General features: G+C 40.8%; 1 protein-coding gene across 3 annotated transcripts; it reads left to right on the top strand.

The window, feature by feature from the left end:
• Positions 1–24,506: 24,506 nt before the first annotated feature.
• On the top strand, positions 24,507–94,736 carry LOC126412232 (BTB/POZ domain-containing protein 2-like). Of its 3 annotated transcripts, none has more exons than XM_050081722.1 (7): positions 24,507–24,955; positions 25,167–25,742; positions 40,767–41,102; positions 50,892–51,051; positions 70,863–71,020; positions 87,151–87,385; positions 92,605–94,736. In XM_050081722.1, the coding sequence occupies exons 2-7, from the start codon at positions 25,168–25,170 to the stop codon at positions 92,761–92,763; spliced, it is 1,623 nt and encodes a 540-aa protein (XP_049937679.1). In that variant the 5' UTR covers positions 24,507–24,955; position 25,167; the 3' UTR covers positions 92,764–94,736. The 3 variants fall into 3 exon arrangements, with proteins under 3 accessions (XP_049937679.1, XP_049937680.1, XP_049937678.1); XM_050081723.1 differs by having other exon boundaries at positions 24,507–24,999; XM_050081721.1 differs by having other exon boundaries at positions 24,507–25,057.
• The last annotated feature ends 49,443 nt before the right edge of the window (positions 94,737–144,179 follow it).

Below are 144,179 nucleotides of genomic sequence, written 5' to 3'. Positions count from 1 at the left end.
AATATCAGTTCGTGTCTCATCCCCCTGAAACTGGACACTAACTTTGGCGCCACTAACAGCCTTTACATAAAATCTGATTTTCTTTGGGTTTGTGATATATCATTTCACAATATTTTCCTTTTGTAGTTATTGAAGGCATCATGAATTGCACTCTCGACAGTCAAACGTGTTTCATGCAGAATCTCTCTACCTATAGTCCTACACTTCATTTTACATCTATTATGCAGTTATCTCTATTTCCTTAGAAATTTCTTTACAGTGATTGTATACCTTGGAGGGTCCCTCCCATTCTGAACTACTCTATTGGGTACAAATCAACCCAGCACATGATCAACTATTCTTTTAAGCTTGAGCCATTGTACCCCTACATGCTACTGCCCTGGGATGAAAGTTTCAAGTTCTTCATTGAGGTATGACACTACTGATCTTTTGTCTAGTTCACTGAACATAAACAGGGTGATTCGTTCCACAATGTACAGACTCTAAGGACTGATAGATACTAGAATACAGAACAAGAAAAATCTTATGAACTTCTGTCTGGAAGTGGACAGTTTCCTCACTGAAGACCATTTATTGAATCATACATTGTTACACATTAGACACAAAGCCCACGCCTACTACAGTAGTACAAGTTTATATGCCAACTAGCTCTGAAGATGACGAAGAAATTGAAGAAATGTATGATGAAATAAAAGAAATTATTCAGGTAGTGAATGGAGACGAAAATTTAATAGTCATGGGTGACTAGAACTTGAGGTAGGAAAAGGGAGAGAAAGAAATGTAGTAGATGAATATGAATTGGGGCTAAGAAATGAAAGAGGAAGTCACCTGATAGAATTTTGCACAGAGCACAACTTAATCATAGCTAACACTTGGTTCAAGAATCATAAAAGAAGGTTGTCTATATGGAAGAAGCCTGGAGATACTGACAGGTTTCAGATAGATTACATAATGGTAAGACAGAGATTTAGGAACCAGGTTTTAATTTTTGTAAGACATTTCCAGTGGCAGATGTGGACTCTGATCACAATCTATTGGTTATGAACTGTAGACTAAAACTGAACAAACTGCAAAAAGGTGGGAATTTAAGGAGATGGGACCTGGATAAACTGACTAAACCAGAGATTGTACAGAGTTTCAGGGAACAATTGACAGGAATGGGGGAAAGAAATACAGTAGAAGAAGAATGGGTAGCTCTGAGGGATGAAGTAGTGAAGGCAGCAGAAAATCAAGTAGGTAAAAAGACGAGGGTTAATAGAAATCCTTGGGTAACAGAAGAAATATTGAATTTAACTGATGAGAGGAGAAAATATAAAAATGCAGTAAATGAAGAAGGCAAAAAGGAATACAAACGTTTCAAAAATGAGACTGACAGGAAGTGCAAAATGGCTAAGCAGGGATGGCTAGAGGACAAATGTAAGGATGTAGAGGCTTATCTCACTAGGGGTAAGATAAATACTGCCTACAGGAAAATTAAAGAGACCTTTGGAGAGAAGAGAGCCACTTGTTTGAATATCAAGAGCTCAGATGAAAACCCAGCTCTAAGCAAAGAAGAAAAAGCGGAAAGGTGGAGGGAGTATATAGAGGGTCTATACAAGGGCAATGTACTTGAGGACAAAATTATGGAAATGGAAGAGGATGTAGATGGAGATGAAATGGGAGATAAGATACTGCGTGAAGAGTTTGACAGAGCACTGAAAGACCTGAGTCGAAACATGGCCCCGGGAGTAGACAACATTCCATTAGAACTACTGACGGCCTTGGGAGAGCCAGTCCTGACAAAACTCTATCATCTGTTGAGCAAGATGTATGAGACAGGCGAAATACCCTCAGACTTCAAGAAGAATATAATAATTCCTATCCCAAAGAAAGCAGGTGCTGACAAATGTGAAAATTACCGAACTATCAGTTTAATAAGTCACGGATGCAAAATACACTCCTGGAAATTGAAATAAGAACACCGTGAATTCATTGTCCCAGGAAGGGGAAACTTTATTGACACATTCCTGGGGTCAGATACATCACATGATCACACTGACAGAACCACAGGCACATAGACACAGGCAACAGAGCATGCACAATGTCGGCACTAGTACAGTGTATATCCACCTTTCGCAGCAATGCAGGCTGCTATTCTCCCATGGAGACGATCGTAGAGATGCTGGATGTAGTCCTGTTGAACGGCTTGCCATGCCATTTCCACCTGGCGCCTCAGTTGGACCAGCGTTCGTGCTGGACGTGCAGACCGCGTGAGACGACGTTTCATCCAGTTCCAAACATGCTCAATGAGGGACAGATCCGGAGATCTTGCTGGCCAGGGTAGTTGACTTACACCTTCTAGAGCACGTTGGGTGGCACGGGATACATGCGGACGTGCATTGTCCTGTTAGAACAGCAAGTTCCCTTGCCGGTCTAGGAATGGTAGAACGATTGGTTCGATGACGGTTTGGATGTACCGTGCACTATTCAGTGTCCCCTCGACGATCACCAGTGGTGTACGGCCAGTGTAGGAGATCGCTCCCCACACCATGATGCCGGGTGTTGGCCCTGTCTGCCTCGGTCGTATGCAATCCTGATTGTGGTGCTCACCTGCACGGCGCCAAACACGCATACGACCATCATTGGAACCAAGGCAGAAGCGACTCTCATCGCTGAAGACGACACGTCTCCATTCGTCCCTCCATTCACGCCTGTCGCGACACCACTGGAGGCGGGCTGCACGATGTTGGGGCGTGAGCGGAAGACGGCCTAACGGTGTGCGGGACCGTAGCCCAGCTTCATGGAGACGGTTGCGAATGGTCCTCGCCGATACCCCAGGAGCAACAGTGTCCCTAATTTGCTGGGAAGTGGCGGTGCGGTCCCCTACGGCACTGCGTAGGATCCTACGGTCTTGGCGTGCATCCGTGCGTCGCTGCGGTCCGGTCCCAGGTCGACGGGCACGTGCACCTTCCGCCGACCACTGGCGACAACATCGATGTACTGTGGAGACCTCACGCCCCACGTGTTGAGCAATTCGGCGGTATGTCCACCCGGCCTCCCACATGCCCACTATATGCCCTCGCTCAAAGTCCGTCAACTGCATATACGGTTCACGTCCATGCTGTCGCGGCATGCTACCAGTGTTAAAGACTGCGATGGAGCTCCGTATGCCACGGCAAACTGGCTGACACTGACGGCGGCGGTGCACAAATGCTGCGCAGCTAGCGCCATTCGACGGCCAACACCGCGGTTCCTGGTGTGTCCGCTGTGCCGTGCGTGTGATCATTGCTTGTACAGCCCTCTCGCAGTGTCCGGAGCAAGTATGGTGGGTCTGACACACCGGTGTCAATGTGTTCTTTTTTCCATTTCCAGGAGTGTACTAATGCGTATTCTCTACAGACGAATGGAAAAACTGGTAGAAGCTGATCTCGGGGAAGATCAGTTTGGATTCCGTGGAAATATTGGAATACGTGAGGCAATACTGACCCTACGACTTATCTTAGAAGCTACATTAAGGAAAGGCAAACCTACGTTTCTGACATTTGTAGACTTAGAGAAAGCTTTTGACAATGTGGACTGGAATACTCTCTTTCAAATTCTGAGGGTGGCAAGGGTAAAATACTGGGAGCAAAAGGCTATTTACAGTTTGTACAGAAACCAGATGGCAGTTATAAGAGTCGAGGGGCATGAAAGATGAGCAGTGGTTGGGAAGGGAGTGAGACAGAGTTGTAGCCTCTCCCTTATGTTATTCAATCTGTATATTGAGCAAGCAGTGAAGGAAACAAAAGAAAAATTCGGAGAAGGTATTAAAATCCATGGAGAAGAAATAAAAAGTTTGAGGTTCGCCGATGACATTGTAATTCTGTCAGAAACAGCAAAGGACTTGGAAGAGCAGTTGAATGGAATGGATAGTGTCATGAAAGGAGGGTATAAGATGAACATAAACAAAAGCAAAACGAGGATAATGGAATGTAGTCTAATTAAGTCAGGTGATGCTGAGGGAATTAGACTAGGAAATGAGACACTTAAAGTAGTAAAGAAGTTGTGCTATTTGGGGAACAAAATAACTGATGATGGTCGAAGTAGAGAGGATATCAAATGTAGACTGGCAATGGCAAGGAAAGCGTTTCTGAAGAAGAGAAATTTGTTAACATCGAGTATAGATTTAAGTGTCAGGAAGTCGTTTCTGAAAGTATTTGTATGGAGTGTAGCCATGTATGGAAGTGAAACATGGACGATAACTCGTTTGGACAAGAAGAGAATAGAAGCTTTCGACATTTGGTGCTACAGAAGAATGCTGAAGATTAGATGGTAGATCATATAACTAATGAGGAGGTATTGAATAGGATTGGGGAGAAGAGGAGTTTGTGACACAACTTGACTAGAAGAAGCGATCGGTTGGTAGGACATGTTCTGAGGCATCAAGAGATCACCAATTTAGTATTGGAGGGCAGTGTGGAGGGTAAAAATCGTAGAGGGAGATTAAGAGATGAATACACTAAACAGATTCAGAAGGATGTAGGTTGCAGTAGGTACTGGGAGATGAAGAAGCTTGCACAGGATGGAGTAGCATGGAGAGCAGCATCAAACCAGTCTCAGGACTGAAAAACACATCAACAACAACATTGTTATATAGACTGCAGTCTACCATGCATGGTACTACACAGCTACAGTTATTGCATGTGTTGAAAATGGTTTCCATGTGCTAGTGAGCAAGTAGGCCATGCAACTGGAACCCCTTGTCCGATCCATCGACCAGGGAAAAGACGATTGAGATGTGTCCAGACATTAATGACAAAGTGGGCTGGAGCACCATCATGTAGCAAAAACACATAATCCTTCGAATCATCAATGGTACTTCTTCCAGCAGAGGAGGAAAAGTCACCTGTAAGAAACGCCGATGGTTCCGGCCTGTTAGGCGACGTGGAAGGAAGACTGGCCCAAGAGTATGGTCGCCAATCATTCCTGACCACACATTCTCGCTGCACTGATGCTAATGATTCCCTGTCACCATACACTGGGGTTCTGCCTACTATTCCACAGATGAGTAAGATCTCGATTACAATATGGAACCAACGTGTACAACGCTGTATCACAGCTACTACTAGGTTAGTTGGCAAAAGATGTGAATCAGACACAACATTACCAATTACAATGGCAGTAGAGGCGCTAGGGTATGATGTATGAGGAACAGTACCACTCTTTACCATGCATAATTTAACTGTGGTTGCGTGGTACAGAACATATCAGACCGCATTCTCTGTAACAAAGTGTGATTGAGTAAATGGTCTCTAGCATGGAAACCATGCATTTCCAGACATAAGTTCATTAGACCTTTTTTGTATCATATATCCTCTTACTGATCAATCCCTAGAGTTTGTAGATGGTGGAAAAAATCACCTTGTATATCTTTCTGCTTGTGGTAGTTGTAATTTGTACTTTGATAATCACTGTTGGCATAACCACATCATGTTCACTGACACCAGTTTTGATGAGGACCTCCTCAAAGAGTCTAGTTGTTGCCACTATATCAAATAGATTTCCATCATGAAGGGGGATTCCTACTGTTCTATGTAGTTTTCAGAGAAGGCATTTAGTAATGTTTCACAGTAGCAACCTCTGACATGTAGTGCACTCCTGACCCATTTCGGGAGCCCTAGAATTCTCAACCCTTTGGCGCAAGTCAAGGAAGTCGCAGTGTAGCTTGTCATAGAACCTTTGAAGTTTCTGGTTCAGATCTTCTGCTCAACTCAGAACCAAAAAGCCACAATCAGTTTTGAGGACAATACTGCAAATTGCGAGCTTCGTTGAAACTCTACACACAAGGCTGGTCTTCTCAACCTTCTCTGACAGTCGCTGGAATTAACTAAGAATTTCGGAGCCCAGACAACAGGATTCATTTGTTCCAATGTTCACCACAATCTGCAGTTGGTTACAAACTGTTTCCTCGATGGCTGTCGGAATAGCCTCTTCAACACGTTTGAACTTCTGACGATTAATAGACCGCTATACTTTTGCTTTTTGCCTCCTCCTGACACCAGACAAAACAGGTTTCTCCAAAACATGTGAAGAGAGTCCCACTGCCTCGGTTGCAGTTTTAGTTCAAGACAGCACCTGAAACTTATTACATATGGAGATCAGTATGACACCCTGAGTCCTTCCAGGCCTCCATCCTTCCCTGTAGAGGACGCCTAGATCTACCATTCGCACACAGCTTGCAGTGAAGTGCATGAGTAATGGCATATCCTGAACTTTCTGCAGAGGATATATGATCCACAGGAAGGGATAGTACTCGAGGTACCTCTGGTACGAGTATCACAGTACATGACAATCGGGAACACTTCCAACACATCAATTCGTAGCAACTGCCAATCGTTTGACAGTAGTCAGAGCAATTTCCAGCTGCGTACGAACGACAACCAACTCATCCCATGTTTGAGAACAGCATTCATAGTGGAGCTGCGCTTTAGCTGGTACAGTGTATTAAAGGGCCTTAAATTAAGTCCACTGATTATCATTTAATCTGTTGAGCTAAAAAGTTGCTAATTCCCTGTATGAATTGAAGAAAATTCACAAAACGAGATTTCTGTTAATGCAATACAAAAATCTATGATTAAAATTACAAGTTTCCTAAAATATTTTGAGTTAATTTTAGTTTTTAGCAAACTCAAAAACAAAGTTAATTTACGATAAATGTAAATAATATATAGGGCTACTCCTCTTTAAGGGAAAAATAGATGTAACACAATGTGTTAGCTAGAATATCTGCTACAGTAACTAAATCACAGGCGCCGATTTACTACAAATTACTCATAAATTATGCAATGGACAATGACAGCTTCTGAAAATTCTCAGAAATGCACGTTTATATGTTTTGGTATACAATGAATTTCAGATGTGATGTATTCTTTGGTAGCAACTGTGAACAGCTGATTTGCTACAAAATGGGTTACATGTTCATAACAGTCATATTGGTAAGCTTTGTAAAAAAAATCTATTTCTCATGTAATTATACAATGAAATTAGGGAATGACTGTTTTGAATGATGGTAGGCCTACTGTTCTCAAAATTTTAAAACATCAAAATTAAGTTAAAGTCTAAAACTAAAAGCAACAATATAAGTTTATACTCGCGAATGTTCGAAATTTCAGAATACATTACAATACAAATGGGTATTGGCGCAATCAATGGCAGATTATGCAGAAGCGACATGAATAGTAATATATATGAATCTAGGGTTTCAAATCAGCACACGAATCTTGTACACATGGTCAGACACAAAGGAAATTCTGAAGTCAGATTTTATATATGTATAAATAAATGTACCTCTTGCACGGATTTTTCACTTAGCTGTTTTTGTGCACAATGCTACACTGGCTTGCAGAAGAGGAACACTGCAGCTTGAGTTAATCTCACTCAAAATCGCTAAACTGTGCAGCACCAACAAAGCATGTCTTCAGACAGTTGCTGCTAATAACATGTGTTCATAAAAGACAAACCTGCAGCAGAACTACAATATGAAATACAGAATTGTACCAGACACTTTGTGGAATGGTTCATCACTAGCAGTCTTATAGTTAACACAGGAAACTTTTGCAATACACCTTCATTACCACAAATGAAACATCCATTAGCACCCACCATACATCTATTTAATAAACAATTAGAACTAGTAAACTCAACAAAATTTCTAGGAACATGGATTCAGGACAACATGAGGTGGCACACATGCTTCAAATACATAAACAAGGAGCTAAGAAGAATATGTAATGACAGAAAAATATTTTCAAGATGTGGAAAAAAAGAAACATTAAAATATGTCTATCATGCCAAAGGGGATTAACTGCTATGATATAGGTTACTTTTTTAAGGCAACTCACCAGTAAGCAAAAGCTGCTTCATAGCACAGAAGAGAATCTTAAGAGTAACTGAAAATACTACACCTATACAATCTTGCAAACTGCTTTTTAAAGCACCTCATAACTACTACTACCACGCCTGTATACTCCTGAGATAGTTACTTGCATAAAGACAATTTCAGAGGCTAAAAATAACTTAGTTTGTACAAATCAAGCAGTCCACACATATGATACAAGGCAAAAACTGGACTTTCACAGTGAGTATGCAAGCATGTCACTCAGACAAAAAGGACCACCGCAAACTGGTAAAAAAACTCTACAATTAACCTCCTTACTACACCAAAACAATAAAAGAAATGCAAAAATTCGAAGCAGCTCTAAAACACAGTGCAAGGCAGGTGCTATTCCGTGTAAATGAATATCTTTTAACATAAATTAACCTGTATCATATATCAAAAATATGATGAATAGATGCTTAATAAGTAAAAATAAATAAGGTGGGTGGCAGGGATGTAGCCTTTCCCCATTACTCTTCAACATATACTGTGAGAATGCAGTAAACAAACAGAAAAGTCTGTATGTTGAGGTAATAGCTACATGTAAGAAAATATAAAAATGCTTAGATTCACATATGGTACAACAGTAGTAGCTAAATCTGAAAAGGATTTCTAAAATACAGGATATGCATTTTCAGTTGTGAGTACAGGCAACCTCCAACTGTAAAGTAGAATAATGACACTGAAAATTTGTGATGGTCGAGGACTTGATCCCAGATCTCCCACTTGTCATAGGCGGTTGCCTTAATCATTTTCGTTACCCATGCATGCTTCACGGCCAGATCCAAACTTCTATATGTCGATATTGTCACCCATGTTGTATTAATCTGCATTCATACACATAATATAATTTCTGTTCAGGGGAAATCTTTCATCAAAAGTCACTAGCCACACATTGGCAGATAAATACTATATTACAGATTATAAGAAGTGTGATTCTATGTTCCTCACGTGCATCCATGCATTTAGTCTGTGGCAAGCATGTTCAAAGCAACATTATGTTGCATTTCTTACAAACACAAGCACTGTAGAATAGTATTTATCTGCCGATACCAGGCTAGCGACTTTCGCTTAAACATCTTCCCTGTGCAGGAATTACAGGAGGTATAAGAGTGAAGATTAATGACACATGTATGATGATGTATGGATGTTTGGGAGTGCCTGTGAAGCATGTATGGATAGCTGAAATGATTAAGGGGGCTGCTTGTAACAAGTGGGTTCAAGTCCTGCTCTGGCACAAATATTCACTGACGTCATTCCATTCTACATTGGAAGTTGCCTATATTCATAACTGTGAATTCATTCCCTGTATTTCATAACAATTGTAGTCGCCACAGAGCGTGTTACTTTGGACACTCATGCAGGCAAACTGTATCACAATTTTTACAAACACAACCATTGCAATATCATAATCTTCAAAATGCTATAGACGTATCAAACAGTGTATTTTGAGGGATATATGAAAATAAGGTAGAAGAAAATCAAAAACCTCATATGTAGTAAAGCTCCAATAGCAGCAAACCTGTCTATGAATTAAGATTATCTGAAGCAAATGACTGGCTTTAAGTCCTGTACCTTGGTATTAAATTAACAGAGGATGGTAGATCATGCCAAGTGATTAAATCCAGAAGCGCACATGCTAAAATGGCATTCAATAAAAGAGAAGTTACTAATATGTAAAAATTTTAGTTTCAATGCGCAGTACACAAAAAGTTTTGTTTGGAGTGCTGCTGTTTACTACTTAGAGACGTGTAAAGTAGTAGAACCAGAACGGAAAAATCTATGGGATTTTGAGGCATAGTGTTAGAGAAGAGTCCTGTAGATTTCATGAACAAAGAGAATGACCAGCTAACAAATTTTCAAAAACAAAGTAGAAAAAAGTCTTGATGGGGAATTGTCAAGGAACAGAGGGACCAGTGCTTTGGATACCTACATAGGCATTGTGTCTCATTGCGAAATTAATAAAATAGAAATGCCTGGGAAGAGTGCATGAAGAGACCAACACTTCATTGCATCAGGCAGATAAAAGAAAATCCGAAACTGACAACACACTTGGAACTGAATAGAAATGTAGACGATGGCGAAGATGGAGAACAGGAATTGCAGCTGATCAGCCATGAGCTGAGAACAAAAGAATAAGTAATTGGTGATTTTTTTAGACTCATGCTCACAAACACACCATGTTAAATAAGAATACAATCTCTAAAAGAAAAAGGGCTTTGTGTGTATCTAAATGAAGCACTGCAAAATTTAAACCCAAGATTTTGCCTCCAAAGATTTAGTGATGGCATTGAAACACAGATTAACATGGTTAACTATATGATTGCTCACATTTTACATTGTTGTCACATGACAGGTTGCAATGTTATTTTAATTTCTTGATTTCTCATCATTCTGACACTTCATTAGCGTCTGTTGCATTGTTGGTCTTCTCATTCATTATTGTCTCGCCGCTGTTTACTAAAGCCACTTATGACACATTATAATTGTTGTATTATTCATAAAGACTGTATAAAACTATAATATACCACTGTTTCGCTGGGATAGGGGAAAGAGTATCTATATTTAGGTCAGTACTCAAAAACTTTGCTTGCAGTTTGTGATGTGAGGTTACTTTTGGTACTACTATCATTTCAGAGCTTCCCTTTCCATTTGTGTATAATGTGTGATAAGAACAACTTTCGAGAAACCTCCAAATGGAGTTCAGGTTTTCTGATTTTGTCTTTATGGTCATTTTGCGAGGTACATGTGCGAGGGCATAATGTGCTGCCCAACTCTTCTTAGAACGTACACTCACAGAGATTCAATATCAAAATATCCGTTATGAACAGTATCTTTCTTGTACAATGTTTGCTACTAGAGTTTGAGGAGCATCTCCATAGCGCTCTCATGCTTACTAAACGATCCAATGACGAAATGTGTCGCTCTTTATCGGATTTACTGTATCTCATCCATAATCCACCCCATTACAGGTCCCAGACTGATGAACAATACTGAAAAATGTGTCATACAATGGGTTTATAAGCAATTTCTGTCATTGACGTCTTACATTTCTTTAACATTCTTCCACTAAATCACAAGCTTCATCTGCTTTCCTACAACTAGTTTTTTGTAGCCATTCCAATTTAGGTCATTCCATGCAGTTACTGGAAGCTATTTTACCATTGTTACTGTTGTCGGTGATTGATCACCATCAGTGTAATCAAACAGTTACAGATGCTGTCGCCTATTTACACACAATATGTCGTTCAGAGTCAGCTGCCAGCTGCTGTACCAGTCACTGAATTTCCACAGGTCTGCTGCATTTTGCTCCATGTGCTAGTCTTCTGGCATTGAAGATTTCCTACACAAGACAACATCTTTGAAAACAGCATCATGGAGCTTCTGGCATTACCTGCTACTTTCTTACATTATTGACCATGTCTGGAGCTGCATATTAATGATTTAGCAGAGAGCTAATTATCAGCTTTGAGAGACAGCAGCATCTAAATCTTAATACAGAGTGACACAAAATGATGCACTTGTCAAAACATAAAAACTTGGTAGTCCTTGCCTACAGTTTCAATCGCCCCATTTACATGGGGCTCCCAAAACCGAATCTCGTAAACCGATTTCCTAATACTGCTTTTGGTTAGTCATGTAAATACCTCTAATTCAAGTCTGTAAATTCGCTTCTAGTTACCGGTTTTCCAATTCTACAATCGATTTCCGCCTCCATGTAAACGCAACTGGTTTTGAAATGGGCTTGAGTCATCACGTCTTGTCGTTTTTATTTTAAAAAAATTGGCTAATATGTATGGAGTGGCTCTTTGAACTGTGAAGGATAAGTAAAAATATTAGACTGAAGCTGTTTACACCTCGTTTAACTGAAGAGAAATAGTGATAGTGCTGACAAAATCAGAAACTTTTGTGGCTGTTTTTCAGGCACCGTAAGTGGGTTAGAAAATTCGCTTTAAACCTTAACATGTAAAAACGACAGCGAAAACCAGTTTCCCAAATTCGGTTTTCGTCTTTCGGAAAATGTGTCTCATGTAAACGTAGTGTATAAACCACAACTAATGTCTGCTACATCACACAAGTACCGTATAACGAGGTGTATAGCAACAAATTTGAACTTAAGTTGAAAAATTTACTTATTGTTTGTCAAGTTTAAACAAAAAAATGCTACCCAAACCTCTGGTCTGTATTGCTCTTATCAGCTTTTGATATTATTATCAATTTTTTTCTTTCAATAAATAAAAAAAATTAAGCATGCTGTTTCTAATCACCCTGTACAAAGGGTGAATAAAAACAGTGTTATAAAACTTTCATTGTTTCTTTTAAAAGCAACGAGAGATTGATAAAAGCTATGAAATATTTTTTCTATTATAAAATAAGCAGATAAACATTTATTTCAAAAGATAATGGTTTATTAATTTTAAAAGTAAGTAAAATATACAAAAATGTTTGTGTCACATAGCTAATGTATGCAAACTTAAAGGGAACAAACAGAACACAGCTGTTTACCACGTGTCTGGTATTGTATTATTAATAAATTGTTAAATCAGACAGCTCATCCTCAAAAAATAGCATGTCTTTGAAACGAGCACTTGAACTGAGAGCCTGCGACAACAATTTTAGGACGACATTGTTTCTTGAGACAAAAGATTCTTCTTCAGCCACTGTGAACTTTTTGGTTTGAGGAACTCTTTTTAAAAATGTTCCAACTAAATCATTGTCAATAAGGTAATAAACTTTGCAAACATAACATCGAAAAGATGATGTTTTACCATACACTTTGACCACCATATAGTCACCTTGGCTTATGGAGATACCAGTATTTTCATCTTGATCCTTAGAATCTGATGAGGACAAAATGAAGTCTTCATCACTGTCCTGCACGGAATAGGCATCTTCATCCTTTGATGATGAATCAGGAAGTTTTCTGAATGAGATTTTCACCATGCAGCGGAGTGTGCGCTGATATGAAACTTCCTAGCAGATTAAAACTGTGTGCCGGACCGAGACTCGAAAGCTTTACTTTTGCCAGTACCTCGTCTCCTACCTTCCAAACTTTACAGAAGCTCTCCTGCAAACCTTGCAGTACTAGCACACCTGAAAGAAAGGATATTGTGGAGACATGGCTTAGCCACAGCCTCGAGGATGTTTCCAGAATGAGATTTTCACTCTGCAATGGGGTGTGCGCTTATATGAAACTTCCTGGCAGATTAAAACTGCAGAGTGAGAATCACATTCTGGAAACATCCCTGAGGCTGTGTCTAAGCCATATCTCCACAATATCCTTTCTTTCAGGAGTGCTAGTTCTGCAAGGTTCGCAGGAAAGCTTCTGTGAAGTTTGGAAGGTAGGAGACGAGGTACTGGCAGAAGTAAAGCTGTGAGGACGGGGCATGACTCATGCTTGGATAGCTCAGTTGGTAGAACACTTGCCTTCGAAAGGCAAAGGTCCCGAGTTCGAGTCTCGATTTGGTACACAGTTTCAATCTGCCAGGAAGTTTCAAGAAGTTTTCTGTTTTTCTTGGTATTTTTTTCCTAAAACCGACAACAACATTTTTTGCTTCAAGGAGTCACACAACATTTTCAGAAGCAGAGGAAATTTATCTTTAGGAACTGTTGCCTCATTTTTTCTTGGGGCTTTATTCCAGTCTTCTAATATTTGGCGCCAAGTAGTTTTAAGAGACCGAAAATATGCCACATCCAATTGTTGTGTCAGGTATGTTGAATTTTCTGGTAGGAATATAAATCTTATGTCATTGTCCTGACAAAACTTAACTGATTCTGTGCACAGATGCGAAGATAAATTGTCTCCAATGAGAAATTTCTTACCTTCCAGCTTTTTTATGTGTGGGACAGCAAATGTAATGACCGAATCATTGAAGCAGAACGAATCGAACCAGCCAGATTTTGTCTGATTGCATCTTGCATATTTTGGCCCACCTTTGGTCCAGCTTCGATATAAATGGAAAGCAAAGCCTTATACATGACATATGGAGGTAGTATAGTGCCATCTGCAGCAGCTGCAAACATTACAGAGATTGATGCCTTTGAGGAGTGCATGACCCTTTCAAGATATTTAGTTCCCCTCCGTGTGACTACCTTTCGTTTTCCTGGGTCATTTGTAAGGCTTGTCTCATCATAATTTAATGTATTAGACGGCAGCACGTTCTCCAATTTCTTAGAAAGTTCAACGAAGTAATTGTTGATAGTTTCTGGTGTAACACCAGCTCTGGAGCGTTTTATGTTTGGCACATTGGCACTGCTAATTGATCATTTTGTCGCCTCATAAATGATTCCACAAAACCATGACCAGGGAGATTATTCGTAAACCTTCTCACTTCCTTCCCCCTTCTGTCCAGAGAATCCTTTACTAGAAGTCTTAAGGTAGTAAAGTCAATAGGATAACCCCATTCACAGCATATCTACAATCTATCCACAAACAGCTTCTCTTCTTCAAAAGACAAAGCAGTTTGTCCACCCTGAGGGTTAATGTTAGCGCCTCTTTTTAGGTGTCTGTAGTGCAGTAAAATGAATCCCATGTTTTTCAGCTGCTTTCTGCAAGCTAACCCCCGATTTGATGCCAGAGCAGGCACTGTTTAAACGATTAGGTCTGTGTTTTTGTAACCATCTCCGATGGCGGGTTTGTATCTTCATGACATATTTAAACAAAAACTCTGAAACAAGGAAGATATGATGTAACATATGCATGTAACATAACTAGAGAATTATGTAGTATTAATATGGCATACTAATAGAATTTTTAGATTTTGTTATTGTGGGGTAAATAGAAACACCATAATTCATATGTTTCTATTCACCCCACAAAGTTTATAAACATAACCTAAAACGTTTGAAAATTCACAGACCTGATTTCATTGAAAGTGAAAGAAAAACCAGCCTTAACTGTTTTGTATAGCTGTTATATTTACTACTTACAATGCCATTAACTGTCATATGTGGAATATGTAAAAAGGTATAGGAAAATATACCGCAGAGTAACTGCAAATCAAAAGTTACTAAGTAATGACATGGAAATAAAACAGTCTAGAAATAAAACTAAAATACCATGGGAAATTGTGAGAAAAGAAACTGGGGTACCCCATCAAAATAAGGAAATTATTCTAAAATATGAGGAGAATTAAATGGTATATAAATATCCCATGCCTAATTATATAAATAATTACTTTTTAAATATATCCCAGACAATAAGCAGGAATTTTGGGGAGCAGATTAAGAGAGCAGCACCCTAGGCAGCCAGCAGTATGATGGCAGTCCCAACAAACGAAAAGGAAGTTTTAAAAGTGATTAAAAGTCTGAAGTCCAAGATGTCAGCTGGAGTAGATGAGGTGCCAATAATACTAGTAAAGAAAACAGCTAATCAAATAGTGAAACAATTATCGCACGTAGCAAACTGGTGAATGGCTGAGGGCGTGTTTCCACAGAAACTGAAAAATGTCTAAAGTCGTTCCCCTGTTGAAAAAAGGTGATAAGCTTAAAATAGAAACTACAGACCTGTCTCACTTCTCCCAATTTTCTCTAAGGTTTCAGAGATATTAATGAAATATAGTCACACATTATCTTAATATCCACAATCTGATAAACAGTAATCAGCATGGATTTCAAGCTGGGAGAAGTTCCGAAACAGCTGTACTGGAATACACAAAAGAAATAACCAATTAATTGGAAGAGGGAAAAAGTGTAGTTGCGATAAATCTAGATCTGTCAAAAGCCTTTGACACTGTTGACCACAGAAAACTTTTGAAAAAGCTTGAAGCTATAGGTATCAGAGGACCAGTAAAAAAGTGGTTTGAGTCGTATCTGGAAAAGAGGATGCAGGTGGATGAAATTACAGTATCAAATATTAACCAAAAAATTAAACTAAGATCAGATCTAAGGGACGTCACAGTAAGAATACCCCAAGGAAGTGTATTAGGCCCCTTGCTCATTTACATTAATGATATTCAGGTGTCAGAGAAAAAAGCTAGACTCTTGTTATTTACTGATGATACTAGTTATATAGTTAGTGATATGAAGCAGTAATTTCAAAGTACTGTGGACCATGTCCTACAAGATATACAAAAATGGTTTAGGTGAAACACGTTAACACTGAATTCAAAAAAAACTAATTCTGTGCAATATGGAAAAATAAGTGAACATGACGACCTCAATCCCACCATGGAGAGCAAACAACTAGAAAGTGTACAGTGTGCAAATTTCCTGGGTATCCACATTGATGGGAAGATAAACTGGAGGGACCATGTGGTGAGTTTAGCACTAAAACTAAATTCAGCATTATTTGTACTTAGAATAATTTCAAGAGTTTGTAGTAATGACTGTACCAGATTAGTATATTTTGGCTATTTTCAGTCCATTGCATTCTATGGGATAGTATTGTGGGGAAAAAAATTGTCGTCTAAATGAGATTTTCAAATTACAAAAGTGCGCTATTCGGATAATGACCCAGAGCCCACCTCAAACACATTGTAGGCCCCTTTTTAAAGCATTGAAAGTTTAACAATTCCATCATTATACATTCTGAAATGTCTGTTGGTGATCAAAAGAAATCAGGACAAAATGAAAACCAACACAGACCAACGTCAGGCGCGTAATGGGGCCCCTTAGGGAAATGGCAGCAAGAGAGGGGAAGAAAACCAATGTGCACTCCGTGTGCATACCGGGGGGAGTCATTCCAGATGTGGAAAGGGTCCTTCCGGATGCCATGAAGGGTACAGGGTGCACCCATCTGCAGGTGGTCGCTCATGTCGGCACCAATGATGTGTGTCGCTATGGATCGGAGGAAATCCTCTCTGGCTTCCGGCGGCTATCTGATTTGGTGAAGACTGCCAGTCTCGCTAGCGGGATGAAAGCAGAGCTCACCATCTGCAGCATCGTCGACAGGACTGACTGCGGACCTTTGGTACAGAGCCGAGTGGAGGGTCTGAATCAGAGGCTGAGACGGTTCTGCGACCGTGTGGGCTGCAGATTCCTCGACTTGCGCCATAGGGTGGTGGGGTTTCGGGTTCCGCTGGATAGGTCAGGAGTCCACTACACGCAACAAGCGGCTACACGGGTAGCAGGGGTTGTGTGGCGTGGGCTGGGCGGTTTTTTAGGTTAGATGGCCTTGGGCAAGTACAGAAAGGGCAACAGCCTCAACGGGTGCAGGGCAAAGTCAGGACATGCGGGGACCAAGCAGCAATCGGTATTGTAATTGTCAACTGTCGAAGCTGCGTTGGTAAAGTACCGGAACTTCAAGCGCTGATAGAAAGCACCGAAGCTGAAATCGTTATAGGTACAGAAAGCTGGCTTAAGCCAGAGATAAATTCTGCCGAAATTTTTACAAAGGTACAGACGGTGTTTAGAAGGGATAGATTGCATGCAACCGGTGGTGGAGTGTTCATCGCTGTTAGTAGTAGTTTATCCTGTAGTGAAGTAGAAGTGGATAGTTCCTGTGAATTATTATGGGTGGAGGTTACACTAAACAACCGAACTAGGTTAATAATTGGCTCCTTTTACCGACCTCCCGACTCAGCAGCATTAGTGGCAGAACAACTGAGAGTAAATTTGGAATACATTGCACATAAATTTTCTCAGCATGTTATAGTCTTAGGTGGAGATTTCAATTTACCGGATATAGACTGGGACACTCAGATGTTTAGGACGGGTAGTAGGGACAGAGCATCGAGTGACATTATACTGAATGCACTATCCGAAAATTACCTCGAGCAATTAAACAGAGAACCGACTCGTGGAGATAACATATTGGACCTACTGATAACAAACAGACCCGAACTTTTCGACTCTGTATGTACAGAACAGGGAATCAGTGATCATAAGGCCGTTGCAGCATCCCTGAATATGGAAGTTAATAGGAATATAAAAAAAGGGAGGAAGGTTTATCTGTTTAGCAAGAGTAATAGAAGGCAGATTTCAGACTACCTAACAGATCAAAACGAAAATTTCTGTTCCGACACTGACAATGTTGAGTGTTTATGGAAAAAGTTCAAGGCAATCGTAAAATGCGTTTTAGACAGGTATGTGCCGAGTAAAACTGTGAGGGACGGGAAAAACCCACCGTGGTACAACAACAAAGTTAGGAAACTACTGCGAAAGCAAAGAGAGCTCCACTCCAAGTTTAAACGCAGCCAAAACCTCTCAGACAAACAGAAGCTAAACGATGTCAAAGTTAGCGTAAGGAGGGCTATGCGTGAAGCGTTCATTGAATTCGAAAGTAAAATTCTATGTACCGACTTGACAGAAAATCCTAGGAAGTTCTGGTCTTACGTTAAATCAGTAAGTGGCTCGAAACAGCATATCCAGACACTACGGGATGATGATGGCATTGAAACAGAGGATGACACGCGTAAAGCTGAAATACTAAACACCTTTTTCCAAAGCTGTTTCACAGAGGAAGACCGCACTGCAGTTCCTTCTCTAAATCCCCGCACAAACGAAAAAATGGCTGACATCGAAATAAGTGTCCAAGGAATAGAAAAGCAACTGGAATCACTCAATAGAGGAAAGTCCACTGGACCTGACGGGATACCAATTCGATTCTACACAGAGTACGCGAAAGAACTTGCCCCCCTTCTAACAGCCGTGTACCGCAAGTCTCTAGAGGAACGGAGGGTTCCAAATGATTGGAAAAGAGCACAGATAGTCCCAGTCTTCAAGAAGGGTCGTCGAGCAGATATGCAAAACTATAGACCTATATCTCTTACGTCGATCTCTTGTAGAATTTTAGAACATGTTTTTTGCTCGCGTATCATGTCATTTCTGGAAACCCAGAATCTACTATGTAGGAATCAACATGGATTCCGGAAACAGCGATCGTGTGAGACCCAACTCGCCTTATTTGTTCATGAGACCCAGAAAATATTAGATACAGGCTCCCAGGTAGATGCTATTTTTCTTGACTTCCGGAAGGCGTTCGATACAGTTCCACACTGTCGCCTGATAAACAAAGTAAGAGCCTACGGAATATCAGACCAGCTGTGTGGCTGGATTGAAGAGTTTTTAGCAAACAGAACACAGCATGTTGTTATCAACGGAGAGACGTCTATAGACGTTAAGGTAACCTCTGGCGTGCCACAGGGGAGTGTTATGGGACCATTGCTTTTCACAATATATATAAATGACTTAGTAGATAGTGTCGGAAGTTCCATGCGGCTTTTTGCGGATGATGCTGTAGTATACAGAGAAGTTGCTGCATTAGAAAATTGTAGCGAAATACAGGAAGATCTGCAGCGGATAGGCACTTGGTGCAGGGAGTGGCAACTGACCCTTAACATAGACAAATGTAATGTATTGCGAATACATAGAAAGAAGGATCCTTTATTGTATGATTATATGATAGCGGAACAAACACTAGTAGCAGTTACTTCTGTAAAATATCTGGGAGTATGCGTACGGAACGATTTGAAGTGGAATGATCATATAAAATTAATTGTTGGTAAGGCGGGTACCAGGTTGAGATTCATTGGGAGAGTGCTTAGAAAATGTAGTCCATCAACAAAGGAGGTGGCTTACAAAACACTCGTTCGACCTATACTTGAGTATTGCTCATCAGTGTGGGATCCATACCAGGTCGGGTTGACGGAGGAGATAGAGAAGATCCAAAGAAGAGCGGCGCGTTTCGTCACCGGGTTATTTGATAACCGTGATAGCGTTACGGAGATGTTTAATAAACTCAAGTGGCAGAGGCGCTCTGCATCGCGGTGTAGCTTGCTCGCCAGGTTTCGAGAGGGTGCGTTTCTAGATGAGGTATCGAATATATTGCTTCCCCCTACTTATACTTCCCGAGGAGATCACGAATGTAAAATTAGAGAGATTAGAGCGCGCACGGAGGCTTTCAGGCAGTCGTTCTTCCCGCGAACCATACGCGACTGGAACAGGAAAGGGAGGTAATGACAGTGGCACGTAAAGTGCCCTCCGCCACACACCGTTGGGTGGCTTGCGGAGTATCAATGTAGATGTAGATGTAGATGTAGATGTACCATAATTATAATACACAGTAATGTAAAGATCTCCACTTACAAGCTGTTTCAAGGACCCAAAGTCAGATCAAGACATCAAACTTTTTAATGCACTACCAAAATATTTCAAAGTGCTGGAAAATGAGGATAAATTTAAAGCTGTTATAAAGAATTATATGCTCGACAAATGTTACTACAGTGTAAGTGAATTTCTATGCTCAACTGTATTAGAATATAAAGAGCCACATGCTTGACAAATGTTATTACAGCATAAGTGAATATCTCTGTGCAACTGTATAAGAATAAATGTTTAAATTAATGAGAAAAATGAAATTACATCAATGAATATGTCTCTCAAGCACATAAGAAGATTAAGAACCACATGCTTAACAAATGTCACTACAGTATGAGTGAATAGCTCTGCTCAACTGTATAAGAATATATGATATGATAAATGTGACAAATGAAATCACAACATCATGGAATAGGTCTGTCAAGCACATAAGAAATTATGTTATAAAATCACTTATTAGTTGTATATTGCATTTAACATAAGATAGATTCATATGAATTCAGCATAGAAAAACATTTTGTAAAGATATTATATATTTGTTGAAATGTATCTTGACAAATCCTATATCACAAATGTGATCATTGGGATCATAATAAATAAATAAATGTAGAATACATGTTTACTTACCAGAGAAATTCAAAGTAGTTAGGAACACAACTTAAGAACTATTGACACAGACAAAAGGATAAACATCAACCTACAATGCTGTCAACCAAACAAAACATAATTTCCTTGTTAGTCTGAAGTGTTGCCAACCCACAAATGGTAATAGTTGATGTCCAGTACAACCTTATAGTATTCAAAGTAATTGTGTATATGAAGTTTTGTTTCTATTCACCATGCTGTTTCTATTCACCCAGTTTTTCGGTATTTAGAGAGTAACAATCGGTTGAGTTATGATGTGAAAGCAATATATAAGTTCAATTTTTTGTAAAAAGTTCTCAAGTTTTGTTCCATCGATAGGCTAATGACTAACTGCGGTTTGTCTGCAAACGAGTTTGCTTACAGAACTCTTGTACAGACCATAATTGAATGCTTCTCATGTGTATGTGGACCATATTATACTGATATGACAATGTAAATTGAACTTATAGATAAAGGGAAGTACAAAATGATTGAAGCTTATGTGGCAAGTATGAGAGTTTAATGAAGTTGTTGAAGGTCTTAATAACAGACAGTAAAGTAGTATATCATAATTTTCACGATAACTCTCTTAGGTAACTCCGACAAGCTGGTTTCGGAGCTGAACTTATGAATAATCTGAAGTCCCCTGTAGGCACAAAGATCGTGAAAATAAAATTAAGTGTATGAGCAGTGATTTTCACGTGAACTATCTGTAAATATAATGGACAGAAACCTTAAATATTTATATAATAAAAATAAATACTTGGCTAAACTGTAGAAACACTGATGCAAAATAAAATAAAAATTCGTACATAACCGTCTGCCTCATACTTTTAATACTTTATAGCATTATACTATATATTATACTATAGAAGTAGAGCTCAGATGGAAACCCAGTTCTAAGCTAAGAAGGGAAAGCAGAAAGGTGAAAGGAGTACATAGAGGGTCTATACAAGGGCGATGTACTTGAGGACAATATTATGGAAATGGAAGAGGATGTAGATGACGATGAAATAGGAGATATAATACTGCATGAAGAGTTCAACAGAGCACTGAAAGACCTGAGTCGAAACAAGGCCTCCGGAGTAGACAACATTCCATTAGAACTACTGACGGCCTTGGGAGAGCCAGTCCTGACAAAACTCTACCATCTGGTGAGCAAGATTTATGAGACAGGCGACATACCCTCAGACTTCAAGAAGAATATAATAATCCCAATCCCAAAGAAAGCAGGTGCTGACAGATGTGAAAATTACTGAACTATCAGTTTAATAAGTCACGGCTGCAAAATACTAACGCAAATTCTTTACAGATGAATGGAAAAACTAGTAGAAGCCAACCTCAGGGAAGATCAGTTTGGATTCCGTAGAAATATTGGAACACGTGAGGCAATACTGACCCTACAGCTTATCTTAGAAAATAGATTAAGGAAAGGCAAACCTACGTTTCTAGCATTTGTAGACTTAGAGAAAGCTTTTAACAATGTTGACTGGAATACTCTCTTTCAAATTCTGAAGGTGGCAGGGGCAAAATATAGGGAGCGAAAGGCTATTTACAATTTGTATAGATACCAAATGGCAGTTATAAGAGATAAGGGGCATGAAAGGGAAGCAGTGGTTGGGAAGGGAGTGAGGCAGGGCTGTAGCCTGTCCCCAATGTTATTCAATCTCTATATTGAGCAAGCAGTGAAGGAAACAAAAGAAAAATTCGGTGTAGGTATTAAAATCCATGGAGAAGAAATAAAAAGTTTGAGGTTCGCCGATGACATTGTAATTCTGTCAGAGACAGCAAAGGACTTGGAAGAGCAGTAAAACGGAATGGATGGTGTCTTGAAGGGAGGATATAAGATGAACATCAACAAAAGCAAAACGAGGATAATGGAATGTAGTCGAATTAAGTCGGGTGATGTTGAGGGTATTAGATTAGGAAATGAAACACTTAAAGTAGTAAAGGAGTTTTGCTATTTGGTGAGCAAAATAACTGATGATGGTCGAAGTAGAGTGTATATAAAATGTAGACTGACAATGGGAAGGAAAGCGTTTCTGAAGAAGAGAAATTTGTTAACATCGAGTATTGATTTAAGTGTTAGGAAGTCGTTTCTGAAAGTATTTGTATGGAGTGTAGCCATGTATGGAAGTGAAACATGGACGATAAATAGTTTAGACAAGAAGAGAATAGAAGCTTTCGAAATGTGGTGCTACAGAAGAATGCTGAAGATTAGATGGGTAGATCACATAACTAATGAGGAAGTATTGAATAGAATTGGGGAGGAGAGGAGTTTGTGGCACAACTTGACAAGAAGAAGGGATCGGTTGGTAGGGCATGTTCTGAGGCATCAAGGGATCACCAATTTAGTATTGGAGGACAGCGTGGAGGGTAAAAATCGTAGAGGGAGACCAAGAGATGAATACACCAAGCAGATTCAGGAGGATGTAGGTTGCAGTAGGTACTGGGAGATGAAGAAGCTTGCACAGGATGGAGTAGCATAGAGAGCTGCATCAAACCAGTCTCAGGACTGAAGACCACAACAACAACAACAGAAGTAGAAAGCATTTTTTGCTGTATCTATGTATTGTTTGGTACCGTTTCACTCATTATACTTATTATAGTTTCAGAATAGTATAGAATGCATGAATTCACGAGAGTGAAAAATGCTAATAGGCGAACTTTGTTTAATTGCAGGTCACGAAATGGTCAATCGTTGATGATCTTTTATTCTTTCATGAATGACTTTATCAGTAGCCTTTGTTGACAGATATTGAATTAACGAATACATAAATGTTTTACAAGACCATTGGTAACCGACACCAGTCGTAACATGGAGGTAAGAAAATGGGGGCGACGCCATGACGTCACAGCTGTGAAGCTATGTGAAGCCGAGGGTAGCCATCTCAATCCGACCAAAACATTGCTGCTGTAAGCGTGTGTGCATATGCTTGTCGCTCGCTTTTGGAAGGATTTTGCGCTATTATGGTGACTTGGGTGGTGTTCGGATGTACGAATCGTTCTGATTGTGATGCGAAATCGAAGGGAATAATATTTCATGTGTAAGTTGTCTCGTTAAGTGTGATTTTACAACTTCATTGTGAATGAACGTGTGTTACAGCGGTACTTGTACTATAGCGTGTTTTTCTCCTGTATGATTTTATAGATTTCCTAAAAATGAAAGTCGGAAAGCTCTGTGGGAGAATACCGTGAGGAGGAACAATTGGCTTGCGTCTAAATGGAGTTCTGTATGTTCTCAGCATTTCCGAGAAGAGGACATAGACCGAACTTCCCTTTCAACAGTAAGGCTCCGAGAAAATGCTGTAGCATCAGTTTTCCCTACACACCCAAAACATTTGCAAAAGGTATGTTGATTCAAAGAATTAAATTCTTAGTTTTCAAGTTCACGTTTCAGTATAATACGTACGTATCGCCGATAATCGAAGTGTTGAGTAGCTCTCTTTGTCTTCATAATGTACCAAATTAAAAGCTAACACTACATTAACTGGCGTAAAGTATAGGCCTAAACAGGACACTGTGTAGATTTGCCATTCTGTGTACCGTATTTCAGTAAATATTGGTGGTAATGAACAGTGTTTCCCAGTAGTGTAACGTAACTCAAATGTCCCAGTACGTATTACAAACAAGATGTATTTATAGGGCTTTGGAGGGAGGGTATAGCTAACTTGGTTTTCAGTTTTCAGTGATACACGTTTATTACTGAATTAACAAAATTGTATCGTTTACATTGAAGGCTAGCTATTCGTAATATTACATTAAAAACTATTTTTAATCCGAAGAAACGCGTAATTTCGCATTTGCGAGATTTTATTTTAAAGAAAAACTTTGAAACAACCAATCTGATGACGTTACATGCGTATATGGTGCAATTAGCGACTGTAATACACGCAGCGCTATAGCACACTGGCAATGTTTTGGTCAAAGTGTCATGGCAGCGAGCCACGCCCCCATGGCTTCAAAACGTAGTACGGCTGGGATACGTAGCGCCATCTCCCCTTATTCTTACCTCCATGAGTCGTAACTTTTATCACCTTTGATTGGTGTACTGCCATTTATTGTACGCATAATATCTTTGCATGTAATGTTTTGTTTCGTGATTGTCAAGTGGGTGGTGTTTGTGAGTGAACCAAAGAGTGTCGGTATTAATGTTGTACAAACAATTGTACACTTTTGGTGGTGAAGGAAGCTTATTGGCTTTCAGTTGAATGAAACGAATACGTTATCAAGAAAACTGTGTTAATTCGTTAATGTTACTATTACGAAAATTGAAGTATGCTGCTTCATGAAGCAAATGTTCTACAGCTCTGAACTATTGAAAAACTACAAGATAGAACTCGGCGTGCCTTAGTTCTTCAACTGAACTACAGCTTTCGAAGCTGTACAGTCTGTATGGTTAGCGAATCCCTGTAAATTTGTTCATTCAAACCCCGTCTCTTGTAAGTTAAAGTTTGTGGAGGATCATATTTGAAGAAATTAGAAGGGTACCATTGGCAGGTGATGCGTTTGTTTTGTGATTTGTTATTTGGCAACGCCCATATGTTGGTAATTATGAAACATTATCAATAATTTGTATTTGTCACTTAGCTGGTGTGTCATTTTGCAGTATGTCGCCGGGAGTTTCAACGAAGGATTTATACAACATTCTCAATCCATTAGAAAGACCTGCCAGAAACGTAAGAATGGATGAATCGGACGGTTATACTGAGCATGCAGACGTCCCTCAGAATATGTTAACTCTTGGAGCTTCAGGCCCACAGAATCACCTTCACTCAAATTCTGCGGAACGAGACAGTTCTCCATGCAATGTAAACGGTTTTTCTGCATGTGCAAGGCATGGCAGTGTCAATAGTAACGGTAGCGCATCAAATGGAATGTCAGTAGCACAAAGCCTAACGAATACGTCGGCCCACAGTTCAAATAGTCATACTGTTTACAATTGGCAGGCAACGAAAACAACGGTGAAAGAGCGATTTGCTTTTATGTTTAATAATGAAATTCTTTGTGATGTCCACTTTATAGTTGGACGTGATATACAGCAACAGCGTATCCCAGCGCACAAATTCGTTCTTTCTGTGGGAAGTGCTGTATTCGATGCCATGTTCAATGGTACATTGGCCACAAAAGCTGATGAGATTGAATTACCTGATGTGGAGCCTGCAGCTTTCCTTGCCTTGTTGAAGTGAGTATGATGAACCTTATAGCATGAATATAAGATAAAAGTTTCTATGCGGAATGTTGAATTTACAGTAGTTTTTAAACTCCTGTTAACATTTTTTAAGCTTGTTATGTATTTGTGCAATAGAATCTTTGAAACACATTAAATATGTTATGAATGAATTCTTGTTTTGTGGGTATGTCAGATATTTGTGCTGCTGTCCATGATGAGCGAATGAAATTGTCAACAGTGGTACTTCTGGACTGTGCAGAGTGAGATTTAGTGGTACTTTACGTAATAATATTGTATTTAAATATCCTGCTGGTTACTGTGAAGTCAGATTTAATACTTATCGGCAACTATGATTGTTGGGTATGATAGACCTAAATACAGTTTTCTAAACGTAGAGCAAACCCACTCTTTTACATTGCCATGTGTATTTACTGCTTTCTCCTCTGCGACTACATATCGTCATTTGATGTGATTGGTTTAAAGCACTAGGATTGTGTTTGGGAGGGTGCATTTAATATCCTTGTTTGGCAATCCAATTTTTTTTGTCATATGCCTTAAGGCAGAAGTCAGATTTTCTCCTTTGAAAAGCCAGATAGTTGATTTCCCTCCCAGTTCTGACCTATTGAGCTCATGCTAAGTTTGTAATGACCTTGTTAAATTCTAATCTCGATTTTTTCCTATACATATTTTCTGCTTGTGTGAGAAGGATAATGAACTGCTGCTTGCCATCAGGTACATACATAATTTAACTACAAACCATGGCTTTTGCCTTTACCCTTCCAAAGATGTCATTGCATTACATGGCAATTTTACACTCTTATAAAGGGCTACTGTGAGTAGCAAGTAAGGATTGTTTTGTTTGTTGATTTCAGCAACCAAAACAACAAGGTAAGTTATTTGCAAGTTAAGGGTAGTTTTAGATAAAGTCCACAAAATTACACAAGAGATTCAGACTTCTTAACTTTTATGGTTATGTTAAATACAATTTCACCCTTCTCTAGACTGGGGTACAAAATACCATGGATGTTCAGTCCTGCTCTTTATCATCAGGAGCTATGATCTTATGCGGATTCTCAGTGCATAGGGGATTACAGGAGCATCCGATTCCACCTGTCTGCTTTGACCCGTGATGTCATCAATATGGCAGAAATGACCATTCTCAGCGTCTCCAATATGGCGCCTTTGACGTCACTACACAACACGGCAACAAACATGAAAATGCATATAAGTGCAATATCGTCTCCCTCCAAAAATATAATGAAACTAATGGGATAAGCGCATTGGGAATTGGGAGTTTTAGGATGGGGACTAACTAAATATAAACATAAAAAGACACACACCACAATTAAAAAAAGAAAAAAAAACCGCAATATTCCCACTTTCCGCTACACCCACAAAATCCACAGGCTTTCCCCCTCACCTATATAGCTCAACTGCTAGTGTCAATACCACAAAAAAAAAAAAACACCTAAAAATACAAAAATTGGGATCGGAGACTTCCCTTGACGTATATACGAGGGTCACTCCAAAAGAAATGCACACTGTTTTTGGAAAAAAAAAAAAGGAAAAAAAAACAGTTTTCCTTCCCCCTTGTTTTCAAACTTAGTTCAACCTGTTCCTGTGAGTGGCGCCATCACAGCATGTCCTCAAGATGGCTGCTACACTTGACGTTCGTCAGAAGCAATGTGCTGTCATAGAATTCCTGTACTGTGAAAATGAGACAGTGGGAAACATCCACAAAAGGTTGAAAAAGGTGTATAGAGATGCTGCTGTCAATCACAATACAGTTAGTCAGTGGGCAAGCAGGTTATGTGATGAAAGTGGGCACAGTAATATGGAGGATTGGCCTCGTAGCGGCAGGCCTCGTACACACTCCAGACGGTGTGCAGAAAGTTAAGGAATTCGTGACTGCTCACGGACGCATCACAGTGAATGAATTGTCACACTACGTTGGGATAGGGGAAGGAAGTGTTTGCAGAATACTGAAAGTGTTGGCGTTAAATAGGTTTGTGCCAGGTGGGTTCCCAGGATGTTGACAGTGGCTCACAAAGAAACAAGAAAAATGGTTTGCAGTGATCTTTCGGAAAAGTATAAGAATGGTGGAGATTAATTTCTTGGAAGAATTGTGACAGGTGATGAAACATGACTCCATCATTTTTCACCAGAGACAAAGAGGCAATCAGTGGAGTGGCATCATGCAAATTCACCCAAGGAAAAAAAAATTCAAAACCACACCTTCTGCTGGAAACATTATGGCTATGGTGTTTTTCGATTTCGAAGGACTCTTGCTTGTGCACATCGTGCCAAGTGGAACCACCATAAATTCTGATGCATATGTGACGACACTGAAGAAACTTCAAGCTCGACTGAGTTGTGTTTGGCCACATCAGCAAAAGCAGGATGTTTGCTGTTGCATGACAATGCACGGCCATATGCCAGTCAAAAAACCATGGAAGCAATGACAAAACTCAGATGGACCTGGCTCCATGTGACTATAATCTCTTTGGGAAACTGAAAGACTCTCTTCATGGAACAAGGTTTGAAGATGATGACTCCCTTGTGCACGCTGCCAAACAATGGCTCCAACAGGTTAGTCCAGAATTTTACCATGCGGGTATACAGGCGCTGGTTCCAAGATAGTGTAAGCCAGTTGAGAGGGATGGAAATTATGTGGAGAAATGAAAATATTGCTTGTAAAGGATGTATCTACACACTGTACAAATTTCAAACATGTAGAATAAAAGATGGATTTAAAAAAAAAAAAAAAAAAAAAAAAAAAAAAAAAAAAAAAAAAAGTGCAATTCTTTTGGAGTGACCCTCGTAGCTCAACCACAACCATCGATACCACAAGCCCAACACCTAAAACAATAAAAATTGGAATCGGGTACTTTCCTTAACCTATATAGGTCAGCTACAGCTGATGACACCAAAACACAAACACCTACAACTGAAACAGTTAGAACAGTGCCTCTTCACCCTCCCTATGACTCATTAAACCGCCTCCCAAAGCCCTGTATTGTATTAGTACAAGCCCCAGTTTCATAATTTTTAACCTCAAAACTATGGTTTACAACTAAATGATCATAACCCTTCTTCCTCAAACTCCTGTATGATGAAAGAGCATCTGAAACTACAGTATTCCCCTCCGCAGTATACTCTTCAATTAAACCCACCAATTCACTCTTAAAACTCCCCTCCAAATCTCTGAAAACACTATCAGCATACACAACCCCCGAAATAACAACCCCCCACACCCAAAAACCAACCGGAGACTTACCCCTCCCATACTTCCTCTTCCCAATCCATGATTCGTCTGTCTCAACCATCACCCCCAGCCCACCCAACTTGTCCCTATACTTCACATACTCAGAACACACTTCCCTACAAAAAGAAAACCAATCTAACACTGTTCTCTCATTCACTCCAGTCTGTTGTTCACAAAAACTAATAGAGGACATATAACAAAAGTAAGTCATCAAAACACTCTCTCTCATGGCCAACCTAGTTTCTCAAACCAGGTACTGTGTCTAATGCAGCACAAAAGGTTGTCCTTTAGACACTGCCACATGTACGTGTCCCTGGTCTGAGACACCAGAACTCTTGCCAACCTCATATTTTCTCGGCAGATGCTACATTTGACAATCTTTGCTATCAATCCAAACATTTGCAGGAACTTAATCGAGGACATCATGTCCACCCGCAACCTCGCGCTATTGATCTTGATCATCATATCCATATCCTTGGATCAGGTATGGGGTCTCACATTGGTGTGGACTATACTAGGCATGGCCTTCACGTCAGCAGGAAAGGGGAGCAAAAACTGTCGGGGCTAACAGCAAATAACTTAAGTGGGGCACTATCACAAGTGGTAAAGTATCAGTTGTTAAGTGACAAAATAGCAGTTTTTTGGGGTAGGGAGGGCAGAACAAAAGATGTTCAGAGACAGGCTGAAAATGACATTCACACTGATAAAACAGGTAGCCAGAAAACAAATTTTAATGTACACAATTTACGCAGACAGCCTCTGATTGAAACTGGAGGTATTCAAAAATTGACAGAAAAATTAGTTTTCATCCCGTTGTAATTCAGCCAGTGCACAAAATCGGTTATCCGTATTGCATCAGAATATCCAAGGACTAAGGGGTAAGTTTAACAAGTTGCTTATTTATGTTTAAGAATTAGATTTGAGCAAAACAGTTAATATAATCAACTTAAGTGAACATCATCTGAGCACTGGTATAGATATGCAAAATGTTACAGGATTCGAGTTGGCTTCTGTAGAGAATACATGCAGAAAGGAGGAATTGCCACATTTGTCACAATCTGTTTTCATGTCAAGAATATTAATAAATTTTGCTCAGAGCAGCACTTACAAGCTTGTGCAACAATAGTAGTATTTCACAATAAGTCCTTTATAGTGGTAAATATATACAGAGCACAACTTTAACCTCTTCATAAAAAATCTGGAAGCTTTGCTGTTCTACCTCACAGTAGAAAATAAGGAAATAGTGGTTGCTGGTGCTTTTAATGTAGATTTATTGAAAATATCTGCCAGTGAACAATTACTGAATGAGTAATTCTGCCATTCAATTTAATTCCTACTGTGAACTTCGCAATTTTTCTCAAGTCTTCAGTCTTTTGACTAGTTTGATGTGGCCCACCTCAAATTCTTCTCCTGTGCCATCCTCTTCATCTCAGAGTAGCACTTGCAAACTATATCCTGAATTATTTGCTGTATGTATTCCAATCTGTGTCTTCCTTTACAGCTTTTGCCCTCTACAGCTCCCTTGAGTACCATGGAAGTCATTCCCTGATGTCATAACATGTTCTATCATCCTATCTCTTCTCCTTGTCATTGTTTTCTGCATATTCCTTTCCTCCCCAATTCTGCACAGAAGTGCATATTCCTTTCCTCCCCAATTCTGCACAGAAGCACCTCATTCCTTATTTTATCAGTTCACATAATATTCAACATTCGTCTGTAACTCTGCATCTCAAATGCTTCTGTTCTCTTCTGTTCCATTTTTCCCACAGTCCATGTTTCACTACCATATGAAGCTGTGCTCCAAATGTACTTTCCCAGAAATTTCTTCCTCAAATTAAGGCCTCTGTTTGATACCAGTAGACTTCTCTTGGCCAGGAAAACCCCTTTTGCCAGTGGTAGTCTGCTTTTGATGTCCTCCTCACTCCATCTGTCATTGGTTATTTTTCTGCCTAAGTATTTTAATTCCTTAACTTCATCTACTTCATGACCATCAATCCTGATGTTAAGTTTCTTGCTGTTCTCATTTCTGTTACTTCTCATTACTTTAGTTTTTCTTTTATTTACTCTCAGTCCGACTGTTCATTTCCTTCCAGCAGATCACATACTTCTTTCTCACTTTCACTCAGGATAGCAATGTCGTCAGTGCATCATATCATCAGTATCCTTTCACCTTGAATTTTAATTCCTCTCCTGAACCTTTCCTTTATTACTATCATTTCTTCTTCAGTGTACAGATTGAATAGTATTGGCGAAATACTACATCCCAGTCTCACACTCTTTTTAATCCAAACATTTTGTTCTTGGTCATCCAGTCTTGGTCATCCTCTTGGCTCTTGTACATATTGTATAGGATCCATCTCTCCTTATAGCTTAACCCTATTTTTCTCAGAATTTTGAACATCTTGCGCCATTTTACATTGTTGAATGCTTTTTCCAGGTCGACAAATCATGTGAACGTGTCTTGATTTTTGTTTAGTCTTGCTTCCATTATCAACCGCAATGTCAGAACTGCCTTTTGCATCTTTACCTTTTCTAAAGCCAAACTGATCGTCATATAGCACATCCTCAATTTGTTTTTCCATTCTTCTGTATATTGTTCCTGTAAGCAACATGGATGCATGAGCTATCAAGCTGATTGTGTGATAATTCTTGTACTTGTCAGCTCTTGCAGTCTTTGGAATTGTGTGGGTGATATTTTTCCGAAAATTGATGGTATGTTGCCAAGCTCGTATATTCTACACACCAATGCGAACAGTCATTTTGTTACCATTTCCCTCAATGATTTTAGAAATTCTGTTGGAATGTTATCTATTCCTTCTGCCTTATTGACCTTAAGTCCTTCAGAGCTCTTTTAAATCCTGATTCTAATACTGACTCCCCCATCTCCTGGAAATCTACATGTCTTTCTTCTTCTATTACATCAGACAAATCTTTCCCTTCATAGAGGCCTTCAGTGTACTCTTCCCATCTATCTGCTCTCTCCTCAGCATTTAACAGTGGAATTCCCATTGCGCTCTTAATATTACCACCCTTGCTTTTAATTTCCTATAGGCTGAGTCAGTCCTTCTGACAGTCATTTCTATTTCGATTTCTCTACCTTTTCCCTGCACTTCCTATTTAGTTCTTTCCTCAATGACTTGTACTTCACTATTCCTAAGTTTTCCTTCGTTCATCGATTAAGTGAAGTATTTCTTTTGTTATCCATAGTTACTTCGTGGTTACCTTCTTTGTGCCTATGTTTTACTTTCAATCTTCTGTGATTGCCCATTTTAGAGATGTCCATTCCTCCTCAACCATACTGCCTACTGAACTGTTCCTTATTGCTGTATCTATAGCTCTAGAGAACTTAAAGTGCATCTCATCATTCCTTAGTACTTTTATATCCCACTTCTTTGTGTTCTGATTCTTCCTGACTAATCTCTTAAACTTCAGCCTACTCTTCATCACTACTACATTGTGAACTGGGTCTACATCTGCTCCTGGGTACGCCTTACAATCCAGTATCTGGTTTCAGAATCTCTGTCTGACCATGACGTAATCTAACTGAAATCTTCCTGTATCACGTGGCCTCATCCATGTATACCTCCTGCTCTTGTGATTCTTGAACAGAGTATTCACTATTACTAGCTGAAATTTATTACAGGACTCAGTTAGTCTTTCTCCTCTCTTGTTCCTTGTCCGAAGCCCATACTCTCCTGTAACTTTTTCTTCTACTCCTTCCCTTACAACTGCATTCCAGTTCCCCATGACTATTAGATTTTCATCTCCATTTTTGTACTGTATTACCATTTCAATATCATATATTTTCTCTTCTTTTAATTTTGAGCGTGCAATGTCTGCATGTGTACTTGAACTATCATTGTCGATGTTGGTTCGCTGTCGATTCTGATAAGAAAAATGTTGTGACTCGCCAATCTTTCAAAGTGCCGCCATGCAGTTACGCACGTCCTCTACATGCGGCGTTGTCTGCCAGCCATGCAGCAGCAGCGCCACCTAAGCGGCCAGCCAGCCAGCGGCCGCTAGACTTGGACTCAGTTATGATTTGACTGTTAAAGTGTACACACGTCTTACTCTGTTTACTTGATCTGTGACTTTCATGTATTGCGTCTTCCTTGAAATATATTTGTTCAACTTCAAGTTATTACAATTGGCGACGAGGTAGTGATTTTTCTTTTCCATCGTTGACCCACATGTTTCCATGGCTACTTTAGAGCAACTATTGCAAGGTCTCACAGAACAGCAAACGCTTCTCACAAATGTGATTCGTGATTTCGTCGCGGCATCAAATGTGGGGCGTCTCTCATCGTTGTCTCTACCTACTTTTTCTCCTTACAACGAGATGGCGGAAGACTGGTCCGATTACGAAAAACGTCTTCGACAGCACTTTTTGCCATTTCATGTCGTGGACGAACAAACGTAAGTCTCTGTTCCTTCCATGGATTTCACCTCAAATGTAATGGTTGTTGTCGCAATTGGCTCCTTTGAAGGATCCTGTGTCTTTGTCCTTTGCTGAAATGTGCTCACTTCTGTCCATCTATTTTCAAAAGCAAACGTGTGTGGTAGCCTCTCGTGTTGCCTTTTATTGTTGTCAAAAACAACAGTCATTCGTATCGCACTTGGGCTGCTGAACTTCATGGCCTCAGTAGAAAGTGTCAATTTGTTACTGAAGTTCACAAAGAATCCTACTCCGATTTCGTGGTACGGGATGCTATTATCCGATCGGCGCCCGATAAAGAAGTTAGGCAACGTGCCCTTCAGTTGGCAACTCTGATTCTAGATCAGGTCTTATCCATCGCTCAGTCTTTTGAAATTTCTTGTGCCGCTGGAGTGCAAATAGAGGCATGGGGCGACGCCGGGGAAATACAACCTCTGTGTGATGTTGACGAAGCATGTGGCGTGTCCCTGCCGGCCGACATGGCCGCAGTACGCTTCCAAGCGCAGCCTCGGCCTAACCATAAACAAACCTCTAAGAAACTACAGCAAAACCCACGGCAACTTCCTTCATGTCCGCGGTGTTTTACGAAACATTCATGAGAAGATTGTCCACAACTTTGGGCCGTGTGTCACAAATGCAAAAAAAAAAAGGGTCATGTGTCATCCGTTTGCAAATCCGACTGCATACATGATGTTCATGAACATGACGCTGATTCTGGTTATGTGTTGTCTGTCAATTGTACTTCTTCCCTTTCAGGGAAGTTATTCCTCACTGTCGAAATACTTGGTTGAGATGTTCGCATGCAGGTGGATACTGGTTCTGCTGCCACTATCATCAATTCTCAGATGTATCTTCAGTTGGCTTCTCCAGTCCTGTCACCTGTCACTAGGCAATTACGGACTTACAATAAACAGAAGATTTCTCTCTTGGGACAATTTGATGCTGAGGTATCTTACAAATCTGTCATTCGCACTGTTCCCATATTTGTGGTCGACCATAGTAACGCGGAGAATCTTCTTGGTTTCGATGCCTTTCACATTTTTGGGTTCTCTATAGATGACTCTGTCAATATCATCTCTGATGCTATTCCTTATGCTCAATTGGATTCCTTGTCGACGACATTTTCGTCCCTTTTTTCTCCTGGGTTAGGCCGTGCAAATGACTTTGAAGCTCATATCACGCTCAAACCCACTGCTCTGCCTAAGTTTTTTCGGGCTCGCCCCATTCCTGTGGCCCTTCATGATCAGGTCAAACGGGAGCTGGATCGTCTCACTGCTTCAGGGGTCTTGCTTCCTGTCACTTCCAGTGAGTGGTCCTCTCCTGTTGTCATTGTTAAACCAAATGGTGATATTCATCTCTGTGGCGATTTCAAAGCCACTGTAAATGCTCAGTGCCTTATCGACACTTACCCTATGCCTTGACCTGAAGAATTGTTCACTAAACTTGCTGGAGGCCAGTATTTTTCTAAACTTGACCTGTCAGAAGCTTATCATCAACTTCCTCTCGACGCTGCTTCCCAGCAGTTTCTGGTCCTTAACACGCCTTTCGGCCTCTATCAATACCAACTATTGCCATTCAGGATTGCCAGCGCCCCTGCTCTCTTTCAGCGATTCTTGGAACTATTATTGCTCACTGTCCCTGGATGTATAAATTACCAGGACGACATTGTTGTCACTGGCTCCACCACTGACGAACATCTTCAAAATCTCCGCACACTTTTTCATGTCTTACAGACTGCCGGTCTTAAGTGTAATCTTCAGAAATCAACTCTCTCGGGATGGTATTCGTCCGCTTCAGCAAACTGTCGCTGCGATCGATGCCCTTCCTCACCCTACATCTGTTAAGGAACTGCAGGCCTTCTTGGAGAAAATAGCATACTATCACAATTTTTTACCATCTGCTGCTTCGGTGGCTCCGCCGTTGCATCGCCTGTTGCATAAAAACGTGCCTTTTCACTGGTCCGCGTCGTGCGATGCGGCTTTCCAAAAATTGAAGACTATGCTGAAACAGGCCTCGTGCCTGGCTACTTATTGCCCTGGCCAACATCTTGTTCTTGTCACGGACGCCTCTCAATACGGGGTCAGTGCAATCCTTGTGCACCGTTTTTCTGACGGTTCCGAACAACCCATTGCTTGTGCCCCCAAAACGCTCGTGGATGCCCAACACAAATATTCTCAAATTGAAAAACAAGCTTTGACCATTATTTATGCTCTTCATAAGTTTGGTGTTTTTCTCTATGGATCCAAATTTCATCTTGTTACGGATCACAAACCACTTGTTTCCTTGTTTCATCCATCAACGTCAGTTCCCGAAATGGCTGCACACCGCCTCCAGTGTTGGGCTCTTTACTTGTCTTGTTTCAGTTATTAGATTCATTTCCGGCCAATGTCTCAACATGTGAACACTGATGCACTGTCTCGCCTTCCCATGGGTCCTGATCTGGCATTCGATAGGGACGAACTTTTGTGTTTCCACCTGCATGTTGCCGAGCAGCGGGTTGTGGTCGGGTTCCCCATCACCGGGGACCGGCTGGCGGCTGCTACGGGTTCTGACCCTACCCTCTCCCGGGTTTTACGCTGTATTCAGAAGGGTTGGCCAGATCGTCCGTCCGCTAAGACTTCTGATCCGTTGCGGAACTACTACACTCTGCGTTACCGCGTCACGGCTAGGGATGGTGTTATCCTACTTTCCACCGAAAATGCTTCGCCGCGTGTTGTGGTACCTGCATCTTTGTGTGCTTCGGTCTTGCGCCTCCTTCACCAAGGGCACTGGGGTGTCTCTCGCACAAAATCTCTTTCGCGTTGTCATGTGTACTGGCCTGGCATCGACTGAAATCGCACACATGGTCGCTGCCTGCGGCCCTTGTGCATCACAGGCCGCCGCCCCAAAGTCATCTTTGTCACCGTGGCCTTCACCTGAGAAGCCTTGGGAGCGTATTGGTACTGACTTCGCGGGACCTTTTTTAGGTACTTATTGGCTCCTCGTTATTTGATGCCTACTCCGACTTTCCCTTCATTGTCCGTTGCACGTCGCCTACCACCGTGGCAACCACCAATGCTCTCTCGCATTTTCTCTTTGGAAGGCCTTCCCTCTACTCTTGTTACTGATAATGGTCCGCAGTTTGCCTCTTCCGATTTTGCGGATTTTTGTGCCTGTCACGGCGTCATGCATGTCACAGCTCCTCCGTTCCATCCACAGTCAAACGGTGAGGCTGAACGACTGGTCCACACATTTAAGGCTCAGATGAGGAAACTCCTGACTTCTTCTGCTGACGATGCGCTTCTCCAATTTATGGCTTCTTACCGTTTCATCCCCATGGGCGATCATAGCCCGGCTGAGCTCTTACATGGTCGACAGCCATGCATGCTACTTCATCTTCTGCGGCCTTCCGCCTCACGGCCGCGGGTCCCTTTGCTTGGCCATTTCACCACCGTCGATCTTGTATGGGTACGGGTATATGGCAGGTGGCCAAAATGGAGTTCTGGCCGCATCTTACGAAACCGTGGCCAACACCTGTATGAAATCCAGACGGACACGGGTGTTGCAGTGCGTCATTCGGACCAGCTTCAGCCTCGTGTGCCGGCAATGCTTGTTCCGGATGCCGTTACACCACCTTTGGCTCTACCTGATGCTCGGGACACTGGAATCTCTCATTACTCACAACACCATCATATCGGTGCCAGCACGAGAACTGACACCACCAGGAGACGTACCTTTGCAGGAACCAGATGACCATCATCTGTCGGAGCAATTCTACTCGCCTCCTTCTCCTACGGACGTGGGCACATCGCCCATGTCTCCTGTTATAACAACTGGACTTGACGCAACGGGCAGATTGGTGACAGCAGATTCTATCCCCACGTCTCCTGTCATCTTGACCCATTATCATCGGGGACACTTCCGTCCGTACGGAAAGCCTCCTCCTCGAGACTTTACAGCCAGTCAAACAATACCTATGAACGTTAGCAATCTACAGGCCACCTCCATCAAGACCTGTGCAAAAAATTCAAAGGGGGGGGAAAAGAGTTGTGACTCGCCGATCTTTCAAAGTGCCGCTGTGCAGTTACGTGCATCCTCTACATGCGGTGCTGTCTGCCAGCCATGCAGCAGCAGCAGCAGCGCCACCTAAGCAGCCAGCCAGCCAGCAGCCGTTAGACTCGGACTCAGTTATGATTTTACTGTTAAAGTGTACACATGTCTTACTCTGTTTACTTGATCTGTGACTTTCATGTATTGTGTCTTCCTTGAAATATATTAGTTCAACTTGAAGTTATTACAAAAAAACCTGTCACTGAACCATTCTCAGTAAAAAACACTCAGCCCTTTCTTCCTATTTGTAATGAATCCTATGCCCATTATATCATTTTCTGCTACCGTTGATATTACCCTATGCTGTTGTGATCAGAAATCCTTGTCTGCTTTCCATTTCGCTTCACTGATCCCTACTGTATCTGGATTGAGCTTTTGCATTTCCATTTTAACATTTTATAACTTCTGTACTACATTCAAGCTTCTGACATTCCGTGCCTCAACTTGTAATACATTATCCTTTCATCGGTTATTCAGACTTTTACTCATTGGCTGTCCCATGCCGGAGGTCCAAATGGGGGACTATGCCGTAACCTTTTGCCAGTGGAGAGATCATCATGACACTTTTTCAGTTACAAGCCACAAGTCCTGTGGAGACATGTTACGTGTCTTTAATGCAGTGGTTTCCACTGCCCTCTGCATTCTCATGTATTGACCATTGGTGATTCTTCCACCTTTAGGGGCAGTTTCCCATCCCAAGGACAAGTGTGTGTGCCCCGAACCTCTGTCCGCTCCTCCATCATCTTTGCAACTAGGGTATGTAAATGCTCAGAGACTGCTATTGGTAATATTGTTGTAGACAAATCTAGGAAAAAAATCATGTAACAAAACTAGCGGTAAATGGATTATCTGATTTTGACATGCAGCATCTTGTGTTAAATGTTGAAACTTGTCAGAATAAAAAAAATCTATTAAATCTGAGTACAGGATGGCAATAAACAGTAAAAAATTGAAAATTTTAGGAGATTGTTCAATGATGTGAACTGGATAGATGTTTAGCTTCCTCTTTTGAAAATTGTTTTCACCTAAAGGTAACTCAAATCAAACAGAAGGCTAAAAATAAACCATGGATTAAACAAGGAATAAATATATCATGTGGGACCTACTATGTAGGAACATAGTAGTGCATTGCAAAGAATACTGCAAAATACTGAAACAAGTAATCCAGAAGGCTAAGCGGCTTTGTTATGAGAAAAGAATTATTACATCAGGCAACAAAATAAAAGCTATATGGAATTTAGTGAAGACAGAGACAGATAGGGCCAAAAATAAATGAGACATTGGTAACAAGTGTATGTAGTGTTGCAAACCTCTTAAACAAGTGCTTTGCTTTTAGTACTTAAAGCTTGGGGTTATCAGGTTTGGGCCGCGCGGGGTAGCCTCGTGGATTGAGGCGTCTTTTCATGGCTCGTGCAGATCCTCCCATCGGAGGCTCGAGTCCTCCCTCGGGCTTGGGTGTGTGTGTTGTCCTTAGCATTAGTTTAAGTTAGATTAAGTAGTAGAGACCGATGACCTCAGCAGTTTGGTCTCATAAGATCTTACCACAAATCTCCAATTTTATCAGGTATGGTAAACAGTGCAGTGGAGTACCTGGGGCCAGTCTTTACAATTAACTTCAGTAAAAAGGAAATAACACTCATGTCTTCCAAAGAAGTAGCATCCATCATAAAATCCTTAAAATCTAAATAGCCTATTGGCTATGATAAAATATCAACAACATTGATTAAAGAGTGCTCACAAGAGTTGAGTTCTGTCTTAATGTATTTGTGTAATGAATCTCTTGGGGGGGTGGGGGGGGGGGGGGGCGGCCTCACATGGGAGGTTTGAACGTGGATCTCTCGTCTCTCCCGTTGCAGTCTAGTACTTTGACCACATAACCACGATGCTGTGGCTAGCACTCTTGAGCTTGGAGTGTTCATTGTTTCTATTACGCTTCTTTTTCCATAGTTCAGTACGCCGTCTACCTGTTTTCATGCTTGATTTGTGTTCAGTTTTTAATGAACTATCCACTGGGCAGGCCATCTTACCATTAAATCGGAGGTGGGGGGGGGGGGGGGTGAGATGGGGAGTTTCCCTTGTGAGGATCTATCTGTTGACTTTACATGTGGCAAAAACATCCTAAGATTTCCTAACAGAACTTTTTTTGTACCATCTGACTGCAAACTCAAACTATTGTAGGCTACATCCGTAGCCTTTCTCATAGATGAATGAGATACTATGAAGTTTTCTTTATCAATTTCTCTACAGTCATTGTTTTACCAACATTCTCAGAAAAGCATCATTAAAGCCAGGGTGGACCTGTGCCATCTTTTGTTACATTGGTAGTATTTTGTATATATGGGTGAACAATAGCTGTGAATTTCATGAGGGAAGTCGTTTGCCTCTGTGGGCTATTGTTTTATTTTTAAGTGACCACTTTATTTCATAAGGCGACAGTTAGGATTTACTAACTCACAACTGTACTTAGAAAAATGGTAGATAATGAGTATGTAGCCATATTTTCATATTAATGTGTAATTTGAAGGTAAAATGACTCATTCCACATAATTTTAATAATTATACAAATGATACATGCTGCAGGAGACTGACTATCTAACACTTACATGGATTTTATAACTACACTACACTACACTGCGTTACATTACATTACACTAACATATTTTAATGTTTTGAATGATGGCACAGTGACAAAACCCATATAAGGGTTGCATTTTACTTACAGATTTCATGTCTAATATATTAGTTTGATAATGTCCAAGTGGGAAAAATTAGCTGATCATTAAATTAGGAAATAAAGTGGTTGTTTCAAAATAAAACAGCAGCCTACACAGGAAAATGACGTCCCTCAAGAAATTTAATTAATTTACTCGATATGTAGTGGATGCTTACAGCTTCATTTACTCCAGAAGCGTTTTTATTTATTTTGAAGTAAAGCACTTCAAACCTTATTCATCATCGTATTACAGAATAGTCATGCTTAATAGTCTGTATCTCTTAAAGGTATCAGTTCAACCATGTGACAAATGAAACTTACATGAAAAACTTTTTTGCGTATTTAGTAATTTGCTATCATAATGTGCATCTGTGCTGACTGAACTTCCCTATGTTTTGGCAAAGGTAAAGTGTGCTGTAGACGCATACCAAATTTCATGGAAAACTAAAATATAAGCTTTTAGTAGCAAAAGATTATACTCTTTTGTCAGCTGCTTATATTACTAAAATAAACTTACTGTTTTATTTTTTGTAGGTTCCTGTACTCAGATGAAGTGCAAATTGGACCTGAAACTGTTATGACCACTCTTTATACTGCCAAGAAGTATGCTGTACCTGCACTTGAACGCCACTGTGTTGACTTCTTGAAGCGGAATTTAGGAAGCGATAATGCATTTATGTTACTCACACAAGCACGCCTCTTTGATGAACCACAGTTGACTGCTCTCTGCTTAGAGATGATTGACAAAAATACAGCAGAGGCTTTAGCCGCTGATGGTTTTACAGATATTGATCTTGACACACTCAGTGTTGTTCTCGAAAGAGACACACTTCGCATTCGGGAAGCTAAACTGTTCCAACATGTAGTCAGGTAAGTAAAACATGTTTTCTGTTCAGTTATTTACAGCTGGTTTGCACTGTATTAGTATCTATCAACCACTTTATTTTTTCAGTTTTATTTTATATTTCTGTCAAAGTAGAAAGGTGGAATGGGCCAGATTATTCCAAATACGGGAAAATTAGGGACAGTATGCTCAGAACCTATTTGGAATGTGAGATTTTCCTTTGCAAATAGTTTCTCTATCCCCTCTTCGCCCACCTCCCTTCTCTTTTCTCTGACACACGCAAATGGGTTACTTAAAAAAAAACAATAATTAATATCTGGACACTGACTGGTAATACAAGGTAGTAGACAACAATTAATATCTGGACACTGGCTGGTAATACAAGGTTGTAGATACTACAGTTTTAACAATTTTCAAATAGGTGGTCTTGCGTCACGGGTTACATTTTTTGCAAATAATCTGCTGTTTTCAGCACTTCTTTTGTTTGCTTTTGCATTCTGTAGAAGTGACTGTAATACAGTAACAAGATTTTGAAAATAATGATGTAATCAGTGATGCTATTTTTGAAAATTGTATAATGTAAAAAATTAAAGGAAGTGCATTTTTAAATACAAGCATTTTATTTCTTTGCACTTAGGGTGAGCTTCATATCAGTTCTTAACACAAAATTGTATTGTTTATGTTGTCGCTGTTGAAAAACATATCTTTAGTACTCTAAGCAAAACCTCATTGCTGTCATTGATATCGTTTCTTTAAGAGCCATGAGAAGCATACTTTCAGTTATGGATGATATGTGTTGCCGACAGTGCATCTGTGTTCACATTACAACAGTTTTAATTTTTACAGTTCTACTAGTTACTTGTTGCACATCATCTTCAGTGGATGATGTCAAGTTAAACACCTTCCAGACATCAAATTTCAACCTTATTTTATTAGGCAACCAGTTTCAGTACTTTATTACACTATCTTCAGGCCCCTGACTGATGTGTAGGAATAATCTACCTCGCTTGTGATCGAAGCAGGGGCCAGCAATACTGGTATTAGTAGATATATACTTGCTACAATGACCACTTCAAACAGCACCCACTAAGTCGGCACATTATGTACTTTGTTACATATAAACAACAAATAAGTACACAGAATAGAATATTAACAAAGAACACAGGAGTTCTTTTTGTCTAAATGGGAATCTCTATATTTTCATCCAAATACTAAAAAACCTCCACCTGAGGAAAAAAAATTAAAGCAGTGCTACAAATGTACTGTGTAAAGTGACCACTCTACAAAATAGATGCTTCCTCTAGTTTAAAGTGAGCACAGGTCTTCCATCCAATAAGTTCACTTTAGACTAATTACAAACAAATTCACATCACTCTGCTGGTTGGTGATGCCCTCAAACAATTTCAATGCCAAGACAGACTGTATACACATGAAGTACTTGTCGTATAGATTTATTTATTTATTTTGAAGAATTGGAAATTGAAAACATAGTTTGGTGACCTCAGAATCCTTACCTTGTGTTCATTATATCAATTAAAACTGAATATTATGTGCATTAGTACAGTAACTTTGAACCTCTTAATCTTGGTAATGGATAGTGGTTTTGGAAAAAGGTTCAGGGTTCCCTGAGATCATCTTAAGAGTATACGCAAAAATTTTGACGATTTGCCATGAATATAAATTAAAAATGTGGCTATATCCACTTTTCTCAGAAACTGCCCATGAACAAAAGGTGCCTAAGGTCCAACTTAGACCATTGTAACGCAGAACAACCAACTGATTTGCTCAGTTTGCCTGGAGCAAGTGTGTAATGTTTAAATTTTGATCCTGTACTTAGGGTAGCTGCAGTATTCCCATTCTTCCAGTCAGTATGCAAATAGTCACAAGGCTAAGGGCTATCAAATACTCTTGATCCCTTATATCTGTGACCAATACAAGCCAAGATATGACCCCCTGAAAAATTTTGCTTGGCTTTTTGGAACATAATGGTACCATGCAATGTTTGCTGGACTGATTTAATAATTGAAGTGGCTTTAGCACAACTATCTTCATTTGTATGTTCCAAATGACACATTTTACCTTCTGGGTAATGAATGTGAAATATTATTGTTACTCCGTTTCATTGCCAGCACATTGATATTACATCTTTAGATGATTTCATGTTTTTTCATATTAGTTGACTAAATCTTTGGAGATCGATCTCCTTAATTTGCTTACAGTACCCGCGGCTTATGTCCCATCTTGAGCCATATGCTTGAAGAACTGTGAAGTTGGCTCAAATCTGGTGAGCTTTTTTTTTTTTTTTTTAAATGCTCCATGTGTGTACTGTTGTTCACAATGTCCAGCAAGTAAAATACTGTGGTGGTCAGACATGTCACCATCATCAGGTTGGCTGATGATCTGAGCTCCTGGGGGCATGCAGCCGATGTATATCCCCTCCCACTGCGAGCCATTCCCTACGTTGTCCATGCCAAGGGTGCATGTTGGCAACCGTGGAGGCGATGGATCCAGTGCCTGAGGTATTGTAGGTGTAGGTACTGTGTCCACCCTGGCCACCAGATCATTGTGTTTGCTGAATGTCTTCTTAATTGGATGCAGTGCTGGCTCCCAAGACTTGCTGAGATTGTAGCCACAGTCCCAGTTGAGATTGCCCCTGGTGTGAATTTTGATGGCTTGTCTACCAACACTGCCCCAGTATTTTGTAGTATGTGCTAAAATCATGGTACATTCGCATTCCATCACGTTTCTTGAAGAAACAGTTCTCTGCAGCTGGTGGCTTGTTGGGGTACATTAGTTGAGTGTGCTGCTGGTGTTTTGGCATTGATCTTCGATGGTGAGCACTGTTTGTCCAATGTATCTCTTGGCACATTGGCTTGGAATCTGATATATTCTGGCCTTCCACAAACAGAGGTCATCTTTGACACTGTCTGATAATGCATTTTTCCAAATAGTGCACAAATGTACTGTGTATAAAGGCAGTGGTTACCTCTTTCTGTGTCGCTTCTTCCATCTCCATAGTGATGGAACGGAGAGCATGCCTAATCTGCCATTCTGAGTAACCATTTTTTTTTTTTTTCGGAACAATTTTCTTAGGTGTTCCAGTTCCTGGGGCAGACACTCTGCATCAGAGATGGTGTGCACTCTGTGTAGAATGCCAGTCTTCTGTGCAGGATTGTGACAGTTGTCTGCCTGCAAATACAGGTCAGTGCTCTTCCAATATACACTGTGGCCTAGGTTGCCATCAGTTCTTCTCTTGACCATAACATTCGTGGATGGTAATCTTCCTTCTGCTTCAGTCTCTTTTGTGAATTTGATGTTGGGATGTGTGGTGTTCAGATGTGCAAAGAATTCAAGAAGTTTGTCTCGTCCATGGGGTCAGATGACATATATGTCATCCACATAATGGGAAAAGCAGGTGGATTTCCATTTGGATGACATCAGGGTTTCTTCATCGAAGCACAGTCACAGTTGAGAGTGGGCTGCCCATTACTCTGTTTGTTCATAGCATTCTACAGCAAATAGAAAATACATGGAGGTTAGCACATGCTTGAAAGGGGTAGTGTCTTCAGGCATCATGGTGTATAATGAAATGACATTAAAGCTCACCAGGATATCTTCGAGTCCTTCAGCCTAAAGTTTGAGGTCATTCAGAAAATCGACAGTATTGCAGATGTGATGTGGCCATTTACCCACAAAAGGGCTTAGTATTTCTGTTGGGTGTTTTGCCAGCAAATATGTGGAAGCCCTGATATTGCTGACATTGGGGCATAATAGTACTCCATCTTTGTGGATCTTAGGCAGCCCATAAAATTGTGGTGGAATGGCTTCTTTGGGTAACAAATGCTTGGTGATCTTCTCTGATAAATCCATGTTCATGAGAAGTGCTCTCGTCCTGTTCTCCATCTTCTTGGTGGTGTCAGCATTTATCTTCCTGTAAGAGTCATTTAGCAGGCACTGGATCCTCTCAGTGTAGTCCTTGTGGGAGAGAACATCAGTAGCATTGTCTTTGCAACAGTTCTGACAACAAACCCAGGTCCCTCTCTCAGCAGTACACTTGTGGACTGTTTTATCAAAAAATATGCAGGAGAAACTGAAGAATCAGTATGAAGAATCAGTATGACTTTGTTCAGTAGTTTATGAGCAGACACCAACCTCACGACAATTTATCAGGCGTTGTTTGAGAATCTCCTTCAACTCGTGCCTCAAAATTTATTACATAGTCACTACTTAGTCCAGCACAGTGTGCAGCCTTATCATGTTTATGTGGTCTTTCATGTACACAAAATCTTACATGGTCATCCATGGACATATTTCTTCATTTATTGTATTTTCAGAAGGATTGTATGTCAAAATGCACTTCTGTATGAGACTATTGTAACAAGTGTAATCTCCCCCCTTCCTTCCTTCTTCCTGTTATTGTCCACATTAAGCAATGCCCAGTCCAAGTCATTAATAAGCAAAGTCTTTTATGAAGATCTGAGACGAGTCAAGACTACAATAAACTTTCAAGTTACTTAGCTTGTTTTGCTGACCTAGGGGTCTGATTCTTGAAGATGAAAATCTAACATCAGGTCCTCACAGTTGGTTTGAACTAAATAAATTGGAAGATCGTTGTTGTGAAATTTTTTATGTTGATATATTTTTCATTGATTTGCTCACATTTTAGAATATCATACAGTATTTTGATTTTTCACATTAACTAAGCTGAAATTACATTCTTCACATCTATTACACAAATGTACATCTGATCACATCAGAGGCAAGCTTAAGACTCTCACACTTCACAGAAATATCAATATTCCAAAGGGTTTACAATTTTTCTTAACAAATGAATTCCTACTAGTTTTCATTACATTATTAATTTCAATTATTATTTCATAAATGCATCCAGAAATAAACATAGTAAATAGTACAGGATCATGTAATAGAAGTTTTAAGTGTGCAAATAATTTGTAATTCCAAATATTTAAAAAAAATTGAACTGTACATTCAGAACTAGTACTTATCAATTACAACATTGAATCTAAAATATTTTACAAAATAATTCCTTTTCATAAATTTTAGCTTGAAATATAACATACTGTGTGTAAAATTGTATGAAAGTTTTCAGAAAAACAATTGAACTGATATTGACCTGTCCAAAATTCGAAAAGTAACACTTGATATCGACAACTAATGTTGAGGAAAAGTAATGCTAGAGGAGGATGTCCCATTACAAATGGAACACTTTGAAAAATGGACGAAACACTTCACCTGTTGTTTTTTGTCTAAAACTGTCAAGATCAGATTATTGTAGTATAGTTCAAACACCTCTCCTCTACTGAACAGAAATTACTCATCGTGGGATTGGTGCTCCAGAGATCATCAGTTATTGTCCTACTTGGGATGGGTAAAAAATTATTCCCAAGAGACTTCAAATACTGACTCCATGTTTGTTTTACTATTTTTATTTGTTATTATTTGTTTTACTATTTTTATTTGTTAATATTTGTGACGCACACAGCTGTCTTTTCTCTAATGTCTTAATTTGTTTAGAAAAAACTTTTATGTAAATCAGTACTGAACTAATGAATTGATGCTTGTGAAAATATCTCTGTGCTTTGTGTTGATGAGCTGAAGGTCCAACTTATAAACCCAAAATGTCAGCTTCCGCAACTGAAGTGACAGACTGTGCATATTATAACAATGAAAATAATCAATTTTTGACAATAAAATTGGATAGATAAAAAACCTACTCACCAAGTGGTGGCGGGACATCGCACACATAAAAATATTTTACTTACACAAGGTTTTGGAGCCAGTAGCTCATTCTTCCAGCATAAGGGTTGAAGAGAAAGGAACAGAAGAGGTTTAAGAAAAGGTGTAGAGTTCGGAAAACTCATCCCGAACCCCGGATCATGGGAGACTTTACCACATGGGATGAGAAGGAAAGCCTGATTTCTAACAATTAGTCTTTCCTTCTTCTCCCGTCTGGTAAGTCTCCAATGACCTGAGGTTCTGGGTGATTTTTCTGAACTCTACCCCTTTTCCTAGAACTCGCCAGTTCTTTCCCTTCACCCTTCTTCCTTCCCCGTCAACTCTTCTGCCAGAAGAAGGGCCACCAGTTCCAAAACCTTGCGTAAGTAAAACCTTTTTTTATGTGTGTGTTGTCCTGCTGCCACTTGGTGAGTAGATATTTTTATGCATCCAATTACATTAGACTGTGCATATTGATATCTGTGGTTTGTACTTATAATATTTATGGTGTTCAGTAGGAACTGTGATGCTGCTGAAAGCGAGGGGAACTAATCATGTATTTTATGAAGACATGGAGCTCTAAACCGCAAGTAATGAAATGTAGTCAGATTAAATTGGGAAATCCTAAGTGAATTATATCGGGATGCGACACTTAAATTAGTAGAGGAGCTTTGCTATTAGGGGAGCAAAATAATTGACAATAGCTGAAGTAGAGAAGATTTAAAATGCAGACATTTAGTTGCAAGAAAAGCTTTTAAACAAGGAATAGGTTAACATTGAATATAAATTTAAACATTTCGGAATCCTTTATGAAAGTATTTGTCTGCACATCTGTGCACTTTTAATTATTAATATAACTATTATACCCCTGCAGTTATTTGCTTATGACAGTTATTTATATGAATAGTGTTTCATGCAAGTACTCATTTAGTATATAAACCTGCGAAGTATGTCACTGATCTGTGGAGTGAGTGAGTGGAACAAGAAATGTGGAAGGGATGGAGGGAATTGGAGTATGATGTCGAGGAGGCAGTGTCAGCAAGGAATGAGACTGGAATGGGACATTGGTGTTTCTACCCAGTCACAAAATGCGGGGGAAGTTGGGTATGGCACTTGAAGTAGAGGAATGGGTTGGGAAGGGAGGTGGGGAAAGGTAGAACAGAGGACAAGAAAGACTTCGGAGGGAATAGTGTGAATGGGTTAATCAAGTGACTTGGGAGGCATGGTGACAGGGGTGGAGTTGGATGTAAGATATAACTCCCTCTTCACTCCATTAAACGGTAATACTTTCCTTTCTGCTGTCTCCATAGTCTTGTCCTGTCGTGTGCTCCTGCCCTCACCAAACCCACTATTTTACATTGTGCTCCCTTCCTTTTCTATTGTTTCCCTAGCTGCCTCTGCCTCTCAGCTGTAAACTAAAGAGTAGGTGTGTGGAAGAGGGGTGTTGTGGATGCTGTAGGTAGTGCCAGAGCCGAAACTTAATAAAACATTGTCATGTTGCTCTGGTGGTATCATCTGGTAATGGTGCAGTTGGCATATAGTCATCAATTGCATTGGAAATGGTGATTTCGTTTGCAGGTGTGATAGTGACAGCGGAGTGACAATGATTGACAGCAGCTATTGGTGGTCATGGCAGCCAACATCAATAACCTCATTATTACCAACTGCTATCCTGGCATACTGTGGTTTACAGAATTATTTTAGGTACATTTTTTTGTAGTAAATGCAGTTCTTTATTAACAACACAGAAGTGAGCTGAGCACAGTACTACACAAGCAACAGAGAACATTAATTGCAGAATACAAGTCCAAGTAGAGTCTGATCACGTGCTATGTCATCCTATAATGACAGGCAACTTCCGCAGTCTGTGAGATGACCCTTCACCTAGCACAGCTGTTGCACAAGAATGAAGCCGGCACTGCCGGTGTGCCACCGGGTACACTCATCATATGAAGCAGGCACCCCCTCCTATTGTCGTTTTGCGTGCGACACCAAATATGAGAGGTCTGGTCAACGTGTCTGTGGGCTGATCCTTGGGGATGCGGCGGGGGGGGGGGGGGGGGGGGAGATAGAGAGAGCATTTTCCATAGTAGCGCAATGTCTCCAACTTGTTGAAGGTTACCAGCATTCTCCCATGTAAAGTATTGCTCTATTGTAGCAGCACACTTGACCACATGATTTATACTTTTCTTTATGAATTCTGTAGAGACTCTTCAATAGTGCCATGAGACTAGCACCTTGAAGGGAAATTATGAAAGGGTTTCTAGCTTATGCACAACAGGATTGAAGTAATTCTTAGTATGCTGCATGAAAAAGGCTGTAATCTGGATGGAATGCCAACTTTTCATGTGCCACGTTGTGGAGATCCTAAATCATCGCACGTAAAGATATTTCTTTAGTCAAACCTGTCATTATCTACTTTATTAAATTATCAGTCATGAGAATATGAATCTTTAATTAATGTAGTTGAGAGAGGTGGTGGCGGCATTGTAATGCACCCAGTGGTCTTGTTATAACAGGCAACCAAAGAGAGAGAGGTGATGTAACTGAATAGCCTTTGTAATGATTCAGTTGAGCTGTAATATTTGCGCACTGATTTGGAGGGATAACACAGAGTACTAAATTGTATGAAAATGCAAATGAACAGCATAGTGATTGACAGGTAGTTGTTAACAAAAGAGCTACTGTTACAATGACCAACCAGAGAATGAGCTTAGTGACATCAGTTTTGTTTGCCATTGTCAGATCACTCTGCAGATGACAATTACAACCGTCAGCATAACCCTTGTGATTTGTTTTCATTGTGCTTTGTTTCATTGTGCTGATTTTTTATAATACACAAAGAACGTTTGCAAAATACAGTAAAAGTAAGTACCAAAGTATTAAGGTTCTATGGCCCTGCAAGGGGACCTCAGTACTGTGCAGGTTAACCAAAAACATACAAAGGAATTTATTTAATTATTTATGTATTTATCTGCCTTTACTCATCCAGTCATAATTTCACAATGATACAGGGATTAGTAATGAAAGGGCATAATTACAATACCCTGTCACATTTCAATATATGATCATGGTTTACTGCTTTCTCTGAGACCTCTAAGTAAACTTCAATTGTGTAGTGTGCATTGGTTATGAAGAATGTTTTAGCTGCCTTTTTTAACAGATGTATTTTAGTAATCTTTTTCATTCCCTTTGGATGTTTGTTCATAATTTTGTTCTACGATAGAAAATGCTGTTTAGAGTTTTTTTTTTCTTTTTTGGTTGTTCTTCCTAGGTAAGTCCACACTGTCTCTTGTTCCATCGTTATATATAGAACTATTAGTTAAATAATTGGTAAGATTTTTTATGCTGTGCGCCACAGACTGGAGGGTGCAATAACTTGGCGCAACAAGGTTGCCCAATATTTTAAACAGCTATTTACAATGAGTCCAAGTACAACTTCTAGTTATTATTCATGTGGCTCTTTTACACAGTTCTAAAGCTGTGTTCATGTTTTGTGTCTTTGATATCCAAAAAAGAATCCCATAACTGAGGACTGAGTGTACATAGGCTTAGTATGTTACAAGATATTGGCTTTTGCAAATGGATTCTAAGACCCTGAGAGCATAACAAGCTGATGATGTTATTTTTGCCAGTATCTTTGTATTCTCATCCCATGTTAGTTGACTAGCTCATTCCTGAAACTTCAAGTTTGTTAAACAGTTTATAATTTTTTCATATATGCTTAATGTGACAGAGTTGTTTTTCTCTCCTTATGCTGAAATGCATACTGTTTCTTTCTTTTATGTTCAATATTAATTTATTACATGTCGCTAATCGTATCACATGTTTGAAGGTTTCATTTACTTTCTGTAATAGGAGTTACGATATGTTGTGATGTTTCATTGGAGCTTCATTTCCATAAAAGGTAGTATATATGTAAGATGGGGGGGGGGGTGGAGGGAGGGTGGATGAATTGTTTATATATTTACAGTTTATGTACTCGGTGTTGCTGACCTTTATATGTAATGTTTCGTAATGTAGATGCTTATAATTCTACTCTCTGAGTTCAAAATTAACCATTACTTAAAATGTGACAGGTGGTCTGAATGTGAATGTGCAAGACAACAGCTGCCTATCACCCCAGAAAATCAGCGATCTGTACTTGGCCGTGCTCTGTCATTGGTACGCTTTCCTCTTATGACAGTGGAAGAGTTTGCCATTGGGGCTGCCCAGTCAGGATTGCTTACTGACAGAGAGGTGAGTAGTTTAATTTTATTCTGTTATGCTCTGATACGTATTCATAGGCTATTTGTTTAACTTCGGACTTATTACCTGATAACTAATGTGAAAACCCCCCATGAACCATTGACCTTGCCGTTGGTGGGGAGGCTTGCATGCCTCAGCAATACAGATAGCTGTACCATAGGTGCAACCACAATTGAGGTGTATCTTTTGAGGGGCCAAACAAACATGAGGTACCTGAAGAGGGGCAGCAGCCTTTTCAGTAGTTGCAGGGGTAACAGTCTGGATGATTGATCTTGCCTTGTAACATCAACCAAAACGGCCTTGCTGTAGTGGTATTGTGAATGGCTGAAAGCAAGGGGAAACTACAGCCGTAATTTTTCCTGAGGGTATGCAGGTTTACTGTATCGTTAAGTGATAATGGTGTCCTCTTGAGTAAAATATTCTGGAGGTAAATAGTCCCTCATTCGGATCTCCAGACAGGGACTACTCAGGAGGACGTCATTATCAGGAGAAAGAAAACTGGTGTTCTATGCATCGGAACGTGGAATGTCAGATCCCTTAATTGGGCAGGTAGGTGAGAAAATTTAAAAAGGGAAATGGATAGGTTACAGTTAGATATAGTGGGAATTAGTGAAGTTCAGTTACAGGAGGAACAAGACTTCTGGTCAGGTGAATACAAGATTATAAATACAAAATCAAATAGGGACAATGCAGGAGTTGGTTTAATAATGAATAAGAAAAAAATAGGAAAGTGGGTAAGCTACTATGAATAGCATAGTGAAAGCATTATTGTAGTCAAGATAGACACGAGCCCACACCCATGATGTGATAAAAGGAATTATTCAGATAGTTAAGGGAGCCAAAAATTTAACAGTCATGGGGGACTGAAATTCGATAGTAGGAAAAGGAAGAGAAGAAAAAGTAATTGGTGAATATGGACTAGGGATAAGGAATAAAAGAGGAAGCTGCCTGTTAGAATTTTGGGCAGAGCATAATCTAATCATAGCTAACACTTGGTTTAAGAGTTATGAAACAACGTTGTATATGTGAAGAGGCCTGAGACACTGGAAGGTTTCAGATAGATTATATAATGGTAAGACAGAGATTTAGGAAACATGTTTTAAATTGTAAGACATTTCCAGGGGCATATGTGAACTCTGACCACAGTTTATTGGTTATGAACTGTAGATTAAAACTGAAGAAAGTGCAAAAAGGTAGGAACTGAAAGAGATGGGACCTGAAAGAACCAGAGGTTGTAGAGAGATTCAGTGAGAGTATTAGGGAAAGAAAGACAGTAGAAGAAAATGGATAGCTTTGAGAGATGAAATAGTGAAGCCAGCAGAGGAGCAAGTCTGTAAAAAGGCAAGGGCTAGTAGAAATCCTTGGATAACAGAAGAGATATTGAATTTAATTGATAAAAGGAGAAAATATAAAAATGAAGTAAAAGAAGCAGGTGAAAGGAAACAAACGCCTCAAAACCAGGATCGACAGGAAGTGCAAAATGGCTAGGCAGGGATGGGTAGAGGACAAATGTAAGGATGTAGAGACATGTATCACTAGGGGTAAGATAGATAGTGCCTACAGGAAAGTTAAAGAGACCTTTGGAGAAAAGAGAACCACTTGCATGCATATCAAGAGCTCAGGTGGAAACCAGTTCTAAGCAAAGAAGGGAAAGCAGAAAGGTGGAAGGAGTATATAGAGGGTCTATACAAGGGCGATATTCTTAAGGACAATATTATAGAAATGGAACAGAATGTAGGTGAAGATGAAGATGAAACGGGAGATATGATAGTGCGTGAAGAGTTTGACAGAGCACTGGAAGACCTAAGTCGAAATAAGGCCCCGGGAGTAGACAACATTCCATTAGAACTACTGACAGCCTTGGGAGAGCCAGGTCTAACAAAACTTTACCATCTAGTGAGCAAGATGTATGAGACAGGTGAAATACCCTCAGACTTCAAGAAGAATATAATAATTCCAATTCCAAAGAAAGCAGATGTTGACAGATGTGAAAATTACCGAACTATCCGTTTCATAAGCCACGGCTGCAAAATACTAACACGAATTCTTTACAGACAAATGGAAAAAGTGGTACAAGCCGACCTCGAGGAAGATCAGTTTGGATTTCGTAGAAATGTTGGAACACATGAGGCAATACTGACCCTACGACTTATCTTAGAAGAAAGATTAAGGAAAGGCAAACCTACGTTTCTAGCATTTGTGGATATAGAGAAAGCTTTTGACAATGTTGATTGGAATACTCTCTTTCAAATTCTGAAGGTGGCAGGGGTAAAATTCAGGGAGCGAAAGGCTATTTACAATTTGTACAGAAACCAGATGGCAGTTATAAGAGTCGAGGGACATGAAAGGGAAGCAGTGGTTGGGAAGGAAGTGAGACAGGGTTGTAGCCTCCCCCCGATGCTATTCAATCTGTATATTGAGCAAGCAGTAAAGGAAACAAAAGAGAAATTCAGAGTAGGTATTAAAATCCATGGAGAAGAAATAAAAACTTTGAGGTTCGCCGATGACATTGTAATTCTGTCAGAGATAGCAAAGGACTTGGAAGAGCAGTTGAACGGAATGGACAGTGTCTTGAAAGGAGGATATAAGATGAACATCAACAAAAGCAAGACGAGGATAATGGAATGTAGTCGAATTAAGTCGGGTGATGCTGAGGAAATTAGATTAGGAAATGAGACACTTAATGTAGTAAAGGAGTTTTGCTATTTGGTGAGCAAAATAACTGATGATGGTCGAAGTAGAGAGGATATAAAACGCAGACTGGTAATGGCAAGGAAACCGTTTCTGAAGAAGAGAAATTTGTTAACATCGAGTATAGATTTAAAGGTCAAGAAGTCTTTCCTGAAAGTATTTGGAGTGTAGCCATGTATGGAAGTGAAACATGGACAATAAATAGTTTACACATGAAGAACACGAAGCTTTTGAAATGTGGTACTAAGAAGATGGGTAGATCATGAAACTAATGAGGAGGTACTGAATGGAATTGGGGAGAAGAGGAATTTGTGGCACAACTTGACTAGAAGAAGGGATCGGTTGATAGGACACTTTGAGGCATCAGGGGGTCACCAATTTAGTATTGGAGGGAAGCGTGGAGGGTAAAAATCATAGAGGGAGACCAAGAGATTAATACACAAAGCAGATTAAGAAGGATGTAGGTTGCAGCAGTAACTCGAAGGTGAAGAAGCTTGCACAGGATAGAGTAGGATGGAGTGATGCATCAGACAAGTCTCTCGATTGAAGACCATAACAACAGTAACAATGTGAAAACAAGTGTTAAATTTTATTTTTATGCACTTAGTTGTGGGTAGTGCACTTCCTTTCGGGAATCTAGGTTGAAAGTAATACTCCACATCACATGTTTCTGGATTTCATAATAATAACTAAATATGTGCCATATGATGAACAGACAGTAAAAAAAAAAAAAAAAAAAAAAAAAAAATTGCGTTTCTGTAGTGGTATCATTCATTAATAAAATTACCTTCTACATGTTTTTAGAAATGTTTTCATTCTTTGCTGCTTGTGAGTCTTTTCAATTTCTGGTTGATAGCATCTTCAAGGTCTTATTTATTATGAATTGGCAGATAGCTAATTAGAATTGACATTGGTCAGTTGCCTGCCCTGTGGTAGAGTGAACAACAATCTATGACACTGAGCAGATTCTAAAGTCTGGGACACAGTATTTAATTATGAGTAAAAACATTGAGTGAGTGCTGTAAATATGGAGATAAAGTTCAAAAAAAGGTTAAAAAAGGATACATTTAACTTTTCAACTTTCATCTTCTGTTTGTCATTCCAGCAAGTAGAGTGCTGTTGTGTATGGTGTCCAGATAAATTTCTTCTGACTATTGAAAGTTCTCGGCTTGTGAAATTTTTAATATTTGTGAATTTTTTTTTGCTAGTGTTACATTCTCCAAAATATTCTGATGTCTTCCTTTGAAACTTCGCATGGTACACTTCTTTCAAAACATTATCATGATATTCTACTTAAAGGCCTCTCTCTCTCTCTCTCTCTCTCTCTCTCTCTCTCTCTCTCTCTCTCTCATTAAGATCCTGTATCCCATGGCATATACATGCTCTTTCTCAACACAATCGCCATTATGTTACAACAATCTTGTAACCTCTGTTGACCCTCCTCTAACCAGTTTTTTGGAGTACATCATACCCACCGCAGGACAGCTACTCGCAGTTCCAGGACATCTGCGAAATGATGTCTGTTCCATATTTTCCTCATAGCCACAATCAGTAGTGACAGTCAGAAAGGGCCAACTCAGGAGAATACGATGAAAGTGACAGTATGGGGAAACCACTGTTTGCAGTGGCAGCCATTGTTCTCCAACTTGTATGGGGAAGAGCATTATCTTGTTGCAGGAGCACTTCTTTCATCCATTTCCTTGGCAGTTACTTTTGAACTGCACAGTGCAGCCTCCGAAGAGTCTCAACTTACAGCATTCTGTTAACAGTGGTCCCTGTTTCCATCCTTGTTCCAAAAGGCTGTGGCTATGTGTTTTCCTTCTGAAGGTGCTGTACAGAACTACTTCAGCTGATCCTGGCTGTACGCCTACAGTGCATTCATTGGCCTTTGCTCTCTGGCTCATAGTAGTGGGGCCAAGTCTCATTGCCATTCAAGAGTTTGGATATGACACCTTGTGGATATTGGTTGCAGTATTGAAGGTCATTGTTACATCCTTGCATTGTTGTGTTTGTGATGCATTTGGGGATATGGAACACCTTTCTAAGTGTAAGTTTTTAATGCTCTGTCTAACTCTACATCAGTACTCCACAAGCCAGCTGACAGTGTGTGGCGGGGGTACTTCTGATACCACTAAGTGATTCCTCCCTTTCTTGTTCTGCTTGCGAAAGGCACGTGGGAAGATTAATTGTTTGTAAGACCCTGTTTTAGCTCTAATATCTCAAATTTTCTCATCACAGTCATTTTGTGTGATGTAAGTGGGAGGAAGTAATATGTTGTCCGATTCTTCCCAGAGTTTTGAAATTTCGATAATAAACCCCTCTGCATTGGACAGTGCTCTCTTGTAGCGTATAATACTGGAGTTTGTTGAGTATCTCTGTGCCGACTGAATGATCCTGTGATGTAACGCGCTACTCTTCATTGTATCTTATTTTCTCTCTTCTATCACTCCTACCTGGTATGAGTCCCAGATGGATGAATAATACTCACGAATCGGTCGAACAAGTGCCAGGTAAGCTTTTGTGGGTGAGTTGCATTTCTTGAAGATTCTTCCTATGAGACTCTGTCTTACATTTGCTTTTCTTACTATTTGTTTTACGTGGTCATTCCACTTAAGGTCACTCTGGATAGTTACTTCTAGATATTTTATGATAGATACTGTTTCAAGCAATTTGCCGTCTTGCCGTCAGTAGTTGTGCAGTAGGGGATTTCTTTTCATATGTATGCTCAATATGTTACATTTATTTCAATTCAGGGTTAACTGCCAGAATCTGCACAGTTCATCAATCCTCTGTTGCTCATTCTGTAAATTGATACCGTCCTCTGGCAAAGCTACTTTCTTATAGACAACTGAATCATCTGCAAACAGTCTTAATGAGCTTCTGACACTTCCTGCTAGTTTATTTATGTACATTGTAAACAGTAGTGGTCCTGTCATAGTTCCTTAGGGTACTCTGGAAATTACCTTTCCATCTCTCTCTCTCTCTCTCTCTCTCTCTCTTTCTCTTTTTCATAAAACAGTGGTGCGGGATGGTGTCAAATGCCGTCCCAAAGTCAAGGAACATGGCACCAACCTGAGCATTATTGTCTACAACATTAAGCATCTTATGGAAGAACAGAATGAGCTGAGTTTTTCATGATATATTTTTGGAGAATTCATGTTGATTTTTATAGAGGAGATTTTTGTTCTCTAAAAATGTAATAATTCTTGAGCACAAAACTGGTTCCATAATTTTACAGCTTATTGATTTCAATGATATAGGCCTGTAATTATGCGAATCTGTCCTACGACCCTTCTTGAAAAAAAGGAATGACCTCTGCTATTTTTTTCAATCTCTAGGTTCCCTTCATTTCTCCCCTGTTGTATGATAAACTGCTGCTGTAAGAGGAGCATGTCTTTCACATAATCTTTGTGGGATCTTGCAGGTATCTCATCTAACTCTGATGCCTTTCTACTACTGACCGATTGTAGTTGTTTTACTATTCTGTGTTTGATTATCTCAGTATCTGCCATTTTGACATTTATATGATGATTGAAGGGATGGGCCATATTACGATCTTCCACGGTGAAACAACTATGGAAGATCAAATTCCGTATCCGGTCTTACCTCTGTTATCTTCCATTTTGGTGCCTTTGTGGTCACTGAGGAACTCAATAGATGATTTAGAACCATTTACCGGTTTTATGTAAGACCAAAACCCCTTCAAAGTCATTGAACAGATGTCTTGTTGCTCTCCGTATGCTCATTTTCGTGGTGCAGAAATCTTCTGGCAAGTCGTGGGTCTGCCTCCAATCTTGTGAATGTGATATGCCTCACCTCCCCTCCCCCCCTCCCTCTGCCGTCTATCCCCCCCTCCTCCCATCCCTGTCCCGTAATCTCTTTTGTGGCTATGTGTGTGGTGCACATAGGGTTCTGAGTTGTTGCAACCTTTCTTCTCTCCCAGGCTGCTTTCCCATCCCGATGTCCACTGCTTTCCATGCTAGCTCCTCCCTCTCCAACCCCTCTATCTTCCTTGGTGTTTCCCTGTATGACAACCCAGCCATTCCTTTATGCTCTTGTCTTGCTTATTCACTCTCCCTTTTATTTTTTTGTTTTGTCTTTTTCAGGTTGCCCTTGGTGTTTGACCCCCCCTTTCTAAATTGTTTCTGTAGTGTGAGCCACTTGGGGAAGAACTCGCTCCCTATCATCTCCAGTGTGGGTTGCTCCCCCAGCCAGGCAAGTACCACCGTGCCAGGTAGCCCTGGCTGCGACTGGGTGGCACCCATGGGGTGACTCCTGATCATAGTGGGTTGTACCAGGCCAGATGCTCTGCACATGTAGCGTGTTAAGTTCCACACTTCTGGCCACTTGTCTCGGACCATCTCATCAGAAAGGAACAGTTCTCTGCCTGGCCCTACTCTTGGTTCCTCTGCCTTCTCATCGCTGGCCATCCTCTAGGAGGAAGGCCAGGTCCTCCAGATCGGGGTGAAACCCTTTTCCCCTTACCTGGTTTGTTCCAGGACAGATGGCGAAATTTTCACCACTATTAAACTCCTCTTTTTTGTCGAACACACAGAAGATAAGTTTAGTGAAGTAGACTCACTCAGTAAGATGCGATGTGGTTCCCTACTGATTAAATGAGGTTCTGCCAGTAAGTCAGCCTCTCTTTGTGTTTGTGGGCACTTAAGACATCCTGGTGGTCATCACTCCTCACTAGTCCTTAAATATGATCCAGGTTATTATCTTCCATGCGGATCTCGTCCTTCAGTCTGGTTAGGAACCAAGGACTAACCCGGCACTGCACGACATTCATTTCATCTGGCGAGTCCAGAGGTTCTAAGGACAATTGTGTTGATACTGACACTTTCATTCTGGCTTTTGAGGGGGATACCATCCGAAAGAAATAGAGTTTATGGTTTACCATTGTGACGTGAAACCCTTTATCCACCTCAATATGCTGTTACCAGCATCTCTGTTTTGGTCACACGTCTTCGCAATGTGATGAGGCAATTGTGGGTGCACTCTCCACATGGAGAGCCTCGCACCCCACCATCCAAATGCATGAACTGATCTGACTTTTACTCTCCTCACTCTCTGGATTGCCTGAGCAATGAAATGGAAAGGAAGATTCAGAATAGAAAACTCTTGACTGTCCATCTTACTCCGACCCAGTGTCTTTAATGTCACCCTTCTCTTTTGTTGCATCTACATCTACATCATACTCCGAAGCCACCTAATGGTGTGTGGCGGAGCGTACTTTCAGTACTACTATCTGATCCCACCTACCCTGTTCCACTCGCAAATAGTGCATGGGAAGAATGATTGTCAGTAAGCCTCTGCATTTCGAGAATTTTCTCCTTGTGGTCAATATGCAAGATGTATGTGGGGGTAAGTAATATGTTGTCTGACTCCTGAAAAGTGCTGTCTGGAAATTTCAATAATAAATCGCTCCGTGATGTACAACGCCTCTCTTGTAATTTCTGCCAGTGGAGTTTGTTTAGCATCTCTCTAACACTCTCTCGCCAGCTAAACGATCCCGTAACAAAACACGCCACTCTTCGTTGGATCTTCTCTATCTCCTCTATCGGTCCTATGTGATAGGGATCCCAGATAGATGAACAATACTCAAGAATCTGGTGGGAAAGTGCCTTATAAGTCACTTCTTTCATGGATGATTTACATTTACTTAAGATTCTTATGATGAATCTGAGTGTGGTGTCTGCTTTTCCCACTATCTGTTTTATATGGTCATTCCACTTAAGGTCGCTCTGGATGGTTATGACTAGATATTTTACAGCAGGTGCTGTCTCCAAGTGTTTGTCTTTCCTATGTATGCGCAATATGTTACATTTATTTACATTCGGGGTCAACTGCCAGAGTCTGCACCATTCATCAATTCTCTGCAGGTTGTTATGCAAATTCTTACTATCTTCTGGCATTGCTACTTTGGTATAAACAACTTCATCATCTGCGAATAGCCTTAAAGAGCATTTGATGCTTTCTACTAGATCATTTATATATATTGTAAACAGCAGTGGTCCTATCAAACTTCCATGTGGTACTCCGGATACTACCTTTACATCTGTCAATTTAGTTCCATTAAGAGTGACATGTTAAGTTCTATCTGCAAGAAAGTCCTGAATCCAGTCGCAGGTCTGCTCTGATACTCTGTAAGCTCGTTTTTTTTTTTTTTTTTTTTTTTTTTTTTTCATTAAATGGCAATGTGGGACATTGTCAGATGCCTTACTTGAAATCAAGGATATAGCAAGCTGAGTTCCGCAGGATCTCTGTTTGTAGAATCCATGTTGATTTTTATAGAGGAGATGTTCATTTTCCAAGAACGCCCCAATTCTTGAGCGTAAAACATGTTCCATAATTCTACAACAGATTGACATCAACGATATAGGTCTATAATTGTGTGGATCTGACTTACGGCCTTTCTTAAAAATGGGAATGACCTGCGCTTTTTTCCAGTCGTTAGGTGCCATTCGTTGCTCAAGCGATCTATGATAAATTACTGCTAGAAGGGGAGCAAGTTCTTTTGCATAATCTTTATAGAATCTAATAGGTATCTCATCTGGTCCCTAAAGCCTTTCCACTACTAAGAAATTGTAGCTGCTTTTCAATTCTGCATTTGGTTATTTCAATATCTACCATTTTGATGTTCACACGACGATTGAAAGGAGGGACAGTATGCAATTTTCCGCAGTGAAACAACTTCGGAAGACCGAATTCAGTATTTTGGCCTTCTCTCTTTCATTTTGGTGCCAGTGTGTTTGCTGAAAGAATGAATAGATGATTTTGACCCACTTACTGATTTTACGTACGCCAATATCTCTTATGGTTTTTACTCAGGTTGGTTGATAACGTCTTACTTTCAAAATCATTGAGCGCGTCTCTCCTTACACTCATTTTTGCTTTGTTCAACTTTTGTTTGTCAGCTAGGGTTTTACTTATCTTGAGTCTGAAATGAAAGGCTCTTTGTTTATGTAACGCTTTTCTAACACTGCCATTAAACCATGGTGGATCTATCCCATCCCTTACAACTTTACCCGGAACATGCTTGTCGAGGGCATATTGAATGATGCCTTTGAATTTTTTCCACTTGTTCTCCACATCTTCATCCTCATCATTGAATATTTGGTGCTGACTGCTGAGAGATTCTGAAATTTGTATCTTGTCACCCTTGCTGAGCAAATCTATCTTCCTACATTTCTCAACATTCTTTGTAGGACCTGTTATCATAGATGCTGTCACGGCCTTATGATCACTGATACCTTCTACTACGTTAAGTGATTCAACAAGTTCAGGTCTTTTTGTTCCTTGGAGGTCTAAGACATTACCCTCACGAGTTGGTTCTCTATCTATCTGCTCAAGGTGATTTTCGTACAAGACATCCAGAACAATGCCACACGATTCCCTGTTTCTGGCACCAGTTTTGATGGTATATAATACTCCCAATCTATACCTGGCAAGTTGAAGTCACTCCCTATTACAACTACATGGTCAGGAAAATTACTAATGATATTCTGAAAGTTCTGTCTGAAGCACTCTACAACTACAGATCCTAACCCAGGTGGTCTGTGAAAGCATTCGATCACCATTTTTGACCATTCTTTGATATTCAATTTCACCCAGCTTAATTCGCATTTGGAATCCGTGATAATCAATTTCACCCAGATTAATTCACACTTGGAATCCATGATAACCTCACTAGATTTTGTCTAACTTTTTACTGCAATAAACACGCCGCCACCTATGGCGACTAACCTGTCCTTACCATAAACAATCCCATCTGGACTTAGGATTTCGTTGTCTGGCTTCAACCAGCTTTCTGTTCCTAATACTATCTGTGCATTATAACCTTCAGTAAGCGATACTAATTCTGGGGCCATTTCTTGGATGCTCCTGTAGTTTACTAAAATCATATTAATCTATTTTATCTCTGACCTGCAAGAACCGAGATTCTCTGAGGTCACTTAGGCTGAATTAGTAGGCAAATCATCTTTGCTCCAAGGGAGGAGTCCTCTAGCCTAAAAAAGCCCCAAGTGCATGTCACACGTACTGCACTTCCTGCGTGTAGTGCACACCTGACCTTTTAAGGGGAACCCTAAAACTCTGCAGCCGATAGCGGAGGTTGAGAAATTCGCATCTGTTACAATTGCAGAGCCATCTGAGCCTCTGGTTTAGAGCTCTGCTCTAAACTAGAGGACCGCAATCAACCCTGGGTACGATGCTACAAATAGACAGTTTAGCCTACAACCTATGTGCGTTGTTAGTTGCCTTCACCAAATCAGCCAGCTGCCGAAAGGAGCCGAGGATGGCCTCAGAACTCAAGTGGCAGGTGTCATTCCTGCCGACATGTGCAACTACATGCAGCCGGTTGCACCCAGTGTGCTTGATAGCCACCAGCAGGGCCTCCTCCACATCACAGATGAGACCTCCCGGCAAGTGTACTGAATGCACACTGGGAATCTTTCCCACCTTGCCTGCTATCTCCCTGTGGTGCTCCTTTACCTGCCTAACATTGTAGCTCCCAATGACTAGCATACCCACCCTCTGTACTTGTCTGGAATGGCAGGAAAATCGACCACTGAACCAACAGGAGAGGCATCCCGTGCTGGCTCAGAGTTATCAACAACGCTGGGAAGCACTTGTACTTGTTGCTAAGATGTAGGGAGCCAGTCTGTTCCCACTTTCACCTTCTGCCCAGTGACACGCAAACCCTCCACTGTCTGCCACCCACTCTGGAGTGAGGACAGGCCGGTGAGATGTTGTGTATCAGAAGCCGCAACAACATCTGGGTCACCAGGGGATTCCAGTGACACCAAAGGTGTCACAGGTCTTGTCACTGGCACCCCGATGTCACTGCAACTTCGAGCATTAACTAGAAGCTTGTCAATGGTAGCCAATGCAGCTTCCAGCTGTTTATGGACGGCAGCCAACTCTCCTTGTGTCTGCTCACAACAAGCACAGTCCCTAGCCATATTGTACTGTGTATAAAATAGATATAAGGTCTCAAATGGTGCTACTGACTTTGAAAATATACCAAAGGAGAATAAAGCAACACTAAAATTTGATGTGTAGATTTCTCGCTGTTCTCTGAGACTGCAAGCTATTAAACAGAAATAAATTTCTCTACATGGAAAATTTAAACTAGGAAGCCGCCCTGCACAAGGATATTCACAAGACTTACACAGAAACAAAAACTATGATTAATTTTCTAACACAGTAAAGTACACACGTACAGGTCATTTCTTTGCAGAATCACATGAACAAAAACCAAAGACTAAATTAATTTACAGTTTACAACACAAGTGCTGCCGCTGCTCTGCTGCACGTCCTCTCGGCTCGGCGGCTGCTGCTACACTGCATCCACGTTGTCATCGTCGTTCTGTCTCCTATACCCCATACGTCTTCCCTCTTCCCTTTCCTCCCCCTGAGTGGTTCCCATTCCCTCTCCTCATGGAACTGCTCCTCCTCAGAAGAAACCCTCTTCTCTGACACCTGCCAGGGATTTGTCTCCCTCAAGAAGTCCCCCTCCCAGGTGTCTCCAGAACAATAAGCATATTCCCAGAATGAGATTTTCACTCTGCAGCGGAGTGTGCGCTGATATGAAACTTCCTGGCAGATTAAAACTGTGTGCCGGACCGAGACTCGAACTCGGGACCTTTGCCTTTCACGGCAAGTGCTCTACCAACTGAGCTACCCAAGCACGACTCACGCCCCGTCCTCACGGCTTTACTTCCGCCAATAATATGCATATTAATTCTGCGGGTCCGGGAGTAAGAACAGGCCCGAGGTATTCCTGCCTGTTGTAAGAGGCGACTAAAAGGAGTCTCACACGTTTCGGCCTTTATGTGATGGTCCCCTGTAGGGTTTGAACTACATTCTTCAAAATTTTTCCAAAGAGCAAGCCAATTGGGGAAGGGCGCCTTACATGGTGCATCATGTCCATCGTGCCTTGAGATCTGTGGCCCGCTTTCTCATTGTCACAATTCAGTCCCTTCATTCTCCATCTCTTGGGCGAGCACACCTTCCTGGGTGCATTTTCCACCATGCACTCTGCAGTGTTGCTTTATGCGCCAACGATGCACCTGACTCCAGCACGGTAGCCAGTCCGTTGTAGTGGGGCCACCATGTACCCTGTTGGTTGTAGCCCTCTGACAACACAGGGAGCGCTCTGCTGTTGCCTGTGCCGTTAACTCCCCAAGTATGCCAAGGAGTAGATGCCTGTCACCCTAGGACATCGGGACTCCCGGCAATGGCCATCCTGCCAGGTGGCCTTTGCTGCAAGTGGGTGGCACCCGTGGGGAGGTCCCCTGGTCAGAGTGGGTGGCATCAGGATGGATGATGTGCAATGAAGCGTACCACATCATCACTTGCTGGTGATCAAACACCGGCAGTCTCTAAGCGTTCGAAGACTCAGTACAATGCAAGTAAGTACGACCCTAAATCATTCCCCTCCCAGGCCACACCAATGGGAGGAACGCCAGGCTAAGCATGGCAGCGAACATTCACTGCGGTACCTCGTATGTACGAGAAATGATGGACTCTTTTGTTTCGATGAAGCCACTGTTTTTTGTAGAGACCATGTAGAGGACACGTTTGGGGGGTGGGGGGGGGGGGGGGGGGGGGGGAGCTTGTCCAGTATGATGTGATCAGGGCCAGTCTTGATAAAAACAGCATCCTTTGCCCAATCACGGGCGTTACTTGCTTGTGACAAGCTGGGGGATGTTTATGTTATCATCATGCCCCATAAGAGCTTTAATATGGTCCAGGGTATTACATTCCACAGGGACCTTCTTTTGCATTCTGACAGTGAGCTGTGCATAAACTTAGAGTGATGAGGCTTTTTCATTTTGTCCGGCGCATCCATTGGGGTCCGATGGGTTGCTACCAGTGCCTCCATCCTGGCCTTCGAGGATGACACATTGCCCGAGAAGGTCAAGGTGATGGTCTACCACTGTGATGTAAAGCCATGTATCCTCTCCCTATGCAGTGCTTTAAGTGCTGGCCATATGTCTTCCCACAGTATTCCCAGCATCACTTGTCGAGATTGTGGTCGTCCGTCACATCCCAATAGTCCATGTGCCCCACCTCCCATCTGTGTCAGCTGCCAAGTGCATCGTTCCCCTTGCTCGCCAGACTGCAGGATTTTACAGCGCGAAAGGAAAATCATGGAATACAAGACCCTGGACCGACTGACCTACCCTGAGGCTAAGAGGGAATCTGAGCGCCTACATCTTGTGGCTGTGACCTCCTCTTACACCGCCACTACGAGAACAGTTGTAGCCCCATCTGTTCTGCGAATTCTCATCGACTCTCCAAGCCAGAGGACTACACCTGCCCACTTGATGGTCTGAGGGACTTACCTCCCTGTTGCTCCCACACCACCTACCTCGGGAGCTGCACTGATTGGTCAACTCCCTAAACCTTTCATACTTTTGGGAGATTTTAACACTCATAAAGCCTTGTTGAGTGGCACTGTGCTTACTGGCAGAGGCAGATGTGTCAAAAATTTACTGTCACTACTCGATCTCTGCCTCTTAAATACAGGTACCCCCACAAATTTCAGTATGGCACATGGCACATATTTGGCCATTTATCTCTCTGTTTGCAGTCTTGGCCTTCTCCCATCTGTCCGCTGGAGAGCACATGACAACCTGTGTGATAGTGATCACTTCCCCATCTTCCTGTCACTGCCCTAGCGTCAGGCCCATCGGCGCCTGCCCAGATGGGTTTTAAACGAGGCGGACTGGGAAACTATCACCTCTGCTGTCACCATTGAATCTCTGGCACCTGGTAACATCGATGTGATGCTTGAGCAGGTGACTACAACTATCATTTCTGTGTCAGAAAACGTGATCCCTTGCTCTGTAGGGTGCCCACGGCGAAAGGCAGTCCGTTGGTGGTCGCCCGTATTCGCTGAAGCAATTAAGGAGCATTGACAAGCTCTACAGTGACATGAGCAGCACCCTTCCCTGGAACACCTCATAGCTTCTAAACAGCTCTGTGTCCGCGTTCGCCACCTTTCAAACGATGGAAGCAGGAGTGTTGGTAGAGATACGTCTTGGCCATTGGGTGCCATACGTCACCTTCCCAAGTCTTGGCAATGATAAAACGTGTTTTCGGGTACCAGACCCCAACAGATGTTCCCGGTGTTAACATAAATGGCATGTTATCTACCGACAAAAATGCGATTGCTGAGCACTTTGCTGAGCACTATGCTCGAGCCTCTGCATCGGAGAATTACCTCCCAGCGTTTTGCACTCTCAAATGGTGGCTGGAAGGGAAAGTGATGTCGTTCACTACATGCCCCATTTACAGAGTGGGAGCTCCTCATTGCCCCGGCACATCTCCTGGGCCATCGGATCCACAGTCATATGATTAAACATCTCTCATCTGACTATAAGTGACATCTCCTTGTCATCTTCAACCGGATCTGGTATGATGGCATCTTTACATCACCGTGGTGGGAGAGCACCATTATTACGGTGCTCAGACCTGGTAAAAACCCGCCTGATGGATAGCTATTGGCCCGTCAGACTCACCAACGTTCTTTGTAAGCTGCTGGAACATATGGTGTGTTGGCGGTTGGTTTGGGTCGTGAAGTCACATGGCCTACTGGCTCCATGTTAGGGCGGCTTCCACTGATAATCTTGTGTCCCTCAAGTCTGCCATCCGCACAGCCTTTTCCAGATGCCAACACTTGGTTGCCATCTTTTTTTATTTACGAAAAGTGTATGACACGACCTGGCGACATCATATCCTTGCCACATTATACGAGTGGGGTCTCCGAGGCCCGCTCCTGATTTTTATCCAAAATTTCCTGTTGCTTCGTACTTTCAATGTCCAAGTTGATGCCTCCCATAGGTCCATCCAAATCCAGGAGAATTGAGTCCTACAGGGCTCTGTATTGAGTGTCTCTCTATTTTTAGTGGCCATTAACGGTCTTGCAGCAGCTGTAGGGCCATCTGTCTCACCTTCTCTGTATGCGGATGACTTCTGCATTTCTTACTGCTCCTCCAGTACTGGTGTTGCTGAGCGGCGCCTGTGGGGAGACATTCACAAGGCAGAGTCGTGGGTTCTAGCCCACAGCTTCCAGTTTTCTGCTGTGAAGTCATGTGTCATACACTTCTGTCGGAGTCGTACCGTTCATCTAGAACCAGAACTTCATCTTAATGATGATCCACTCACTGTAGTGGAGGCATATTGATTCTTAGGACTGATTTTCGGTGCCCAGTTGACTTGGCTATCTTACCTTCATCAGCTTAAGTGAGAATGCTGGCAGCACCTCAGTGTCCTCCGCTGCCTGAGCAACACCAACTGGGGTGCAGATTGCTCTATGCTGCCGCACCTCTACAGAGCTCTTGTTCAATCCTGCCTTGACTATGGGAGTGTGGTTTATGGTTCGGTGGCACCCTCGGCGTTGTGTTTACTCGACGCAGTGCACCACTGTGGTGTTTGCCTAACGACAGGTTCTTTTAGAACGAGTCCAGTGACAGTGTCGTGGTGGAGGCCGGAGTCCCTGCATTGAAGGTTAGGCGTGCACAACTGCTTGCCAGTTATGTTGCACACTTTCATAACTCTCCTGTGCATCCGAATTACCATCTCCTTTTCCCACCCATGGCAGCCCATCTCCCGCATCGGAGGCCCAGCTCAGGGCTAATGATTGCGGTTTGTGTGCGATCCCTACTGTCTAGACTGGAGTCCTTCCCTTTACACCCTATACTTGAGGTCCATTCACGTACACCTCCATAGTGTACACCTAGGCCGCGGCCTTGCCTGGACCATTCACATGGCCCTAAGGACTCAGTTAACCCCACGACTCTCCACTGTCACTTCCTCTCGGTTCTCGACATGTACCGGGGCCATGAAGTGGTTTACACTGATGGCTTGATGGCCGGTGGTCACGTTGGCTTTGCTTATGTTCATGGAGGACATGTAGAACAGCACTCCTTGCCCGATGGCTGCAGTGTTTTCACTGCAGTGCTGGCGGGCATATTTCGTGCTCTTGAGCACATCCGCTCATGCCCAGGCGAGCCATTTCTCCTGTGTACTGACTCCTTTAGCTATCGACCAGTGCTACCCTTGTCATCCTTTGGTAATGACCATCCAGGAGTCCATCAATGCCCTGGAACGGTCCAGTTGTTCAGTGGTGTTTGTTTGGACCCCAGGTCACGTTGGAATCCCAGGCAACAAACTCGCTGACAGGCTGGCCAAACAGTCTACGCGGAAACTGCTTCTGGAGATGGGCATCTCTGAACCTGACCTGCGTTCTGACTTACACCGTAGGGTTTTTCGGTTTTGGGAGATGGAATGGCATAACAGTACGCACAACAAACTGTGCATCATTAAGGAGACTACGAATGTATGGAAGTCTTCCATGCGGGCCTCTTGCAGGGAATCAGTTGTCCTCTGCTGGCTCCGCATTAGCCACGCTTGAGCGACCCACGGTTACCTCCTGCGCCGTGAAGACCCGCCTCAGTGTCGGTGCGGCGCCCGGTTGACAGTGGCCCGTCTTCTCGTGCACTGTCCCATGTTGACTGCCCAGCAACGGAATCTTGGGTTACCGGGCTCATTTCCACTAATTTTATCTGACAATGCCTCATTGGTTGATTTAGTTTTACGTTTTATTCATGAGGGTGGGTTTTATCATTTGATCTAAGTTTTAGCGCATGTCCTTTGTCCCTGTGTGTCTTCCAACCTAGTGCTTTTAGGGTGGAGTTATCAATGTGTTGCAGAGTGGCTGGCTTCTCCTTTTTATTCTCGTGGACAGCCATGGGCATCTGCTTTGTTGTTTTACTCTCTTCATCCCATTTCTTGCGTTTGTGTGGTTTTCTTGTCCCCCTTTTGTCCATTTACATGTTTGTTGCCCTTCATCGTTCTTGTGAGTTTTCCTTTCATTCCGTTTTGTGTTGTCAGCCTTGTTTGTTTTTTTCTCACACTTGAGACATTGTTTTATTTGGAACAAGGGACTGATGACCTCGTAGTTTGGTCCCTTCCCCCCCCCCCCCCCTCCCCCTTTTAATTCAACCAACCAACCTGTTCGGAGTCAGAATGGGAATCTTTCTCTGTGGGTCTCAAGGCCACTCATTCTGTTTCAGGTCCGGATATTGCTGCAAGTTAATTCTTCTAGCCCCTCAAAGGAGGAGAAGAAGGAGATGTGTAAGGCACGGATGAAATCCCTCTCCCCCCCCCCCCCCCCCCCCCCGCCCCTCTTCCCCCTTTGACGTTCCAGAGGATATTGTCCCCTCCATCTCAATCAGGGTCTGATCTTACACTCAAGGAGGTCACTCCATCCTTACCGGTGATGGACAGTGACTCAGCACAATGATGGATTTTGGCCCATTTGACATCCACCCACATCTTGTACTACCCTCCTCCAGTGGCATTGTAATGGTTACTGAAATGTCCAAACATAAGAGGGACAAAGGATAGGAGACGTGGAAGGGCAAACCCAGGTTGAGCACATCATTTTTCCTTAAGAAATTACAAATTAGTTTCAAAATATGCCAACGCTCAGAATAAGAATTCAAACCACACAGCCTTCTCTTGAACCTGATATATAATAATGAACAGAAAGTTTCTCTTTCATAAGCAGTCTTTTAAAACAAGACAAATATCAATTTAAATGACAAGCTTCACTTACACAGGCAAATTTAAAAGGGAGAAACAATAATAGAAATAACTACTGTTTATCACAATAAGCAGGCTGAAGCCACCCTTACCCCTGCAGAGGCTACTTTTAAAACTTGGTAGACAACAAGTTGAAGTAACCCAAAATTTTAAATGGCTGTAAGGCCCTTAAATAAAGCCCACACAAGTATAACAATGGAATTAAGTAAAGATTCCTAAATTAAATTACACAACAACCAAGAACAAGAATCAGTCCTCCAATAAAGAAGGTGAATTTAAGTTTGGTAATCTTCCAAAGAGTTAAAAGAAGTGTGCAATCAGTGAATTAACGATGGAATTTAAATGTTTGAAAACCTAAGTACCGTAAATGTTTTTAAACTCAAGCACAGAAAATAGATTTGTAGGTTTGTTACACTAGCTCACAGCAAGACAGGGCAAGCCTGAAAAGCCAGTTACTTAAAACCACCCATCAAATAGAATATCTGGAAAACTTAAGTTGTTCAGTAGCTGCAGCTGTGTTGAAGGCAACACATTTCCTGAGTGAGCGAATTGTTGCAGCAGTGAAAGCTGGTGCCACCACTTGAGATCTGGAGTCATAAGCTTTGAAGATGTAGTTGTGTCATCCATCCCCCCCCCCCCCCCCCCCCCCCTTCCCACCCTCCCAAAAGACAGCCACCTGCTGGAAAGGTGACACTCACCTGTTCTTTGATTACCAGTACCCATTGCATATTGATTTCAGGGAATCTGTTTCTCCTTACTAGGGAACAGGGATATGTAAAGCTGGTATAATCATTGTGTACAATTAGGATGAAATATGTGGGAAAACTGTGACAAGTGGTGCTTGTGCTTCATGATAATGCATGTCCCCATACCACAAATTTCATAATGCAGAAGTTACACTAACTCAACTAGGAGACCCTCGAGCACTTGCCCTAAATTTCTGATCTCTCCCCATGTGATTATCGTGCCTTCGGGCCGTTACAAAAGGCCTTGAAGGCTCAACAATTCCTGTTAGACAAGGATGTGCAGCAGGCAGTTACGGACTTCTTCATCCAGAAGGATACAGCGTTACAGCAAATGGGTATCTTCAACCTGGGACATTGGTAGGATTATTGCCTCAGTGCTCATGGTGATTTTCCTGCTTGGCATAATGATCCTATACTGTAAAGACTTCAAATGGAAACTTTCTGATCACCCCTTATACTATTTGGCATTATTGATATTTTGGCTTTCAATTCTCGAGGCAAAACCTAAACACACTCATTTGCTTGTTCTTTGATATAATGATGGTAACAGGTTGCAAATGATATGGTACAGCTTGTACTATTTACTTTCATGCATTTGAATCTCATGTGTACATCTTCAGTGTTTGTAATTCCAGGAAACAGTGTATTCAACATTTATTGAAGATGAAAAGTATGATTAGATTAATAGACCATATTAACATAGTTTTCTGTGACGTGTGTGATTTTGATCACTGTTTTTCTCAGGTGGTATCACTATTCCTTTATTTTACGCTTAACCCAAAACCAGCAGTTGGATTCCTTGAAGCACCTCGCTGCTGCATGACAGGCAAGGAGCAGGTAGTCAATCGTTTCCAGGTGGTTGAGAGTCGTTGGGGCTACAGTGGCACAAGTGACCGCATCAGGTGAGTCAAAGATTAATTAAGGCCGCATTATTATTGATAAACTTTGTTATATTGAGAAGGCCTACATATAGTTTATAATGACTTTTTTGTATATTATTATATAATATTTTGGACCAGTATCCAGCATACACTTATCAGACCAGTAGAAGATACCTAAAAATAGTATGTAATACATGTTGTAGGATATATGCTATGAGAATTGGAGTCTGTTTATAATGTTATGTTAGATGCTGTAGTACTTACATATATTTTGCTTTTAATTCTTCATATTAGTTTTTGCTGATCGTATATGAATATTATACAGTTTCTACCACATTATCATGTGAGCTTAAATGAGCCTCATTGTACTTTATATCACTGACATCTTTTGTTGTTGAAGGTAACAATTCTTGTGTACTTCATTTTTGTTTTGGTTATGTATATGATCTGTGTTTTGCCCATTGCTAACAAATATATAAAAATATAGGTAGTGTAAAAATAAATTATGTAAAGTCTGTTTAGTTTTGTTTAAAAGATTGCTTCATTATAGGATGAAGATATCTGTAAATTTTTGATAAAATGTTTAGTTTTTAGGTCTGTTTGTTCATTTAGATTACCACTTGGATAGTCTTTCATGTGAGTAAAAATTACTGTGTGCTGATTTATTGTGTGTGTGTGTGTGTGTGTGTGTGTGTGTGTGTGTTTCCTGGTTAAATGTTGCCTGCTTTCGTATTTTATTGTTTATTTTTACTGTATTTGCATCACACCTATTCTTCTGTGAAATTCATTTTGTAGTGTTCAGTTCTTCTGTGTGTAGTCATGTTTATTCGTAGGTGTTATGTTCAGTCTGTGTAGTAACTATCTGAAACTGGCCTCCTTATGAGTTATGGGCTGATTGGATTGGTCATTATCCATAACTTATGACTTACGAATGTTGGTGCTTGTGATTCCTAGAAATCATGAAGTCATGTTTGGGGTTTCTCTCATATATGGTGAGATCCAAGAAATTTAGTTTTTCATCTGTTTGTGTTTTAATAGTTAACTGTATTTATGGTTGGATAGTGTTATGTCCTCACGAACTTCTTTAATACGAAACTGTGATTCATCTGTTAGACAAATTATATCATCTGCATATCTGTACCAATATTTTATTTTGTATTGCTTTGGTTTAACTATTTTGTCGAAGATTTGATTTTCTATGTGATTGATGGAAATGTCAGCTAAGAGGCCACTGATTAGGCATCCCATAGGTAGTCCTTCTTGAGAGTAAAACTTCTTGCTGAATGTGAAGTAGTTTTGCTCTATGATGAGCTTCAGTATGGCTGATATTTCTTGTATGTTTGTTGCAGGTATGTTTCCTTGTAGTTGCAGATTTCTATGATGTTGATGGTTTCTCCTGTTGGAATGTGTGTGTACATGGTAATTATGTCAAATGAAATTAATGTTGCTGTGTTTGGTATTTTTTCATTTCTTATTTTTTTCTGTTAAGTCATTTGAGTTCTTTAGGCATCTGTTTTCAGTGTGTTTGCATATTGTTTGTAGCAACGTGTCTGTTTGGCTAAGTAGTATATTGGTGCATTGGGAGAGTTTATTATTGGGCATAGTGGTATATCTGGTTCATGAATTTTAGGCAATGATTTTAGAGTGGGAGCCTTGGGATGTTTCTGTATCATTCTTTTATCTCTGTGTCTTTGAAAATTGTTTCTGTTTTTCAAAGTTTTTGGTAGATTTATTTGGTGTTGCTTTGTTGGGTCACTTGTTAATTCTGTGATGTTGCTTTGGATGAATTCTAATGTTTTGTCAGTGTATTCCTTTTCTTTTAAAATAAAATTTAATTACCCTTGACAGATTTTGTGGTAATGGCGTTTTCCTGTATTAATTTTTTTTTCTATATATTTTTTGTCATTGCATTTTCTGTTATGGTGATTATGTTCTCTTTGTGTTTTATTTCCTCAGTGACTAGTTCTTTTGTTACATTTGCATTTAATTCAGGTGTGTTCAGTCACTGTTGCTGTATGATGTGTTCAGTTTCTGTTATGAGATTCTTTGTTGTTCTGTGGGACCATTGTGTTTGTTATGTTTGGGATCCTTTTCAGTCAGACTGCTTTCTTGTTCAGAGAAATTTATCTGTTAGATTAATCACTCTTTTGTGAAAAGTGTGTTTGTTATATTGATGTTGTGATTGATGAGCAATTGTGTGAATTATAATTTTGGTGTTTCTTTTGCGGGATTATTTGTTTTCTTTCTATTACAGTATCTGTGTATGTTCTAAACCTGTGCATTAATTCATCAAAACTGGTGTATACTTTATATGAGTTGCTAGCTCCTATAAGCAGTATGTATAGTTCAGTGTTAAATGCTTGTTCTTCGGAATACAGAGACCGGACTTCTTGCTTTATCCATATGATTTCAGCTTTATGTCTTGTCTGTTGTGCTGCAGATGGCATGTTGTTTACAGTTGTGATTACATAACTGGGTATTACTTTTAGGCCAAACATACTTTATTGAATGTTATATCAACCCATTGGCTACTACAAACAGGCTGTCTGCATTCCATGCTGAGTGCAGCTTTGTTGTGGCTGTTTTGCTTGCCACCATAAGGAAATGTGGTGAGAGATGGCATCCCGGCTCTTATGAAATACTTATCACCCAATATTAAGAAAACTGTTTGCTGAAAAAATTGATTTTTGTACATCTTACACTCTGATTACTTTGCTCAGTAAAGGACTGAATTTCTTTTTGTTATTCTTCCTAGTTACTGTATTCCATCAAATTAAGTAAAACATTACATGCTATTTTAAAGAGTTTACAGAGGTAAAAACACATTCCTTAAACTTTGCTTTGTTGCTTTTACCATATACATTGCTGCATGTAGATAAGATATCTAAATTTTATTTAAAATTCAGAGCAGAACAATATCTCATTTTGTTCCCCAGTTGTTGATTTTTATATCCAATGAACAGTCGTGCACAAGAAATCCATTACCATCCCTGCAGGTCAGGAATTATGTGTCATATTTTATTCACCATTGGAGATATTGAAATGAATATTTTTGCAGCTGATAGCATGCAAAGAGGGACATATGCTGTGTGACAAATATGTGAATCTTTTTATTCACCAAGATATGGATGTAAGTCATCCACAGCATTGAGTGGACAGTGGCTCAGGGTGATTATCACAGTCAGTTGCACTGTAGGAAATCCCAAACGGCACGCATATACACTTCCACAGCACCTGGGGAATGCCAGAGCAGGATATGCATATACATCCACAGCAGCGAAAGGGTTAAGCATAGTTTTCTGAAATTTGATTGATATATTGTGGAATTTGTTGAAGAGCTGCGAAGAAAGGACCTGCCTCGGCATAGAAATAATCATCTTATGACTGCTGCAGTTCTTACTTCTGTGCTAGCTAAGAAAAAATGGAGAGGAATTCTGCTTAATGAAAGACACAGTTTTGTAGTTTTGTTTTCACCCAAATATGTTTCAGCACTTTTTGCACTATCATCAGTGAGTTTATTAGTTTGCTTTCTTCGTTGTCACATGTTAACCTCTAAGGAAACTTTTGGTTCAAAATATTTACATTGATGAAATGAGCAATTGTTGACAAATATCTTACATTCATTTGCATACAGCATAGAATTGAGACATATATCACTGAGTTGAGGCATTCTGTATTGTTTATTTGTGATATGTGTAAAGGTACTAGTTTCATAATAGATTTGGAAATCAAGTGGATGTATACATTTATATAGATGCCTGACATGGTTGGTTGTTTGTGCTGGTAGCTTTAAATCTTCTACACGATTTACAGCTTGTCATCTACAAACAGCTAAGTGGTTTGTAACTGTATCTGCAATTGTAGCTTTTTTGAAAATGTTGAAGGTATGTGCTGAATTTTCTTTACGTGTTTCTAGGTCTAGAAAATTTATTTTGTTGCTCTCCTCGTGTTCTATTGAGAACGTGATTTGGAGTGTAGGTAACTGAATTACAAGCTGAATGTGTATCTTTCTTGTTTAGTTCCACTTATTGTGACTAGTGTTATCAACATACCTTCAGTAGTACTGTATATTATTGTGCCTTTCTGCGTGCCCGTTCAAGATAGCATTTTCAATTTTGTCAAGGAATATATTTGCTAGAGTGCCAGCAAGATAGTTTCCGATTGCAAGGCCCTTGTCTTGTCTGTTGCATTCATTGGTTGGTAAAAATAAAATCAACTAAGTTTAAGTAGTGAGATAAATTCATCTACCTTGGCCCTGCCACCAAATTCATCTAGCTTGGCCCTGCCACAAAAGTTTTCTTCAGTATTGTGAACAGTTTCATTGACTGGGACATGGATTGTTTGGTAATGTCTAGGGAAAATAATTTAGAATTTTCTGTGATTTTATGTCTTTAATTTGATGAATAAAGTCTGTTGAACTTTTGATTGTTTATTGTTTGTTACAAACATAATTTTGTATACAAAATAAACGAATGGGAAATGGTGGTTGGGAAACAGTGACTTCCAGTTGCATAGGGCATTTTGGAAATGCGTTGATGAAAGTTGAAAATTTGTGCCAGACTGGCACTCAAACCTAGGTTAACCCTTTCTCATGAGCAGATGACTTAACCACTTCAGCCATCTGAACACGGCCCGTGACCGACCCAAATTTCCAACTTACCACATGCTGCAAAATGGCATCACTTGTCCATTAACCCCCTACTCATAAATTATTCACTCCCATAGTGGTTCAGATGATATTAGTGCATGCACACTGAAGCAAATATCATGGAGCCATTACAGGAGGGAGAGAGAGAGAGAGAGAGAGAGAGAGAGAGAGAGAGAGAGAGAGAGAGAGAGAGAGAGAGAGAGACTTGGTCAGTATGTTCTTTTTTTTTTTTTTTTTTTTTTTTTTTTTTGTCTCTCTTTTATTTGTGCGCATAGTTTAGGCATGAACCCATCATTGTTACACACCATTGCTTAACAGTTTTGTTGAATAGGGTGCCAGTCTTGTTCGAAGATTTTTAAATGAGTGCTGAAATCTGTCTATTGGTGTCTCTTGCCAGTACATTTCATTTTGTTCTTACTAGAAGTACTAATGTTTTATTAATGTATTCTTGTTTTCTGATTAGTATGACAGTATTTCCTTTGTCTGCTTGTAGAAGCATTGTTCTTTTTTGTTTTCTCATTAATAGCATTTATGGTTTCAGTTTCACTGGTCCGAGGACTGTTACTGTATTCTAGAATGAGCTTTCCACTTTGCAGTGGAGTGTGCACGGACATGAAACTTCCTGGAAGACCGAGACTTGGACTCAGAATCTTTGCCTTTCGCAGGCAAGTGCACTACTGATTGAGCTACCCAAGCGCAACTTACGACCCGTCCTCACAGCTGTACTTCCATCAGTACCTCATCTCTTACCTTCTAAACTTCACAGAAGCTCTCGTGCTGAAACTGAAAGGCCAGCACACCTGGAAGAAAGGTTATTGCACAAACATGGCTTAGCCACAGCATGAGGGATGTTTCCAGAATGAGATTTTCACTCTGCAGCAGAGTATGCTTTCGGTAGAGCATTTGTCCATGAAAGGTAAAGGACCTGAGTTCAAATCTTGGTCTGGCATAAGGTTTTAATCTGCCAGGAAGTTTGTTATTGCATTGTTTATTATGTTTTTGATTCTTCATGATCTTCTTCTTCCTGAAACATTTCTGCTTATAAACATATTCCAACTTATGTAACCTATCACCTATATAGCATGTATCGTGTATTATTTTTTAAACAATGGAAAATCCAGGGCAGAATAAGCTTTGTTTGACAGTCATTTTGTTGTGTCTATCTGCAACTTTTCATAATAATGTCATACATTATTTTTATGTATCTTCTATAAGACTGCTGATAACGAGCATATGCCAGATACCAGTCCATTAAATTAAAAAATATAAAAAGCAAGCAGCCTTGTCTTTATAAACAAATAAGAGTTGTTTGTGAACCATTTGAAAGTTGCAAGACACATTGAGTACAAAACATTTGTAAATCTGGTGCTCAAGAAAAAATAGGTCTCTGAATACTAAATTATATGTTATTATCATCATCATCATCATCATCATTTAAGACTGATTATGCCTTTCAGCATTCAGTCTGGAGCATAGCCCCCCTTATAAAATTCCTCCATGATCCCCTATTCAGTGCTAACATTGGTGCCTCTTCTGATGTTAAACCTATTACTTCAAAATCATTCTTAACCGAATCCAGGTACCTTCTCCTTGGTCTGCCCTGACTCCTCCTACCCTCTACTGCTGAACCCATGAGTCTCTTGGGTAACCTTGCTTCTCCCATGCGTGTAACATGACCCCACCATCTAAGCCTGTTCGCCCTGACTGCTACATCTATAGAGTTCATTCCCAGTTTTTCTTTGATTTCCTCATTGTGGACACCCTCCTGCCATTGTTCCCATCTACTAGTACCTGCAATCATCCTAGCTACTTTCATATCCGTAACCTCAACCTTGTTGATAAGGTAACCTGAATCCACCCAGCTTTCGCTCCCATACAACAAAGTTGGTCGAAAGATTGAAAGGTGCACAGATAATTTAGTCTTGGTACTGACTTCCTTCTTGCAGAAGAGAGTAGATCGTAGCTGAGCGCTCACTGCATTATCTTTGCTACACCTCGCTTCCAGTTCTTTCACTATGTTGCCATCCTGTGAGAATATGCACCCTAAGTACTTGAAACCGTCCACCTGTTCTAACTTTGTTCCTCCTATTTTGCACTCAATCCGTTTATATTTCTTTCCCACTGACATTACTTTTGTGTTCGAGATGCTAATCTTCATACCATAGTCCTTACATTTCTGATCTAGCTCTGAAGTATTACTTTGCAAACTTTCAATCGAATCTGCCATCACAACTAAGTCATCTGCATATACAAGACTGCTTATTTTGTGTTCACATATCTTAATCTCACCCAGCCAGTCTATTGTTTTTAACATATGATCCATAAATAATATGAACAACAGTGGAGACAGGTTGCAGCCTTGTCTTACCCCTGAAACTACTCTGAACCATGAACTCAATTTACCGTCAACTCTAACTGCTGCCTGACTGTCCATGTAAAGACCTTTAATTACTTGCAAAAGTTTGCCTCCTATTCCATAATCTCGTAGAACAGACAATAACTTCCTCCTAAGAACCCGGTCATATGCCTTTTCTAGATCTATAAAGCATAGATACAATTCCCTGTTCCACTCATAACACTTCTCCATTATTTGCCGTAAGCTAAAGATCTGGTCCTGACAACCTCTAAGAGGCCTAAATCCACACTGATTTTCTTCCAATTGGTCCTCAACTAATACTCGCTCTTTCCTTTCAACAATACCTGAGAAGATTTTACCCACAACGCTGATTAAAGAGATACCTCTGTAGTTGTTACAATCTTTTCTGTTTCCATGTTTAAAGATTGGTGTGATTACTGCTTTTGTCCAATCTAATGGAACCTGTCCCAACTCCCAGGCCATTTCAATTATCCTGTGTAGCCATTTAAGACCTGACATTCCACTGTATTTGATGAGTTCCGACTTAATTTCATCCACCTCAGTTGCTTTATTGCACTGCAATCTATTGACCATTTTCTCCACTTCCTCAAATGTGATCCTATTTCCATCATCATTCCTGTCCCATTGTACATTGAAATCTGAAACATTACTGATCGTATTTTCACCTACGTTGAGCAACTCTTCAAAATATTCCCTCCATCTGCCCAAGGCATCCACACGATTCACCAGCAGTTTTCCTGACCTGTCCAAAATACTTGTCATTTCCTTCTTACCTCCCTTTCGAAGACTGCTAATTACACTCCAGAATGGTTTTCCAGCAGCTTGACCCATAGTCTCCAACCTGTTTCCAAAGTCTTCCCAAGATTTCTTCTTGGATGCTGCAATTATCTGTTTGGCTTTGTTTCTTTCTTCAACGTAACTTTCTCTGTCTACCTGAGTTCTAGTATGTAGCCATTTTTGATACGCCTTCTTTTTCCTTTTACAGGCTGCCTTGACTGTCTCATTCCACCAAGCTGTTTGCTTCATCCTACTTTCACACACTACTGTTCAAAGACATTCTTTAGCCACTTCTAGTACTGTGTCCCTGTACCTTGTCTGTTCCTTTTCCAATGACTGTAATTGACTACATTCAACTAACTGGTACCTTTCTGAGATCACTGTTATGTACTTGTGCCTGATTTCCTTATCCTGAAGTTTCTCCACTCTTATCCTCCTACATATGGACCTGACCTCCTGCACTTTCGGCCTCACAATCCCAATTTCACTACAGATTAAATAATGATCAGTGTCATCAAAGAATCCCCTGAATACACGTGTGTCCCTCACAGCCTTCCTGAATTCCTGATCTGTTATTATATAGTCAATGACAGATCTGATTCCCCTGCCTTCCCAAGTATACCAGTGAATGTTCTTATGTTTAAAAAAGGAGTTTGTGATTACTAAGCCCATACTGGCGCAGAAATCCAAGAGTTGTTTCCCGTTCCTGTTGGCCTCCATATCCTCTCCAAATTTACCCATAAACTTTTCATACCCTTCTGTTCGATTTCCAATCCTGGCGTTAAAATCACCCATGAGCAGAACACTGTCCTTGTCCTTTACTCTTAACAACTACATCTCTGAGTGCCTCATAAAAACTATCCATCTTATCTTGATCTGTCCCTTCACAATGCGAATATACTGACACAATCCTAATTTTCTTGCTAGACACTGTCAGGTCTATCCACATCAGTCATTCATTTACGTTCCTTACTGCAACTACGCTGGGTTCCATTTCTTTCCTGATGTAAAGCCCTACACCCCATTGTGCTATTCCTGCTTTGACTCCTGACAGGTAGACCTTGTATTTTCCCACTTCCTCTCCTTTCTCACCCCTTACCCGAATGTCACTAACAGCTAAAACGTCCAGCCCCATCATACTTGCAGCCTCTGCTAGCTCTACCTTCTTCCCAGAGTAGCCCCCATTGATATTAATAGCTCCCCATTTCATTACCATTTGTTTGCCAAGTCGTATCGTAGGAGTCCCTGGTTATATGTAACACACCTAAAAAAAGGAAAACTACTACGGAACCAGTATTGTGATTATGATGACCATTATTGCTGCTTATGACAGAAATGGACAGGAGAAAGATTAGACATTGACATAGCAGGAAATAGAAACTCTGCTAGCTACCCCATGAAACCAGGAACAAATTGCAATTCAGAATTTCATTTTTGCAAAAGATCGTCAAATTTTAATAAATTTTATTTTAATGACAATGAAACAACTTATTACAGAAAGGTTTAACTTAATATCACTGAACAAAAACCATCCCATAGTAGTACAGTAGAAATGATGGAATGTGTAAAAATTGCAATGATGCAGCAAAACTTCCAAGAGTAGAGCAAAACAATGTTCTTACTGAAATATCCAAAATAATCAAAAATCATTATAATAAACAATGCAATAACCATCAGCTGATCAGTCAAACCAAAGACATAAATGCTATTAATGACAAAATAAAAATTAACAATGTTATGCTTCTAAAAGCTGGCAAAGAAAATATCATACCAATGAACAAACAAAAATACATTAAGAAAACACTAGAAATTTTAGTAAGGACATGATAAAACACATTGACAAGATGCCCGACAGATTTCAGGCACTTCCTTAAAAAAGCATTAAACATTACTGGCATCCAACTCAACAAAACTGATAACTGTATCTTTCAATGAATTGGTGAATTTTATTACACCTTATGTACACGGAAAAAATACTGTTCATATACTCATTGAATTTCACTTTTCACAGTGTTGGAAGTTATCTACAAATCTGAATGGAGTAAAATACTTTGTTGTAAAGGCTCAGTATGTAGTGCTGTTATGTATTTCTGCAATAAATAATTCAAGATTCTGAAACAAATAAATAAGCAGTTGCAGTGCTATTTCCGTACATTTAAATACCTTTGTTGAATGTTTCTACAGTTACTTACTGAATAAGTATTAAATATCTAATGAAACTATTCCCCTGAATGCACTTCAACAGATGGTTCTTTTCATATGTCTTTCTTGATGCAATCAGTTATTCATATGGCTTCACTGTGTCAGTTGTTTGCATGCCTGCAAATCACAAATTCTCGGCAATCACTACTGAGTATTTCACAATTGCACCCTAAAACTCTATACTGGAGAAACCAACATTGCAGTCATGGTTACGGTGGCAACTATAGTACCTATTTTTTCCCTCATCAGTGTGATAGTGCTGACATCTTCAAAAAGAAATGATACTAATTATCTTCATAATAATGGGGAAAAAATTTTGATCAAACTGTGACCTAATTCTGTTGACACAAAATATAAGTATGACAAAAGAAACATTTAATGATATGAATATAACAGAGGGAAACATTCCACGTGGGAAAAATATATCTAAAAACAAAGAAGATTAGACTTACAAACAAAAGTGCTGGCAGGTCGATAGACACACAAACAAACACAAACATGCACACAAAATTTAAGCTTTCGCAACAAACGGTTGCTTCATCAGGAAAGAGGGAAGGAGAGGGAAGGACGAAAGGATGTGGGTTTTAAGGGAGAGGGTAAAGAGTCATTCCAATCCCGGGAGCGGAAAGACTTACCTTAGGGGGAAAAAAGGACAGGTATACACTTGCGCGCGCGCACACACACACACACACACACACACACACACACACACACACACACACACATCCATCCGCACATACACAGACACAAGCAGACATTTGTAAAGGCAAAAAAAAAAACATTTATTATTATGAATTAAATAATATATGGCCAGCATGTCCAGATCATAAATTTAAAAAATTAAAAATGTATGGAAATAATTTCTTGCTTAAAAAGTAGTTATTCCACCATATGGATGTATATAAGGGTATCTGTCTTATTATGATTCAGTTTTGTGTCACTCACTGTAAATCCAAATCAGAGGTTAATCACTGTTTCTAGAGGTGGAATAATCATATGGCAAATCATTTTAACCAGATCATGTCAGTGGTATAAAGTGTATCGCAGTGCCCTTCTCAGGATGCACATATTGACTCATATTTCATATATTACTTAATGTAGGCCTGAATTATGATCCTTGAAGTTTCAACAGCCATGTAGAAGGTCAAAGTGCAGCAGGCATACTGGCTGTGAACATTGCAGTAAGTATGACACTTATCAGAAAATGATGGTGGCACGGTAAGGTAACACCAAGTTTTTTGAGACCTCCATCGCTTGTGGGTGAGAGTTCTTCGAATTCAAAAGGAATACCAAGTGGCAGGTTCCTGGTTGCTCTTCAACAATGTCTCAGCCCACAAAGTGAAGATTGTGTGTGAATTTTTGGCCAGCAAACAGATCGCAGTCCTGGATCACCCATTGTATTCGCTGGATATGCTCCTAGCCAACTTATGATCATTCCTCCAAATTGAAGTTGGCACTAAAAGGACGCCATTATGGTGCAGTCAAAGACATCCAAGAAAATCGCATTGCAGCTCCAATAAAGAACTAGAGTGACTATTTCAGAACACTTTTGAAACGATTTCAGCTCTGTATTGGGGAATGTGATTCATGACTCTTATTTTACATAGCCACAGTCCTAATGGAACTGGGATACAATATGTACTACTTCTGTCTTTCTGGTTATTACTGGCAAAGAATCACAATGAAAATAAAAATTTAACGCCACTCTCATTTAACAACAGTCATCAGCTCTTTCTTAAACTTCTGCTAAAAGCCAAACTCCATCTTCACTTTATCTGCAATGCTCAGAAAAAGATAAATAAATAAAATAAAATTGTAACAAATAATGTTTTGATGTAAATACAGCTCAGCAAGCTCTCTTGTGCAGCATGCAGCATAGTGATGTAAAATTACTGCACCATCACAACTCAGTGATAACTTGTCATTGTAGTGCAACTGCCACTGGTACTGCCAGCAGCAGCGAAGTAACCCTCATATAACATGAAATGTCCAATGAGATTGTCTAACTCTAAACCACTGCATACAAGTTTACACAAAGAATGAAGGATTCAGAATGACAGTGTGTTCATTTGTTTGAATTTCCTAATAACTGTTGTCAGAGGACATTGCACTTGTCCACTGTAGGCCAGTAATGCAAGGATCTCATACATTCGCGTCTGTGCTGGTACCTCTGCTCATGAAGTTACTGTGGTATCTATCCCATTTGGAGGACACTCATTGTTCCTTGGTGTGGCTCTCCACATGCAGATAATATGACAAATTCACACAATATTTGTGCTTTCCTCTATCACAACTTGTTTTATAGTTTTCATTTACAAATATTTTCCATTCCTAAGAATATGTAGGGTAGGTAGCATTCCTCTGAAGTTGTATGTAACAGCACACTGTGTGCTCGTGGTCATGTATGTTAAATAATCTACATGTTTACCATTTTACAACATGGAACAGGCTGGACATTTGATCATGTACGCAGCTGGTTGCTTGTATTTATCCAGTCTCTAACTACTTTTAAATAAAACCTTTTGTTATTTTTATTAATGTGTATTTATTTAAATGACATGGCTATTTGTAGGACACTGTTCCAATCAAGGCAGTATTAATTCAAATCATGTGAATGGTTGTGTCTGTTTCTTGCCTGCTCCTTCCGTTTCATAATACCTAACAAGCAGCAAATATAAGCATGACTAGCACTTATATAAACATGGCCTAGGCACAAGTACATCTTGTAGATTAAAGTAAATTAATAAAATAGGTGGCCACAGATAACAGTTACTTACCATCCATAAATGACTTTGTACTTTAATACAAATAATACAAAAAAAAAGGTAAGTTTATGCTTCCACTGGACATCACTACTGTAGATCACCAGACACGACTTCAAATTTGCCAAATTGCATCACACCGAGCAAGAACGTGCCATGACCGAGCAAGAACGTGCCATGTGTGAGGGAATCTTAGGTGGACTGCCATGGCTCACTGCAGCAGATTTTTTCACACTAGAAAGGTGCAGAGCTTTTGAACCTGCCGGAAATTCAACTGGACTGGCTGAGCCACCAAAGTCCATGTGTTTCCTTACACACAGCAAAATTTGGTTTGGCAGAGTACTATTTGGCTTGCTGGATTGTTCATGCACAGTGGCCTTAGACTATTTGGACTACTCTGATCGTCTAGATTTGACAGTTAAAGAAGAGATTATTATTATTATTATTATTATTATTATTATTACTGTTACTGTTACTTTTACCATTAAGATCATTATTTTTCTGTTGTGTTAAATTTGGGTTCATAATTCACCTCAGGTCTCAAAATTCTGAGTGTCTTGTTTTGCTTCACACAGACAAACGCCACATATTGTATGGAGATATCGCAGTTTTCTTGAGTATTCTTTAAGTTGTTAACTGGATAAAATTGCTACTGTAGAGGTTTTATCTTTCCAATTCTTTACCTTTGCTAACTTCCTACTCTTCGTTGCTTTACTCTTGTTCATAACAGAAAGGCCTGGTATTCAAACTGACTACGCAGTGACTCTGTTTTGGCTGACCATCACTCATTTCTGGACATCTGATTGCGTGTTGTTAAACATTTTAGGACTGAGCTTGAATGGCTTCCTAGTTCCATTTTCCTCCTTATTTTAATACTTTGAGGTCTGCCTGCTAAATTGGAGAAGGATCTTGTGATAATTTACTTTATTTCAAGTATCATCACTGAACACTCTTCTATAATATTCACATCAAACTTTCTTGACTTTACAATAACTTCGATATGCGATGGTCAGCTAGTTTGTCTTGGGATGGATCATTGAGCTTGAGAAGTGGAAATATCCTCAGTAACATTTACTTTTTCATTGCATTCTTTCCTCTTTATGCAACAGCGGTTTCTGCTTGGTTCATAATGTGTTTGCCTATATGGTACTTTCCACTTCTCCAATTGTAAGCCTTGCTGTTGTTTCCATTATTCACTTTTGTGTGTTATTAGTCTCTGTTTCTGCTTCCTTGGCTGTCAGGTTGATTTTAGTCCCCAAGTGATCTTTATTGCTGACTTACTTCTGAGTTTTCATATTATGTTCTAAACCACAGAAAAATGAATAAAATGTGCATTACAAGGGTCATTTGAAAAGTCCGTGCAAAGTCCGAGAGATGGCACCACTGGCTTGTATCAAGGTCATGTTTAATTAGTAGTATATTTGAAAGGAATGCACACCAAGTTTCAGCCATATTGGTCAATTTCTTTGTGTTTGGCATTTGTGTGAATCAAGGAAGGCGAGTGATTCTCAAAAAATGGACGAAAAAGAATTTTGTGTGATGATTAAACATTACTTTATGAAAGGCAAAACGCTCAGGAGACTAAAGAGAAGCTTGATAAACATCACGGTGACTCTGCACCTTCGATTAGAACAGTTTATAAGTGATTTCAAAATTTTCAGAGTGGCCATATGGGCACATGTGATGCTGAACGTTCTGGATGCCATGTGGAGATTACGACTTTAGAAATCATTGATAAAATCCATGACATGGTGATGGATGACAGAAGAGTTAAGGTGTGTGGGATTGCTAGTGCTGTGGGCATGTCGAATGAATGGGTGCATAATATTTTGCATAAACATTTGGACATGAGAAAGCTATCCACAAGAAGGGTTCTGCAATTGCTCACACTTGACCAAAAATGGAACCATGTGAAGTGTTGCAAGCATGGTTTGGAGCTGTTCAGGAAGAATCTGTAGGACTTTAAGCATTGTTTCGTCACTGTGGGTGAAACATGAATACATTACTATACTCCTGAGACCAAACAAAATCTAAACAATGGGTTACCAAGGGAGAATCTGCACAAAAAAAGGCGAAAACCATTCCTTCAGCCGGAAAGGTTATGGCAACTTTTTTTTTGGGATTCGCAAGAGATAATCCTCATCGACTATCTGGAAAAGGTATAACTATTGCAGGTGCATATTATTCATTGTTATTGGACAGTTTGAAAACCGAGCTGCAAGAAAACCCCCGGAGATTGGACCACAAAAAAGTCCTTTTCCATCACGACAATGCACCAGCACACACCTCAGCAGTTGTGATCACAAAATTAATGGAAATAGGATTCCAACTCGTTTCACATCCCCCCTATTTTCCAGACTTGGCTCCCTCAGACTACTACTTGTTCCCCAATTTGAAGCAATGGCTGGCGGGACAAAGGTTTTATTCAAACGAGGAAGCGATTGCAGAAACTAATAGCTATTTTGCAGTCTTGGACAATTCCTATTATTTGGAAGGGATCAACAAATTAGAACAGCATTGGACGAAATGTATAAGTCTGAAAGGAGACAATGTCAAAAAATAAGAGAGGTTTACTCCAAACACATAAGTAGTTTTTATTTTTGCACGGACTTTTCAAACGCCCCTCGTACATCCACACGCCCAGCACTATAAGGCAGAATATAAGCAATACATTCATTTAGCTACATGAATGCAGTGCTTCCAGGTGACATAGTCATTATTAGATATGTAAGATACGTAATTACTATTGTGATACTGTAGCACTGTTTACAACTGACCATTCACTAGCATAGGAAGCGATGCATAATCCATCTCCTGCTCTCCCTCCCCTCCTCTCTCCTGCTCTCCCTCCCCTCCTCTCTCTTGCTCTCCCTCCCCTCCTCTCTCCTGCTCTCCCTCCCCTCCTCTCTCCTGCTCTCCCTCCCCTCCTCTCTCCTACTCTCCCTCCCCTCCTCTCTCCTGCTCTCCATCCCCTCCTCTCTCCTGCTCTTCCTCCCCTCCTCTCTCCTGCTCTTCCTCCCCTCCTCTCTCCTGCTCTTCCTCCCCTCCTCTTTCCTGCTCTCCCTCCCCTCCTCTCCCCTGCTCTCTCTCTCTCTCTCTCTCTCTCTCTCTCTCTCTCTCTCTCTCTCTCTCCCTTCCCCTGCTCTCTCTCTCTCTCTCTCTCTCTCTCTCTCTCTCTCTCTCTCTCTCTGGTACATCACTGTGAATGAGGCGGACTGTACTCAAACGTTCTCCACAGATAAAAATGTGGCAGTCATGCCTTAAAACCCATTACGCAATGTTACTAGGGCATTTAATGTTTTGAACAACAAGATGTTTTTCTTAAGTCACTACCTTTTAATATACAAGCAGTTCACTGAAATTAAAATTCTGTAAATTTTTCCAGGTTCACAGTTGATCGTCAAATATTTGTTGTTGGATTTGGTCTTTATGGCTCAATTCGTAATCCAACAGAGTACAGTGTTAATATACAGATAATACATACTGGTTCTGGTGATCTTCTGGGCACTAATACTACCAGTTTTAGTTCAGATGGATCCAGTTCAACTTTCAGAGTAATGTTCAAAGAACCTGTTGAAATACTTCCCAATACAAGTTACATTGCATCAGTCACATTGAAGGTATGTATGTCAAAAATATTGAAATAAAATGCAGAAACATTTTTATTTTATATAAATTGTATGTGTTTTGGGGTGGGAGTTCTATCTTAAGACAGATATATTTCATTTACAGATTGCTTTAAAAATAACAATGTCATAATCCTAAAACCAGTGGCCCAAGTAGTCTCTGTATGTGAGGGAAGACCCAAAAATAATGAGAACTGTGTAAAAGAAATTATGTATTGATGGAACATTTTTAAAACTTAAAACACCAAAATATTGTCCATAAGACATAATACACTTATCCTAGCGTTTTTAACATTAGTGGAAGTTATACTATTTAGTGCCTCCATCAGCATTTGAGAATGCATCTTCATTGGGTTTATTTTTATTCTTCTTAATAAAGGAAGTCACTGGGGGCCATGTGAGGTGAGGATGGTGGGGGAGCAGGCATTTTCAGTTGGGTTTTGGCCGAAAGGTGCTGTGTGAACACAGTAGTGTTGTGATGCAAAAGCCAATTAGCTGCGGTGCTCTGTGGAATGAATTGCTTGCTTAGTCCTTGCCATTCCCTCTGAAACGTAGGGCCTGGTACGATTTCTAGCAAGTCTCTTCACTCCAGGTTTTTCCCATCCTCTGCAGCTTCTCTCTCGATCGTCCTTTTCCATGTCTGTTTGTCATGACCACATTTTCTAACTCCTTGAGGGTTCCAATCCAAAGCCATCCTCACTTGTTTCAGCTTGCTACTCTCCCGCAAGGTTTGTATATTCCAAAAGCCAATTTTCGTTTTCCTTTTCATGCCAAAGGTCATTACCAGTGTATCCATCCGGTTTTGTATTCGCATCTCAGTTTCAGTAATCAGGTTATTTAAGAAGGGCGGATGATTGGCCCACCACTTCCGATTGCCTTGGTGGGGCTGCCACATTATCGCCGAGGCACTGACAGTTTGCCAGAGACAGCTTGAAGGTGGTTCATTGAAACCTCTGCCAGGCACTTTATTGTGAATACCAGAGTAATCACATAGATGTAAATGTGAGACTGGTTGATACGTTCTCTATTTAGGTGCAGGGTTTATGATCCGGATGATCATGATATAGAAATGTAGAAACAGTGAGGTACCAAGTCACATTTCTGGCGTGCCACGAATTTCTTTTATGTGCTAACCTCTTCACCTCCAAGTAGCAGTTTCACCCTACCTCCTCAATTATTTGCTGGATTTATCCCCCCCCCCCCCTCTCTCTCTCTCTCTCTCTCTCTCTCTCTCTCTTTCTCTCTCTCTCTCTCTCTCTCTCTCTCTCCTCCAGTTTTTAACCTTCTCCAGCTCCCTCTAGTATCATGGAGGCTTTTCTCTAATGTCTTTAACACATGTTGTATCATCCTGTCCCTTCTTCTTGTCAGCATTTTCCACATGGTTCTTTCTTCCCTGAGTCCGCAAGGACCTCCTCAGTCCTTATCTTATCAGTCCACCTAATTTTCAGTGTTCTTTTGTAGCACCATATCTCAAATCCTGTACCAGTGTCCTCACTGTCCATGATTTATTACCCATACAATTCTATGCTGCAAATGTATGTTCTCAGAAATTTCTCCATAAAATTAAGTGTTGTGTGTGCCAGTAGACATTTCTTTGCTAGGAATGCCATTGTAGTCCATCTTTTGTCATCCTTGCTTCATCCGTCATGTGTTATTTTAATTCCAGGTTAGCAGAGTTCCTTCACAACTTCTTCTTCGTGATCACCAATTTTGATGTTCAGTTTCTCGCTATTCTTGTTTCTTCTATTTCTCATTACTTTTATCTTTTCCTTGTTTACACTCAATCCATATTCTGCACTAATTAAACTTTTCATTTCATTCAACAGATTCTGTACTTCTTGTCCCCCTGTCACTGAGGATAGCAATGTTGTTAGTGAATTATATTATTATAGCCTTTAACCATGGATTTTAATCCCACTGTTGAATCTTTCTTGTATTTCCAACTTAACTTCTTCAGCGTAGAGACTGATCAGTAGGAAAGAAAGACTGCATTTCTGTATTAGTCCCTTTTTAATCTGAACACTTCGTTCTTCCAGTCTTACTGTTCCCTCTTGCCTCTAGTACACATTGTATGTTATCTGTCTTTCCCTATAGCTTACTCTCATATGTCTCAGAATTTGAACATCTTACGTCATTTCACACTGTCAAAAGGTTTTTGTAGCTCAACGAAGCCAGTGATAGTGTGTTAGTTTTCCATCGATCTTGCTTTAACAAGCACAGTGTCAGAACTGCTCGTCTGATGCCTTTTCTTTGTCTAAAGCTAGACTGATTGTTGTGTAACAGATCGTCAGTTATCTTTCCGTTCTTGTGTATATTATTCTTGTCAGCAGCTTGGATGAATTAGCTGTTATGCTGATTGTGCGATAGTGTCTCTGAATAATATTAAAAACATTCTGGTTCCCACCTTTGAACTCGGCCATTGCTTAGACTTATGGTATAAGGAGTCACTCTGGTTCTGCCTACAGCCCTGTTCAAGAGTGTTGAGGGAGAGATGGAATTTCAGAGCAATGTCATGCCCTAGGGGTGATGAACTGCCCCTAAAAGGTTGAAGAATCAGCAATGATCAGTGAGGATACAGAAGATGGTGGAAACCATGGCATTAAAAGGAAAACATGTCTATCCACAAGACTTGTCGCATGTAGTTCAAAAGTGCCATGAAGATTAGGGATAAGCCCCCATTTATATCTCCATAGTGGACTACCAAGGAGGAGGAAATCATGAGAAAAAGATTGAATAAGTAACAAAAGGGTATTATAATGTGAGTTGGAGTGGGGAATGTCAGAAGTTTGAACATCATAAAGGAACTAGAAAATATGAGAAGGGAAATTCCAGGTCTCAGAGTAGATATAGTATGGGACAGTGTTGCGAAATGGAAAGAAGATAAATCTATCTGGCTGTAGGAATATGTGGTAATAACAGCAGTGGAAATTGGTACACCAGCAGTAGGATTCACTATGAGTAGGAAGGTGGGGCAGATACTGAGTTACTGTGAACAGGTTAATAACAGGATTGTTCCCATCAGAAATAACTGCAAACCAGGTAAACATAACAAGCTCTACCGGTAGAGCACTAGCCTGTGAAAGGCAAAGGTGTAGAGTTTGTGCCTTGGTCCAGCACACAGTTGTAATCCGCCAGAAAGTTTCATATCAGAGGCACTATGTTGCAAAGTGAAAATTTCATTGTAGAGGCACTCTGTTGCAAAGTGAAAATTTCATTGTAGAGACACTCTGTTGCAAAGTGAAAATTTCATTGTAGAAAGGAAAACACACACACACACACACACACACACACACACAAACACATCTCATGCACTCAGGACCCTACCTGTGGCTGCTCTGGCCAGAATACAACTGGGTTGTGTCAAACGGAAGCAGGAGTCATAAATAGGGCAGAGAAAGGGGAGGAGGGGAGAGATAGTGGGGTACAGGTGGGGGGGAGAGGAGTCGGCATTGCCTGTCAGAGTGTGCAGAAAGTAGATGATGGCAGAACAAGGCTGCCAGGCAAAGAGTCGGGAGGCTGCGAGTGAGGTTCTTGGGTTGGAGGGGCAAGAGGGCACCATATCATGCTTGATTTGAGTGGCTGCTCCACAACCTGAGCCATCTGGATCCTCCCCTCAACCACCAGCATTCCTGAACTGCGCAGATGGGAGTTACTTTTACAGTACATTCTCCACTCTCAAAATTATCCTGACCTCAACCTATGGTAACATATTGACACCACACCCTCCAACCCCTTATCACCTCCTCACAGTCTGTACCTGTCACCCTTGTTGTGCACCATTCTCTGCTATTTCTCCCACCGGTCTGTTTCACTATTCTGCTCCTCTCCTTTTCTGCCCCCTTCTCTCCTCATTTTATGTTCCCTTCTCTCCTCCCCCCCCCCCCCCCGCCACTCTCCCCCCAATACCCAGATATCTCTGCCCCTTCCCCACCCCACTTCATATTGCTGCTTCTATTCAACAAGCTGCAGTTGCATTCTGGGTGGAGTAGCGGAGATAGTGGTCATGTATGCGTGAGGTGTGCTTAGTTTGTGTGTGTGTGTGTGTGTGTGTGTGTGTGTGTGTGTGTGTGTGTGTGTGTCTTTTGCTTTCCAAAGAAGGCTTTGGCCGTAAGATCAATGTGTAACAGTCTTCTTTATTGTGCCTGTCTGAAATGCAATGTGTTGTCTTTATGGTGTGTAACAGTCTATCCTTTTTACATTGTACAAATAGATACTGTTAACCAGATGTATTTGCTGATTAATTTCCTAAACAGTTTTGCTGTGGTGGTGCATGGACAAGGGCCAGCCACGGTGGCCAAGCGGTTCTAGGCGCTGCAGTCTGGAACTGCGAGACCGCTACGGTCGCAGGTTCGAATCCTGCCTCGGGCATGGATGTGTGTGATGTCCTTAGGTTAGTTAGGTTTAACTAGTTCTAAGTTCTAGGGGACTAATGACCTCAGCAATTGAGTCCCATAGTGCTCAGAGCCATTTTGCATGGACAAGGGAAAAAAAAGTGGTAATTAAGGTAGATTCATGGCACAATATTGTAGAATTTTATTGTCAAGTGGATACACTTGCACTTTCTTCAAGTAGTTTCACAATGTTTCATTTTGTTATGGAGGAAGGTTAACAGATACTAGCTGATAACATTATGTCTGTGATTTATTTGTGTCTTCAGTGAGAAGAACCAAGTCAGTTGACAGATAATGAAGACAGCAACAGTGATCCAGTTTTAGGCTAAGTCATATTGAAGCACCAGGGGAACTAGACATAAACACTCTGGAAAACCAGGCAGCGAAATTACACAGATGCGTGTGTGATACATTACATTTGCATCCTATGATGCAAAACAGAAGTGCGACTGTGTAATATTGTTGATGGGTGTAAAAGCTACATTAATGGATGTAATAAATAACTTTGTGATTGACATCAGAGTGATAGAAGTGAGCCACCAGCAAACTGCCAGCCAAGTGCAATGTGTTCATCCGGTTGCCTGTTTGGTAGGTATCTTCAGAGCCTTGCCAAGATGTAGCTGGCTGCACACCAGTAACACTGCCTCCGGCTACTGCAATCTGTCAATCACTCAGTTATTAATTTGAGCCATAGACAGTTCTGTGTAGTTGCCAGGAATTACCAAAGTATTGGAAAAACTCCACCTGCTGATATAGTTGTCATTTGAACTGTTGCTTTGTATTTTCTCTATGTGTTTACCATAATTTCTTCAATCTTTCCAGGGTCCAGAATCTCACTACGGCACAAAAGGTTTGAGGAAGCTGGTGCTTGACTGTCCAAGTGGCGGCAAAGTTACATTTCAGTTTTCCTATGCTGCTGGGAACAATAATGGAACTTCAGTTGAAGACGGCCAGATTCCAGAAATAATATTTTATACATAAGATCACTTTTTAAATAGTTTTTGATGCTGTGACTGAAAGTGTGTGACTGTATTTTAAGTAGGAAGTTTCCTCTCTCACATTAAAGGGTAAATATCCTACTTCTTGTGATAAATATTAGTATTCTCTTTGTAAAATAATAGGAATGTTCATCATTATTATATAATTCTGTCCATTAAATGTGTTCCGATTTAATGGTGCATTGTGCTGGGCACACTGAAAGAAAAAACATCCGAGCAATAAACGGAAGAGAAATTAGTAGAGACGTAACTGTGATATGACATGTTAGTATACAATTTAAATTTTTCAAATTATGTCAAACTAAGATTTGATGTTGGCTGGTGCACACTTATTTGTTCAAACTTTGTCTGTTAAAAGAAAAGAAACAAATCAGAGTAGATGACATGCAAGTTGAAAGAAGAAAATAATTATAAAAGAACTTAACAACCTAAATGTAAAGAAAGGTTGTAATTTGTGTATGGATGGGGGAATGTGTTTACATGGTTGTTAGGAGATTGAATGTTGGAAAAACTACAAGCATGAGTCACACGATTTTGTCAAGAAGACATAGAGAGATCAAAGTGGTGAGACTTTTGTAAATGTGAAATGGTGTGATTGCAGGTGCTTAGCCCATGTTAAATAAAAGTCCATTCGATCAGGATTCATGTATAAACAATCTAAGTGCATCTTACTAGAGTCAGTTGCTTCTGCATAACTCCTCTTTCTTGTAAAGCACTCTAAGAACAGACATTAGTCAATATGTTTATCTAGATCTTGCTGTTTATTGAGCATAGTTTTGTCATCCAATTGTGTGATGTTCTTTTATTTACAGTTTGATTTTTTTAAACATGAATGGGCATTTTGTTTTAGTCTAATATATCATGTTTTGAAATCAAGGCATTGTGGAAAAAGTTTGAGACATCAGTGTTCCAGTTTTTCCATTCAACTCTTAACAACACATTGTGAGCAAAGTGCCCAAATAGATCTGTGCTTTACAAGATAGTACTAGAATGAATCCACACAGACAACAAATTAAATCTGTCAGGTTTTTTCCACATTTAACCACCATCAAGTCTGCATCAAAAGCAGCACAGCCACTGTTTAAAGTTACTTTTGACTTCAACACCTCTGCAAACACCCTTTTCTTTCCTGTTTTTCGTCTTTATTCAATGAAATAATTTTAGAAACTTCCAATAGCTAGAAATTTAACATGTGCTGCTTTAGTTGTTCCTGATCCAATGAACTCTGCCCACTTTTAAGAAGCCAGTTTGGGTTAATTTCTTTTCTTAATTGCTATTTCTACTTGTACCAGTCATTCTCAATTTTGTCTACCTTTTAAAGCTTTCCCTGACAATTCAGCAGTAATGTGTAAAAAGAGATGTATATAAAATATATGTATTTGTAAATTACTTTCTTTAAAACATTTCACGCATATGCATTTTAAGGCTGATCTTTTTACATTATTATCTGTTTTAATCATGATGGCTGTTAATTAGTTGTTTGAGGTATGAAGTATTATGTTACAGTAGTATCATAACTGTGGAAAGGAGAATTTAGTCATAACTCACTTGACAGTGAAAGTTTGTATATGGCTGGCAAACATGGCTCAGTATCTTGTAGTATTAGCTAGCCAATCAAGACTTACTCTGCTAGTGAGCTAAAATTGGTGTCTACTCTCCACATTTAATTTTTTGCCATTGAAATCTGCTTCGTTTGCTAGTATTATTACTCCAGTTATTCTTTAGTACAGAGGTGATTCACGCATATGATGTGTACAATTGTTCAGTATTTTTTGAGTGCAGTGTAGACTTAGGCAGAAATAATGTATTTAAAAAGATTTATCGAGGAAAGAGCACTTGCTTTCTGTAATCAGAGCTGTATTTACATTGCTCAATAAATAGTACAGAAAAAGAATTGTTGCTTGCTTTTCTTAGGCACCAAATTTTGTAAATCTTGATTAACAAGCTTCATCAGTTGATTAAAAAAAATTTTAGGTATGTGTTAAAGATAACATTATTTCATTGTTGTAAACAGTAGATGTGTAATATCAGTGTCAAGTCCCATTAAACGTGTCACTAGTTTTGCATTAGGTCACTGTTAAAGACATGATCATGGTACAGTTCCTATCTTGTATTAATGTTTTAATCTTTGAACCAACTAGGCCCACTGCAATAAGGAAATACTGTGACTGTTGTGTAATTAATAATATTAGTAATAATAATAGTAATAATAATAAATGATTATTATTATAGCCTCAGGTCACCTAAGTGGTATAATTACAGGTTTCACCTCATTAGCAAGTTGTCATCAGGTAATCTTTTAAAAAAGAAAGAAAAGGGACATAATTAAAAACTAGAAAACTGAATTACAAATAAAGTTAACTTACATGCACAATTACACATACTTGAATATGTTACATAGTAAATGGTCAACTGAAGAGGCCTTGAAAGGTATTCCCAGTGTAAAAACATAACTGTATTCTGTTTCTTGGAACTGAAGGCTAAAGTTGACAATGTAACAATATAAAGTTAACAACTGTTAAAAAAATTAAAAAAAAATTACTTATTACTACCATTGTAGTGTGGACTAGAGGGGTAAATGATCCCTACATGTAAATGTGATCCATGAGTAGTAAAATAGAATCTTAGAACTATTTTCAGGTCTGTTGTGATGTCTCCTTATCATGTCTGAACAGAAAGACATGATAGTCATAACAGTCTTTGTCGCTACCTAGTGTGCCTCACCATCACCATGAAGAAAATTTTAATAAAACTTTGGCAATACGCATCACTAGACATATAGATCATCTCAGCACACCCCCTAATAGAGCGTGTGTTTGACTACAGAAGTGGAGTGTGATGGAACTTGGCAAATATTCCTCACAGTCAAAACTGTATAGTGTCAAATTTTCTTGTTTGTTTTTCGTAATTAATACGTTATGAGACTTATCACACTTCCCCTGTCTTGGTAACAGAGGACTTCCAGATGTGAAACAAAATGCTTAAAATTTCAAAGTATTTTGTGTAAAACACCTAGTGGAAAAAAGACTGACCAGGAATCTGGAGACCCATATGGTTTCCACTGACTTTAACAAGGCTTATGATAACTCTCCCCTTCGTAAATTGTGGACTACAACGTTAGTGTGTTAATGAGTTGCTTATGTTCAAGCTGACAGACTTTATATAGCTATCTAGAGAGATTTCAGTGATCGATGTGTAATGCCAAGGATGTGCAGTAGCACCTTCAGGATTTAAAATATGCTTGAACTCTGCCTTAAGGTTATTTAAACATTCCTGTTATAGTATGAATGTGTCTACAAATAATAAGCTATTCAGTTCGCATTTTGCTCATGACAAAGTCATTTGAGGACGAGAATAACACAAACTAAATGAGTAGAAAGGTGCATAGAGAATGTCATAAATGGTGTTTAACCATTGATTTAGAGAGAACACGGTATTTGTTTGCTATAGAAATGTGCCAAGGCCTTATAACACTATAGGGGGATATTAACTTAGTAATCCCACCCTAGAATGCTATCCCTTGACCAGGATTTTTTAACTGATCATGTACTATTTCGTCTCCAGCATGAGCTAAGTATTGGAAGAATGAAATCTGTTGTCATGGAGTACAAGTATATGGTAATGCACAATAGAGACAGTCCCCAGCCCCTATTACACAAAAGTAATTTAAGGCTGAAGTAAAGCTGAACCAAGGGAGAGCAAGCCCAATAGATCTCAAAGTGATAAACTATTTATCTGAGTGTAACAGTAAGTTGAAAATACTTTTTTGCAAACTACAGCACTGCAGTGACTATAAAAGAATTGGGAGTACATGCTCCACCAAATTTGCTGCAACTTCCTGTGTTCTTCGCAGGATAGCTAATGATTTGGTTTGCCAAAAGGTATTTCAAGCAATGTCATGTTCTAATTCAGGAGAGAAGGAAGATGGGGTTCCAAGTCAATCTGCAGTTTCCCAGTGGTTAGGAGCAAATTCAGAAAGACAAACTTCTAGTGAAGGCACATTGATTGTTTGCAGTAGTGCCAAGCACTTTCACAGGAAATAGTGAAGAGTGAGATGAAAGCTCCATTGTGTTTGAACACAGTGAAGAAAGAGCCTCGATTACCTCTGCCAGCTCCACACAGAGATCAAAGATAATGGAAAAACACTGCAAAACTCCCTTACGACGTAGCAAATTTATTTATGTGAGGCACACTAGGTAACAGCAAAGACTGTTGTGACTATTGTGTCTTTCCGTTCAGACATGATAAAGAGACATCATGACAGATCAGAAAGTAGTTCCAAGATTCTATTTTACTACTCATGGATCGCATTTACATGTAGGCATCATTTATCCCCCTAGTCCATACCTATAATGGTAGTAATAAGTAATTTTTTAAAGTATCCACTCTAAGAAGGTTTTCCCCATACTGTAATCAGTTTTACACTGCCAAGAGTTTGAAATTTATATTTGTGTTTTAAGAGTTACCAACTATATATTGTTACATTGTCAACTTTAGCGTCACTGTCCTTCCTCTCATGGCCAGAAACAACTGTGTTTTACATCTCTTGGCACTGCCCAGTGGCCTTTTGTCAATGAGGACTGCTACTGTAGCACTCTACAACAGCATCTAGGCAGTGGAAGGAGTTATGAGTAATCATTTTAAGAGAAATTTCTCCCCTGGGACAGCTGCCCAGAATGTCTGTGGTTTGCAGTTATTGTTGATCTCCAATAACCTACCACTTTTGCCTGATCTGTACTTTACCTTGGTATGTTGTTGGTTGCTTCCAGCAATCTTAACACTGTGCAAGTTATTACATCGGCAATATATATCTCCCCTACGTGAAAAATTTAATGACGGTTACTTGGCAACAAATTTTTAATCTGGCTTCTGTTGTGGGAAAGACACATTAGTTCTAAAAATATTATGAAAAAGAAAGTTGCCACTCACCATGCAGTGGAGATGCTGAGTGGCAGGTAGGCCTCCCCAAAACAGGATCACAAATTAGCTTCCGGCCAGTATGGCCTTTATCAAAAATAGACAACACACACACACACACACACACACACACACACACACACACACACACACACTCGCTCACTCACTCACTCACTCACTCACGCGCAAATGCAACTAGCTCAGGCACGACTGCAGTCTCTGGCAACTGAATCCACGCATCAATACATTGCCAGGCTTCAATTACCAGAGACCGCAGTCGTGTCTGTGTGATTTGCGTTTATAGGCACGCGAGTGAGCACTTGCGTGCATGTGCGTGTGTGTTTGTTGTTCTATTTTTGACAAAGGCCATACTTGTGACAATCTTTTTGTTGCGGCTGCCTGCCACTCAGCATCTCCACTATATGGTGAGTGTCAGTTTTCTTTTTCATAATATTTTTAGAACTAAGATGTCTTTCCCACAACTTTCCTTTTTATAACATTGTTACATTGCGTCCTGGATTTTGCATTGTTTAGTTCTAAAAATATTACATACATTCTTGGTTAATCACTTTAGTCATTTTTACATTTTGCACTTCGCAAAGTTAATTTTTCACTGCACTTTTGCACACATCATGTATACATCAGTATAAAACATTTTCATTTTTCCCTTTATTTCACAAATACATTGAAACCTCAGTTTAAATCATTGGCTAAATAACTTGTTTCTTCATATCACAGATGCGTAATATACGAGGTGCGACAATAAAGTAATGAGACTGATGTGAAAAAAATGTTGCTTACTGGTTTAGTCAAGTTTAGTGTTGTCTCCTTCAAAGTAGTTCCCTTCTGATTGCATACACTTTTTCCAGTGCTTCTGGCATTGATGATAACATTTCTGGATTTCATCTTCTGTAATATCCTCCAAGACCCTCGTCACAGCTTTTTGGATATCTTGTGTTGTTTGAAAATGGTGTCCCTTGACTGCCGTTTTGAGGCTGTGGTAGTACTGAAATTTGTTTTGAGGTTAAAAATTGCTGTACTGACAGAGCAGTATGGGATGGCACATTATCGTGATCCAGAATCCAATTATCAGCAATGTTGGCACGGACACAAAGAACTCTTCTATGAAGTCTTTATAAAATTTCTTTGTAGTAATATTGGTTAACTGTTTGTCCAGGAAGCATGCACTCTTTACAAACAATTCCCTTGGAATCAAAGAAGCACACAAGCATGCATTTCACTTTTGACTTTGACATGTTAGCTTTATTTGGCCTGGGTGATTCCTTTGAGCACCATTGGGAACTTTGGCATTTTGTCTCTGGATTGTACTGAAAAAACCAACTTTCATCGCCAGTGATAACACAGCTCGACAATTCTGGATTGATTTCTGTTTGCTCTAACTGATCGGCTGCCACATTTTTCAGTGTTTCTCGCTGTTGTGGTGTGAGATTTTTGGGGACTATTTTCACACAAATCTTTCTCATACCAAGATACTCAGTTATTATTAGACGAACTGTTTCTCGATTGATGTTCAGTTCTTCTGCAATCATTTTCACGGATAATCTTTGATCAGATCGTATGAGTTCACGCACCCTGGCCAAGTTGACATCCAACCGTGAGGTCGTCCACTGCGGTCTTCGTCTTCAAAATTTGTTCTGCCTTCACTAAACATTTTATGCTAACGAAAAACTTGAGCTCTTGACGTAACCTCCTCTCCAAAAGCCTTCTGAAGCTTACCGTAAGTTGTCGTCGCATTTTCACCCAATTTAATGCAAAAAGAAATGGCGAACCATTGTGCAGTATTATGGAGTTCCATTTCCGTGACGAGAGATGCAAAGACGTGTTAACTTATTGCAGCACAACTCGCAGTTGCATCGATGTGCCACTTGGACTAGTATCTGCTTATAGACCAAGGTCAAAGATGATGTGCCTATGCAAGCCTGCAGGATTGCCAAATCTTGCAAAGTCGCACCTCGTACACAACAAAAGTAAAATATTTTTTCTGTTTTTTTTTTCACATTTCATACACACATCAATATTTATTTATTTATTTTTCTTCACATTACACGTACATAAACACTTTTGCACAGAACATTACATATCATCATTACAATAATAAATCGGAGAAAGAATACACAAGATCCTTGTTTACATTTTCCTTATGTGATTCGCAATAGTAATTTGCTACCTAGTAAGGGACTTTTGCAGTGCTTTGGATTATCTTTGATCTCTGTGTGGAGCTGGCACAGGTAACGGTGTAACACGCCCGGGAGTACTAATGGGTGGGGGGGTACTTTATTCTGTTTGTCATTCCTTGACTGTGCGCTCTGTCCACACCACGTACCTGGTAATCCCGCGGCGGTCGTACTGTTCTGCTCCACACTGCTGCTGGCTTGCCTGAAATTATCTATCGAAATATACAAGCGGGTTTAGGGGAGCCTCTCAACATTAAAACACAACACTGTCCGACGTCTGGAATGAACAACTATATTCTGAGACGATAAAAGAAAGTCACTGGTTGCACTGTTTACATTCTAATTCAGAAGTGTTAGCCCAATGAATGGTTGATTAACAGTCCACAATATCATTTGGACGAACGCACGCGTAACCGACATGACGCGGGTGATTGTTGGCGATGCGGAAGCCGAATGATCGCATGAAAGTTCTTACGCTCATCACGCATACACGGATATTTGGTACCAGTCCTCCTTGAAACTAGTAATGATATGGCACTGTTTGTAAAGTTAATTTTTCAGTTCTCACTTGTATGAGCGTGCGCGTAACCATCGCAGTGCGGCTGATTGTTGATGATTTGGAACGCGATGATCGAACGCACGTTCTTACGCTCGCAACAAGACACTGGCACTTAAATGCTCTCTTTTGTGGTAAATAGTATTACTGATTCACATTAGTTCATTCTTGAAGACCGAACACGGTGTGGATGATTGATACTGTACGGTATGACACGCAACAAGAGGATACACAAATACGTTAGCAGCAGCACTGCTCATTTTTAAATTACTTATTGACGCACTTTCCTCTGAATCATTTGCTTATTTTATCACTTTACTGTAATAGCATCACTTCAACTTCCATACTAACAATGCCTCTCACATGCAGATCTACACACTACACAATGTAACAGTTCCGTGTCCTGCGCTCGACTCTAGACGCAGGTGCCTGCAAAGATACTCCACAACTAAACCAGCGATATGACAGTACACTTACAACGGGGCTCTTTCCTCATTGTGTTCAAATATAATGGAGCTTTCATCTCTCTCTTCACTATTTCCAGTGCTTGACTGAAGAGGCCACCTGCTACAAATATATGTCATCACCAAACCTACACAGGTGAACAGTGAAAGTAAAGAACTGTGAAACGCAAATGTGCACCTGTCGGCTACATCATTTAAAGTAGTCTATCATGTGGAGTGTGTGTTTTCCTTCAGTAGCCAATGCCAGTTTAATTGGGTTGAGCAGACTTCAAGCCACATACACACAAGGCTTGAAACATGTTTTCCAAACATATGTCTGGCTTCATGATGTGGACACCATTTGGAAATATCTTTTAAAACATGGAAACATCTATCCCTAGCAGTGTCCGTGTAGGTCAAAGGAAACTATGTTTCAGGCCAGCTACGACATGTCACCACTGCCCAGTGCAAGTGTATGTATGTGTGTTGCATTGTGTCATCTGCTATATAGAGGTCTTTAGGTGTTTTGTTTTCGTATGTTGTATTAAGTTTTTCTGGGATAAAAAGTGCAGTGGAAGAGGCAGCAGACTGTCGAGTTGTTATCATTGTACCAGCCTGACAGCTGCTTGCGGAATATATGAAGCAAGTAGTACAAGAACAGTAATAGAACAAGACGCTCTGCAGAAAACTGCCGCTACATTTAGTAGAATACTGAGAAAGACTGCATAGAAAAGAAAAATAAAGTCGTTTCTTGTAGCTTGCTTTGAAATGTGAAATAAATACTCAAGGCTCTGGAATTGACAAAAAAGTAAGGCTAACAGCATGTTGTGTTGTAATTGCTTTCCTGAAATGAAATGCCTATCTTTTCTTTTTAAAGAGACAGTGATTGCCAGTATTTGCCAGAAATTCAAATTCATTAGATGATATCCAAGTCATATTACGGGCACTGGAGCTGTCTTCCATATTCAGTTTCTACATGTAGCAAGATTTTCCCCCCTAGTTGTTTTACAGTATGTTTTCACTCACCAAAGACGACTATATGCAAACCATCAAATCAGTTTCATACTACAACTAATCTGATTTTATCATGCATCACCAGCTGCTCTACAAACTCTCCATCAAAATAATATCATAGTTTTTAAATCTACTCTGAAATTCTTTGATAAACACAACCTTAAGCTGTGAAACTATAAAACGATGATAGATGCTTATGGCCTTCAGGTCACAAGTCACTATAAATATATTTTAAAAAATGGACGATAATGTCTTTCATTTTGTTTGAGTGAGCCTTCAAGTATTAATAAGGGAGCAGCATATATTACAGTTTCCCTTTTCTCTAGACATGACATGGCAGACAATACCAAAACAATACAGCAAATAGTGTTGCAAACAATGTGAATATACTGAGAAATGTTTGCTGCCAGCATGGACAGAAATAAAGACAAAAAAAACTAAGTAGTAAACAAATGCAAAACACTGTAGGGAATAATGTTTCCAACAGAAACATGTTTTCAGCGTCAGTGTTGAGGCGGCTTCACACTGCTTTCTGCAGTGGTGATGTCACTAGTAGGCTTCTGACTATCAACTTTTGCCAGTGCTTGGTAATGAACCCTGTGAACTTTGTGCATTTCAATTATTCATTTCTTTCGTAGTGTGTGCAGTATGCCATTTCAAAACAATGTTGCATATATCACAAACATCACACTATCATTAAATGTCAGTCATTAAAGCATTAATGATGTGAGGCTTCAAGAGATTTATGGTAACTAATGCACAATGCCTGAAATTCACAGGAGTAAGCTTTAATGTAGTGGATAACGTCATGATTACCTGAGTTGGAGGTTACAGGTGCACAAATCGATGCATGCCAACTTTTATTCATTTTTCCCCCCCTCTTAGCGTTGCTATCACATTCAGTATTATTATAACACAATATGTTCTGCAATATTCGATGTTGCTAAACATCTCTGTCTGGTTAGAGAATGAAGGATGAAATAAATATTTGCCTGTTTATTTCTGAACGTGTGGTCATTTCAGACTGTGTAATTAGGTAAATTTATGCAAGTGAAATGAGCAGCAATAAAATTCATAGTCTTCCTTGTCACAAATACTTCACTGTTTATTTCTGAATATATCGTGGTTTCCTAGTGTGTGGTTAGGCAGGTAACCTAAGACAACAGCTTAAATTGCTGCAAGTGAAAAGATGAGCAATGTCACAAATACACTCCTGGAAATGGAAAAAAGAACACATTGACACCGGTGTGTCAGACCCACCATACTTGCTCCGGACACTGCGAGAGGGCTGTACAAGCAATGATCACACGCACGGCACAGCGGACACACCAGGAACCGCGGTGTTGGCCGTCGAATGGCGCTAGCTGCGCAGCATTTGTGCACCGCCGCCGTCAGTGTCAGCCAGTTTGCCGTGGCATACGGAGCTCCATCTCAGTCTTTAACACTGGTAGCATGCCGCGACAGCGTGGACGTGAACCGTATGTGCAGTTGACGGACTTTGAGCGAGGGCGTATAGTGGGCATGCGGGAGGCCGGGTGGACGTACCGCCGAATTGCTCAACACGTGGGGCGTGAGGTCTCCACAGTACATCGATGTTGTCGCCAGTGGTCGGCGGAAGGTGCACGTGCCCGTCGACCTGGGACCGGACCGCAGCGACGCACGGATGCACGCCAAGACCGGAGGATCCTACGCAGTGCCGTAGGGGACCGCACCGCCACTTCCCAGCAAATTAGGGACACTGTTGCTCCTGGGGTATTGGCGAGGACCATTCGCAACCGTCTCCATGAAGCTGGGCTACGGTCCCGCACACCGTTAGGCCGTCTTCCGCTCACGCCCCAACATCGTGCAGCCCGCTTCCAGTGGTGTCGCGACAGGCGTGAATGGAGGGACGAATGGAGACGTGTCGTCTTCAGCGATGAGAGTCGCTTCTGCCTTGGTGCCAATGATGGTCGTATGCGTGTTTGGCGCCGTGCAGGTGAGCGCCACAATCAGGACTGCATACGACCGAGGCACACAGGGCCAACACCCGGCATCATGGTGTGGGGAGCGATCTCCTACACTGGCCGTACACCACTGGTGATCGTCGAGGGGACACTGAATAGTGCACGGTACATCCAAACCGTCATCGAACCCATCGTTCTACCATTCCTAGACCGGCAAGGGAACTTGCTGTTCCAACAGGACAATGCACATCCGTATGTATCCCGTGCCACCCAACGTGCTCTAGAAGGTGTAAGTCAACTACCCTGGCCAGCAAGATCTCCGGATCTGTCCCCCATTGAGCATGTTTGGGACTGGATGAAGCGTCGTCTCACGCGGTCTGCACGTCCAGCACGAACGCTGGTCCAACTGAGGCGCCAGGTGGAAATGGCATGGCAAGCCGTTCCACAGGACTACATCCAGCATCTCTACGATCGTCTCCATGGGAGAATAGCAGCCTGCATTGCTGCGAAAGGTGGATATACACTGTACTAGTGCCGACATTGTGCATGCTCCGTTGCCTGTGTCTATGTGCCTGTGGTTCTGTCAGTGTGATCATGTGATGTATCTGACCCCAGGAATGTGTAAATAAAGTTTCCCCTTCCTGGGACAATGAATTCATGGTGTTCTTATTTCAATTTCCAGGAGTGTATTTCGCACTTTGTACAACCACAGACATATTCCCCTAAATAGTACTTGCTACAGCTAAGATTCTCCTCTCACTAACATATCCGTAATATGTATCAACTTGACAAATCTATAGTCTCATTCCTGGTCACCTTCACAGTACCACCACGTCACGATTATGTCAGTTCCTGCAAAAAGTAGTCTGAAATATACTCAACCCTTCATCATTGAGTGGCGAAGCTAAACGTTGCAAGTTGTGTTGGCAGCGCCAGCTGTGGATTATGTCAGCATTTCCTCTCTCATGTCTCCCCCCCCTCCCTCCCCCCCATTATCATCGTCATCATCAGTGTTGTGCCAAAAGGCAGGTTTTCACATGGTAGTTATTCAGGCTGTCTGGTCTTCTGCCATCCTCTTCAGGTCTGCATAATTTCCTCTTCCCTTTATGTCGTCTATCATCTTGTATCTCCTTCTTCCTCTCAGTCTTCTCCCACAAACCAATCCTTCCAAAGCATCTGCTAGCAAGCATTCCCTTCTCAATGAATGTCCCAACCAGTTCTTTTTCCTTTCTCTTACAACCTTCAGCAGACATCTTCTCTCACCAACCCTTTTCAATACTCTTTCATTACTCACTCTTTCCATGCAGCTTATTCTCTCCAGTCTCCTCCACATCCACATCTCAAATGCTTCTTACCTTTTTTCATCCTCTCGTCTCAGCATCCATGTTTCTGCCCCATATAGTGCCACACTCCAGACAAAACATTTGCCAAGCCTTTTCCTTAGTTCTTTATCTAATTTGCCACATAAGAGTCTCATCTTTCTATTGAATGCCTCCTTCGCTATGGCAGTTCGAGTTTTCACCTTGGTGACATCTCACGTCTTCAGTTATTGTACTTCCAAGATATTTAAATGCACATACTTGGCTAATGGTAGATTGTCCTATTTTAATATTGGACTGTCTGCATCTTGTACTGATGACCATACTCTTTGTTTTTGCTGTGTATTTGCATCCCATATTCCACACAAGCTTCATTCAGATGTTTCAGCATGTTATTCACTGTCCACTTACTTTCTGCCACTGATACCATGTCATCAGCAAATCTTACACTTTCTATTCTCTTTCCACCAATCCATATTCCTCTTTTCCCATCTAAATTTTTTGCAATAATCTCTTCAAGGTATACGATAAACAACAGCAGGGAAAGGCAACAGCCTTGTCTAACACCTCGTCCAATGCTGCTTCCTTCTGGCTTTTCATTTTCAATCCTTATCCTTACTTTCTGGTGTAAATATAGATTCTGTATCCGTCGTCTCTCTTTCTAATCTACTCCTTTCCTCTTAAAAAATATCCATCAGCTTGTTCCACTGAACTCTGTCAAAAGCCTTTTCTAAATCTATAAAAACAGCAAAGATTTCTGTACCTTTTTCCATATATCTTTCCCCCATAGTTCTTAACAGGCCAATAGCATCTCTTGTTTCTTTTCCTCTTCTAAATCCGAACTGCTCCTCTGCAATCCCTCTATCCAGCTTGCCATATAGCTTTCTATTCAACACTCTCAGCAAGACTTTAGCTGCATGAGAAATTACACTGATGGTCCGGTGCTCTTCACATTTTTTAGTGTTTCTCTTTTTCTCTATTGGTACAATAACTGTTGCAAGGAAGTCCTCTGGCCATTCCCCTTTGTCGTATATCTCATTACAGAGGTAGACTATTTCTTTTCTTGCCTCGTTTCCCAGACTCTTCAACAGTTCTGCTGGCAAATCATCAATTCCACATGTCTTCCTATTCTTCATCTCCTTTTCTACTTCTGCTTCTGCTTCCATCTTCTGGCACATATTGCTCCTCTTCGACCTTAATTTTGCTTTGCGTTTCATCCACCTTATACAGACATTCAATATATTCTTGCCATCTGTTCAAAACCTCCTGTGGTTTTTCTGCTAGAGTACCATCCGCTCTTTCTATTTCCATGTTATTCCTCTTTCTTTTATGTTCAAAAACTATCTCACTAACCAGTCTATATATCATTTCATACTTTCCCTCTTTCTCCATTTTCTCTATTTCGTCGCATTTCTGTTTCATCCATTTTTCTCTTGCTTCTTCAGTTTCTCTTCTTAACTCATTACTCAGTTTCCTGTACCTTCTTTGTCAGAGCCCATGAGTCCTTCCCTCAGTTTTATCCATTTGTCATTAATACTTTCATCAACACTACCTCTTTGCCATTTTTCCATAAATCTGCTCTCCAGATTTGTTGCCTTTCCTACCTCTTTGAGTCTTTCTATATTTAGTCTTTCCTTTGCTTTACCTCTCCAGACTTTTTCAACTTCACTTGTATTTCTCCCATTACTAGATTGTGGTCTGAATTTATATCCACTCCTGGATAAGCTTTAGCCTTCAAACAGTTCCTAAACCTTTCTTGTATCAGGATGTAGTCCAACTGATATCTTTCCCTATTCAAATTTGATATCCATGTGTAACGTCTCCTTTTGTGCTGTTCAAATAATGTGTTACTCACTGCTAATGCACTTTCTTTACAGAAACTAGTCATTCACCTCTCTCATTTCTTATTCCTAATCCAAATTTTCCTACTGCATCTTCATCTCTTCCTTCACCCACCACTGCATTCCAGTCCCCCATAATGATAACACAGGCATTTCTATTTTCTTTCTCGATGAGTTCTTGTATTTTCTCATAATATTCTTCCACTTCCAAATCTCTATGCTGGCTGGTTTGCACATATACCTGTATTAATACCAAATCTTTTTAACTACACTTCAGTCATATCATCATCAGTCTTCCATCAATATATTGTACCTTCATTACCTTATTTTTCGACTTTTGCCCTATCAATATTCCCACTCCATTTTCACCACTCTTGATTTCCCCTGAGTAAAAGAGCTTCTAATCTCCACTTTTATCTCCCCATTCTCTCCCCATCTCATTTCACACAAACTGAGAGCATCTAATCTGTTCCTTTTCATCTCCTGTTTTACATTCTCTAGCTTTCCTGTTTGCAGTAGTGTCCTCACATTCCATGTTCCAGTCTTTGTCTTTCCTCCCTTCACTGTCCCTTTCTTCCTTTCAAATACATCTACTCTCAATGTGTTCCCCTCCTGGAGATCCAAATGCGGGGAAGTTTTAACTCCGGAATCTTTCACATGGAGAGACATACCATGTACTGCTTGGGAATGTAATGTGGTAGCTTCCCGTTACTTTCCACATAGGCAGGAGGATGCCCAGCCTAAAGTCAGCCATTCACCATGAGTCAGACGCTGTCTGTAGTTACCCCTCTGGGGTTCAGTCACTACTTGTACTCTTTTTGTACCCAAAGAGAAAAGGTGTCTCTTCCGCCAGCTCTACCATACCGAAGTCCATCTTCTCCGCCTTTGCTGCCGTTGAGGTCTCCCCCCCCCTCCCCCCCACAACAGCCTAAAATATTTCCTTAACTCCCCCATCACCCATGATGTGAACCGTCTGTGTTTTTGTCACTTGTAACTCATTCAGTCACCTCAAATGTCAATAGGGAGAAAATGGAACGAAGTCAGGTGAGATATTGAGTAAGAAAGTATAACTGAGTAAACATTACCAGGAAGAAATATAAAAGCAGAGAATTTTTAGTATTGGTCTTATGGGTTTTTCAGAGGGGCTATGAATTTACGGTGTAGAATTGTGAAAAACGTAAAATCAGAGAACGAAAACTCAAAGCTCCACTGTATTCCTTTTTGTGCATTTACTATAGCAGAAATTAGCATATCATATTGTCTTTAAAACTCAGTGTAAATCGATACCAACTGTATTAACTGTTCATTAACAGTGGTGATCACAGCTAAGTGCTGTATCTTCTGATCAGTGCTATTAGCATATTCATTCATGTATCTATGGAGATTTTCTATGTTTTTAAGTGTCATTTCCTCTTTATGTGAAAGGCTAACTACTGGGTGACTGAAACTTTTCTAAGTTCTTTTTGTACTTTTACTTGCTCTTTGGTCAACTTAAGCAATTGTTTCTGTTCATTTTCAATTGGATCAATTATTGATTTGAAATAGGAGGTATCCTGAACAATATTTTACTAATTTCACCCACAAAATTTAAGACATCTTTTCCTACAGGTCTCATGTCTTGTTAATTGTCCAATTAGACCTTGCAATTTCTGGATCTTCTTGATATGCCATTCTAAAGCTTGCTCTGCAGCAGTACACTCCTTATTGCTTATCCCAAACAATCTTTTAGTCTCATCAGCTTTTCCTTGAAGTTCTCCCACATTAATATAGCATAGATTTGTACCTTGCTAGTACTATCATAATATAAGCCTTGAAATTGTTCAAGTGTGTACACTGCTGCAGTACAGCTCACCGGGTGCAACAGTCATGTCAGTTTCCACATCTGAAACTCAAGAAAAAGTTATTTTTCAGTAGAACTACCTTAACCTATTGGCATTCATCATTAAAAAATTTGTTACTCTTTAAACAAATGACCACATTTGGGCCTTTTGTCCTTATAGCAGTGTATGAGCCATGCCACTGCATGTCTAGCTTATGGCTTCTGCCCCTTCCAATGCTTCCATCATACAACAGAACTTGCACCTGTTTTAAAATCATCCACAGCTCGTGATCTAGTGGCTAGCATTGCTACCTCTGGATCGAGGGGTCCTGGGTTTGATTCTCAGCCGGGTCGGGGATTTTCTCTCCTCGGGGACAGGGTGTTTGTGCTGCCCTCATTGTCTCATCATCATTCGGGAAATGACAAGATTGGAACTGGAAAGATTGGGAACTTGTATGGGTGCTGATGGCCACAATGTTGAGTGCCCCACAAACCAACATCATCATTATCATCATCATCATTGTAAATAGTCTTCACAGGCTTGCCACCAGCGGCAAGCCCGTGAAGACTATTTACAACATATCTGTTGGGAAAGCTTGAAGAATCACATCATCATCATCATTTTAAAATCTTTCACATTCTGGTCTCTATCATAGTACTGTTTGTTCTTCCCCTTATACTGTTTATTATAATCTCTGTTACAATGGTGCATCTATCTCATTTCTTCTTTAATTTGAGTACATAATCAGCATAATTGTATGTAACATCTGAGGATCTCTTTCCCTGGTATATTACAAGCTGTAACAGAAAAAAAAAAAAAAAAAAGAAAAAGAAAACTCGTGGTGTATAATTTATGGTGCTATGGGGTGTGGTATTATACACAAGTCTATGAATGGAACCATTCATCCCAGTTTAATTGAGCCCTGTTAATATAGTGTCTCAGGAATTCTGTAATAGTTCGCTGTGATATTTCCAATTCTCCATTTCATAGGTGGTGGTGGTGGTGCTGGTGGTGGTGGTGGTGGTGGTGGTGGTGGTGGTAGGAGGCCTGTAACCTGTCAATCCTTAACAATCTGCACACTATCTTTAGTGTGTCACTCAAAACATTTCTACCATTGTCACTGAGTGTTAGTGAGGGTATCTCAAACTTTAGAATGATTCTGTTCACTATGTCATGTGCCACTGTATCTGTGGCCTGCTTTTCTGTTGGTTCTGCTGCAGTGAACTTCGTTAAAACATCCTGGAATGTTAGTATATGTCTCTTATTTCTGTCTGATACAGCCAGGGGACTAACGATATCAATATTGCACCATTCAAACACACATCTAGTGTTGGTGTTATAACCAAAACATTTTTTAAAATATTTGCTTTATCTTCTTTGTGACACCTAATACATTATCTGATGTAGTCCTCAACAGCCTTCTTCGTACTGAACCACGTTTGGTATTTCCTAATTCGATTTTAAATTCTCACTTTTCCCTGACGACCACCTATGGGTGCATCATATAATTCCTGCAAAATATCCACCTTTTCTTCAGCAGTTATCTCCTGCTGTTCATCTTCCTTGACTATCAGCCATTCCCCACTTTCATTTGCCCCAGTTTTGATATCAACTGATTGTTTTTCCATTATCGTGGACAGTGCCTCTGCTACACTGTTGTTCATGTTCTTTTTGTATACAATGTCATAATAATACTCATCTAATTTCAGTCAGAACATCATTAAATGTGAGGACAGATTGCTATTATTTCTGACCCACTGCAATGGTTTTTGATCTGTACAAATGGTAAACTTAGAACCAAACACACGTTATGTAACTGCCCAAACTATGGCCAGTAACTCTCTCTTCTTGTGATATAGTTTCGCTCTGCCTTGTTCAGAGTTTTGAATGCATGTGCAACTGGAAGGTCTTTACCTACCTCCCCTTGGCTAAGAACCGCACCAATAGCATCCTGGTTCATATCAGTCATGATCATAAACTTTTTAAAAAAAAAAAAATATGTGTACCACAATGTAGGGGGATGAGCACTTCTCTTTTAGAATTTGGAATGCATCTTCCTGCTTGGCACCTCGCTCATACTTAACACCTTTCTTCAACAACTCATGAAGTGGTTTTGTCACTTTACTAAAGCCACTTAGAAAATGCATATATTGTATTGGGCTGGGAATATTCCAACACTGCTTTTAACTTCTTTGAATCTGACTTTAATCCAAACTCAGTTAAGCCATGTCCCATATATGTGCCCTCTTTCCTTAAAAATTCGCATTTTTCCACCTGTAATTTCAAATTGTGTTGCCATAACCTCTCAAAAGCCTCGCCCAAATGGACATTGTGTTCTTCCAGTGATGGACCAAAATTACTACATTGTTTAAATAAAGAACCCTGTAAACCCATTGGAACTGAACATATCAATTTTTGAAATGCGGAAAGTGTAGAATGGAGTTACATTGGCATTCTTTGGCCATGGGCATATGGTGTACTAAAAGCTGTAAGTTCTCATTCCTTTTCATCTAATAACACTTGATGCGATGCCTTTGGCCAAATCAAGTGTTAAAAATATTTTGCTTTGCCTAATCTATCCAAAATTTTATTGGTATATATAGGAGTGGGAAGACTGTTGACAGGAATGTCATTTAGTCTTTTGTAATTAGCTACCAATCTCTATTTCTTTTTACCAGATGCATCCATGTTTTTGGGAATCATGACTAACAGGAAATTCCAAGTGATTTTTGAAGGTACTCTTATATCATCCTCCAAATCTGATTTATCTCCTGCTGTAATGTTTCCTTCTTCACGTCTGGTATTCTGTAAGGATGAGAGCAAATTACTTGTCCCTCGTTTTATTTGATGCCAAATTATGTCCGTATATTCAACTTATCTCCTGGCAAAAGAAAGATATCATTATGCACAGAACACACTTCTGGTATGGATTGTTTTTCTATGGAATTTAAATGACCTAACTGCAAATTTTCATTTAATAAACTGACTCAATTTTTGCTCACTTGAGACCGTGTCTACCTTGCACGCATCCTACGTTGGACATGGGTTAAACTGCACAACTTCTGCCACCCTAATGCAAGGCAACTCAGTAGAAACCACCTTCTCTTGTGTGTTTAACATAGTATTAAACAAGGGCTTTTTTGTACTCCCACCAGTGCTTTGGTAGGTACATACCTTCCTGCAACTCTTTTTTTCAACAGTTCCTTCTCTTGGGCTAGCAGTATGCAAAATCTTTATCTTATAAATACTCTCCTCACAAGGACCTAACTTTATTCTATCCATCTGGCCTACCTTAGGCTTTGTAGTGTTGTTTCCTGTCAGGGACACATCTGTCTACCAGTACTTCATAATTTCTTTCTCATACTTTGGTCTGCCGGCCTCTCAGAGTTACTCAGAGAACCGTGAACTCTACTGTATTCACATTTTGCAGTTTCAAAACCTGATTTTCTAAGCTCCTGCTCCTGTGTACTTGGGCCTTGTGCTTCTGTCTCCATACATAATTTAATGGGCCTGCCCCCAATTCACAGGGTTACCTTGGCGTAATCAATTGTTGCACCATGCTTTATAAAGAAGCCTCTACCAAATAAATAACCATAGGGAACACCCAATTCCCCTCCTAACAGATGAAACTTGTGTTTCTCTCTTGATTTCTGATCTATTCCAACATCTAAAACTGTTGTCCCATACGTGCATATGACCAGACTTGTAATACCTTTAAACTTTATACTTTCTTCAGGTCTATTCATGATCTGGCTTGAAAGGTACTTCATAATGAACAAGCTAATCTATGCTCCATTACCTAAAAGCAATTTTAATAGACTTTATGTGCTCTGTGAGGAGTTCAATTCTACAAACTCATTTTTACTTTCACAGTCGGCTTAAAATATTTTTTCCAATTCAGTATAAAGGTGACTATAATGTTATGTTTTTCAATTTCCCTGCTTCTGGTTTTTCAGATTACTCTGCATTCTCAGTACACTCTCTAGCCATATGCCCTGGGCTATGACAAGCGAAACACACAGCTGGCTTCACTTTCTTACAGGGCTGTCTGTGTTTCAATAAATAGCGACTTTCTCACCTGCTGGTTTTTGGCCTCCAACTCTCGACATGATTGAACCGATTCTACTTTATGAATTCTTTTATCAAGTCTGCAGTCCCTCATTAAATGTTTTGATTTGTTACAGGTTTTACACTTAACTTTACTTCTTCTATCCTGTACTTCCACGTGAGATAAACTTAAGGGTAATCTTTCCTGTTTTGCCCTGATGATTTTTTCACCAAATCCTTTTTCTTTGGTGGCCATAATTGCTGCCCCTTCCACTGAAGCTATCTGAACAGCCTCAACTAGGGTGATGTTTTTGAATGAATACTGCTCTGCTTAATTTTTTTATTAATGACAAAGATACCACCAGCTCTGATGCTAGCATCACAACATGGGCAACCACAGGAAATTTATGTTGAAATGAATCTACTTTACTGACACCGTCTGCAATCAGTTTTCCCTGTGATCATCTACTTGAAAAATTTTACATGCATAGAAGTCAAAAGCACACTTATACGCTTAATTTTCCAAGAAATTTCTTACTTCTTATGGAAGAGCAGTTTCCTTCATGTGAGACGCTGAGTATGGGTTTTTAAAACCATTATAATATTGGATTGTGTGCTTTATGCACTAGTTCAAAGCTACGTCCACATTGTTTACAAGCTCATTTAATGCAGATTTTGTACCATCAAATGTCTTGTGTTGTTCGTACTATGTATGTTGTTGTGTTCCATTCTGTACCTTCAAGTGGTGTGATTTAATTGTGTGTACATGTGCAATTCATTATACTGTATGATCTGTAGGCACATATATGTATATCAAACATCAAATGATGCCGCAAACACTAAAGTGGCAACACAACTTATCATGGGCAAATTACACAGTCTTTTGTTTTATGGAAATATGAAACATGTAAAGAATGGTGTGAGGCCCTGTACTAGCTCTTATATCAACAAAATAGCTCAGTTTCTTTTTGCATTACAATTTCATTGAAATTAATACTGCTTTACTGTCATGTGTTTGTGCAGAGAAATATTACTGCGTGGCATGTTTATTAGTAATCATTTCTGAGTAAGTTAATTTCTGTGAATGTACGTAGCTGAGATAAAAGATAACTGTTATGCAACAACCACAAGAATTTAAGAAAAACTGCTATTAATCTTTGCAAATAAATTAAAATGACACTGAAGTTAAATAATATAATTAAAATGCAACTTTGTACGTTATTTCTGCAGCTGTGTGCTGCTCAATATTGGCAATATTCAAATAAAACACTGCGGCCGTGCAACTGGCCAACAACAATCAATCATAGGCTCACACTGTACTGCATGTCCTGATACTCTGAACAAGTAAATGATTAGTTTCCTGACATGTAGGTATGCTAAATACCTAATAAAGGTTTTAAGAGCAAAAATATACATACATTTAACCAAAAATGCAACGTAAGTACACTTACAGTGACTGACATCTATCCTCATCCAAGATCAAGACCAGAGCAGTTAATCACATAAAATCATTCAACTGTTTCACAGTTATTAATATTTTTAACGTAAAACAAAGAATAACATATGAAATAAATCACTATTTTTTTCAGTACAATTATGTTGAATGAGTGATGTTTTTTTCTGTACATTTTTACCCACGTCTTTCAAGAATGATAAAAGTCTTAATTCACTGCACTGTAATTTGATATGAATAAATATTGTTTTCCCCAAGGCAACCAGTGCCATGGCCCCCTGGGATTATTGTGCCATGAATTCACATCATTTTTGTGGACAGTAATTCCACTAGTACTGGTTCTGCACTGTCACAATTGATCACCTTGTTCGTACTTGTGAAAGAGACACTTTACTTTAGTTTGAGTTCATTATTACAGTGTGTATCATTTCTTTTTCAGAATGTTCATCATTAGTTAAGAATGATTACATTAATTGGGTGTTCAAAGTTTTTAAATAGCAGATGATGATGGATATTACTTGTTATATACATTCTTTGCTTAATTATTTGTGTTTACATGGGCACTATATTCTTGACTTTTGGTCTCCTTATACTTTACAATTAACGAAAACAGTCTGACAAATTTACATTCAGTGGAAAGGCATTGACTGACTTCCCCATTCAGGTTATAGGCAACAGGAAAAACCAGGTACTACTAAGACCCCCCTGCGGGTTCGGGGGTAAGAATAGGCCCGCGGTATTCCTGCCTGTCGTAAGAGGTGACTAAAAGGAGTCTCAAACGTTTCGGCCTTATGTGATGGTCCCCTCTCGGGTTTGACCTCCATCTTTCTAAATTATTCCGAAGAGCGAGCCAATTGGGGAAGGGCGCCTTACATGGTGCACTGTATCCGTCGTGCAATTAGACCTTTAGCCGTCTTTCTCGTCGTTGCAATGGTGTCCCGCTCGTTTTCGATCTCTTGGGCGATTACCACGCTGCACTCTGCAGTGTTTCTTTTAACTGTGACGACGACCTTGGCCATTTTTGCACCTAAGATCCAGCACGGTAGCCAGTCCGTTGTGGTGGGGTCGCCATGTACCCTCTTGGTTGTAGCCCCCTGACAACACAGGGATCGCTCTACTGATGCCTGCGCCGTTCACTCCCCACATATGCCAAGGAGTAGATGCCCATCTCCCTGGGGCATCAGGACTCCCGGCAATGGCCATCCTGCCAGGTGGCCTTTGCTGTGGCTGGGTGGCGCCCGTGGGGAGGGCCCTTGGTCGGAGTAGGTGGCATCAGGGCGGATGACCCGCAATGAAGCGTGGTACATCATCTGTCGCTGGCGGCCAGCCGTCAGCAGTCTCTAAGCGTTCGAGAGCCCATTTTAAAGGTAACGTTTATGACCCCAAATCGTTCCCCTCCCTCGCCACACCATGGGAGGAACGACAGGCATTGCGTGACACTGAGACGTATTCGCCCAGATATCTTGTCTGTACCAGAGCTGATGGGGAATCTTTTCTATCCGTGAAGCCTCAGTTCTTTGTAGAGCATTTAGAGGACAAGTTCGGTGAGGTGGAGGGCTTGTCCAAGATGCGGTCTGGATCGGTGTTGATAAAAACGGCATCCTCTGCCCAGTCACGGAGGTTGCTCAATTGTGACAAGTTGGGGGATGTTTCCGTTAGCATCACGCCGCATAAGAGTCTGAACATGGTCCAGGGTATTATATTCCACCGGGATCTTCTTCTGCAGTCCGACGATGAATTACGCGCCAACCTCGAACGACGAGGTGTTCACTTCGTCCGGCGCGTCCATCGGGGTCCGAGGGATAATCAGGTGGCCACCGGTGCCTTCATCTTGGCCTTTGAGGGTGATGTCTTACCCGAAAAGGTTAAGGTGATGGTTTACCGTTGTGATGTGAAACCATATATCCCTCCTCCGATGCGGTGTTTTAGATGCTGGAAGTTCGGGCACATGTCATCTCGCTGTACTTCCAGCATCACGTGTCGGGATTGCGGACGTCCTTCGCATCCCGATACTCCATGTGCCCCGCCTCCTATCTGTGTTAACTGCGGAGAACACCATTCCCCCTGCTCGCCGGACTGTAGGATATTGCAGAAAGAACGGAAGATAATGGAATATAAGACCTTGGACCGGCTTACCTACCCCGAGGCTAGACGGAAATATGAGAGGCTCCATCCTGTGGCAATGCCGTCAACCTACGCCGCTGCTGCAACGACGGTTCTCCCGTCATCACGAATCGGCTCTAAGATCGGTCAGCATCCACCGGCCCCCTTGCTTGTGGGGGGTACTTCTCACCCTGTTGCTCCTGCTCCATCTTCTTCAGGAGCAACACCCTCCCAACCTTCGGGGACATCAGCTCCCCCTTCCCAGCCGGAGAAGCGTAAGACTTCTTCGGCTGCTCTCGCCAGGAAGGGATCCCTTGGGGACCTCCCTTCGCAAGTTCCGATCAGTGGAAAAGCGGACGCCCGCAAGTGGTTGAAACAACCGCCAGTCCCTGGTCGTCGGGCCTCGCGATCGTCGTATGTCCCTGAGACTGACCCAGTGAAGCCCATGCAGCCTGAAGCGCCGAAGGCACAGCGTGACAAGCACAAAAAGAAGAAAGTCCCCAAGACCAACGGTAATGCGGTGGCACCGATCCCGCCGCTTCCTACAAGCTCAGCCTCTGAGGACGAGGTGGAGATTCTGGCGTCTGCTGAGGACCTCGCTCTTGCCGGTCCCGCGGACGCAATGGATGGCATTTGCACGGATGCTCCATCGGAGGCAGCAGGTGACCCAGTGGCGTAATCTGCCTTCCCAGTCCCGTCACGCCTTTCCCAGCCATGGACTACACCATCCTCCAGTGGAACTGCAGCGGTTTCTTCCACCATCTAGCTGAGCTCCGCCACCTTATCAGCCTTCACCCTTTCTTCTGCATTGCTCTCCAGGAAACTTGGTTTCCAGCAATGCGAACCCCCGCCCTCCGTGGCTATCGGGGTTATTATAAGAACCGAGCAGCTTATGAAAGGGTGTCTGGTGGCGTCTGCATATATGTCCTTCACACTCTGCACAGCGAGTCTGTCCCTCTCCAGACGCCTTTAGAGGCTGTCGCTGTACGCGTGTGGACGCCGCAGGCTGTTACCGTCTGCAGTCTTTACATTCCACCGGATGGTGATGTCTCGCAGCATGTCCTGGCTGCACTGGTCGCCCAATTGCCGCCACCTTTCTTGCTATTGGGCGACTTCAACGCTCATAACCCTCTGTGGGGTGGGTCAGTGGCAACAGGTCGAGGCGCCATCGTTGAGCATTTATTGTCGCAGCTCGATCTCTCGCTGTTAAATGATGGTGCCTTCACACACTTCAGTGTGGCGCATGGCACCTACTCTGCCATTGACCTTTCAATCTGTAGCCATAGCCTCTTACCGTCTGTCCAATGGAGTGTGCATGACGACCTGTGTGGTAGTGACCACTTTCCGATCTTTTTGTCACTACCACAGCGCCACTCTTCTGGGCGCCCTAGCAGATGGGCTCTGAATAAGGCTGACTGGGACTTGTTCTCCTCCACTGCCGCTTTTGAGCCTCTCTCTACCGATGACATTGATGCGGTGGTTCAATCGGTCACCACCGGCATCGTTACTGCCGCCGAATCTGCCATTCCCCATTCCTGTGGGTCCCCTCGGCAGAAGGCTGTGCCTTGGTGGTCGCCTGAGATCGCTGAAGCGATTAAAGATCGCCGGCGGGCGCTCCAGCGTCACAAGCGACATCCCTCCCTCGACCACCTTATCGCCTTCAAACGGCTGCGTGCGCGGGCCGGCCTCCTTATCCGCCAAGGCAAGAAGGAGTGCTGGGAGCGGTATGTGTCCACAATTGGCCTCCATGTCACTCCATCGCAGGTCTGGGCCAAGATTCGACGCGTCTACGGCTATCGGCCACCTGTCAGCGTCCCTGCGCTCTCACTGAATGGAGCAGTTTGTACTGACTCCGACGTCATTGCAAATCGCTTAGCAGAGCATTTTGCTATGAGTTCCGCTTCTGCGAATTACCCCCAGGCCTTCCGCTCCATTAAAGAGCGGATGGAACGTCGGAGCCTTTCGTTTCGCACCAACCACCCGGAATCTTACAATGCTCCATTCAGTGAGTGCTTGCCCTGATACCGCTCCTGGGCCAGATGGCATCCACTGTCAGATGCTGAAACACCTTTCAGTGGACTGCCAGCGGCGCCTTCTCGATCTTTACAACCGTATTTGGGTCGAGGGGGAGTTTCCGTCGCAATGGCGGGAAGGCATTGTCATCCCCGTTTTGAAACCTGGAAAGAACCCTCTGGAGGTGGACAGCTACCGTCCCATTAGCCTCACCAACGTTCTTTGCAAGTTGCTTGAACGGATGGTGAGCCGTCGCTTGAATTGGGTAGTGGAGTCTCGGGGCCTTCTGGCTCCATCTCAGGGTGGGTTCCGTAAAGGCCGCTCCGCCGCCGACAATCTGGTGAGCCTGGAGTCGGCCATCCGTACTGCCTTTTCCCGCCGTCAGCACCTGGTCGCTGTCTTTTTCGACATGCGGAAGGCGTACGATACGACGTGGCGTCATCACATTCTTTCTACGCTTCATGGATGGGGTCTTCGGGGTCCTCTGCCGATTTTTATCCGCAATTTTCTGTCGTGTCGTACCTTCCGCGTGCAAGTCGCGGCCTCGTATAGTTCCTCCCACGTCCAGGAGAACGGTGTGCCACAGGGTTCCGTTTTAAGTGTCTGTCTGTTTTTAATAGCCATTAACGGTCTTGCTGCGGCCGTGGGAAACTCTGTCTCCGCTTCCCTGTATGCTGACGACTTCTGCCTTTATTACAGCTCTCCCGGCATTGCAGCTGTTGAACGTCAGCTACAGGGCGCTATCCGTAGGGCGCAGTCTTGGGCTGTAGCGCATGGGTTTCAGTTTTCGGCTGCCAAGACCTGCGTTATGCATTTCTGCCGGCGACGTACTGTCCACCCGGAGCCGCAGCTTTCTCTTAACGGCGAACTTCTTTCGGTGGTGGAATCACACCGGTTTTTGGGGGTGGTTTTCGATGCCCGGTTGACTTGGCTGCCTCATATCCGGCAGCTCAAACAGACGTGTTGGCGGCATCTAAACGCTCTGAGATGCTTGAGCCACACCCGCTGGGGCGCCGACCGCTCTACACTGTTGCGGCTCTACCAGGCGTTAATCCAGTCCCGTCTGGATTATGGGAGCCTGGCTTATGGCTCAGCATCCCCATCTGCGTTACGGGTGCTGGACCCGATTCTCCACAGCGGGATACACCTTGCCACTGGTGCTTTCCGCACCAGCCCTGTGGACAGCGTACTAGTGGAGGCAGGTGTACCTCCACTGCGGTTCCGACGCCAACGTTTGCTGGCCGCTTATGCTGCCCATGTTCTCAGCTCGCCCGGGCATCCAAACTGTCGCCTCCTGTTCCCGCGGTCGGTCGTCCGTCTGCCAGAACGTCGTCCCTGGTCTGGTTGTACAATAGCGGTCCGCGTCAAAGAGCTTCTCTCTGGGCTCCAGGGTTTCACTGTTCCACCTCCTTTCCGGGCTACTTTGCATACACCCCCATGGTGTGTTCGTCGCCCTAGCCTTCGGCTCGACTTGGCACAGGGCCCTAAGGACTCAGTCCCTCCAGAGGCCTTCCGCCGCCGCTTTTATTCCATCCTGGCCACGTATCAGGGCTCTGGTGTTGTTTACACTGACGGTTCGATGGTTGCTGGTCGTGTCGGATATGCGCTCACTCTAGGGGACCTTTCCGAACAACGTTCCTTGCCGGATGGCTGCAGCGTTTACACTGCTGAACTGGTCGCCATCTTTCGTGCCCTAGAGTATATCCGCTCCTGCTCAGGTGAGTCCTTCGTTATCTGTAGCGATTCCCTGAGCGGTTTACGAGCCCTCGACCAGTGTTTCCCTCGTTCTCGTTTGGTGATGGCTATCCACGAGTCTCTGCATACTCTCGCCTGTTGCGGCCGCTCTGTGGTCTTTGTGTGGACCCCCGGTCATGTCGGTATCCCGGGTAACGAACATGTTGACCGCCTGGCGAAAGAGGCCACCAGTAAGCCATCTCTGGACGTTGGCCTCCCAGAGACTGATTTGCGGGCAGTCTTCCGCCGCAAAATCTTGGCGCTATGGGACGATGAATGGCGCGAACTGCCAATGCGCAATAAACTCCGTGCTGTCAAGGAGACTACGGCTGTGTGGCGGTCATCCCTGCGAGCCACTCACAGGGACTCAGTAGTTCTTTGCCGGCTCCGCATTGGCCACTCCCGGCTGACACACAGTTATTTACTGCGCCGGGAGGACCCTCCTCTATGTCGCTGTGGGGCAGCTTTGACAGTGGCCCACATTTTGCTGGCCTGCCCCCTTTTAGCTGTGGTCAGGCAGACATTTGCGCTGCCTGATACGCTCCCTGCCCTTTTAACAGATGACTCCACTATGGCTGACTTAGTTTTACGTTTTATTCGGGCAGGGGGATTTTATCATTTACTCTGAGTGTTTCTGTTTTATTTTATTGTTTTGTGTTGATTCTGGCCTTTGGCCTATGGTTTTACACTGATTTTTTAATGTGTTTCTCAGTGGTTGGCCTTTCCTTTTTTCTGTCTATGGTCGGCCAACCACCGTCACACTCTGTGTGGTTTTAGTTTGTTTAGTCTTGTCTTTGTCTCAGTATCTCTTGTTCTGTATCGTCTGTGATCTCTTCTGTTCCTTGTTTTTATTCTCTGTGGGTGTTCCTTGTCTTTGGAAAAAGGGACCGATGACCATGGCAGTCTGGTCCCTTTAATCCCCCCAAACCAACCAACTACTACTAAGAACACTGCCCGTAGTCTTCAGACTGTGAATGACTGAACTTTACATAATAATTATCAAGTCCTTTACAGGTTATGTTATTCCAATTATTAAGAATTCAGAGAGAAATAAAAATTATTTCATTATGGTTATGAAATTTATAAAAGCATACTTGTTATATAAAGAACTTTACAACAGTCATTTGCAAGATTGTCTTATATATACCAGGAACGTGAATGAATTCAAAAGTCTTTGTCAAAAAAGCTTTCATAAACGGTTCATACTGATAATGTTTGCAGAAGTATGAAGCTTTTACAGTCTTATTTCGCAAATACATAAATAATTCTTCATTAGTTGCATTGATAGTGGTGGTGTGGTATAGAAGTCCATGGTTTGATACAGGGTGTTTCAAAAATGACCGGTATATTTGAAACGGCAATAAAAACTAAACGAGCAGCGATAGAAATACACCGTTTGTTGCAATATGCTTGGGACAACAGTACATTTTCAGGCGGACAAACTTTCGAAATCACAGTAGTTACAATTTTCAACAACAGATGGCGCTGCAAGTGATGTGAAAGATATAGAAGACAACGCAGTCTGTGGGTGAGCCATTCTGTACGTCGTCTTTCTGCTGTAAGCGTCTGCTGTTCACAACGTGCAAGTGTGCTGTAGACAACATGGTTTATTCCTTAGAACAGAGGATTTTTCTGGTGTTGGAATTCCACCGCCTAGAACACAGTGTTGTTGCAACAAGACGAAGTTTTCAACGGAGGTTTAATGTAACCAAAGGACCGAAAAGCGATACAATAAAGGATCTGTTTGAAAAATTTCAACGGACTGGGAACGTGACGGATGAACGTGCTGGAAAGATAGGGCGACCGCGTACGGCAACCACAGAGGGCAACGCGCAGCTAGTGCAGCAGGTGATCCAACAGCGGCCTCGGGTTTACGTTCACCATGTTGCAGCTGCGGTCCAAATGACGCTAACGTCCACGTATCGTCTCATGCGCCAGAGTTTACACCTCTATCCATACAAAATTCAAACGCGGCAACCCCTCAGCGCCGCTACCATTGCTGCACGAGAGACATTCGCTAACGATATAGTGCACAGGATTGATGACGGCGATATGCATGTGGGCAGCATTTGGTTTACTGACGAAGCTTATTTTTACCTGGATGGCTTCGTCAATAAACAGAACTGGCGCATATGGGGAACCGAAAAGCCCCATGTTGCAGTCCCATCGTCCCTGCATCCTCAAAAAGTACTGGTCTGGGCCGCCATTTCTTCCAAAGGAATCATTGGCCCATTTTTCAGATCCGAAACGATTACTGCATCACGCTATCTGGACATTCTTCGTGAATTTGTGGCGGTACAAACTGCCTTAGACGACACTGCGAACACCTCGTGGTTTATGCAAGATGGTGGCCGGCCACATCGCACGGCCGACGTCTTTAATTTCCTGAATGAATATTTCGATGATCGTGTGATTGCTTTGGGCTATCCGAAACATACAGGAGGCGGCGTGGATTGGCCTCCCTATTCGCCAGACATGAACCCCTGTGACTTCTTTCTGTGGGGACACTTGAAAGACCAGGTGTACCGCCAGAATCCAGAAACAATTGAACAGCTGAAGCAGTACAGCTCATCTGCATGTGAAGCCATTCCGCCAGACACGTTGTCAAAGGTTTCGGGTAATTTCATTCAGAGACTACGCCATATTATTGCTACGCATGGTGGATATGTGGAAAATATCGTACTATAGAGTTTCCCAGACTGCAGCGCCATCTGTTGTTGAAAATTGTAACTACTGTAATTTCGAAAGTTTGTCTGCCTGAAAATGTACTGTTGTCCCAAGCATATTGCAACAAACGGTGTATTTCTATCGCTGCTCATTTAGTTTTTATTGCCGTTTCAAATATACCGGTCATTTTTGAAACACCCTGTATATGGCTGGCTGGTGTAGTGTGACAGCTCAAGTTCAGGATCACACCCCCCTCGGTAAATCAGCTGTTGCAGCTGGCTGTGTCCCCAGAGACAGTCAGCTAGTCTGATTCCACACACCTAGTTTTTTGCTGTGAATGCTGCCAAAAGTACATGAAATAGCACCAAATACTGGATTAATATTTTATCGGCAATAGTAGTTTAGATGTAAAGAAGTCCTGTTGTTCTGCATTCATTCCACAGTTATTCTTGTGTGTGAATAAATGTTCTTGTATGTAATACGAAGAAGTATTTCAGTCCAGGTTTGGTACACATTTGGGTCGTAGGAAATCATTATTTTCAAGAACATACACAAAGCACCACTTTTTATTTTGGCACAGCACTTCTGATACCCTGCACTGTCTGTAGACACTGTGGTGAGTATTCGTAACAGGCTCATAGGGTTGTAGTGCTTTTAGTGCATGGTTGGTGCACCTGGCATTGCAGCATTGAGATGCATTATTTTTAACTGAAACTGTCTGCTTTGTGAGTTAACATAGCTGGTTTCCACTTGCGTGACACAGTTCCAGTTGCTTTTTTGTAATGCACAATTCTGTAGGTATAGACGTGTTTGGTGAACCATTGCTCCACTAAATACTTAACTGAATAATTGAACTCACTGATAACTATATCAGTCACTCGATTTCTGTGATTACGCAGTTTTTGTCTGTCTGCATCACACACAGTTTGGCACTCGAATAGAGCGCTCTTGCACTTAAAGCACAATTTATATTCACAAATTCATACTTAAGATGTCTTCCACATCATTCAGTCTGTACATTGTACTTGATGAAAAAGCAGCACTATAAGTATATAAGTTCCTGCAGTTCATGAGCATATACGCAAAATGTGTCTTCCATTTGCACGTTACATTTTTTTCATTTAAGATGCTTTAAACTTTCGTTACTTTTGATCACATCAGAAGTAATGTAGCATCCCTTTATGCTGAAAACTTGACCATTTTGTCATTCTGAACTAATTCTTGTGGTTTCATATTCATTCACACTGATCCATTCCGCAAAATATTGCCACATGTAGGAAATGGCTGCATCCTGCCAAACTTTGCTATAACGTGCAGAAAACTCGTGTGCATGAGTGAGCAGTTAAGAACATATGCATAGAGCATGCAGACGTCCACAATCAGGACAAGTCTTATCCTGTATGAGACATTATTATAAGCAAGGTGAGAATCAGAATGATCTGATTAGTAAGTCGAAATCATAAAAGCAAAAAGTGCTCCTGGAGCATGCAATAGTTGCTTACTGAGGGCTTATTTTAACTTAAAATTGTTGATACAGTTTCAATACCATTGTGCCTCCTACGTCAAAAAGGTAGAACTGTCTGTGGCTTTAGTTACCACTTCAAAGTCAAACAAAACATTACACACACACACACACACACACACACACACACACACAGAGAAATAACTTAAAGCTACTGACATGCATACGTAGGTAACAATTAGTAAAACACAGAAATCATACTTAAACTACTATTGAAATGAGTAAAAACTTTGTTTATTCTGTCATACAACATGGTATATTAATATTCATTCATTCTGCAGTAATGAAAGGTTTCAAATCATGGCATGGGCATAATCTTTTCATCGTTAAAAGTACTTGAGTATGCAAGAAGCCAGCAAGCTTCATGTGGTATCATTACAATCAAGTGTGGACCTGTGTATAACAATTGCCACTTTTTATTGACTCTTTTTAGACTAGAGGCTTTTGGGAGAGTTGTCAGCAAGACAAGATGACCCTCTCACTAGTCATGAATAGTCCCCTGTCGTTTGTTATGTTGGGGACTTCTGTTTTGTGCCTATTTGCCTAATGACATTAAAGCTTGCTCAGTCTTTCCTTCTGTCATCACCTGCCTTGTTATCTCCGATCTCATAAGGTATCTCACTCCCTGGAACATCTGTGTTTGTTCCTCCACACTTTCCAGTCATGTTTGCACAGGAATGATTATCTTGTTTATGTCAAGCACAAGACGAATGCTACCATCCGACTTGGGGACTGTGACCAACTAGCTGCTATAAGGGGGATAAGAAGGTCTCTATTTTCCACCACTTTATCATTTGTTGTATCTCTTTGGATGCAACCTCTTTCTTGTTCCAAGGGACAGATTATGTAGCTCGGCAGTATGTCTCATGCAGTTTAACTTGCATGTCATAAATGTATCCTTTTATTATGCCCTGTTTCTCTGAGGATTCCACTGTATACTGATTTAGCAGTTGTGCAAGTTGGTGCTCCTGACTTTTGTCGAGATAATTCTACTCGATGACCTTGGTATCGATGTCCTTTATTATGACTTCTATCTCACTCTCGGCGTTCCTACATATAGGTAGGTTGTCTTCCCACATGTAATTACAGGTGATTTGCACTAACTTTGGTCGGTCACAAGTAACCTTTAACCCCATACAATATTGTCTGTGTAGTGCGGTTGCCTTTATCATTGCCAGTTCCAGAATTCTGCATTCATACTTTAGTGAACAGACAGCCTGAGAAAGGTCTAGTTTTGCACCTCTTTCTCAAATATTCCCATCCCAGGATACAGGCGACTGCTAGTTTTGTACAACTAGGAGTGAGCATTTGATTGCTTCTGTTTTTAGTTGCATAACGGCCTGCATCTGGTTCTGGATTCATTGCATTCATCCACGTACACCACTGACAATTTTGCTGTTCTGCACCACCAATCACAATAAGTTATGTAACTGATTTATGCACCTGAATAAGTCATAGTCTTTCAGGATACGCTTGCACCAGTGTCAATAATGATATTGACAGGCATTCCATGAGTAGTTCCCTTAAGTACAGCTTGCACCAGTTCAGTGTTCCACTTACCACATTTGCATGTATTAGTGCACAAATCCTCCTTCAGGTCCAACCCCTTGTTGTATCTGAGTGTGGATACATTTATTTGACAATTGCCCCCCCCTCCCCCCCCCCCCTCTCCCCCACATGTCCCTATGACCACATGCGGGGAGCTCACATGGGTCAGTGGAGTTTGACACTTGTGGCGTGCTGGGCTGGGGTTTGTCAACAACCTCAACAATCCTAACGGTATGAGACTGCTGCTGCATTTGCGGTGACATCATGTTTACTGGTGGTATCCACTGTCATTGCTGGTTAGGAGGTGGCATTGGTATTACATTGACATTATTTACCAGGTGGTTTCTATCCCAAAGTGGAGTCAACTGCCAGTTTACTGGCTGGACCTGTTCTTTGTCTAGGGTCATACATCTCACACATGTTTTTAGGTTGAAACTGGACATTATAACCATCTTCATTCCACCTTTTTCTGTTAATATTACCATTTCGATTGCGGAAATGCTTACGGTTTGATTGGTTGCTATGATTGTTGTTATAATTAGGCTGATTTACAAGTCCATTTGTTTGCTTGATTGATTGTTATTATTCCATGCATCGTAATCATTATGTCCCCCTTGAGCATTCTTATGTGGACTGTGGACATTCTGGTGTTTATTTTATTGTAGTTGTTTTGACCACTGTTCACTGCTTCACTCTAATTTGCATCCTCTTGGATAAGAACAAGCAAGTCAACTGTGGACATAAACAATTCAAAGTCTGTGTCAGGGACATGGACTATTTTCTCACATATAGTGGTCAGTAATCAACCTTTTAAAATTCTTAACACATCGTATGAAGACATGAGTTTATCCCAGTACCACATTTTGTTGAATTATTCTTAAAGTAAATGCACATGTTTCCTCGCTTTGGGTTTCGCGGCTCAGGATTATGAACTTGCTTTCTTAAGCATTCTTGTACAAAAGGCTCAGGATTATGGACTTGCTTTCTTAAGCATTCTTGTACACACATTGACCAGAGATGACCCAAGAATGCATTCTCAAATTGGAAAAATGTTTGGCAGCTATGTGCAATCTCCATTGCCCACAGAGCTGCATCACCAGCTCTAAATGAGGATCTTTTGTCTTTCAGTCCATGATGTAGGCAGCACATTCTGGAAAATCTTAATAAATATCATGGGATGCACAGTTTTTTCTCCTCAAGAAGGTTTGGAACAGGCAGTGTGTTATTAAAGATTACTCGTGTTTTATATGTGCCAATGTTGGCACCGCAGATCCAACACTCGTTGCACCAGCGCATTCTTCGCTACACTGGCTGTACGTAACAGCAGTACTACAGTTCAATTTCTCACAATGCATAGCATTAATTGAACTATTTCCATATTAATATCATGTATGTAGAGTCTCAGTAATTTGTCGATACCTATTGTCATTATTCTCACTCTCTGTCCCAGGCATAAGCTGTGGTACTTCATGCCCATCCCGTGGCAATCATGTACGATGTTCGTTTTGCTCACAACTTGCTGCAACATCCATATGCTGCAGAGTCGCAGCTCCTTCGATTTCAATTTTTTTAATCTAAGTTGATAGACAAATCAGTCATTATCCTTCAAGTGCATGATGTGCTTCCCTTAAGGTAGTGACTCATTAGTCTAGTTTGCTAACTTTGTTAGGCAGATCTTTGTTTTGTGTAACATGTTCTTTGACCTAGGTGCACATTTTATTTATTTCATCTTTAATGTGGTCAATGATCTGCTTACTTCATGCATCTAGGACTTTATTGAGTTGTCCTGCTGACCTCTTGTATCTTTCGGTTTCTCGTAGCCTTGCTTCTCCTTTGTGTTCCTTTTCCTTAGACTGTTCGTTCTCCTCATGTTATAGCTCCTTACCAGCTAGCATTTCCTTTACAGAATGGCTTAACGTAAAGAGAATGTCATTTCCTATGACCTTAGGTGATTTCACATTTCCCGCGACTACTGTGTGTTTGACATTGACCTTGGCATCAGCTGGTCTGGTCCCTGTCTGTGGTTCTAATGTCTCAACATTAGAACCAGACATTGAGTTCCCTAATTCAGGCTCTTCAGTTTCCAAAGCTTAGAATTATGGGCTAATATAATCTTTATCAGTACACAGTAACTCCCTGATATTCTGTCTCATCTAAATCTGTAATATTGTCACCTTCTCCACTATCCTTTCTCTTCAGACTGCCCATCTTTGCTGACTGAGTACAAAGTACACACCATACCTACACAAATATAACACAAAAATAGTATGACACTGAAAATGTTGCAATTAACTGAATAAAAAATCTTTTCCCCTTACTAAACCTACTCCCTAATTGTCTATTGAAACAAATCTGTTAATGAAACTATCTCCCACAGCACTGCAGTACCTGTATAAGCAGCAACAAGAAATACTTTTAGAAAAACGTGTGCAAACACAAATCACTTATTGCCTGTCCCCAAGGCACTAGTGCAAATATTACATAATCTAATCACACAAATATTTCTGGCAAATGCAGTAGGGCACCACTTTGTTGTTTTTAATGTGTATGTTGTTGTGTTCCATTCTGTATGTCAAGTGATGTGCTTTAATTGTGTGTAAATGTTCAGTTCATTAAACTGTATGATTTGTAGGCACATATATGTACAGTTGCTCATCAAATGACGCCGCACACACTAAAGTGACAACACAGCTTATCACAGGCAAACTACACGATCCTTTTTTTATGGGAATATTATTTGAAACTTTAATGTCTGCAATATGAAACATGTACAGAGTGGTGTGAGGCACCATACTATCTTGTATGTTAACAGAATACTCAGAATCTTTTAACATTGCAATTTCATTGCAATTAATACTGCTTTAATGTCATGGGTTTTCGTAAGGAAATAATATTGTGTGGCATGTTTATCACTGATCATTTCCTCACCTGTGGATTTATGTAATTGATATAAAAGATAGCTGTTACGTGACAACCACAAAATTTAATGAAAACTGTTATTAATCTTTGCAAATAAATTAAAATGACACTGAAGTTAATAATATAATTAAAATGCAAACTTTGTAAGTTATTTATGCAGCTCTGTGCTCCTTAATATTGGCAATATTCAAATGAAACATTGCAGCTGTGCAAATGGCTGACAATAATCAATCATAGGCTCGAACTGTATTGCGTATTTTGATACTCTGAACAAATAAATTATTAGTTTCCTAACCTGTAGGGATGCTAAAGATACCTGAATAAAGGTTTTAAGAGCAAATGGACAGATACATTTACCAAAAATGCAACATAAGTACACTAATGTCTCTCATGTCTATCCTCATCCTAGATCAAGACCAGAGTAGTTAATCGCACAAAATCATTCAGCTCTTTCACAGTTATTAATACTTTTAACATAGAAGAAAGAATAATATATGTAATAAATTGATGTTGTCTTTAAATACAATTATGTTGAATGATAAATGTGTTTGGGACATTGTTACATACATATTTCATGAATCATAAAAGTTGTAATTCATTGCACTGTTCATAATTCCATATGAATAAATATTGTTTCCCCTGGTCAACCAGTACAGCCTGTGGAATGAGCTTAAGGGCAGTGCTAGTAGTAATGTTAGTTGCAGCTGCTCCACTATCAACAACTACTTTTTTAGTTGGGGTCATGACTTACTTTGGTTACCGATGAGCCATGTGGAGACAAGGTGAGGCAAGTCAAGCAGAGATACCACCGCCATTGAAAGTGATGCACTGTGTTGCACTAAGGTGAGATGAGCAGGATGTGACCGTGCGATGCTCGAGGTGTCGTGTTGCCTAGAGCTATGCTGAGCTGAGCCATTGTCTGCTGCTGGCTGCTCATTGTCTGCCACTGCTGCTGCTGCTGCTGCTGAAGCTCGCAAACACTTTGCGTGCCCTCTGCTGCTGGACTGTGCTGCCACTGAGTATGTATAAAGTACTTGCCTATATCAAAAATCATAAATGATACCCCATACCTGGCACCTGAAAAATGTTTGCTTATGTTGTTTCCTAACTCAGGAGACAGGGAAGATGGAGGTTACAGGTCACTCTGCAGTTTCTGAGTGGCTAGGATCAAATGCAGAAAGACAAACTTCCAGTGAAGGCAGTTTGTTTGTTTGTACCAAGCACTGTCACAAGGCACCTACGAGAGGCACGGATTTTAAGACTTGATAGGATGCTTGCAGCAGAAAACTGAAGGATATTCAGTGGTCTAGTTAACAATGTTTATTTGCAATCAAACTAACTACTACGCTGGAAGCCAGTTCTAAATATTAGAAAAAGCATAGGTTGCAAGTGGTTGCACAACCAAAGTCAGTGTCTAATCCTGTGGAGTGAGCATTGACAGAAGCACCTCACACTAGCAACATTTTAAGTATGAACTTTAAGAGCAGCACTCCAAGTAAGCTGGCAACGAGTGACACGGAGTTGGAGTCCCAATGATCTGACTCAGAAATCTCCCTGACTACAAAAACATAGATTTTTAAAGTATTGTGGTAGCACACCTATCTACTGGCACTTTACAGACTTCAGTCAAAGTTATGAATGGCTCTGCACACCCAGGCTGCCTCTGGCCAAGCAAATTCAAATTCCTCCCCTCCTACACAATAGGTAGGGATGTACCTGGACTTCACATTAACAAACTCCAAGTGTGGTAGCAGCAGTGTTCAGCTGAAAGCTAAATGTCACTGCCCGTCCTTTTATGGCCAGCAATGACAGCGTTTTACATCACTTAGCTCTTTGGCTCTTCCCAGAGTCCTTTTGTGAATGGGGATTGCTTTTGTAGTGTAAATCCACTTGCATTGTGGTTCTCTAGGACACAGGACTGCCAACTCCAGCAGCTTGCACCAGAATGCCATCCTGGCCTTAGCTGCCAGAGTTGGCAGTCATGTGTGCTTGAGGTGTGATTACTTGTGTTAATGAATGGTGTGTGTTTCTCTTTTTCTGATGAAGTCTGTGGCTGAAAACCTTGTGTAAGTATCTTAATTGTTCCTGTCTGCAACTAAAAGTGTCATCTTAATGGTAAGAAGCAATCTATCTTTTCCTACATTGTTTGAGTGGTTAACATTGCAGTATCACAGGTTAATATAAGTCCAAGTTAAGCCATTGCAAATGCGAAATGCTCGTATGTTAATAACCACTGTAACTGCCAAAATGTTGAATGCAAGCATTCATACATTGTGTTGTACAGGTGCCAGTTGTCGGTTTGTGGAATGGAGTTCCATGCCTATTGCCTATTGGTCAATATGCGGATGGTTAATGCTGTTTGGGGATGATGCTGCGGTTGTCATCTTATGATGTCCAATATGTGCTCAATTGGAGACAGATCTCATGATTGAGCAGGCCAAGCCAATGTGTGGACACTCTGTAGAGCATGTTGGATTACAATATCGATATATCGGTTAGCATTATCCTATTGGAAAACACCCTTGGAATACTGTTCATGAATGACAGCACAATGGGTCAAATCACCAGACTGATGTACAAATTTGCAGTCAAGTTGTATGGGATAATCAAGTGAGCACTCCTGCTGTCATACGAAATCACACCCCAGACCGTAATTCCATGTCTAGGTCCAGCGTGTCTAGCACACAGACAGATTGATTGCAGGCCCTCAATCTGTCTCCTCCTAACCAGCACACCGCCATCACTGGCACCGAGACAGAACCAGCTTTCATCAGTAAAAACAACAGATTTCCACCCTGCCCTCACCCAATGACCTCTCGCTTGATGTCACTGAAGTCACAAATGTCAGTGATTGGGGGTCAGTGGAAGGCATGCTACATTGACTTTGGCTTGGAGCTGTCCTTGAAGTAACTGATTTGTAACAATTTGTTGCATCACTGTTGCTCGAATTACTGCTGCAGATGCAGTACGATGCACCAGAGCCGTACACTGAAAATGATGATATTCCCTTTTGGTACTACCACATGGCCATCTAGAGTCCAGCCTTCTTGCAACCGTACATTTTTATGCCAACAGCTGCCAGCAATCATATAAAGTGGCTACACTCTTGCCAAGTCTTTCTGGAATTCCTCAGAAGGAATATATAGCTTCTTGTAGCTGTGTTTAACGAACTTGTCCAAACTCAGTCAGGTGTTGCTAATCATGTCTTTGTCCCCTTAAAGGCATTCTTGACTAACATCAACTCACTGTGTCCAGTCTCAAAGGTAACTAATGCTCGTAATCATTACAGCATGTATTTAAAGCAAACATGATTTGCATCCTCATAGGGGCACTACTAGCACTACACTTATGTGACTGGTGCGAGATGTAATAGACATCATCTTTCAGATGCAGAAATATGCCTACCAACTTTCATTTGTGTCACACAACTCCTTGATGTTATGAAGTTTTTTCTGTCAGTTTATTATTTTAGTATTAACTGAAATTGTGATCTTTAACTACCTATTTTACAGTCTATAAGACACTATGGACTATAAGATGCACCTTCATTTTTAAGTAATTAAAAAAGAAATTTATCATTTTTATTATTGGACTGCAAAGCCAGACTAAAATAAAGTCTTAGTTTACTAAACAGACCTGACCTCTAAAATCTGTGACAGCACCATCTGAACTTCATTGTTCTTCTTCCCATTCATTACTGTTGCCCTCTTCATATACAAGATGGTCTGCACTAACACCAAGAGCTTACTTGTGGTGGACTTCTTGAAAGATTTAACAATAATGTCTTCTCTCACTCTAGATCATGACAGCAAACTTGACATTGAACAGTTCTGACCACTATCCCAACTCGATCCTCCACCACTACTCTAAAATCTTCACTTACAAGCCTTCAAAAAATTTATCACACCCTTTCTCAGATCCCTACAAGATGACCATAATCTGTCCCCTGCAGAACTCCAGGCTCTATGTTCCCTAAAAGCCAATGGCTCCATCGTATCCTCCCAATGAACAAAGGATCTACCATTGTGGTTCTTGATCAACAGGAGTGTGTTAGTGAAGGTCTACGCCAGCTGTTTGACACCTCAACATACTGCATCTGTCATCGAGATAACATTCCTGTGATTCAAACTGATTTGCAGTCCCTCCTAAAAACCTCAGGCCCTTTACAAGGACTTATACCTCTGTAGAACTTTTTACCCCACCCAAACCACACACCCCTGCATTTTATCTTCTTCCTAAGATCCAAAAACCCATCATCCTGGCCATACTATAGTTGGTGCCTTCAAAGAACCTGCTGAACTTGTATCTGTCTTAGTTGATCAACACCTGCAACCAATAGTACAAAGACCTGCCTCCTATATTAAAGATACCAACCATTTTCTAGATCACCTGAAATCCGTGCCTGTCCCACTCCCACCACACACCTTGCTTGTCACCACTGATGCCATCTCCCTCCATACCAACATCCCCACATACATGGTCTGTCTGTTGCTGAACATTTCCTCAGTCAATGCCCGCCTGATTCCAGATCTACAACATCCTTCTCGCTCACTTTAACCAACTTTATACTTACCAAAAATTACTCCACCTTTGAGGAGCAGATATACAAACAGATCAGGGGTATGACCTTGGGAACTAGAATGGCTCCTTCCTATGCCAATCTTTTTATGGGTTGCTTGGAAGGAACTTTCCTGGGATCTATAAGCATTCAGCCCCTCGTTTAGTTTAGCTACATTGATGACATCTTTTCTGTACGGACTCATAGTGAGGTTAACTTGTTGAAATTTCTGGAATCTCTAAATACCTTCTCCAAATTAAATTTTACATGGTCCTATTCTGAATCCCATTCCCAGTTTCCACGATGTTGATCCCATTCTCACTGAAGGCCAGCTACACACTACCATCCATGTTGCACCTACTAACAAATAACAGTTCTTACGTTGTGACAGTTGCCATCCTTTCCATGTCAAACATTCCTTTCCATGCAGCCTTGGCATTTGAGTCAAACGTATTTGTTCGGATGCAGACTCTTTACAGCAATAAACCACCCCTCTCACCTCAGCCTTCACTGGACATTATTATCCCAGCAGCCTAGTACAAAAGCAGGTTTCTCAGACGATCACATCCAATCTTGGTACTGCTTATCAATCCAAAAAACAACATTGGAGCACGCCACTTGCCACCCAGCATTAACCTGATCCTAAAATCATGTCCTGAAATGAGATCCATTCTCTCTGAGAGTTTGCCCACTACATACAGAGTAATTTTCTGTCACCCTCCCAACCTCTGCAACATCCTTGTCAGACCCTATGCTGCTCCTGCACCCATCTCCCTACCCTATGGCTCCTGCTCCTGTGATGATTCTCACTGCAAGACTTGCCTTATGCACCCTTCCAGCACCCCCTATTCCAGCCCTGTAACTGGCACAACATGTACTGTCAAATGACACATCATATAGCAGCTGTTATGTAAATGCTGTTCGGCCTTTTACATCAGCATGACTATCACCCACTTATCAGTCAGGATGAACAGGCATAGGCAGAGGGTGTATACTGGCAACACACAATATCCTCTTGCAGAGCATGCTCTGCAACATGACAGTCATGACCTCATGACCTCAATGCCTGTTTTACCACACGTGCCATCTGGTTTCTTCCCCCGGTCACCTGTTTCTCAAAACTCCGGAGGTGGGGAACTAATGCTACAACATGTCCTTGGTTCTCGCCGCCCACCTGGCCTTAATTTACATTAATTCCTTCTATCTCAGCACTTCTTCACAGTAACTACTCCTTTTTTCACTCCATTTTAGTTTTATACATCTCTCATTTTCTGGCTTGTCCATTTTTTGCCGTCCCCCCTCCCATCTCTGTTTAATACAATGCACTTAGCTTTGCACTCTTATTAACTCATGCACTATGTTGTAGTAGCAATCTCTGTCTTGCATATTATCCTTGTGAGTTAACGAACATTGTGCTCTCATTTGGCCGAAAGAGTCAGCTTACAGGAATTGTGAAATGAACCCTATCATCGAGGACCACAAAGGGCACAGATTCACCGCGAGATTGGGAAATTCACAGGCATCTATTTTCTATTGAGACCTAAGTGCTGTGGTGTGTGAGTGAGACAGATGAGAACTTACATCGTAGGCAAACCCAGTAGAAGCCGTTGTGGCCAAGGAGATGTAGCAGTGTTAAATATGACGGACCTAAGATCGGCCCTAAAGGGAAACATGTATGAAAACTATTTAATTCTGTAGTAATCCAGGGAATGAAACCACAGTAATTTTAATCTGCCATTCTCCATAAATTTTCATGGTGATCCAAATAAAACTTGAATATTGACCATATCTATAATAGTTTAGGATTTACTGTTAAGGTGAAATTAACAAGTTTTGTATCAAAGACCTGAATTCTAAAATCTGAACACTTTGGTTGATCTTAACAATTGACATTTAGTATAGAAGTGCATAATTAAAATGAAAAATGTTGTAAATATCAACTCTGTAACTTTATTTGTTTAAAAGATATAGTAAATTTAAATTATCAATATTTGCAGTTAAGTATCAGATCATAATTTCCTCCACACAAAACACATTTAATGATGACAGCATGACACCTTATTGAATCATTAGGTAATAGAATATTTGCTGTAAAGTTTAGTGCATAATAGTTACTTTTGTTCTTTATTTATTTATCAGAAAGCACATTGGTGAAAGGCTACAGGCCATGGCATTCAGAGCTAAGAAGGAAATTGTATTGGTTTTATGTAAAAGAATTTAATGTTTATTACATAATGGGTATTATCGTTTCTTTATTTAGAATGTGAAAGTGGTCAAGCTCTGATTATTTAAATATATCAAAATGTAAAGTAATGTAGAATACACTGTAGCCAATCAGGAAACGGAACTGCACTAGTCAGGTGAGCGAAGATGTTTGGTGCCCGTGAAATGCGGTCGGAGATGGGCAGAGGGCAGTTGTGGTCAAGACATTAAAAGGGACAGTTTGGATGGAGATGTGAAAATGGACAGTTCGGCTGGAGACACCAAAGTGAACAATTCGGGTTGAGACGTGAAAGCAGTCAGTCAGTCTTTAGGCAGCTAGGAAGTGAAACGACTTAGAAAATTCACGTTGTGTGGTATCGCAGGACTTAGTCTCTGAGCGGTGAGCAGCTGCACACCTGGTGTAACCTCTTTAACTTTTCATGTAGTTAACGAGGTGGAGTATTGGACTTGTAATTCACGACAAGATTGTGAATATTTGAACTGTGTCAAATGGATATGCGTTAGAGTGTAATAGTAATTCTAAATATGACCACTTTCACTATTAGTTTTCTTTCTGAATAAACATTATTTGAATCAAACTGCAACTGTGTGGCCAACGTCATTTATGGGTCATTAATTTAGTTCGAGGTATGATTATTACTGTTATTATATGTTATATTACCTTTGCGTTTCACAAAGTTGCCATCAGCCAGACAATTTAACCAAATGGTCACAAGTGTCTAATTTAGGGCATGTTATGCAACACGTGCAGTTCAACCCCTAGATAAGTTTGAGCCAAGACGTTTCAATGAAGAGGAACTGCTTGTGAGCCTGAACATCTTTGGGATATTAGCTCGCACCCTGTCTTCCACCTTTAAGCTCTCAGGTTTTCAAATCTTGTCTGATGCAGTCCCCAACAGTCTGTCTTCCCTTCTCATCCCGACTGGTAAATCTCCTCTGACCCGGGGTTCTGTGTGACTTTTCTGGACTGTACCCCTTTCCCTAAACTTCTCCAGCCCTTTTCCTTCAGCCGCCTTCTTTCACCTTCATCTCTTCTGCCAGATGAAGGAGCCACTGCCTCCAAAAGGTTTTTTTATCTATCCATTTACGGTAGATTGTCAATAATTGATTTTTTTGTTGTTGTTATATCTAGATCATGACTGTTTTATCCACTGACACACTTGTTTCATTGAAGGTCTAATAAAGCCCCCTTTGATGTGAATTCATGTTTGGTTTCACCCCTCACCCATTTGTCCCATTCCTTTCTCATACACACTTGATTTATTTATCAAGACATCAAGAGGTTGCAATTGTGAAGTAAGTCCTTCCATTTTAACAGCAAGCTCTCAGCTTCTCTTCCATATATTTTTTCAAATGGCTACTAAAGTGATCTAGCACAAGACAAAAACTCTTCTTCAATAAAGCCCCTTTCCTTTTCTCCCAAACTGTTAATCCATTATTTCATATCAGCCTTGTCCATCCAGCCATTGTCATGTATGTGAACACCACCACATGGCAATATTTCAGAAGGTTTTGGCATTGTTTTGCACTTGAAAATGATCATTGGATTAAGTTTAGTACCAACAGCACAACATGAAAGGACAACAATGTAGTGCATTTTTTCATGTCCACTTGTTTTTATAGTTACAGTTTTAGAACCTTTCATCGCAACAGTTCTATCACTCGGCACATCATATGTCAGGGGAGTTTTGTCCATATTCAGTATTTGGCTTAGTTTTCTTTCAGTGTTAGACAATAAAGCAATGGAAATATGATATTTTCTCTTCATACTCTTGTGGCATTTTCTGAGATATTTTGGTTTTGGTATGCATAGTAAATCCATGATGCTTTGTAAACCTGTAGCACCAACCAATTCCACCATTGAAGTCTGTTTAGCTCCACTATAGCATTAGCTTACAAGCATGTATTTCAATGATTTTTGTATTAATTCTACTGCAGTTTTGGTGGTGTCCTTGAATCCATTTCAATATGTAACTTTGGCAATTTAGCATTCAGTGCTCTATTTGCACATTTAGTCTTCCTCATTTTTCTCAGCTCTTCTTTACTAGCCCACCAACTGTGAATGGTTTTTTTCTGTTGGTGGAGGGCCAAAACGTTGCTCATCTGCTCTGTTTCCATGTTCTTCTTCATACACTATTACTTTCAATTATTCCATTATGAAGCTAGATACTAGCAAGAACAAAAATTTTGTATTGTTACTGATAGCACAAATGACTTTCAATTCAAGTTCACGGTAACTGTAGGCTGCAATGATGCATCATAGGTTAGACAGTGCTCTAGGTTTATGTTGGTGGGGTGGGAGGAAGACAGTGTTAGCAAGCTTGTGAAACCTCACAACTCATGTTTGTTGCATTGGCGCACTGGTGCTGCCAGTTAATATCATTGTTGCCAGATAGAGATAGTTTCCCTCAGCATTGAATATATGACCATTTTTAAGACTGTCAGGAATTTTAAATCAAACACTGGATATTTTTATATATATTTCAAATGTAAGATGCATCTGAATTTTGGAAGTAATTTTTTAAAGAAAAAAGTGTGTGTTATAGCGCATAAAATGTGGTACTGTGTGGAGTACTTAAAAAAAAAAAAAAAAGACTTGCAAATTCAGATTACTTACTCCATGAAATTTAACACTTCTCTCAGTTGTTTCCAATATTAATTTCAAGACCCTCATTCGATTTTGAGGCTCAGACTATTTGTGGAATCAGTATAGGGGCCTGACAAGATAAGTGACTCAGGAAAAATCAAGGTCTGTGACACACAGTTGAGATGAAGCACTTATAATGTGAAAACTTAAGCAAATACTGGTAAATGCAAGACTATACAAAAATAAACATTAATTTTCCTGAAGGCAGGTGTAGAGATGGTCTTCTGTGGTGATAAAACAATGCTGTATGATACAGTCATGGCTCTTGAAATAAAATTTTCAATTATTTCTTCTTGGCACCAGAATTGCAAATTTCAGAGCTAACTGGTGTATGCCAAGGTTCAGAAGCTGATAACAATTCTCATCCAAGGATCTCGCAGAAATTCTTGCCTTACTGAGTACTTGAGATGTTCACTTGTCAAAAGGTAGCCAAGGACTCCTTGACATGCAGTCTTGGCATACTAACTCACAGATTTCCAACTTTTACATTTATGCATAAACCTTTTTGTTACAGAGTAGCTTTCCTCCATCTTTTCTATTACCTACAATAGTACGTTCCCTAAGCATGAACAAGTTACATTTGTTACTATGTAGTACATACTGTAACGCATTTTTTTATGACCCACATTGCACTAGCAGTTCAAGCCAAATATTGGGAACGCAAAATATTATTATTTGAAATATTATTGGTTAATTATTGTGCAACTGTGAGTTTTAAATATATCAAGTGCACCAGTCTTGTTCACACTAGCGAATCAGACTTTGTACATGATGTAGCAAGCAAGCTCTATGTAATTAATACAATTAGTAGTTACCTCAAAGAGATAGCTGTAATGGCACCCAAACAGATCATGTCCAAGCTAGATAATGCTGATTGTAAAACAAAACTCATCATCAATTCCAAAGATGGTCAAAATACATACATGGTATTAGTGTCAGAAAGAATGAAAAGTGGTTGCAGTATGTCTATTTGATGGTAATTATTATTATCACAATCATAAATATCTTACACATTTACATATGTCTGTAGAGAAAATGAGGTGTCAGAGGCAATAAAAAAATCTTTTCTCATGTTTGGATGGTATAATGTCTCAGAATGTATCAAAGCGTTAATAGATTCAATAAGGCAACACTGTTTAGCAACTGATGTGGGATGGATTGCCTAAAGAACAAGCATAATCCCGTGAAAACTTTTAACTGTCTTTTTGTTCAGCAGAGTCGAAAGTTTTCTATAATCCTCATCTTATTAGGATACGGGATTGTCCCTTTGGGAGAAATTATATGCCCTAAAAATTTAATTTCACTTCCAATAAATTAAGACTTCAGTAAGTTGGCATTAATACCAGCAGCTAGAAATTTCTTCAATGCAATTTCCAGCAATTCCAGATGTTCCTGCCATGTGCAGGTGATTATGAGAAGATCATCAACATAAACTGTATTCTTACCCTTTAGGTTCAGTCCATGCATGCTATCAAGTGTTGTGATGAAAACTCTGGAACTGGTATTTAGGCTGGAAGGATATCCTATCAAATATAAAGGCTGTATATTTTCTGGAATCCTTGAAAGCAGAATGTGCCAGTAGGAAGCTCAGAGAATGATACTGGACAGAAACTTAACTCCATGGAATTTTTACTGGCTTTCTAGACATGTTCACACAGGTCTAATAATTTGATTGATTGCCCTAGCATCCTGTCCAATTTAACTACCAGTAGAAGTGAACTACGATATGGAGATAGTGAAGGTTCAGTGATTGCCACACCAGCATGCATTTAATTTATGGTTAGCTGCCTCCCACTTTGACCATGGAATAGAGGATGTGTTCTAACAAAAATCTCACGTTGTTTAACTTTCATATGGTAATGATAGGAATTTTTGTGAGTATACCACTTTTCACAACTTTACCTTTCATTTTGTATGTCAGCCCCACAGCATTTGTCCACTACAAATCCCTCATCATGTTTGCAATTGATGGAACCTGATGATGAAGCTTTAGGCTTCGAAAGATTGTGCAATAAATTAAGAAATGACTGTCAACTGAAGTGTATTTCTTTAGTACCTAAATCTGTTCCTCAGTTGTGGATGTTTGCTGATAAAATATTTTGTCCAACCAGTTACATTATATTTTCAAAATTTAAGTATTCTTAATGAGAAAAATAGGAGTAAGCATCAAGGAAAGATGGGTGATATACAGTATGTAGGGCCTACAAGAACCATAGAGAAAAATAAGATGGGAAGACGAAGAACAGAATTATCAGATTAAAAAAGGTATAAGGCAGGATGCAGTCTTTCACTTCTACCATTCAATCTATATATCAAAGAAGCAAAAAATGAAATAAAAGAAAAGTTCAAGAGTGGGTTTAAATTCATCATTTGCTGATGACTTTGCTATCTTCAGTGGAAGTGAGGAAGAATTACAGGAGTTGTTGAACGGAATGAAAAGTCTAATGAGTGCAGAATATGGATTGAGAGTAATCCCATAAGACAAAAGCAAAGGCAAGTAGCAGAAAAGAGAATGGCAAGAAACATAACGTCAAAATTAGTGATCACGAGGTAAACAAAGTTAAGGAATTCTGCTGTCCTGAAAGCAAAATAACCTATGTCAGACAAAGCAAAGAGGACATTAAAAGCAGACTAACACAGGCAAAGAGGCCATTCATGACCAACAGAAATCTGCTGGTATCAAACATAGATCTGAACTTGAGAAAGAAATTTTTGAGAATGTATGTTTGGAGCACAGCCATGCAGTGAATCATATACAGTGGTAAAACTGGAGCAGAAGAAAATAAAAGGTTTTGACATGTGGTGCTACAGAAGAAAGATGAAAATTGTTGTTGTTGTTGTGGTCTTCAGCTCTGAGACTGGTCTGATGCAGCTCTCCATGCTACTCTGCCCTGTGCGAGATTCATCATCTTCCAGTACCTACTGCAACTTACGTCCTTCTGAATCTGCTTAGGGTATTCATCTCTTTGTCTCCCTCTACAATTTTTACCATCCACACTGCCCTCCAATACTAAATTGGTGATCCCTTGATGCCTCAGAACATGTCCTACCAACCGATCCCTTCTTTTAGTTAAGTTGTGCCACAAACTCCTCTACTCCCCAATTCTATTCAATACCTCCTCATCAGTTATGTGATCTACCCATCTAATCTTCAGCATTCTTCTGTAGCACCACATTTCGAAAGCTTCTATTCTCTTCTTGTATAAACTATTTATCGTCCATGTTTCACTTCCATACATGGTTACACTCCATACAAATACTTTCAGACACTATTTCCTGACACTTAAATCTATACTCGATGTTATCAAATTTATCTTCTTCAGAAATGCTTTCCTTGCCATTGCCAGCTTACGTTTTATATCCTCTCTACTTCAACCATCATCAGTTATTTTGCTCCCCAACTAGCAAAACTCCTTCACTACTTTAAGTGTCTCATTCCAAATCTAATTACCTCAACATCACCCAACTTAATTCGACTACATTCCATTAACCTCGTTTTGCTTTTGTTGATGTTCATCTTATATCCTCCCTTCAAGACACTATCCATTCCGTTCAACTGCTCTTCGAAGTCCTTTGCTGTCTCTGACTGAATTACAATGTCATCGGTGAACCTCAAAGTTTTTATTTCTTCTCCATGGATTTTAATACTTACTCCGAATTCTTCTTTTGTTTCTTTTACTGTTTGCTCAATATACAGATTGGATAATGTTGGGGAGAGGCTACAACCCTGTCTCACTCCCTTCCCAACCACTGCTTCCCTTTCATGCCCCTTGACTCTTATAACTGCCATCTGATTTCTGCACAAATTGTAAATAGCCTTTCGCTCCCTGTATTTTACTCCTGCCACGTTTAGAATTTGAAAGAGAGTACTCCTGTCAACACTGTCAAAAGCTTTCTCTAAGTCTACAAATGCTAGAAACGTAGGTTTGCCTTCCCTTAACCTATTTTCTAAGATAAGTCGTAGGGTCAGTATTGCCTCACATGTTCCAATATTTCTACGGAGTCCAAACTGGTCTTCCCTGAGGTTGGCTTCTACCAGTTTTTCCATTCGTCTGTAAAGAATTTGCGTTAGTATTTTACAGCTGTGACTTATTAAACTGATAGTTTGGTAATTTTCACATGTATCAACATCTGCTTTGTTTGGGATTGGAATTATTATATTCTTCTTGAAGTCTGAGGGTATTTTGCCTGTCTCATACATCTTGCTCACCAGATGGTAGAGTTTTGTCAGGACTGGCTCTCCCAAGGCTGTCAGTAGTTCTAATAGAGTGCTGTCTACTCCCAGGCCCTTGTTTTGACTTAGGTCTTTCAGTGCTCTGTCAAACTCTTCATGCCGTATCATATGTCCCTTTTCATCTTTATCTACATCTTCTTCCATCTCCATAATATTGTCCTCAAGTAAATCGCCCTTGTATAGACCCTCTATATACTCCTTACAACTTTCTGCTTTCCCTTCTTTGCTTAGAACTGGGTTTCCATCTGAGCTCTCGATATGCATGCAAGTGGTTCTCTTTTCTCCAAAGGTCTCTTTATTTTTCCTGTAGGCAGTATCTATCTTACCCCTAGTGAGATAAACCTCTACATCCTTACATTTGTCCTCTAGCCATCCCTGCTTAGCTATTTTGCACTTCCTGTCAATCTCATTTTTGAGACGTTTGTATTCCTTTTTGCCTGCTTCATTTACTGCATTTTCATATTTTCTCCTTTCATCAATTAAATTCAATATTTCTTCTGTTACTCAAGGATTTCTACTAGCCCTCGTCTTTCTACCTACTTGATCCTCTGCTGCCTTCACTACTTCATCCCTCAAAGCAACCCATTCTTCTTCTACTGTATTTCTTTCCTCCATTTCTGTCAATTGTTCCCTTATGTTCTCCCTGAAACTCTGTACAACCTCTGGTTTAATCAGTTTATGCAGGTCCCATCTCCTTAAATTCCCACCTTTTTGCAGTTTCATCATCTGCAGAGCTAGTTGGCATATAAACTTGTACTACTGTAGTAGGCATGGGCTTTGTGTCTATCTTGGCCACAATAACGCGTTCACTATGCTGTTTGCAGTAGCTTACCCACACTCCTATTTTTTTATTCATTATTAAATCTACTCCTGCATTACCCTTATTTGATTTTGTATTTATAACCCTGTATTCACCTGACCAAAAGTCTTGTTCCTCCTGCCACCGAACTTCGCTAATTCCCGCTATATCTAACTTTAATCTATCCATTTCCCTTTTTAAATTTTCTAACCTACCTGCCTGATTAAGGGATCTGACATTCCATGCCCGATCTGTAGAACGCCAGTTTTCTTTCTCCTGATAACGATGTCCTCCTGAGAATTCCCCACCCAGAGATCCCAATTGGGGGACTATTTTACCTCTGGAATATTTTACCCAAGAGGACGCCATCACCATTTAACCATACAGTAAAGCTGCACGCCCTCGGGAAAAATTATGGCTGCAGGTTCCCCCTGCTTTCAGCACAGCAAGGCTGTTTTGGTTAGTGTTACCCGGCCAGATCAGTCAATCATTCAGACTGTTGCCCCTGTAACTACTGAAAAGGCTGCTACCCCTCTTCAGGAACCACACGTTTCTCTGGCCTCTCAACAGATACCCCTCCGTTGTGGTTGCACCTATGGTACGGCTATCTGTATCGCTGAGGCACGCAAGCCTCCCCAGCAACGGCAAGGTCCATGGTTCATGGGGGGAGCTGAAAATTAGGTGGACTGACAAGATAAGGAATGAGGAGGCTCTCTGCACAATTGATGAAGAAAGAAATATGTGAAAATCACTGATGATGAGGAGGACAGGATGATAGGACACATGTTAAGACATCAGGGAATACCCTCTGTAGAACTGGAGGGAACTGTAGAGGTTAAAAACTGTAGGGGAAGGGGAAGACAGAGACTGGAATACATCCAGCA

Source organism: Schistocerca serialis, chromosome 7, assembly GCF_023864345.2.
Source record: "Schistocerca serialis cubense isolate TAMUIC-IGC-003099 chromosome 7, iqSchSeri2.2, whole genome shotgun sequence".
NCBI classification, from domain to species: Eukaryota; Metazoa; Arthropoda; class Insecta; order Orthoptera; family Acrididae; genus Schistocerca; species Schistocerca serialis.
The sequence above is the reverse complement of the archived record's forward strand: the minus strand, read 5'-3'. Positions and strand labels throughout refer to the sequence as shown.

Excerpts from the sequence above, each read along its gene's own strand:
- LOC126412232 (XM_050081722.1), top strand. The coding sequence starts at position 25,168 with ATGTCGCCGGGAGTTTCAACGAAGGATTTATACAACATTCTCAATCCA. Across the intron at positions 25,743-40,766 it reads GCTTTCCTTGCCTTGTTGAA|GTTCCTGTACTCAGATGAAG; the intron begins GTGAGTATGATG and ends TATTTTTTGTAG. Across the intron at positions 71,021-87,150 it reads GGCACAAGTGACCGCATCAG|GTTCACAGTTGATCGTCAAA; the intron begins GTGAGTCAAAGA and ends AAATTTTTCCAG.